General features: G+C 40.3%; 1 protein-coding gene across 2 annotated transcripts; it reads right to left on the bottom strand.

Annotated features, from left to right (window-relative positions):
• Positions 1-22,028: 22,028 nt before the first annotated feature.
• ZMYM2 (zinc finger MYM-type containing 2) lies at positions 22,029-116,393 on the bottom strand. Of its 2 annotated transcripts, XM_086621555.1 has the most exons (23): positions 116,385-116,393; positions 93,194-94,050; positions 82,909-83,194; positions 80,317-80,482; positions 79,271-79,483; positions 66,370-66,520; positions 65,477-65,592; positions 59,905-60,021; positions 59,137-59,287; positions 47,663-47,835; positions 41,669-41,834; positions 40,697-40,731; positions 38,781-38,910; positions 38,494-38,609; positions 37,491-37,662; positions 35,690-35,797; positions 33,591-33,685; positions 32,226-32,394; positions 31,173-31,324; positions 27,057-27,171; positions 25,713-25,964; positions 25,229-25,349; positions 22,029-22,778 (listed from the first exon to the last, which is right to left on the bottom strand). In XM_086621555.1, the coding sequence occupies exons 2-23, from the start codon at positions 94,041-94,043 to the stop codon at positions 22,586-22,588; spliced, it is 4,047 nt and encodes a 1,348-aa protein (XP_086477681.1). In that variant the 5' UTR covers positions 94,044-94,050; positions 116,385-116,393; the 3' UTR covers positions 22,029-22,585. The 2 variants fall into 2 exon arrangements, with proteins under 2 accessions (XP_086477681.1, XP_086477691.1); XM_086621565.1 differs by lacking the exon at positions 116,385-116,393 and having other exon boundaries at positions 93,194-94,071.
• Between the last annotated feature and the right edge of the window lie 3,059 nt (positions 116,394-119,452).

Here is a 119,452-nt window from a genome sequence, read left to right on the forward strand (position 1 = left end):
GTTAATGAGATGCAAACTTTGCAAATGTACACTTAGAAGATAATTTGATTATAATCACTGTAAGAGACATCCTGCATCAAGAACTTACTTAGGGGAGATTTTCTATATATAAAGAGCATAACAGTGATTTTAGGGTTGAGGATCTAGAGAAAGACTAAGACAGAGGTTTAGGTTCCAGCTTTGCTGCAGACTTCCCATCTGACCTGGACTGAATCATTCACTCTCTTTCACTGCTTGTTGTTTGGAAATGTGCAGAATTAACATTTTTTTCTTTCTTTCTTGCTCTCCTGTTTTGTCCTGATTTCTCAGCTTAGAAAAACCTCGACTTTATAATTCTCTTATTGTGCATTTGTAAAGCTTGAACATGACTGGACACTGAGATGCAGCTCTGTTCCTCATAATTACTTTGTCACTCTTATGCTTCACTTGACAAGGAAGTCAGTGCAGCAGAATGCCCAGTTACACACTGATTTAATTTGGTTTATTTATAGCTGTTCAACAGACCTGGAAAAGCGGGAGTTAGCAGCAGCATCTAAGTAAGAAAAAAAGAGATCTTTTTCTGAGGATGTTGGTCCATCTTGTCTGCTGCAAGAAAAAGATCTTAGCTTCAAGGGGAAGTCATGCTTGACCAACTTGACAAACTTCTATCATGAAATGAGCGGCTTGCTAGAAGGGGGCGCAGAGCAGTGGATATTGCGTACCTAGATTTCAGCAAGGTTTTCAACATAAGTATGGGCTGGATGAGGAGACAGTGAGGTGGATTGAGACTGGCTGAATGGCTGGACCCAGAATGTGGTGATCAATGGGACAAAACCTAGTTGGATGCCTGCAACTAGTGGCGTAACCCAGAGGTCAATAGCAGGGTCTATCCTGCTTGACATCTTAATTAATGATCTGGATGATGGGGCACACTGTACCCTCAGCAAGTTTGCAGATGACACCAAACTGGGAGGAGTGGCTGATACACCAGATGATTGTGCTGCCATCCAGAGGCACCTAGACAGGCTGGAGAAATGGGCCAACAAGAACCTCATGAAGTTCAATACCAAGAAGTGCAAAGTCCTGCACCTGGGAAGGAACAACCCCAGGCACCAGTATGTGCTGGAGGTCACCTATCAAGAAACCAGCTTGGCAGAAAAGGCCTGGAGATTCCTGGTGGACACCAAGTTGAACATGAGCCAGCGATATGTCCTCGCAGCAAAGAAGGCAAATGGCGTCCTAGGCTGCATTAGGCAGAGCACACCAGCAGGACCAAGGAGGTGAACCTTCCCCTCTACTCATCACTGGTGAGGCCACACCTGGAGTGCTGTGTCCAGTACTGGGCTCCTCAGCACAAGAGAGACATGGAGCTACTAGAGAGAGTCCAACGAAGGGCCATGAAGATGACGAAGGGACTGGAGCATGACTTCTACAAGGAAAGGCTGAGAGAGCTCGGACTGTTCATCCTGGAGAAGAGAAGGCTCAGGGGAATTTTATCAACATATATAAATATTCGAAGGGAAGGTGAAAAGGGGACGGAGTCAGAGTCTTCCGAGTGGTGGCCAGCGATGGGATAAGAGGCAACAGGCACAAACTGAAATGCAGTAGGTTCCCTCTGAACATCAGGAAACAGTTTTTTACTGTGAAGGTGACCGCACAGTGGCACAGGTTGCCCAGAGAAGTGAAGAGGTCTCCATCACTGTTGATATTCAAAAGCCATCTGGGCGTGGTTTTGGGCAACTGGCTCTAGGTGGCCCTGCTTGAGGAGAGGGTTGAACTAGGTGACCTCTGGAGGTTCCTTCCAACCTCAACTCTTCTGTGACTGTGAAAGACTCTGGCAACATTTATATCATTTATCTGGAAAGATCCTGTAAAAGCCAGACAATTGTAGGCAAAGCTTTCCTTCAAAAAACCTAAAAATATGGTCACATGCTAAGAAAGAGCCCGTGCAGGAATGGTGACCTGTTCTCATTAATGAGCTTGCAGTTCTGCCAATGGAAGAAGCTCTTACACTGTCACTGGAATTTACATTTGCCAGTTCACATACTTTCCAAAATCCGTCTTACAAAACTATTTTACAACCCAAGTCATGAGGATTTTTTGCCACTTTTTGTCTAAATCAACGCATTTCAAACCTGTGTAACAAATAATGTCCTGTTGCTGAGGTTCCAACGAATCACAGGGCCATGGGGAGACAGGCAGTCTCCAGGACATCAGTGACATATAGCTTTATAGTAATGTTCAGTTAAAATTTGATTATTAGGGAGCAGAGTGACAAGATGTGTAGTGTAGATTCCTGCTCCAGAAAGCTGAGGAACCAGGGCTGTTGTGTAGTATGGAGGGGAGGCATGACACCCTGGTTTGGGGTGGCAGAAGGCAGTGGAAATCATAGCAATTCCTTTTTGCTTCCAACCAGGACTTCCAAGTAGTTTAAAAGGCCACCCAGAGATTGTGTTCCCAGTTTTATCATCAAATAAGTTAACCTGGCTGCTGGCAACTTAAGTGAGTGCTTCCCACTGATGTTCTCACTACCCCCTGCCAGGAGTTACTGTCCTTTCCTGGTCCTGTGAAATAAACTAGATAAGAATTAAACTGAATTAGTTGTATAAGGCTGAATATATTCAACAAGTCAGCCCTAGGGTCTGGAGCAACGGGGGGGCGGGGCAGACTGGCCCCCACATTGGTGACAATGTTGTAACCACGATTTCTGAGTGATGATATGGCACTGGAATATCTCACCACATACTTTCCCTTCAGGTACAACATTTTTTGACTGTCTTGAATACTAGAAATATTTTGTGATATATGTAACTAGAAGATTAGACGGAGAGTTGAAGATATGTCAAAATTGACAGTAGTATTTTCAGACTTTTCCTCCCACATTTTGGCATAAAACAAAGTCTATAGCTTCAGCAATTATCATTAAATAACCACTAGAAAGAATTCTAGAACAGAATTGGAGTTTAACTTCTTATAACATTCAGTTCTTTTCAGTGGATGAATCGTCATGCCCTGAAAAGACAGTTCTTCTAACTGAAACCAGCTGGAAATACTTGCACTTATTTTAACTTCAGTTTTCCTAGTTATCTGAAAAGATCACACTGTACTTGCCTAAACAAAACATTTAAAAATGCAGTCGTCATCCATTCTATTCCTCCTGTAGCTGAACACTTTGTTGTTTTATAATAAACGGTGACATTAGTTCATATCATGTGATTAAAAAGGATTCATCACACATTAGAGCCCATAATCGCAGCCTATAGTCTCATTTTAACATTTCTCACTGGCATATCCTACTTGACCCTGCTTACTGCAGCACTTCTATTATCCTGCCTAAAAGGACAAGAGGACTGAACAGAAACAAAAATGCAGGGGTGAACATTGCTTTCACACTCACAGCTATGTGTTCAGTGCTGTTATAGCTCTAGATGAATAGAAGAAATCTGGAGTCTGGCCAACACTGCTCGATAGAAATCTCCATCTTCCAAAAAAAATGTCCTGATGTGTTTAAAATAAACTGAACAACTAAACCAGTGAGCAAGAACCTTCTTTCACAGAAATGTAGGACACCGCTCAAGACAACCTGATTTAATATGGTATCAGCTTCATACTTTATGCACTGTCGCTGTTTAGTGGTTTAAACAGTGTTTAGGATTTCCTTTCTTGGTACACTAGGAATATACGATGAGGATAAATATCGCCAGGTTGAAGGCTACTGATTAGATCTTTCTGTCTAGGTCTGTCAGAGGTAATGCAGCATTGACATATTGCTTAGGGAAGAAATCAATATCAATAATAACAGAGCAAAAGTGCACCTTCATGGTCCAACTTCATCACACACGGTTTGCTGATAACATCGTGAAGGCAGCTTTCATGTCTCTGTGGAGTGACACCAACAGCCAAACCGGATCTTTCTTCTTTTAGCTCTTTCCTTTTTCCTCTATTTCTTTTAAGCAAGCTGCACATCAAACCAACGTGAAAACAAAAGGTAGCAAGGTGCTGTCTGAAGCTGAGCAAAACACGTTTTGCTAGAGCTGAGCTGCTGGCGGGTTTGTGTCACGGGCTCCTGGGGCCGGTGGAGGGGCAGGGGGCTGCTGCAGGGGTTGGGGTTTCGGGGGACAGGAGGACGGCAGAGGGAAGCAGGGCTTCATCCAGCCCGCAGGGCTCTGGCACTCTGCATGCTGGTGCCATGGCCTGTTTCTCTTGTGTTTTGTCCAAAAGCTTCCAGGTGGATACCTGAGGAAGCATGAGCTCAAAAGAAAGCCCAGCCTGAGGTTTACACTGGACATTGTTATCATTGTTCATCATTACTCGTTTAACTCCTAACCAGTCTTAATGTTGGCACTCATCATTTTTCTTTATTGTTGCCCTCTTTTACTCGCTAAAAAAAGCCTGCCTAGAAGCCTGCACTGCCCTTTATACATTGCCATAGTTTCCGCTTGTTTTTCCCCTTCTGGCCTGTCTGATGGGGTCACCTGCTGACAAAACTGCAGGAGCAGACTGTGAGCATGAGCATCAGGCACTGGATGCCCACACTGCCTTGGTAGGGGCTCTGCCACCCACCTCTCCATGGCAAATCTGCTGAAGACAGGGCTGGCTTGGAGCACCGTGGGCACCGTCCTCCTGGTGCCTCAGGAGCGGGGATTTATTTTATTTAGCAGTTTTAGGATAGCCTTAGAGAGTAGCAGGTCTGAAGGAAAGCTGTTGGGTGGGTGCACTGTGTGGTTAAGGTGAGGCAGAAAATGTCCCTCTGTCATTGTAACCCAGTTCCTCAGCCCCAAGCGCAGCCACCTGCATGTTTCCGAGTGACACCTCTGGCTGAGCCCATTTAACTCATCTTCCGAACCGAATCTTCATAGATTTCATAGATTTCTAGGTTGGAAAGCTTTGCTGGAATCCAGGTGTGCAGTGATGGCCGGTGTCTATCGGACAGCAGTTCCCCTTTCTGAGGAAAAATTCCAGTCGATCAGAATCACATCACCTCAGTTTCGCCGTTTTAAAGCCCCACTCCACAGCGCTTATCGCTCCTCTCAGTTGCTCACATTTTCTTCTGGGATGAAGAAACAGCCTGTTCCAGTGGCCTCTTTTCTGCTTGGCAAAATCAAGGTAGACTCAGGCTTTCCCCAAATCTCTTGTAGCCCTCAAAAAATGATATGCACAAATTCCTGTGCGCAGAAAACCATGAGACATCCCACAGACCAAAGTATTTCACATCTCCACCGGGGAACTTGGCTCAGATTTTCAAAATTAAACAAAATCTTCCCTGCTCATTTTCCAGAGGCTGGTTATCCTGGCTGGAGTTCACATTGTTTAACATAGTTTTCATTATATCTTCACCCTGACATCTGTTGGAGAGACAATACGGCAGGGCACAGGCAGTCCAGGAGGTTCCTGGAATGCGTGGATGACAACTTCCTCCTGCAGGTGATAGAGGAGCCGACAAGGAGGGGTGCCATGCTTGACCTTGTGCTCACCAACAGGGAGGGACTGGTGGGCGATGTGAAACTTAAGGATAGCCTTGGCTGCAGTGACCACGACACAGTGGAGTTCAAGATCCATGGGGCAGCAAGGAAACCATTCAGCAAGCTCTGTACCTTAGACTTCAAGAAGGCGGACTTCGGCCTCTTGAAGCACCTGATGGGCAAAGTGCCGTGGGAGGCGGCCCTGGAGGGACAAGGGGCCCAGGAAAGTTGGTCCACATTCAAGGAGCACCTTCTCCAAGCTCAGCAGAGGTGCATCCCGACGAAGAACAAGTCGGGCAAAAAGACCAGGAGGCCGGCGTGGATGAGCAAGGAGCTCCTGGACCAACTGAAAATGAAGAGGTTAGCCTACAGAGGGTGGAAGCAGAGACAGATAGCCTGGGAGGAATACAGAGAAGCTGTAAGAGTGACCAGGGATCAAGTGAGGAAGGCTAAAGCCCTAAAGGAATTGAATTTGGCAAGGGATATAAAAAGCAATAAGAAATGCTTCTATAGGTATGTAGGGGACAAAAGGAAGTCCAAGGAGAACATAGGCCCCCTCCGGAAGGATACTGGTGCTCTGGTTACCCGGGACATAGAGAAGGCTGAGGTACTCAATGAATTTTTTGCCTCAGTCTTCACTGGTAAAGCCTCTTGTCTTACCACCCAAGCTGTGGAAAGAACTAGCAGGGACTGTGAGGATGAACCACCGCCCACTGTACTTGAAGACCAGGTTCGAGAACATCTGAGGAACTTGAAGGTGCACAAGTCCATGGGACCTGATGAGATCCATCCGCGGGTCCTGAAGGAACTGGCGGATGAAGTTGCCAAGCCACTGGCTATTGTATTCGAGAAGTCGTGGCGGTCTGGCGAGGTCCCCGATGACTGGAAGAGAGGGAACATAACCCCCATTTTTAAAAAGGGGAACAAGGAGGACCCGGGCAACTACAGACCGGTCAGCCTCACCTCTGTGCCTGGCAAGGTCATGGAGCAGATTCTCCTGGGAACCATGCTAAGGCACATGGAGAGCAAGGAGGTGGTGGGTGACAGCCAACATGGCTTCACCAAAGGCAGATCGTGCCTGACCAACTTGGTGGCCTTTTACGATGGGGTGACAACATCGGTGGACAAGGGTCGACCAACGGATGTCATCTACCTGGACTTGTGCAAAGCTTTTGACACTGTCCCGCACGACATTCTTCTCTCTAAACTAGAGAGGCATGGGTTTGATGGATGGACCACTCGGTGGATAAGGAATTGGCTCAATGGCCGCACTCAGAGAGTAGTGGTCAACGGCTCAATGTCCAAGTGGAGACCGGTCACGAGTGGCGTCCCTCAGGGGTCCGTGTTGGGCCCGGTCCTCTTCAACATCTTTGTCGGTGATGTGGACAGTGGCATGGAGTGCACCCTCAGCAAGTTCGCCGATGACACCAAGCTGTGTGGTGCCGTCGACACGCTGGAAGGGAGGGATGCCATCCAGAGGGACCTCGACAGGCTGGAGAGGTGGGCCCGTACCAACCTCATGAAGTTTAACCAGGCCAAATGCAAGGTCCTACATCTGGGTCGTGGCAATCCCAGGCATAAATACAGACTGGGCGGTGAATGGATCGAGAGCAGCCCTGAGGAGAAGGACTTGGGAGTACTGGTGGACGAGAAGCTCAACATGAGCCGGCAATGTGCTCTTGCGGCCCAGAAGGCCAACCGCGTCCTGGGCTGCATCAAGAGGAGCGTGGCCAGCAGGTCGAGGGAGGTGATTCTCCCCCTCTACTCTGCCCTCGTGAGACCTCACTTGGAGTACTGCGTCCAGTTCTGGAGTCCCCAACATAAGAAGGACATGGACCAGTTGGAGAGGGTCCAGAGGAGGGCCACGAAGATGATAAGAGGGCTGGAGCACCTTTCCTATGAGGACAGGCTGAAAGAGTTGGGGCTGTTCAGCCTGGAGAAGAGGAGGCTCCGGGGTGACCTTATAGCAGTCTTCCAGTACCTCAAGGGGGCCTACAGGAAAGATGGGGAGAGGCTGTTCAGGAGGGCCAGTTATGATAGGACAAGGGGTAACGGTTTTAAAATAGAGGGAGGTAGGTTCAGGTTGGATATTAGGAAAAAATTTTTTACCATGAGAGTGGTAGAACACTGGAACAGGTTGCCCAGAGAGGTGGTGGATGCTCCATCCCTGGAGACGTTCAAGGCCAGGTTGGACAAGGCCCTGAGCAACCTGATCTAGTTGGAGATATCCCTGTTCCTTGCAGGGGGGTTGGACTAGATGACCTTTGAAGGTCCCTTCCAGCCCTAACGATTCTATGATTCTATGATTCTATGATTCTAAAGTCCAGGTTTAGGGGCTGCTTTACAGTGGATCTCTTTTGTTCTTCCAGTGTGGCTAATCATATCCTGCCCTTTCCACAGCTTTCACAGTCCTGTTGTGCCTCAGGTCTCCTCTGACCTGGGTCCAGCCCCATGGGCATCAGTTGGCTGCCATCCCCTTCTGCTTGCACTTACACTACAGAGCTCTGATGTGTGAACAGAGTCCAGTGTCAGAATCGGTGTGACCATTCCCACAGCTGTCAGAGGCTCCCTGTCCACAAGAAAGGAGTCCTTTCTCACCTCCTGCCCACTAAACCAGATCCTTTCACTGGCTACTGCAGAGATCTTCCATTTCTTCCAGAATCCATTGCCCACTGGTGTTATTTTGCCTTTGAATCAGCATTTACTCCACAAGAGTTAAATAATTATTTCAAGCAGTATCTGAGTACTTATGTGGTGGTAGTTACTGTAGCATCCAGCCTCATCCAACCTCCTCATACCCTGTAGCACCCAGGGAAGAAAGGGAAATTTCATTACATTTGATTTCCAGCTGTGGATTTGCTCACAGCCCTACAGAAATGCTGTGGTGCAGCCACCTCAGGACCCCCACATTCGCGTCGGCCAGGTGTGATAGGGCTATTAACATGAAACAGCAGCACTGACACACAAGCTCAGGAAGAGAGTTGAAATTAGATTACTGCTTTGCCCCTCATTCTTAAATAAAATGGATTTTTTTTTGAAATCTTTTGCTTGTTAACACTACTACGTAATTAATGTATCTCATTTCACTTTAATACGAAACTCTCCGTGACCTGCATTGTTCGTGTTCCTGAGTTTTCAGAGAGTTAACAAAAATGTGGTTACATGGAGCTTTCATTGTACGTGGTGTCAGTTATGCGCTATGGGCTTTGTCAGGCACCGGCGGCGCGCGCCCACGTGACCGTCTCAGACACCTCACACAATGGCATAAAAAGGCTCTCGTCTTGTCAGCAACACCAAATTTGGCGAAAAAAGAAAGAAAAAGATTTAAAACAATTGTCTTCTGTTGCAAGAGCATCTATTTTAGTAGATGGCTCTGATGTATCACTTATCCTTTAATGCAGTTAACACAATATTAATTTAGGTGCTGACAGCATCACATATTATTTAAAGAACTGATTCTGATCACTTAAATTCCTACTTCAAAATAAATTTATCATTCCTTGCCATTGACTTAATTCTGAAATTTTCCCAATCTGTTCTTGACCATGCTTTTTTGCCTCGCCAAGAAATGCGTGATGGCTGCACTGTCATCTGCCTTCCCTTGTATATCACAAGCTACTTTGTCTGGCACTGCCAGCGAGACTCCTGTTTAGCCAGAATATCTTTTACAACACTTGGAAGATTGAACAGCTGAAAATTATGTTGAAAATGAGTACAAATTATGAAGTAGCATTATATATAAGGTACTTGCCTGCTGACACATACTGTTTCTTCTGTGAAGGTGACTGTTGAACTACTTCTGACCCAAGACACAGGGAAGTCAAATCTGGTAGAGACTACAGCAATACCTAGTAAACGGAGTTAATGTTCCCATTTACAGAAAAAAATCTGATTTAAGTCTTACCATAACTGAGAAACTTAAATCACCACAGTATGTCCATTGAGCTATGCCCAAAGCTCACAGAAACCGATGTCACTCTTTTCCTTTCCTGCAGCCACCACTGGATCAGGACCTCCCAGTGGCAAGTGCTATAGTTGCTATGAGATGAGCTTCTTATAAAGCTTAAAATACACTTAGCATTTTTATATTACAGAAATACTGTTTGATACTGGGGGAAAAGATAATTATTATCCAAAACACTTAGTACTAAAAGAACATTTTCTGTTGAAAGAAAGAAGTTATTTGTCTCAGGTGTGTTACACGTGCTCAGAGATTATCAGTGAATACAGTTCCAGTGGAAGAAACTGCTTGTATGGCAATTTCTCATTGTGCCTTTCACTGGGTTCATGTGTACGGACACCTTCAGGTTCTCTTATAACAAGCAAACAAGCTGTATAGTGGCAGGAACAAGCCTCTGTTTCCTCTGGCTTGGAAATAATTCCCAGCTTGCCAAAGAAGCAAAGGCAAGCTGAGAAATTTGCACTGCAGTTCAAGTAAAAGCTCCCTGTTTCTCCTGTGCAAAACGCTGTCTTTTGCCAGGTTTGCAGTGCTTGTCTCATGCACTTGGTAACCAGCAGAAGGGAGGGATCTGACTTTTATTCCCAGTGTTGATGGGTCTTACTATCAGGGCCAAAGGAGGATTGTCTCTTGCAGTATTCACACTAGTATAGGTGAGGATTAGCCCTTACAGACCCACAGTGATGAAGCTGGGAGGCGGGTGGGTGAGTGACGTGGGGTTTGGCCCCCAGGAGAGGCTGTTCGGTGGTGGCCCATGCTCATAGCAACGCGCTGCAAGTAACACAGCAACTCCCAAGATCGATCACTCGGTGCAAAAAGGCTTATGGTTTGACAGGTGGATTTGGCAGGTTGGTCTGGGCAGGTTTAGAGGAATTCCATACGCCTAGAAGAACATGTGCAAAGAAACCAGAGCAGCCCTGCAAACTGCCAGGCAGTCACAAAAGGGGAGACTATTTGGCAAAACAGTTTTGACTAGCAACCACTTCATAGACCCTTTTTCTCCATGAGCTCAGGATGAAGCCTTGGAGTTGAGAAAACACGCACAGGTTCCTGCTCTGTAGCAGTGACTTTGGCCTGGAAAAGGTGCCAAGAGTTTCTTTCCAACACTCTTTCCACTTTGGCCACCCAAGGTTATGCCATGCAGTAAAGTTGGTGGCAAAACCCCCTGATGCACCAGTCAGCAACTGGTCTAGTCCTTAAGGACACGTCCACGTGCACCTCAGTTTGGGCAGTAGTCACCAGCCAGTCAATTCGCTTTCAGGCCACATGGGTCTGCTGCAGAGATGGACCTTCTCTGGCAGATTGGGCTTCACCCAAAATCTGCCAAAGCTCTAATGCTTTGGCATAGAACAGGCAAAGAGTTTCCGGGCCAGGTAAAGCAAGTGTAAATCGAGCACAGTCAGAGGTCAAAGCACTAACATAAAGGAAGGGAAACCTGTGCTTTCTTCCTTATTGTGGCCACCACTTATGTATTGCATTCGGTAACGGTTTCACATACAAATTCCATAAGCCTTTAATCACTTGTGTAAGAACTTAGAAAAGTTTAGGTATTTAATTTGTTGGCTATTGGGTTCACGCCACTGAAAAGTCATGTAGATGCCTTCTCTTGGAGTTTTTTCTGGCCAGCAGAGTTCCAGGGAGTGATGTACACATACAGGCTTAAACTACCATGGAAACAACTCTTAAAATGAGATTCTTCACTTGATGAAGGATGCACTTGTACTTCCCTCTGAGCTTCATGTATCAAACATCAAGTAGCTGATGTAGAATTTCCTTTTTTTTTTTTCTTTTTTTTCTTTTTCTTTTTTTTCCCTGTGATGTTGCAAATTATCTGCAGTAAAAAGAGTTTCTCTCATGATCAGCATTCCTTAGCCAGGCTTCCTCCCACTCACACGAGACAGCTCAATTTGGGATAAACCTAAAGAAGTGCCTTCTAAAAACATCATAAACATGACTATTTTTCAACCAATGCCACATATCAGCTAAAGAAATCTGCTTTCTCTTATCTCTGCCAGAGGTGTGGTTTAAGACAAATTGCTGCAAGACAGCAGCATCTCAGGTGTTTCTATTGAAGAGGAGGAGGTGAGGCATTTGGGTGGCCTGGCAGGCAGCAGAACACCTCCAGAAGCATATACGGGGCAACATAGCTATCATGACTATGTTCAACAAGCCTTGACCCTTCAGGCAGATTAAACAGCCCAAGTTCTCCATCTGAAAGACCTACTGTGTGCTGGCCAGAAAAACGACAAAAGCTGTAACTGTTTCTGATGTGGTCTCCTGTCAGATGTTCTTGCTCTGAGCCCAGAAGTTTCCTTCTGAGGAAATCAGTCTTAGTGAGACTCCAATAGCAAATGCGCATGCATGTGTGTCTGCCCTTGGGTGAGATGTGCCCTCACAATCACAGAATCACAGAATGTTAGGGATTGGAAGGGACCTCAAAGGATCATCTAGTCCAATCCCCTTGCCGGAGCAGGACCACCTAGATCAGATCACACAAGAATGCGTCCAGGCGGGTTTTGAACATCTCCAGAGAAGGAGACTCCACAACCTCTCTGGGAAGCCTGTCCCAGTGTTCTGTTACCCTTACTGAGAAGAAATTCTTCCTCATGTTTAAGTAGAACCTCCTGTGTTCCAGCTTATATTAATTTCTCCTTGTCCTGTCAGTGGATGCCACTGAGAAGAACCTGGCTCCATCCTCATGACAGTCACCCTTTCCATATTTATAAACATTAATGAGGTCCCCCCTCAGTCTCCTCTTCTCCAAGCTAAAGAGACCCAGCTCCCTCAGCCTTTCCTCATAAGGGAGATGCTCCACTCTCTTAATCATCTTTGTGGCCCTGCGCTGGACTCTCTCAAGCAGTTCCTTGTCCTTCTTGAACTGAGGGGCCCAGAACTGGACACAATACTCCAGATGCGGCCTCACCAGGGCAGAGTAGAGGGGGAGGAGAACCTCTCTCAACCTACTAACCACACCCCTTCTAATACACCCCAGGATGCCATTGGCCTTCTTGGCCACAAGGGCACATTGCTGGCTCATGGTCATCCTGCTGTCCACCAGGACGCTCAGGTCCCTTTTCCCTGTGTTGATCCCCAACAGTTCAGTCCCCAACTTGTACTGGTACATGGGGTTGTTCTTACCCAAATGCAAGACTCTACACTTGCCCTTGTTGTATTTCATTAAGTTTCTCCCCACCCAACTCTCCAGCCTGTCTAGGTCTCTCTGAATGGCAGCACAGCCTTCAGGTGTGTCAGCCACTCCTCCCAGTTTAGTGTCATCGCAAACTTGCTGACCATGCACTCTATTCCCTCATCCAAGTCATTGATGAATATGTTGAACAATACTGGTCCCAGTACCAACCCTTGAGGGACTCCACTGGATACAGGTCTCCAACTGGACTCTGTCCCATTGACCACTACTCTCTGGCTTCTATCCTTCAGCCAGTTCACAATCCACCTTGCTACCCGATCATCCAGACCACACTTGCTCAGTTTAGCTGTGAGGATGCCGTGGGAGACTGTGTCAAATGCTTTACTGAAGTCAAGAGAGACCACATCCACTGCTCTACCATCATCCACCCACTGGGTGATGTCCTCATAAAAGGCTATCAGGTTTGTCAAGCACGACTTCCCCTTGGTGAAGCCCTGTTGACTGCCCCTAATGACCCTCTTATCCTCGATATGCCTAGAGACAGCACCAAGGATAAGTTGTTCCATTATCTTTCCTGGGATGGAGGTGAGGCTGATCGGTCTATAGTTACCTGGGTCTTCCTTCTTGCCCTTTTTGAAGACTGGAGTGACATTTGCTTTCCTCCAGTCCTCAGGCACCTCTCTCATTCCCCACGATTTAGCAAAGATGATGGCAAGTGGCCTGGCAATGACATCCGCCAGCTCCCTCAGCACCCGTGGGCGCATCCCATCAGGACCCATGGATTTATGGATGGCCAGGTTGCTTAACTGGTCCCTAATCAACCAGGGTAGATCCTCCTCTACCCTGACTTCCTCAGGAGCCTCAGGGTTCCGGGGCTCATCAGGATAGCCTCCAGCAGTATAGACTGAGGCAAAGAAGGCATTCAGTAACTCTGCCTTCTTCTTATTCTCTGTCACCAGGGCACCCTCCTCATTCACCAGTGGGCCTACATTGCCTCTAGTGTTAGTTTTATCTGCAATGATATTTATCACTTGGTATATTCGTAGGAAATGAGCTTCACTCAGGGTCTCTGTATGATAAAATCCAGTTACTTATGGGCTGAAAATGATTCATGAAAAGTTTCCTGAGCTCAATCTCCCTTCCTGGACTGAAGAAAAGTTTTTCTCAGAAGTCGAAATATTGTGCTGATGACAACATTGCTTTTTCTTGAATTTGACTGAATTAGTTTGGTACCCTGCTAGACCCCCTGGGATAGGCTCTCCCTTTTGACCCTGGCAATGTTTGTATTGTCTTTCTTAACCACAAATAGAGAAACAGACCTTTTTATGGAGTCCAAATTGTGCCTTGTTATAGTCATGATCTCAATTTGCAGAGCCAGTAAAGCTGTTTCAAAGGCCTTCACTACTGTGTTAATTACCTTCCTGAAACAAGAAGCTTGGATCTATTGATTCCTCTAGCAACAGTTCAGCAAAGTGATTGTCATGAACTAGAAATGATGGGCTATAAATGCTCATCTTCAAAAGATGTGAAAAAGAAAAAGCACCTCAAGCCTTTAAAGGATTTCTAGTGCTCCACTTGATACCTGTATTTTCCGTAAGATACAGTTTGGGAAGTTGAATGCTGATTTCCCCTGTAAGTTGAGAATCATACAAAAATAAGTTGTAGCAGAGCTTCCAGAGCTGCAGTCAAACGAGCCAGTTTATGTTAAATACCCTATCCCTCACACGCACTCCTAGGGTCTGCCAGGAACACCGTTGCTGGAGGAGCTGGTGGGCTTCTGTTGGAGACGTGAAGACCAGAACAGTTCTCAGGCATGGCTGGTGCCTGTGGCTACTCACTGCAGGAGACATTCATAAAAACATTTTATTATTTTGCTCCTTTAACATTGGGATACAACTCTAACGTACACCACAAAGTGAACGAGAAATCACAGCAGGTTCTGGATGGATCTACCTCCAGGCTCTGCTGTCATAAAACACCAAAACCCTGCCAGGGTCAACATGCTCCAGGACTGCAAGGTTAAGGCAGATCACCTTCTGCAATCAATCCATATAGGAAAGCAACACAACTACACTGTAACTCGCTGTCTTCAGCTCCCAACCTGAAAGATCCATTAACATCTGGGGCATCTTGACACACCCCTGGGGATTTTGGAAGAAGGTCTCACACTACTCACTCTCCCAGCCCTGCAGGCTCACGTCACTCCCACCACAAGCCCTGCAAGATCCGTGATGAGGTGTCTTCTGGTGGTTGCTTCCACCAGAGGAGCTCCACAGGCAGGGCACAGCGCTCACCTGCCCCACCAGGCTGGAGCTGCCACTGCTTCGCCCCTTGCAAGCAGGGACCTTTTTCAGCAGGACACAGGAATTACTCCATTAGCAAGAAGGAACTAACAGACAGGAGCAGCCAAACACGAGAGCAGGCTGGAGGGGCGGTTCGCAGGACAGGCACCTCCGTTGCTGCCCAGAGCCCAGTGTCTCAGCTCCCAGCCTCCTCCTTTGGACCAAACACAGCCTCCGTCGCTGCGCCTCTAGCCCAGGGGAACAGTGAGGATGCCAGTGGCACCGAGAGATCTTCCTCCTCCTGGTAACAACCATCTCAGAAGAAGACAGCAGCACGAGGCAGCTCCCCCTTGACTGAGGAACCTTTTTCCCTGCGTTAGGAATGGCTGTACCTTTGGGAAGGCAGAGCACAAACCAACTCATAGATAGTTTTACTTCTCTGAGGCTCTTTTGCTTGCCTGTTTGTCCTTGCGCTGCAGAATCTGTCCCAGGGAGCTGCTGGAGGAGCAGAAGGAGCTGTGATACTTGCTTAAAAACACAGGGGAGAGGTTTCACTTTCTTGCATTTAAAGAAAAAAAATCTATACATTGTTTCTGTGATTCCTCTCCTGATGCAAAAACACATCCAGCCTTACCTATAAGACTGAGCTCTGCTCCCCCCTGAAATCACATCCCAATGAATTTCTGCAGAGAATCAAAACACACCGTTAAGGGAGCATTGCTCTTTTCTGGCTAATTTTGAATTCTTTTGCTTGGCAGTTCATAGTAACATCCCTCATTAATCACTTCCTCTCTACTGAGCTTAAACAGTCCAAATCATCCAGTCTTTCTCCCAGAAAATCCTTTTCACATCTTTGCTATGCTCTGATCCTTAGAAAGTTCAATAATTGCAGCACAAAGGCTGATCCCTTGTTAAACTGACTACAGAGCTACCACGAAGTTCTGTAGGATTCTCTCTTGTTCTGGCAACGTACTGAAATGTAACTCACCTAAGCTATTGCCTGTGGTTCTGGGATTTAGTTGATGTGAGGAGTCACTTGCTGCTCTGAACCTCCTCCTCTTTTCCTTTGTGGGATTCTCCAGTTGAAGCTGGAGGAGAAATCACATTATTTTATGATGAGACAGACACCAATGACACAGACAAGAATGTCCTCCCTTGAGATTGCACACGCTTTTTTTTTTAAAACGTGAAAATACATGTTTGACATCTGGGGATAAGGTGGGATTCTATTATAAGAAATACTTTTTGCCTAAAGGTCAGCAGACATGACTGCTTCAGTGTAACACGTCGTCTCTCTGGATGAACAGACATACATATATAAATACATAGTGCAATCTATAGATACTTCTTTGAAGTATGTAACTTCAAGTACATTGACTATAGGAGCTGTCCAAGACACAAGAACACGTGTATGAACAAGTCTGTACATTGCAAAAGACATCTGAGCTCCTGTTCTCCAACCAACCTGAACAGAATGAACACGTTGGTAGAGAATTCAAATAATTTTCTTTTCAATTCCCTCAGCTGACATTAAGCCCATCGAAGACTGCTCTTCCTCCTGTGTTTCAAAATTTGCCTTTTTTTATTATTTTTTAAAACTTTCACCTTTAATCTCAATAAGGTCACCGATACAGCCAGAAATCGTCAGAGAAAACAAAACCCAACTAACTTTATTTCTTAAGTTAATGGAAATCAGGCTGTAAATCTGGTATTTATTCTTTTGATTACCACCATAAAGTTGTTATGTACTAATGTTGATGTCATGCCTGGGCTAGAGAAAAGACAAATAGAAAATGTTTTTAGATGAGGGGGAGGAGAGGAGACTTTTAGGACTATTTTTTTCCCAGAGGCACTGAGGCTGATGATTTTGCAATGACGGTGAGCCCCTTCCTTTGCCTTAGCGACACAGCTTTATCCTGAGCTGAAAACCTTAGTCTTCAATTTCAAGTAGGGTATTTAAAAATACATTAATTTAAGACTAGAAATGCAAATACTACACTTATATTGCCTTCCACAATGAAAGCAGAAATCATCTTCATGACTGGAGGAAGCACACTGCTTACTCAGCAAACGTACTACAAAATAAAATATTTCATATTTTAAACCAGTAAAGCACTTTTAGTCATTTGGCACAAATGAAATGTCAGCAGTTTAAGTTACGCAGATGACAAAGATGTTCCCGCTCATTTCTCAGAAAGGACAAAGAGGTTTCAAGTTTTATGAACCAGAATTTTAGTGTAAAAACAAAATAGAGGACTTACAAGTATCCAGGCACATTGTACATGACACAACCCACTAATGCTTTGAACACTTCCTTCCCCTGTGACTGTGAACCAGGAGCAATTATCTAAATAAATAAATCAATACATACATAAATAAAGGAAGATGCTAATAAACCTAACTCATCTTGTATGGGGAGAAGACCCATCATCGAGCTGTTCTTCTGGAAGAAACCAGAACAGCCTGCTTGTGAGTAGGAAGAACCACCCACCAAAATGGTAGTGGTTTTTTCAGTTGTTTGGGTTTTTTTTGTTTGGTTGTTTGTTGTTTTTTTAAAGTACACAAACTCAAACTCAGGAAACAGTCACAGCTCAAAGGAGGAGCTGGTGTAATGCTCTCTCTTGTTATTTCCAGATCTCTCAAGCCCAAAATGCTGGCTGCCTGTTCAGCACCCACAGGCCTTGCTTTCCAAAGCTTTCACCTCCTGCACAGCCGTAAGCACCAGGCGACAGTGGGACACATCTTTTCAGTATCTGCCCTTCTGTCAAAACTCTCACAGTTTTAGGTCAAAGCAGGCAAAACCAGTACAATAAAGGCATAAACTTGAGGAACAATTCTGGGAAGCCTTCAGCACTCATGTCAAGAAGGAAGATAGCAGCTTTGCTGCTGCCTTGATGTTGCCCCCTGTCCCAAGGTGGGGGTCAGCCAGAAATAGCCCTCACCAAGTGCCACGTGTCACCTCTCTGAGAAACGCCACATCATGGAGAAAGCAAAACTCAGGTCATGTTCACGTCCCGTTCATACTCACGTCCTCGGAGTTTGAAAAATTCCTTGACTAAGAAATCAAAGTTGAGTTTGATCTTCTCGTTTTCTCTATTTGCTTTTGTGAACATCTGCAGAAATTGTTCTGCTCAGAAGTGCTTCCAGGACTGCCACCAGCACTGGTTTGCCTGGGTAAAACCACGTTTCATGAGAGAATAATAATTTATAATTTCCGCTCCTTCCCTGCCCAAGACTTATTTCACACCCAGTCATGAACTCCGCTCATGTTGCAGTCACACATTTTCCAGCAGAGACAAAGAGGAAGAAACTCTGAAGCAACCTGACAGCAAAGGAAAGAGTAGGAGAGATGCCCCTGAGCATGGCGCAGGTCCTGCCCTGGCTGCGGGCAGGAGAGGGGAAGCTCTGCCCGCCTGCGCCCACCGCACGCTGGGGTCCTGCCACGGCAGAGCCGCCAGCTGGGGCTCCAACCGGGCTGGCACAGCAGGTGGGCACTAATGTCCACATCATCTTCATGCACCTGCAAGATGCCCGCCACGCTCACCGGGCTCCGAAGAGATGGCTAATTAGTGTTACGGGCACTAAAATCAGCCCAAGTGCTGAAGCACGTGTCCCATTACGTGCTGGTTTCAAGCACCCACGTGGCCCATGTGCTGCTGAGGCTTTCAGGTTTCAACATGTCACATTAAAAAGCTGCTAGAAGAAGGATGTATTTCTGACTTGAGAAACTGGAAATTGTCACACTTAACTGAGCCCTCGGGGACAGCGTTTACAGCGCTGTGGCCACATTCAGACCCCTCACACAAACCCTATGGCTTTGATCGAACCCTAAACAAAGGGTAACTCAACCTTCAGTGCTTCCAAAGCACTGTTAGCATTTGCCATTATAACCTGGACAGTCACATATGAGGGTCTGTCTAACACCCTTTTAAAATCTTGGTAACTTCTTGGCCTTAAAACACTTTGAATTCCAGTTTCATTGAGAGTCCTCACACCCAGGGAAAAAGGAATCAGAAAGCTCCCACTCCATTTATTCCACATCACACTCCACCTTACATGTCATGCATATCGTATAACGCACAACACGAGCGTAACAAACTGAAAAGTGAATGTTCACAACAATAGAAATCAAAACATTGAAGTGTCCTTCCTAACAGTAAGAGAGAAAAATGTGAAACTATAGCAGAAAAACACACTCCTATATAATGAAAAAGGACAGTGAAAATGGAAACGAGGTGAGTGCCTACCACCACTCATGCCTTTTCTCTTCCACCTCACACACCTCCTCCTTTTGGGAATGCAAGGTTTATGGGTCACTTCTGTTTTTCCCACCTATTCACACAGCCTCTACCAGGCCGAACTCCTAGATACTAAGCAAACAAACTTTGCTGCATTAGAGTCACACTGTGAGCATTTTAAAGATAATTAGTATTGTACACATTGAAATCACTCCAAAACCACAACCCTTCGTTCAATAAAAATTAACATGATTTATGCTTAGTTCAGTAATTACAAAAGGCTGCATTCTCCAATGAGCGCACACAATTTATAGAAAAAAAGATGACTAACAAAGCAAATTTCTAAAAATTGCACAATTTTTTCACTGTTTCTCACACTGAACTATATTTTGTATGTAATTTGTCTACTGCTGTCATCTAATTTTCTTAGGATCTTGAGGCTCCTACTTCAACTGTGAACTGTTCAAAACTAGATCTCAAATTGAGGAGACACAGAGCACGTGGAGGCATGATTCGAGAAGTAAGGAGAATCCTGCCTGGACCGGAGTGCATTGCCAGCACCATCTGCAGGGCTCCATGCAGACAGAGCAGGATAGTCCCCACACTGCTCAGGTGAGCTGTGCTGGAGCTCGCAAGGATGGCTGGAACAGCCAGGTTCCCACTTCACACCCTCTTAAGGTGGAAAGCGAGGGCAGGTTCCTGATATGTATCATTAACTTGGAAGTTCTGTGTAGAACAGCAACGTGCAGGTAACTTGGTGACATCAACCTGATTCTAGTCCAGCTGCTGACAGTTCCCACAAAGCAAAAGAAAATGTATTTACCCTGAACTCCTAATTATCAGAAAATTGCATGTCTTTTTTTTCAGAACTAAGGCCTTTTATTGCATTTTGCATCACCATTCAAATTCAGGAATAAAATGCAAACATTGAGCCATGATGCATTCTTGACTGCAGTATCTCGCCAGTTTACAATGTTTGATCTAAACACACTAAACATTTGAAAAACACTATTGCTGATGACGGAATAGCTCCATCTTCTGGAATAAAGGTTATTTTCTTGACAGCCATCTTTATATTTCCAACGTGGATCTATGTGTAAAAATTTCTATTTCAAAACCTAACTTGAATACTTATACTGATATAGAAGGTGTCTCTTGAGTAGAAAATGGGAGAAATTTAGGATGATAACACGATTTCTGATAAACTTCAGGGAGCATTCATTATTTTCTAATGACACTGAAAATGCATGCCCATTGTGTAGTATGCCATATTAAAAACTGACCTCATTATTTAAGAAATAGCTGTAATGTGATTTTGAGAAGAAGAATTTAAATTCTGTTTAAGATAAAACACAATACACATACTTTAGTCCTGATGTAGGATACTTTAAGCTTCACATTAAAAGTTCAGTTTTACAAAAGTGTGTTTGTAGTTAAACACTGGTCTAAATAAGGAGTGATTAAAGCTCCTGCTGAAGTACTTGAAGTCTGAACCGCAGAGAAGAGACTACAAGTGATTCTTATTGCTATCAAAAAACTGAAATGTATATTTAAACGAAGTATTTCAAGTTAAGCACATGATGCATTTTAGGCAGGTAATTAGTAATGATGATTCCTATATGTGAAATTTAACTTATGGTCAAGTATGGCCTGGAGCAGCCAGAAAAAAAACATGATTACAACTTCTGATTTTATCACTTTTATGTATCATGGGCACATTCTATGGCTGTTGCTTGAAAAAAACCAAGTGTTAATGAACTAAGTTCTTACATACTCACTCATGAAGGGAAAAGAGCATTGAAGCTGTTAGTGATCTACTGACTGTTGCTGCGTAGCATTTCTTGATTTCACAGGAAGGGCAGCGCCACCAGAAAAAAATGAAAAATTAAACATGTACATCTTCATCTACTTTTGAAATAGTGGTATAACTAAAGTTAATACATATTAACAGGCACACAAGAATAGCAGAAATTTAAATAAACTTGCTTAACAAAACAAAGGAACTGAAGCTTTATTTCTCTATATAGAAAGAGGTGTCCCTGTGTGCATTCCTGTAAGCTAAGGAAAATGAAAAAGCCATGCAGCCCTTCCAAGAAATAAATCCTAAGGTCGTAATATATATACATAGAAAGTTTCCCCTTTAGTAGATGATTCCTCTGAACAGGTGCTTAATGTCATTTCAGAGAGCCAAACCTATGACTACTTTATAGTAGAATATTCTACTACATTTTTTTCAGTACAATAGCAAAACCATTGCATGAACCGTCATATTGCTCACATCAGTTAAACGAGAGCAAGTAACAAAACTTGAGCAGCTAAACGCGTATCTGGAAATCAGACTCCTTATGCAAAGTAAACACAATGAAAGGATATAGAACAAATGAAAGGACTTTTCTTCAAAAAAATTGTCTTTCAACTTTCTTCAACTTCACGTCTCATATGGCTTTTGAATGGAGGCATTAATTACAAGAATCTTCCCACCCATAGTCAAGTATTGACTGTATTTAAATACAGCAATGCAAGGAGAAACACAAGTTAAGAACTTAGCATACCATATTACTTCATGTAATACAGCATTAAAATCCTTTTTGCTAAGGCTACAAAGGATAGGTTTACAGTAATATGAGGTACCAGCATTTATGGTCAGAAAAGTAAAGATGGAAAAGTATTACATAGCATTGTCATCAGACATTTCTTTCTTTTTTTTTTTTCTTTTTTTTTTCCTTTTTTTTTTTTTTTGGACGGGTTTTTGGTTTTGGTTCTGTTTTTTACAAAATACATGTCTTGATGACCACATGCTTTAAGCTTATATTCACTTATTTTTATATACATATATTTTATTTGTAGGGGCAATTGAGAGAGAGTCACAAATAAGGAAAGGACACTAAGGTTTTAATAAGGGCAACAAAAAAAAAGAGTTTTCACCAGAATAGATTCACATTACAGTACACCAATATTGACAGCATTCTCTTTTGTCTATTTTTGGTACATAAGATGGAATCTCTCTACATAACCTTATAAGGCTTCAGTAACTAAAAAGTAAAAAACCTATTAGTTTACAATTTATTTAAAAATTCTGAAAGACACAGCAAGTTCTAAACTTTAGTAGTGCTACCCCATACACAACCATCTGGTTTAAGAACCCATTAAAAGAGCCTCCTTTCAAGGGAGCTTCCGACAGCGGAGTTGTGCAATATGGATGTCTATTACTACAACGGAAAAAAAAATTACACATGGCACATTCTCATTCATATTTTGCAATGTAAAAAGTTACAAACATACCTAGTCAAATAAATAATAAAAAAAGAATCTGAAATGTGTTTGTTATGTATCCTAAGACCACTATGCAGAATAATGGAAACTTTCACTCACAGACTATTTACACGGTAATACCCAGGTGAGGGTACACACTGCTACAAAAACAAAGGGTAAACTTGAAATGTTTTCCATAGTAAAGGTCTAGCAGCATGACTATATCTAATGCTGTTTGTTTTCTTGACGTTTTTTGGAAGTTTGTTTTAATCTATGTCTTCATCCAGTTCATAATTGTCTTTATCATAAATATCTTTTACTAAAAGAACCCGTACGAGCATATTTTCCAAAGTGTTGCGGTCCAGTGAAGTGGCAGTGTACCAGATGGGACTCTCCGCGGAGACGGAGCACTCTGGTTGCAGATAGAACATGTCCGTCCTCTGATTCAGATTCTGTGGACTACAAGGGGGGAAAACAAGAGGGGTTAGAAAAACAGCCTCAAAGGACAAAACAGTATCTTCCGACATCCTCCGTAAACAAAACTCTAACTGTAACTTCGGCAAGTTACAAAAAGAAGATTAATGGGGAGAAATGCACTCGTGTTCACAGAAGGAGTTAAGCCAGGTCTGGCCCAAGCCCAGCCAACCCCACGTCCTCAGAGCAGCCAAAAGCCTGGGACTGAGCAAGCATACAGGAGACCACAGACTCTTCCAGCTTTCAAAAATTTACCACTCCAGGTCTTGCTAAACCAGAAAGTACTATCTTATCTATTTAGGAACCCTTGATCGACAGATTTGCAAAGAGGCCCAAGACTGACATGAGTAATTGCTTCCACCACTGCCTGATGCGGCTCTCTCTGAATACGGAGTCTGGGGTTCCCCTGAAAGTCAAAGATGGTGAAATGATGAGAGATGCACAGAAATACAAGAAACTAAAATTCCTCCTCCTCCTATTTTACTTAGAGGGTTGGTCACTATAGGTCTCAAAATCCTTTAATTTCTGACCTGCAATACTTTGGAGTTTGTATACACACTTGATCCAGCTCAGACGTATCCTCTAAGCCACTAGAGAAGACCTCTCAAGGAAATTCTAGCATTTTGTCCATTTAGGCAAGTCTCAGAAAATAATTTTCAGTTCTGCATGTACAAGTATGCACTCATGCTCCCTCCCTTGAAAATACTGCAGACTTCAGAGGTCAACTGCATTTCATGTTTGTTTGGTAAAAATAGGAATTTTTACCAGCTCATCTTTTCAAACCAGCTGATAAAATTTCAGGTGTTGCTCTTTACCTGCTGGGGTGAATGTTGGCTTATTCTGCTCTCACACCAATTAGATCAAGAATCAGATAAGAAGCCAAAACATGATAATTTAAAATATTCTAGTAATTTAAATATTTTAACCCCCTTCCTACTTTTTTGACAAGCCAGTATCTTTATAGAAACAAGCAATGATATAGTGCTCATAGCCGTGAATGAGAGGATCCTGAAATTTCAGCTGCAACTGTCCACTGATTGCCACGTATACTGCAAACAGCTGGCACTACCTTAAATTTTACAATAGTTCTGCAATAATTTTACAATAATACCTTAAATTGCAACATCTACCTTAAATTTTACAATAGCTTTTAAAGTGTTAAACATTTTTTAAAACCACTTCATTGAAGGCATGAGGTACGTGTTATTAGAAACAGAACCAGGAGAAGCAGTCTGCTGCTCTAGTCAGCAACGCTGATCAAAATCTGTAAGACAGCAGGACTTGAAACCACACCGTAAATGATGCTCCAAATGGGTTTAAGTGCATTCTTTTCCCCAAAGTTGAGATGCTCCTAAAGAAAAAGAAATTATTTGTTCTCTCTCCACTGCTGGCTGTGTAACTCAGTTCAAAAATCCAGCTTTGACTTGTAACGGTATATCCTCTCCAAACCATAACAGTGCATAGTGCAAAGGCAAAAAACACCAACCCTGCAACAACTGGAATTAACTGAGTTTATGAAAAACAGGTGCTTGCATTAACAGACCACAAGCTACTTTTTACGTGTTTCTCTCTGTTACATTACATACTTGCTCTTCTGCCTGCCTTGTTTGTAAGCTATTTCTTCACTTTTAAGAATAAGATACTGTTTCTTAACATATGTTGGGTCTCATACTTCCATTTGATTCATTGGGTTGTATATATAATGTTATTTTATTTCTTTGGTATCACTTGCCTATATTTCACTTACAGTTCCATAAAATCTCCATGAAAATCAGTCACTTGAATGGCTGATCCAATTAAAGGAAAGTATTTCCCATGAAATCTTGTTTTCAAACAGTTCCAAAACATTTAGCTGCTAATTTTTTTTTTTTTTTTGAGTTGCCTAAGCTTTTCTTTCTAACATATTAATTTCTGTGCAGATTGGAAGGAAACAAGCTGAATCTAAATGCTGAGTTAGCCAGTAGCATTTTTTCCTAAACCAAAATATTTTAAAGATGCTTTTAAGCTAGTATCTCAAAAGCATCCACATTTCAAATTCCTGATAACATTAAAGCAAATCCATTGTCTCAATCCAATTCTTACTGAAGAGACAGGGACCTCACAAATGAAACTCTCAGTATAGCAAAACCTACCAGATCCCTTGCTGGTAATCTCCGCAGAAATACTCGGTGTTTCCAAGCAAGAAAACTTAATCATACTGTCATTCCCAAGTGGAGTCCTTGACAATTAACACCGAAGTACTCCACTGCTCCCATATTTTCTGCTCATCTTGTCCAGATACAGAACTGGAGATTTCAATGCTTTCATTCAGATATTTTTCCGAAGATCTCAATCCACTCCCTTTGCTGAAGCATATTTCATGTTTCATCAAAACATTTCCTGCTTGTACCTGGTCTACTCTAGACCACTTCTGTATTACCCTGTACCATACTCACCTTTTAGACAGATAGCACTCAAACATTTTGACAGGGCATCTAGCTGGATCAGACGTGTTTTCAATTTGTTCAAATACTGGCTCATCATCTTCATGTTTCCTTTTTCCAGTGGTAATTTTATCTTTAAGAAGAAAATCAACAACATCTAAGCCATAACTTGAAGTTATTTTACATTTTTCAGCAAACTTCCCAGAGCAGGCAGCCCACCAAGTACCGCAATGCAGTCATCACAACTAAGCTTATCTGCAAACTGGACATGCAACCCCTAACAAAGCCACAGCATTTTGCATGGAGACCAGTAGGCTCAAAGGGATCATTTAATGCAGAGACCCTGTAGTCTCCATGGACCACGCACTCGATTAAAGATCAGGAGATGAGAGTTGCTACACTTTATGCAAAGGCTCCTGGCAAGGTGCCCAGATGTCCCTCAGAGAAGCACAACGTGGATGCTCCTGCAATACTTATTTTTGAGCTGCCATAGTACCTTCACTATCAGCTCTGCACAGGGAAGACACTTGGTATCGAAGACAAGCTTTGCTTTCCATTGTTAGAGGATTTTTCTTCCACTGTCTAAAAACAGTGCCAAAAGAAAGTCTTAAGTGCTGCTCCACTGTTTTCAGGCCAAAATATTTAGTGTTAAAGTAGAACAGAGTATTCAGAAGAGCAACCGGTGAATGGGATCCTAGCTGTTTAATCCTCCAAAGGTAATCTTCTTCAACTCGAGAGAATATTGATCCTTCCAAAAAAGAATAGCAGAGATAATACTATGGATTAGCCAATAAACTGTCCAAGTGCAAAAGAAGCAAGTTTCTGGTTACTGTAAAATTTAACAAAAAACTCATGACAGAAACCTGTAATAAGCATATTTAATTTTATGTGCAGACCCCCAAAACCACCCCTAAAAGACATAGACACTCACTGTTTCAGGAAGAGACAGACAATGGGAAATATGAGTATAGGCAACTTCACACAGAATACATTTCTATTTAATTACAACAGCATTGCTTACATGCAGTTCCCTCATGCTGTTACATAAAAACAAATGTTCAAGGGCCTAATCTTAATCTCTTCATAAAAAGCGTATTTTTGAGTTCATTTTATTCTGCTCAGGCAAAGCCTCCAAATAGCTGTACCTTCTTCTTTCTTATTATTAACGGATATCTCACTTGGAAAACACTCCTGGACCATACCAGGGAATAGAGAGGGCCCTATACAGAGGCTCTCCAGGGCTATACAGAGAAAAGCCAGTATCAAGAAGAGAGAGGAAAAGGGCTGGTTAAGGACAAGCCCTCACTCAAGAGAGGATTGTGAGAATGATGGAAGAACAGTGGGATCTGCAGTTCAGCACCAACATCGATTTGCTGGGGCAAATTCCTGTTTTCTCCATAAACTGACAATCCTCCTGAGCAGAAGGCCCATGGCAGAGAGTTCTCCCAATCCAGCTGCGAAAGACTAAAATACAAAGCTCATTAGCCCTACCATACACAGCCCAGTGCCTGCCTGCCTGCTTCCCATCTGGGAAAAAAAATGGGCAAAAAAATATAAATTCAGCTCAGGTTGAACAGAGGCTGCTTATTCTAACTTTCTCTCCTAAAAATGGATAGTCAATTTAAGATTAACAGGCAGTGGCAAAATCAACTCTTGCAGCATGGATTGCCAAGAGACAAGACAAAAAGAACCAGTACAGTCTTAATTGAACTCGTAGATGGTATCTTTATGATTTTTAATCCATTACTACCGCAATGCATAAAACGTTCGGATATATCTACATGCTTAAGAATACAGAACTATTAAGACATGAAAAAGACATGACCAAAAAGAAAATTACCATCTGGAAGTATGCTCGGTTGCCAGCTTCTAAGGATTTTACATAATTCCTGTTCAAACGTCTGGTAGATTGGATCAATAAATATGTTGTCTTTTCGATTACTTCCATATAAATACTACAGAAAAGAGAGAGACACAATATTTACAATTCTGGATTAGAACTCCTGTGCTATAGGGTTCTTTTTCAGTACAATACTTGCACTTTTATGAAAAAAACAGGTATCTAAAAATAAAGCAATGACACTTTTCCAGTATTTAGCAGTTACAAGTAATCTCCAATATAAAAAATGCTGGAAATTTCTAACTGGATATGAATCATAGATTAATTACAATGCTAACATTTTTATCTAAAATTTCCTGTCTGCAACATTGTATCAGTGAATGAGGACTCACAAAAAAAAACCCCAACTGATTTATCTTTTCCTCCACCTACATCTTCAAAGAAAAAAAGACCTTTAACAATAACCTGCCATTTTAATGTGAACTCTGGACACTGACAAAACCATCTTCAACACAGAAGTGGGAACAAAAAAAACCCCATATATTTGTGGTTATGATATGCAGCAGCGCAAGAAAAATGACAGGACAGTGCAAGGTGCCTGCCTATTCTGCAGTCTAATTATCTTAACCCTCTTGACCTCACAGACAGAAACTCTTTTGAACCTTTACCAAGAATTAATGGCCGAGGGCTATACTAGTATTTGACATTATCTTCTCTGGAGACATTTCTAAGAAACGGAGGATTGGCTTCTTAAATTTTCCACTTCAGTGTTATCTTTGTGTGAACAAGCCTGTTAGTGAATACAATAAGAGTGACAGACAAAAAATGTACTCACTTCTGGAAATGGCATCTATTTTTGTACACATACTTGAAATAACATTAAACAGCACTCATTTATACCAGGTGGTTCAATGTATCTTGACTTCCTTATCTTTGCATTTAGTTTTATAGTAAGGAAAAATGAATAAATACACTTCCTAGAAGTCCCCAACACATCTTCATTTAGATAACTATTTTACATGACGTTTTGCTAACTAATTCTTCGAAGCACAGTATTCCCCAAAATGTGCTTGTTTCTACATAGATAAGCTTTGATTTTATAAAGTAATTCTAAGCTAGACAATACAACACAGTATAAGCTTCATGGGGTTTGTCCCTCTGTTCCCTGGCATATTTTTCCTCCATGAATTTTCTTTTTCTCTGGTTTGCATTAAACACTCAAACTGAACACTGGCAGTGAAACTGAAATAAGACTGAAAACTGTTTCAAAACCAACTCCCACACAAGCCTGTGAGAACTCCACCAAAAATATTTCTATTTCCTGGTTTAGAATAAGTGTTTGGGTAAGCCCTGACATTCCCAGTAGAAACCTGTGAAGCACCTTGGACCATTAGCTCTGTAGAGTCTACAGAAAAATGATGTCGTGTTGCAGTCTCCTGCTATACAACACCCAGTGCACATCTGCAAACCTTCATTTTCACATCATAATTCTGTGTTCTGCTACTCTACAAACTCTAGCAGGGGCAGGATCAGCACAAGCAGTTTCGACCTGGGATGAGCTCTACCGAAAGGGCAGTGAGCAGGAGGGAATGGACCCTCTGAGTCCCACGGTGGAGAACAGGCTGAGTCACTGCCACAGCATCTTCAGACAAACATCTGCCAAGCTCCATCAGCCTCACTTTTGCCCAAACAATCCCATTATTACACGTGCAAAAACCAACCAAACAAATAAATAAACAAACCAAAACAAAAAACCCCTCCAACCTGTACTGGGACAAAGAATGAAGGCCATGAAGCAGCAGGGGAGCCAGGCAGGCTAACACCTTCTTCTGAATGAACCCTCTCCACTAGATGCCTGCCTGACTGTGCAACAAGCTTTACTTTTAAGCGTGCTATTTTTCAGGATCAGTACTTCAGAGTTATCAAAACCATTATTGAAGCATTTCTGGTTGGAAGCAGAACAATTTCAGCCACAAATGAACCTGAACTGAGAAAATGTACCATTTGAGTCAGGGACCAGTTTGCTGAAACACATTTTCCCAGTGCTTCCTTTAAGAAAAACAGTTATTTTACAAAGTCAAAAAAACAACTTAAGACTTGAAGACTCTTCTCCTGTGCTGAAATCATATCACACCCACGAGGAAAACCTCCAACCTGAGCCCATACTTAGCCACAGAGAGTGCAGTAGTTTTGGTGGAAGGGGAAAGTGCTCTTTTTCTAACCTATGGCTTCCACATTCTCTTCCTTTGAAGAGAAACTTACTCTAAGCTAGCAAAACATTGATGATCTTTGGCACAACTTTATCCTTAAATGGCACAATTTAAATCTCCTCTGAGCCCCTTCTGAGTTAAACAGAGCCAATACCTTTCATGCAGTAGTAGATAACTTACTCTCTTTCAGGAGCACCCACATCGAGGTTGTCAGATGGGAAGAAGGACTAAGATACTAGAAGGCAATGGAGTTTTGCTGCACATTGCAACAACTACGTTGCGTTTAGCGTATCGTTAACACCTGTTTCTTCAGAAGGGTAACACATATCCATATACACGCAATTTGCCATTAGCCCACGATGTTGGCTGCAACCCTTGACAGCTCACATGCTTACATGTTTCTGTCCCTCACCTGCTGTCTGCCTTAGTGAAATGTAAACTCCTCAGAATAGGGCAGATCTTCCTACCAGGATGAACAGCAGTGGTACAACCAGGCCAACGAAACAGGGCTGTTAACATCACCCAATTAAATACTAAACACTAAGTATAAGCAATAATTGCACTAAAATGACCACAAGTTATTCCTCTTAACATTCCAGCATCGTGTATGTGTATTACAGCTCATAATAATTGTGTTGTATCACACAAACATTGGTTCTGATGAGCTAAAAAAAAAAAGTTTTACACATAACTAGCTTTCACAGTAGACAAAATAAGCAATGTCAAAGGCACAAAAGGTGAAAAAAAAAAGAAAAAACTTATTTGAGTTCCATTTTATAAACGCATAGCTCGCTCTGTGTATTGTTTATCACCTTAATATGAGCATTTTCAATTCAACAGAAAGATACAGAGAGACAGTATATCATGCAAGGGCAGAAGCAGAAAGCTAGCTGAATTTGAAACATGCGGTGTAGCAATATTGACTAAAATGAATACTCACTTCTCAAATTTCAACCATGAGGTAAAGATATCAACTAACTCCTTAATTTTGCATACTCGCAATACAGAAGAATTAGTGGAGGTACTATTTATGTCAAAAGATTTTGATTTGAAAATTTCTTATTTGCTTCAAGTTCCCTGCCTTAAGCATGAAACAGTTTAAGCAGGATTGCAAAGCCTGTGAACAGCTTGCTTTCCACATCATAGGCATTTTCTATTGCCTTTTAACTTGAATGAAATTTTCTGTGTTCTCAGCTCTGAACACAGCTTAGTTTATCTATGATTTGCCTTATGTACCAAAAATAAAGACATTCTCTGCTTGAAAGGAATAGCTTTTCTAATTATCTAGTGATATGTTACTGCCTTTGCACACGATACATCTAAAATGACTCCCTTTATCTTCAAAATACAACGTAATTACAATTTGAGGGCACAGTGCATGTGTGTAAGACAGCCAATAGAGCAGCGTTTTCTCCACTCTACGAAATAGCCTGACTGCCCACAGTCTGCAATATTCAGTACATTAGACTCTCCCAAAAAGACACTTCAAATAGCCTGTTTCCACTATATGCTAAGTAAGTGAATTAGTAAAACATTTACAAATTGTGCCTTGTTTCATTCTGTTTTTACATTAAGCCATCTTTAGCAAACAAAGTGAAGCACAAAATTTGGAAAAAAGATGTCATTTTAGATTGCAAGTTCCTTGCTTTAACCCAGCAAGAAGCTTAAAATCAATATTATATACCAGTTTGCATTTGAATTTTCCTGATAGGTCTGCAGACTCATTTTCTATACAGACAGCTTTCTACAATGTGATTTACACAGCAGCCTCTCTGTGTTCCAGATCATAGCCATCATATTAAGAATAGCTCCTAGGCAATAAATTCACGTTATCGCCATTGTTCCACTGAAATGGGATACAGTCAAATCAGCAGCTCCGCTTCCCATCTCTACAGCCTCTACTAACCTCCTGAATCCCAAGACACAGATAATAGATGCTGTCAGGTGCATAGTTCTCTCCATTTGGCCTTCGAATTTCATTGACAAAATGTGTCAACCCATAGTTTAACTCAGCTGAAGTATGTGATAATAGATCTTCCTTTAATTTCACAGACTTTGCTGTAAAATAGAGAAAAAACGCTACATTATACAACAGAATTATTACATGGTGAGGGTGGGATGGGGGTATTTTTGGGCTGGAAAGCAGGAAACTGGCTTGATGTCCTCTCCACTAACCAATGAACAAGTCTAAATATACTAAGTAGTTTTAATGTTAGGTCTGAATTAAATAAGGTTATCAGAGTAAAGTCAAGTTAACCAAATGCAGCATCTCCCACTGACAAACGTACTGTCATGCACAGCTGAGGATGACACCGAAATGGCCCAAGATGCTGAAGTAAAGACAGTGATGTAGAGGGAGACCTTCATGGGAAACGGCAATTTCCATAGATCCAACAGCATAAGGCAAAGGTGCTAAGACGCACGTGGGAGCTGAAGAACAGCAGAGTAGCAGCAATCTCCCTTTTCCCTCACAATACAAATGTACACAGAGAGGGGCGCTGCAGAAAGAGCAGTAAGGCTCCACGTGTCAGAGCTCCACAGAAAGGTAATGCCAGCCCCAGATGAAGATCTCCTTCCAGGATAAAGAGCAGGATGCCCCTCCCTTGGAATTTAGAAGGCCAGAAAACGAGTGAACTCCAAGGAGAGTTAGAATATGAAGAAAAACAGGATGAAAACAAAAAATGAAAATGGTCGTGGAAACTCAGAAGACCCAGGAAGGTGCTGTCCTGGCTGGCACGAGACATGTGAGATCCAGCATTTTGAACCAAGTAGGGAAAACTAGGAAAAACTAGGAACTAGGTTCGGTAACTCTGTGGTAAAATAATCCCAGTGAGAATTGTGGAAACATTAAGGACACGTGAAAACTTCTTTTAAAAAATTCCAGCTGAAAAATCAGACAAGTACAGCAATTTTCCCTACCAAATAAGAATCTGGATGCCAGAGTTTTGGAAATACTTACTTGATTTCAGTTCCTCTAATTCTGGAAGCTCTTCATCTAAATACCGAGACTTTACCCAGTGCTTCCACGCATTCACACCATACGTGTATTTGAACGGGAAACTACACTCTGAGTTTTCAGAGCTGTCGTCGTGGGACTGGTACTCTGAGACCGCTTTCCTCTTCACCCCCTGCCATTGGAACACAGCTGTTAACACCACCGAGAGCCACCAACAGCAACGACACAGAAGCAGGGCAGAACAAGCGAGCTGCAGCCCAAATGACAAACTGAACGTTCCGTGTAAAGAAACACACGCCTCATTTGGTAGGTAGTCTCTGTGTCAAACATACTTCTAAGGCCAGTATTTACTGACAGACGTTCCTAATTCACCTTCAAACTGGTTCCTAACACAGACAGAACAATTTTTGATAATGGAGTTGCTGTATTTGTTACAGCGTGCTAAGCAACAAACACACGATGCATCAAATAATTCAGTGTGTTTATAGGATTTCCTTGCATTATTGCACAGAAAGTTGCTACAGATCTATGTCAGAAGGTCAACTTTCAGGCTCAACTGAACCCATCAATGGAAAACCCACCATTGGTCCCAAAGTAAAGCATATCCAGCAGTGGATATGTGGATAACGTCCGGTGGATAATATCGACGGTCTCAATACAAATTTAAACTAGAAAGTCACATTTATTCTTAGAAAGTTTTATTAGAAGATGGCTGTTTTTTTTTTAAAGCTGTGATATCTACTGCAGTTATTGGAATAAAACCATTTCAGCTTTGTGCCAGGCACTAGAAATTCTATTTCCTGTTAGCTTCCTTCCTTCTAAATAAAAGAACATGGCTAATTCATTTGCAACATCTAAACTAAGACTTTTGACTGAAAATAAAATCTGCGAAAATTACAAGCAAATAAAAATGGGTTTTTTTAAAACTATTTTATACAGGAGATTCTACAGCTCCCATTATAAGCCATGGTAATGCCAACATTCTTCCATTATACTATCAAATTAAGCCAAGATGGCTTTGTTCAAAGTAGAAGGTAGAAAAGCACTACTAAGAGTACAGCAAGTATATGCACAGTAGCATATTACATCAACAGTCCTACCAATGTGAGGCAAAAATGGGATCAGAATTTAGAAATCACACTCCTATTAAATCCAACAGTTAACTTCAACAGACATAGGACTAGAGATAATTTTAGTATTTGAAATATATCCATTTATATGATACAGATAGGATATTAGGTATGAAGAGGCAGTAATACGTTTTAGAGCAGTATGACAACTGAAAAAAACCCCTCCAAACCTTACATATTTTTGCCTACTTAAATTTTGTGCTTTTTTTTTTTTTTTTAATAGCATAACAAAAATTACCTTCTTTTTGGACCGAGGCCTTGGCTGTTCCTCATATTCTTCCCCAAAAACAGGTGGTAACAAAAACTCATTTTCTGTATCAAGCTCCTCAGTTGCTGAAAATACATTAACAGAACCTTATTTTCTAAACATCTTGTGAGTAATACCGGTTTAAAAAAAACCCCAATGAACAATACCTGTGTGCATTAACACAAAAAGTCCACAAAAGCAGACATATAAACAGTACCAAAGACTACACTTTGGTAGGAGGAAATAAGCCTATTCTTATTTTGAAAGTAAGGCAAAACTATCAAAATGTTTATGTCTAACTAAATTGTAACGGACACAATGATCAACATTTTCAAGCACTACGGCAAGTCATTAAGGCAGCATTTCTTACTATGGACCCTTAAAAAAATTTTCCTGTCTAGCCAGTCATTATGAAGTGTAAGTTATGGCGAGAATGAGCAGCTGAGTGGAAAAAATACAAATTAACTTACTACATGCACTTTTGTTCATATATTTCCATAATTTCTATTCATGTTTTGTATTTTATATAGCAAATCATACTCGGTTAAAAACATTACAAAGCAGAATGTGAACTCTTTCAGAGGAAACTGATATTAGTCTATTATTTATACAAGAACTGGAGGTCTAGCTCATAATGGACACTACCGTAATTTTGGTAAACAGATACACAGTAGGTAGTATGTCAAAACACTTTAACATTTCAGGGGTAGGATAGAAGGATTCTATCTCAGGCAGTACAGCGGAATGGGAAAACATGTGAACGGATTTAATGTTGCAAGTTCCACCTTTATCTACTTTATTGAAAGTATTTAGCCATCAAACAATGTCTTCATTCAAAACTGAATGCTCTTCTGATAGTTAGTCTGATTTCACCACATTACTACTCAAGACATCATTCAAACTGGTTCAGATGAAATAGTACACACATGCAAAGATTTAAGAACTCTGCCCCAAACTAAATACCAGTCCTTCTTCTGCTACCACAAAGAATCTTCTCTCAGAAGCACTGCAGTGTAATCAGTATCTATTACAAACTGCTATTATTGACTATTCCACTTAGAAAAAACATGGAAGAAAAAAAAAAAAAAAAAAAAAAATCATTCTCATGTATCAAGTCTCACTTATAAAGAGGGGTGAAAATCCAGTATGCATCTGGCTAATAAACTTCCTAAGAGTAAGGTCAGACTAACACCTAGACTTGATCTTTAAATCAGACATACAGCAAACTGAAAAGTCCAGTCTGGGCATCTAGTGAGGATATAGAATCATAGAATGGTTAGGGTTGGAAGGGATGTTAAGGATCATCTAGTTCCAACCCCCCTGCCATGGGCAGAGAAATCCCTCCACTACACCAGGCTGTATCTATGGCACAAGGCAAAGGAGACTTTCAACACCAGATGCAGAAGATAGCCACGGGAGGTATAAGTTTTATGTCCAAGAGAAGGGAGATACTAGCTACGGCCAGGAGCTTTTGTAGATCTTGGACCAATTAGGACATGGTATAAGGAAACAAACACTGTTGCCTGCATTCTGCGTTAACACATAAAAGGTCTCAAAGTAGTGAGTTTCCTGCTAATTCAAATAACACTACCTTTTCCACACGCATGTACAGACATTAACAAGCTACTAAAAAGTAAGACAAGTGACGTGCAGCATATCAGCTTGAAATTTTCTAACAAACTTGAGTGGGAAACTTGTCCTTTTGTCATTTTGTCTCTCAATCACCATTTCCCATGGAAATACCTGGTGACTGAAGAATGTATTCATTATTGTTCTCCATGACACACACTATCTCAGCCTTTGAGCCTTCAAAATAGCTTTCCTAAATCCATGTCCAAAACCAAGCAATGCAGTCAAGTTGTGAAAGGTAAATTTTGCCTTTTTTGCATTCAGATACCATATTTAGAAAGATGGAGGAACTACTTCAGAAGTCCTCAGTTTGCAAAGACATGGCAAAGTTTTACCTAGAAGTCTGTCAAGTGGATCTTGCAATCAAATAAAGCTCCTCTGAAAGGATGAGGAAACAAAGTACAATAGCTACCCACAATATCTATTTCACAATATTTATTAAAGTAACAGAAAAAAAATACCTCTTGGAAAGTCTACTTCAATATCAAGGTCTGGTTCATATGGAACATCAGGCAAGCTTGTCTGTACCTCTCTTTCTGAGTTTAGTAGATTTGACTCAACTACGGCACCTGTTAAAACAAACAAATAAAACCAAAAAAACCTCTCGTTATTTTAACCAACACATAGATTAGTCAAAACAACGCAGGTTTTGAACACTAGAAGCTGAGTTGTTCTAAAACTGCTTGTTCTGCTTATCAACATCCTAGGTTTTGTTGCTCTTGGGATCTTAGATTTACTTCTCCAATCTGATTTCCTTCAAACAGAAAAAATACTTAATAGTCCATTTGTCTTTCCTTAGGTTGAGTCAGCAAAACATGTGTATAGCAAATCAAACACTGGGGAATCTAGATCATATCAACCAATCACAGAACTCAAACAAACTTGACAAACCTTACCATCTAGTTCTGTCCACAGAATCATAGAACGGTTAGGGTTGGAAGGGTCCTCAAAGATCATCTAGTTCCGACCCCCCTGCCATAGGCAGAGACACCCTCTACTACACCAGATTGCTCAAAGCCTCATCCAACCTGGCCTTGAACACTTCCAGGGATGGGGCATCCACAACATCTCTGGGCAACCTGTTCCAATGCCTCACCACCCTCCATGTAAAAAATTTCTTCCTTATATCTAATCTAAATCTACCCTCTTTGAGTTTAAAGTAATGATTCTGCCTGGAACAGAACAGACTTTCAAACCCATGAAAGAGATCCTACAAAAGCAAACAAGGAAGGCAAGCTGAGAGAAACAAAAGCTTGACCTCTTTCCAACTTCTGGCAAAGAGAGATTTCTCCAAATTCAGTTCTCTGCAAAAAAAGCAAGCTCTGATCCCATATATCTACTCATTCACCTAGTTGTTCTTAGCAAGAGAGAGCAAGGAACTGCAAATGACAGCCTTGCAGCATTACCAGAAATGTCCAGCTTTAGTAGGGGAATAGCAGCAGTTTGGAAAACACTAAGCCTTTTGGGACTGCAGCACCACTGGCCTCCTACATACCATACCCAAAGCACAAGTTCATGTCATTTATCAATATCCTTTGAGATATCTGTTCAAAGAGCTTGGAAAAAAAAAAATTATGGAAATAGTTATGGAAAAATTATCTTCAATTCCTATCCTCAAAGAGATGATACTTGCAGGTCAGGATCAACCAAGAATGAAAGCATCATTAGGTCACTTGGTTTTGTTGACCTCAGTTCCACTTGTGAAATGTTATGTTTCTCTTAGTTTTAACAGTCCCTGCTTCCTCATACCCAATATAAAACGTGCCTAGTAACGTGTTACTACAAAGAGACCAGATCCCTGTCATATCCCACCTTGTTCAGAGAAAGTTGTGTTCCCACCTGCAAGACACAGCTATGGAGATTACTTTCCCTAAACTTTTCACTTGAGGCTTTCTGGGAGGAAGAATACATTGGTTTTGGCTTGTTTTGAGTTATACAATCTTAGATGACTGCTTGCCATCAGCCAAGGAGTTCGCACAAGCCCATGTTTTTAAAGGCAAAGGTCTGGTACAGCACACTGAAGCCACATGACAGATTTCAGAAAGTTTGCTGTTTTTCAAATGTGCTAAAATGACCTTTAAAAATATTTAAATAATTAAGGTTTCAACTTAATATTTAATAACTCAAAAGTAGCACTGTTGTATTCAAAGAATGTTTCCCTAAAATAAAAAATAAAAAAACCCCAACCCTTCTCTTGATTCACACACCCCCACATATACATCCCAACACTCCAAAGAGTCAAAACCTAGGTAAGAAACTCACTGGCCACATCACAAGCTTCAGCTTTTCCATCACTTTCAGGTACCATCCCTGACAAGTTCAGTAGCTCAGTTTCCAGAGGATTTGAGGGCACTTTTCCCCTCAGCTCTTCTATTGCAGCAAAGATTTTCTCACTGCTATCCACAGGAGTGGGCAAGAAAACTGGAACTGGCACCTATGCAGGCAGGGAGGAAGATATAATTAGAAAAGAAAAAAGATATGCTGTAACAAAGCATCAGCAGCAGTCAACACAGAAAAAAACTCTACACCCCTCTTCTAAAAGACAAAGTTAATACAGATTAGAAAAATGTAACTTCAGTGCAGGCTAATTAAAAAAAAACATTGACAGGTTAAAAAATTCAACATAAATGATGAACAGAAGGGAAAGCAGGAAAGGATATAGAAAAAAAAATATGACAAGAGTAAGAACAAAAGGGATTTTGGAGCTTCAAACCTGTCTGACTATAACTTCATACTACTTCATACACATCAGCATCCTGTTTCAGTGGTTTGCTTGTGAAACACAATTTTAAGAATTCAGGGTTTTGTCCCACCATTTGAATGAGGTTTGGTACATAAGTGATAACAAATTTAACTTAAAGAGTTATTTTCTGTTGCTGGCACAAGGTTTGTGGGTTTTTATTTGCTTTTCTTCCTTCTGTTTATCCCACTCTGCCATCCCTTCCCAACACAATCTTTCAATTTCCCTATTACCAGAATAAATCTTGCTGTTTAATGCTTATTCAGCAAACCAAAAAGTATCCCTCAGAACTGTTCCTAAAAAGTTCAGCAACACAAGATTTTCACACTTAAAGCAGGCAGATAGGACATAAACAACAAGGAAATCAAGTGCCACTGAGTTTTCTAATGCTTTTTCAATAAATAAGTGCTGCAGCATCCTGCAATCCTTTAGACAGACCAGAATGAGAACAACCAACAATAAAGTGGTCCCACACATACATGTGAATGGATGTCAATTTAAAAATGAAGCTGAAGTCTCACTTACAGGAACAGGAACTGTCGTAGGAACAGGAACATTTTGACTATACATGTTCATAGGCACCGGAACATAGACAGGTACAGGAATAGGCACTGGGACATACTCTTTTTTCCAATCATCTTCTATTAAGAGAAAAAAAGAAAAAGGCAAACACTGCCAGGTACTTAAATATATTTTACATCTGCAGTTTAGGGAAAAAAAATCAGAATATTTACAATATGTTCCAAGACACTAACAGCTAAAAAAAAACTGCAATGAAGAAATGAGTAGTTCCAGTACAGTTCAGGAGTTACCTGTCTGACAAGATTTTGTCTGCATATGAGGTTTACAGTACGTGGCTTTCGTCATTGTCAAAGGCTTGCAAAGAACTGCCTTGTTCTTCATTTCTCTGTTAGGTGTTGGAGAAGGTGGTGGTGCTGAGCCCTACAGACAAGCACATAAAAGGGAACGTGCTGTTACACCCCACTGGTTTCAACACAAAGTTCTTGCTCTAATGTATCAGGTGATACTTTTCATACATGAGATACTGAAGAGGAAGGTCACAACAGCATCAACTACTACTCTTTAACTGCAAGCTATTCTACGTTTCTAGTAATGCGCTGCCACTGCCAGGGATGTAACAGTTATATTTTGTTCAATCAGGGCTAGCACTTTGATTAACAACTTCTGACTCACTTTCCTTTTCTTTTTTTTTTTTTTTTTAATTTAAGATACTCTTAAGATACTCTATTTTACGTTCTCATTTAAATGAAAGTGCAACTTAAGCTATTGTATAACCTAGAAAATAATTTTGGCTGTAAAAAGAATTCGCTATAAGTAGCATAACAAACTTTTGGCTCAAGGTCTAACCTCCTTAAACTATGCTATAATCCAAAGATCACATTTTTTAAAAAAATGTATTTCTAAATAATTTTATCTGTAGACAATTTTTTAATACTTAAAGTATGAACTTCGAGCTCCCTCTGCTGGCTCTACAATAGTGACAACAAACACTTGGGAACATCACACAGTGCCCAAACTGCATCCTTACAGTCAACAGGTGAAAAACTTCTAGTTCCAGACACGGCTTTTGTCCCCTTGTCTAGTTTTAGAGCCTGGTTTAAGAAGCACACTGCCACTTTTTTAGGTCGTATGTAGTAAGACTAGCCTCACATATCCTTTTAAATATAGAAAGAAAGTCAAGTCATAAAAACAGCAGTAGACTTTATTTAACAGACATACACTTTCTAAACTATAAAAAAAAATATTGTATCACAAATAGCTTTTATATGATTCTTAAAAATGTATGGACTGAATTAACATCAGCTGCATTGGAAGCTATTAAGCATAAAATATTAGATGTTTTAACCTGACAGTTTAGCTTGCCTGATGCCTCTAGTTACCTAAACAATCTAATTTTCTGTGTTTTTCGATAACCTATTTTAAAATGCCATAAAAATACTTTCACTTAAATTTAAGATCTACCTTACAGAAGCCTATTTGCATTAAAAAGGTGAATCAATCTCTTTGTGGAAAAATAGGTACTTCTGAGATATTCCTTGAGACAAACAAATCAAAACAAAACAAAAGTTTCAAACAAAATACGCTAGGCTAAATGAAAAAATTAATAATACTTCTGACAAGCTGAAAAAACGTGAAACTCGGAATGAAAGCTGCTGCTCCACTGATGATCCCCACCCTACCAGACAGTGATCCTGCAAAAGGTTACGCTTCTCTCTTCTATCACCTGTAGCAATGTCAATCAGACCTTGAGCACCAATTATTCTACTCTTAGGAATTATAATTCGAGATCTGAAACTTTATTTTCAGCCTTTCAATGCTGAGATACAACCTTAATATTCTAACTGATCAGTGAAACCATCTTCCCTTTCTATATTTAACAAATATATACACCTACTCAGTCTAAACAAGTGAGTAAGATACACATGCTTTGTGGATTAACTGTTAAGCAACATTTGCATGCACTATAGATGTAAAATACATGGCTGATGATTTGGTTTCCCACAAGACTTTGAAAAGACAAAATATGAACATTTAAAATCTAATTTCAACTACTGATGTGAAAAAGTCTACAAAAACTTCACGAATTTAGCTTAGAATCAAAGATATTAATTTTTTTGTTTTTTGATAGCACTCCTTTAAGCCACGAGGATCTCACCTTCTAAACACATCTAATTATGTTATATATGTATTAAATATATGTACTTACTGTTACTTTTGTTCGAGGGGTTTGACAGCCCTGATCTAAAAACACGAGAAAACATTTTTAGATTTTTTTTGTTCCCTGTTTCAGAATCAAAGCAAATTTCAGTAAGCAACTCAGACAACATCTATCATCAGGGTAATGTTAAATTAACAGCACTGATTAGTATTGTATTGCAGGTGAGAACTGCATGCAAGACTTCTCATTCATAGGTGCCTCACTACTCCAGCACTGAACTCTACGCAAAGGCAAACACTAAATTAATGGTCCATCAGATGTGAATATAGCCTCTTTCAGAAAAGTAAATACCTAAATGTTCAAATATGAAAGTGGCCATACAAAGAACTTGTGTTGATATAATTACATTAATTAAAAAGCTGATTGATTTTAACTTTGCCTGACATGCCATTTAAACCATGTAAACATGCATTCAGCCCCCATCAACAAATTTATATGGTACCTATTGCCAATACAGGAAAAAAAAACCCAAAAGCAATGTATTCCTCTTATCTAGATACTTTCATTCTATTCTCATATAGTTTCCATTTATTTCCTTTTAATTTCATTTTTTTTTCATTCCTAGTCCATTTATCTGCTCTCTGTGACCAAAACACATTTTGAAAAGAAATGTTTCCACAGAACAAGTAAAGACAAATCAGAGCACAATGAAAGAGGAAAACGTTTTCTGCCCCCATAATGATACAATACTAAAATTATGCTTAACCTAAAAGGATTTGTTTTTTAAGAAGTGATTACAAAACTGTTTGATTACCTGATGTTTCAGCTCTCAAAAAAGCAATAAAATAAACAGCTAAGATAAAAACAGCAAGCACCTCAATGATGTCTCTGATGATAAAATAAAAAATGGTAATCTCTAACACAGTTTATTACAACAAATAAATAATTCATGCAGCTTTAAATTTTTGATTTAAATGAAGCATCTTGTTTGCCATTTAGAAGCCATAAAGCAGCACATACCATAGTGTAAGTTCTCAGGTCCTTTTTGAGTTGCCAGATTTGGTTCATTTTGTTGACAGTAGAAACGGAGCAAACAGTGCTGATCACAAAAGTGTTTCATTTCGCCACGCCACTGCACTTTCTCTTTGAGAGTTCCTTGAGACTTACAACAGTCACATCGTGTAGCCTTAATGCAAAGGAAGATTTTGACATTTTTAAACAAGCCTTGGGAAAAAAAATCAGTTCTACATTTTAAAAGGTGACATTTTTAAGAGTACTGAAGAACCATTACCACTACACAGTTAAGTCTTGCTCATGTAGGCTCTAAGATAGTTTCACTACCTTCTAACCTGTGCATACAGGCACACCCGTCACTTTATTTTCAGCTGTTTGCTGGCAGTTAATATCCAGAATTAATACACTTTGTTTCACTAAGTCTTTACTAACTCCTTAAAAACTGGTAATTTCTAGACAGCAAAATATGAGTTTTATGCATCAATTTTAATTAATTCCACTGAAACATTCTGGAAAACAAGAGCAGAAAATAACAGACTCCCTAATGATTCTCTTGAACTGAGGACAAGTAGAGTTGTTTTCTTCCTCCTTGAAGCTTGGTGGTTTTTTTTTGTTTTAAATCACAAAGACAATGAGTTCCCTAGGTATGACATCAGAGCCCTTCAGTGTAAATAACATCAATATTTTTATTATTTTAATAGTTTGACAACAATTTTAGATTCCAATTATTTAGTTCATTGAAGTTTCTCTATGATTCATAAACAACAATAGCTCTCAAACCTAAGAGGTGTCCACAAAATCTAATTAGCATGTAAGGTGAAACTTAAAACTGTTCTTCTGTATCCCTAGCTAAACATTTCAGTTATATCTTTCACCAGCCTACAAGATAATTTCATGAAGCAACACTAAGACAGACATTGTTTTATTCCAAAATAGATTCCACTAAGTTTAACCAGCCATGCTATAAATTATTATCTGAACAGCAATAGCCCCAGTTTCAGATCTTCAAGTAATCAAAGAATTGTTTGCGCTACTGCTCTCCTTGATATTGCTTACAGCCTCCATCCTAAAGTCCCTAAAAAAAATCCAAAAGCTTTATGGATGCTCAGGAATCCAAAATAAGTCAACCTAACAAGATAGCCAGGAGAGGAAGAGGGAAGTTATGATAATATGCAACATAAAACATCAATATGTAATATCATACACAACATTGCAGTTATGCACAAGGCTCTGATGGCTGAAAAAAGGTCCAACTGCAGTTCTTGCCACTCCAAAGAAAGTATGAACAGGCCAATTAGTTCAAATTTTAAAAGTTATTAAATTTTGAGTTCCTTCTCTGTACTTGAACAGTCCAGCACCATCCTCTGGCAATGTAGGAAATTCAGCTCTCGGTTATGATTTTCAAATATTTAAGATGATATATCGAGAGACTTGATTCTAACAGTATAACCAGCTTTAAATTGGCAGCAATTAAATCTGTGCCTTCAGGATCACCTCACACTAAGTGCCAGGTGCCCCTGGAAGGGCAGCTACTTCTTTTCCCCCCTCCTCTGTGCAGGTGTCAGCAGCAGCGCTTATGGACCTGCAAGGTACACAGGGTTAGGGACCCTGCAGATCTGCATTCCCCCCGTCCTCCCTCCATTCTTGTTTTATTTGTCACTTTGACTTTCTGCTGATGCGGATCCACAGTTCGTTCTGCAGCAGAGATGTTCTCAGTGGGACAAAAGAGTAAGTTGTATTCTTGGAAGGGAGTGGGGAAGGAGATGAAGCGTGGTGTGTTGCCAGAGTAGCCTAGACTTATTGGTTCAGGGAAACTGAATTCACATCTTTAATGCAAATGCATCTTCCAAAGCCACCAAAAGGCTGAAATACGAGCAGAAAAAAAAATTATGTTTAACTCACTCTAATTTTAAATCTCAAGCCCACCTAACACTGATTGACAGCTGACCCATGAACAGAAAGCCCACCTATTCTGATCGGCTCCACATTTCTTAACTATCAAAGCACCACTTTCTGCTCAATTTTCTCTCTCCTTCAAAGAAAAAGGTGACAAGTCTTGGTCATATGCACCAGCTACAGCCTTCCTGCAAGTGTTTTCTCCCTCTCCTGATTCTGCTCCTTGAATAAGCGTATTATTGTCTCTCCTTGGCCTGCCGCTAAGATATTTAGAATCATAGAATCATAGAAATTTCATTCCAATTTTGGTGAAAACACTTTGGTTTGCTTCCACGTGGAAATTACTATTCCTTAGCAAGCCCAAGATTCCTTTATAAGGATGCCTCACTTCTCATCCCTACATTTGCTACACCGTAATTCTACCATTTCCATAATTATGTTTGCAGTCAATACTTCCATGCACGGAAGTTTCCTACCACCTGCTTTTCTCTCCCCAGTTCCCTGACTGTGAAATTAACTGAAAGCAAAAAAAGCAAATTAATGATTTTCCACCTTTTCCTTCCTTCCTCTTTACATCTATTTTCATTTGAGATACTAGCACTATATGTTAATTGAATCACCAAAATACCTGCTTTCGAGTCTGCTCTATCTCTCTGTTTCCAAACCATCTATACCATCTGTGCTCCAATTGCACATAACTCCTTTGCGGCTCATGACTGCTTTTCGGTCTGATTCCTCTCCCAGGCCCAACTTCAACATGTTCAAATGGGCATAGTGATACTAATCACTAATGTTTGCCCCAAACTTGGTTTAAAACCAAAGGTTTCAAGTGCAGTGCTTCTATTTACATTTTTAATCCTCCAATGACCTGTTCCTAAATGTTGTCCAATGGTTTGGACTGGTATTAATTTGACCTAATTTTAGCTGTCTATTCTGAGTTCAATCTGCAATAAACAGGAAGCAAGAGATGTTTCCAGAGAGTGAGTGAATATAAGAGAAAGGAGATCAACTGTTCTGAAACAGTACCTACTTGAAATTGAGATGCCTAATGATATAACAGCTAAATTGAGACAGGAGAAATTCCACAAGGTTGTCTTGCTGCCTTTACCACTCAGATTAATGCTGGCTTCATTGTTTCCAGTTTTACCACTGTTGAACAATCATTGCTACCTGAGCTCACCAGCTACAATAATTCTTCAATGCCTCAGACTGTAGTTCCCCACCTCCTACTCAGTCTTTGCTGAAGACACCTGACCTGCACTGAATACATGGTCATCACTGTACATGCTGAGACCAGCCACTATTCCACTGTAGTCCTGAATGACCTGTAAGCACATTCCAGCTGTAGAATTTTCAGCAATGCTTCACAATGTGTATTTACAGAAACAGATTTCTGTGCTGTTCTCAGAACTCTATACACTTTTTCAAGGTACTTTCAAGGCTCTAGTGTAAGTAACATTAAATGACTGAAACTGTCATCAAACATCAGGCTACTAAAATATTTACACTGAAATTTCCCAGGCATTTTTCAGATTAACATCCAATCCATGGCATGCAATTGAAGTTTACAGGAGGAGCTCTAATAACTTAGGGACCTAACCTAAAGACACCAAAAATTTTACCTCTTGTCTTAGAGGTGCAAGAACACCATACACTAGAAATTTCCTCAGACCTTGGCACCAACTGGTAACTGTAGCTGTCACCCAACCGATGATTAGGACTGAACTATTCTTTTACATTTCAATCCTTCATATTAGCTTTGAAGAATGCTTCTAGATAGTCTGATGAGCTTCTAATACTTCTAGAGAAGTCTGTTATGCTTCTACCACTGCTACGTTCTTCTGGCTTTTTGAGAAGAGAATTTTGGCACTGAGGGAAGCTCTTCCATAATAATTATTTTTAAAAGTTAAGATGTTTTCCAGATAATTCTACATGAGAAAGATGTGTCCATAAAAAAAAAGTAGACAAAGAAGATGAAGAAAAACACTTGTTTAATGAACACAATGCTGGTGTTAAAACATTATTAGGTTATTGCTACTTATTTCTCTTCATGTATACATTAATTGAAACTCCAAAGTAATCCTGGACATTGCATAAATGAGACAAAGCTCATACATATGTAACTGTTCTTTTAAGAAGCTAACAGACAAAACAGTAAACGAAGTACAAATCCGGGGAGGGGTCCATATCTATTCTGTCTTCCTACGTTTTGATCATTATCTATTTATGGCTAGGTAAGAACATCAGCTAACAATGCACTACCAAATCTAAGCTATCTGGAGCTACTTTTATAAAAGAGGGAGAAGTTACCAGCAAGGATGTAAAGGAAAAAAAGACAATTTTAGCAAAAAAAATCCCCCACAATTTCCCAAAACCTATTACATGTCTTCCCCATGTAATAAATCCCAAACTTTTATAACCAGAACTGAATTAGAAAAAAGTTTTAAGAAGTATTTGAAAAAAAATGTCAATCAACATTTCAATATCATGTAACACTAGTTCCACTATCAAGCTAAGATTCCAAAAAGTAAAATTATCTAAGATTTCAGTGTCAACGATAGTACCAAAAGTCACTAGTTACCAGCAAGCCTGTTTAGATTAAAATCCCTTGTCATGGCATCATGTCTAACTTTCCAGTACCACAGTACCAAAAGCATTTCTAAAGCAGACTAAATGGGCCAATTAAGTTATTGCCTTATCCCACGGATCAGAAGGATAACCTGAAGTTAAGAGTTTTCAAGCGGTTCTCAAACCTGAATCAGAGTACAAGCTTCCATAGAAATTTATGTACATGAAACTAGTTTGGTATGCACAACCCCAGACTACGTTCTTTGCTGAATCACCAAGACACTTCTAAAGCACACCAAAGCTTTATTCCAGTTCTATATCAGAAGGCACTTTTTACGCAGGGATAAATTTCACCAAATATCCCAAGTTTTAAGGCGTATAGATTAAATATTATTGTATGAAGTTAACATTTTAGCAAGGTTAAGTACTTTGTAGTCAAGCTTTGTCACCCTATTTTCACATGAGACAGAAGAAACACATTCTGATCTTCAATAGTTTTCTTTCAGGAATGTCTAACGGGACCCTACATACATTATTCAAAATAAAAACTTCACAACGTTTGGCTGTAACGTTTCTGGAACCAGCCACTTCAAAATATCAGATAAGTCTTCAGATTCAGTTCTTTTATGGTAGGTAGATCATCTTGAGTTACAAGACTTGTATCTAGTCCTCTAACACTTCAAGCTTTTTATTGCCTTCCGGGCTGTGTACACAGTTTTGGTAAGGTGATGAATTTTGTACTGTCTTTTTTGCAATTGCATCCACAAGTGTAGTTCGTTTTGATATTATCAGTGTAGCTTTCCAGGATGTTCACACCAGAGACCAAATATTTCATCCTTGGAGCAGGTTAAACCCAGTCCAATTTCACCTTTACTTCTTTCAAAAAATGGAAACAAAAAAATCTCTTAACGTGAACTTTTTTGCTGGTTGTGCTTCACAAGGTAGTTAAGCTTCCAGAGATTTATAAATAGATGCCATCTGTTTGATTTAAATTTTTATTAGAAATCCATTTGGTCTTGCTTTTCCCTTTGGCATCCTTTCCACTGAGAAATACTGAACAATCAAAGCCTCTGCAGTTCAAACTGTGGGAGAAGGGAAAAGGCAAAAAAAGGAGGCAAAAACAGGAACAAGAAAAACTAGTAACCTAGTTTATTGTCAGTCAACTCAAGATATCATCCAGCTGCTATTAACAGTGTTTTCAACATTCTGGATACACATTTAAGAAGTTTTGACAAGAAAAATATGGTATCAATTGAGGAGAAAAAATTGGAATTGTAAAGTAACAAATACACATAGTAGTTGCTTGTTTTTCTGTAACTCAAGACTTCTTTACCAAATGAATTAATAAAATCAGATGGTAGAAATGCTGCTCTAAGATTTAAGAAAACTCAAATGATGCAATTAATACATTTGCTTATTGTGTAGCAAATGCTTTCCTGAAGCTGTATTTGCTGCACAGTCCTTGAGATATCCTCACATGTGCATTTTTGGTTTTTTAAACTGTGGAGCTCTCGTCAAAAATTCTGAGTTACTTGCCTTGTAGTACCAGTCCTGAAATTTTTTACAGCACTCTTCACTGCAGAAATCTCTCACTACACCATCAAGTTCCTTAGTTGCTCCCTTTTTGCACAGCTGTGAGCAGTAATTACAAGTAACACATCTCAGTCCTAACCGTCTTGCAAAGTCTTGTTTATATAGCAGCTTGCAGCCTGGAAACAGATTTTAAACATTAGGAACAAAGTAATTTTTACAGAGAGATATCACAGTTAAGAGTTAAATATTGAAAATTAAATGAATACAACAACAGCTAAAAACTGGGGCTTCAGACAAATTCAGGTTGCATAATAGGCTATATTTCAAGACATTTTTACCTGAATATCTTTCCTGCACAACTCTATGGTTTCATGTGAGGTCTGCATCTTTTTCGAAACACTAGCCTTTAATCTGTGCTTATCAAATCCCTGAATCAGTCAGAAAAAAATATGTAATTTTCTATTCATATAGACCCATGCAAAAATGTTGACTTGGAATTATGTTGCTCAGTTAAACATCCTCAGAATGCGAGATATCCAAAGATGAGGAGAAATTTTAAGCTAGACAACACTATCCACTAAAACAATACCCATCTTCAAGGATTAACTTATTTCTATTACTACTTTCATTCGTATTAATACAATAAGCCACTTAACTCATTAATTTTTCAGAACACTAATAGGTACAAGATGACCTATGAACTGACGAGTTTCTTAAAAATACAACTATAAAGTAAGCAACAATCAGCGCTGAAAATAATTATGCAATTATAGGAGCTTACATATGAAATTTGTGTAGCATCTGTATAAAATCAATATTATATTTTATTTTTTCTTTTCACATACAGTGGGTTGTTGGTTTTTTTGCATTTGCTATGCAGTTGTAATTTCAAGGTTGCCATAATGAGGGCTATATTCTTCAGTAATCTGATCCTCCCTCAAGCAAATTAGGAAAGACATTCCAACACATTAAATGCATTAAAAGATGAATACTTATATAGGCTATTTTGAGAATATAATGTATTTAAACTACCTCAGATCTATTGTCTATTCAGCTGATGCCTACCTAAATCATAAACCATATACCTCTGTAATTGTGCTAATTTTACAGAAGAGAACAGTATGAGAAGATGAAGTAACTGTCTGTATTAAACACTGGAGGGACGAGATAATATCTAGACAGACCTTTAATCTGAAGTGCTGCATTTGTTTTTATGATCTCCCAAACATCACAATACCACCAAGACCAGAACTCAAGTCTTTCAAGTGCCCACTCTGCTAGGGCATATAGTCTAACACATGCAGACTTCTGTACTTCAGTTAGGAAACTCAGTATGCAACATATGTGCTGCACTTGCTCTGGCATATGGAATATAAAAGTATTATAATGTATTCAGCAATTTCAATTAAGTGACTTGTGCTGTTGTCTATTAGGGTAAAATTTTGTGTGTGAATTTCATGTGTGATTTTAAAATCACTAAAAGCACAAACATGTAAGTGGAAGCTGCAGTGGACAGCATTTTCCAAAACCAAAAGGTTATTGAGGAATTTTAACTTGCAATGCTACAAGCTTTGCTAATAAATTAAATTTTCTAGCAATGTCAAAACAAGGCAATTATAGAATATCGTACAAATAAGAGGCTGTAGGTAATAACTGTGGTTTAAACTGTTTTTTTTTTTAAACATACATCTGATTCTTTAACAACAGAATAAAGAAAATTACTAACACAAAAAACAGTCAGTGCAGATGGGATGTGCCAAATCAAGCCATCATCCTTACAGTGCAACTAATTGAGATGTACACTAATTGTAAGTACACTGCTCTGAAGGAAATAATAATCCAGAAGATACTAGTGTATGCAAGCTATTAGTTAAAAGTACCCATCAAAGCACTGAAAATTTCTTGTATTTTTTCCTGTGGCTCCATCTCTCATTATTGTATGGTGCATCAGATTCTTTCTAGTTCTTTACAATTCCAGAGACAGCTCAGCACAACAACGTATCCTCCTCTTCAGCTGTGCCTTGGAAGAACCATTCAATGCTGCATCAACCTTTCAAGACTATAGTCTTGAAGTATAAGTATTCTACTACCAATTAGGTACGCTATGTGCACCTGGTTAAGCAGTCTACAAAAAGGAATGGACAAAGTTGACATTCTTCTTGGCTACTAAACTATAGGGAGTAAAATTGAAGAACATACTGCTGTTACATTAAAAAAAAAAGTTATCAGGAAAGAAATTTTCAATTCTACAGTCAAACATCTCCCACATCTCTCTGAGTCATCGAAAATAATGAGCAGTGAACATTAAGTAAGGGGAAACAAAAAGTCTAAAATTCTAGCCCTTAAGACTAAATGCCTGAAAACATGGGGGGGGGAAGGGGAGTGTTTATAGATCACTGACTGCAGAGCTCCTTGCTGAAGGAGGTCTCCACAGAAGATAGAAAATCCACCTTTATAAAACTTCAGATGTTGATAGAAGATTGTTACAACCCTGAAGGCTTCTAAAATACAAGTACAAGCTTTTCTTTCTGCAACATCATGAGCAAAATTCTTCAGATTTGTCTCATACTTTTTTTATGTCTTTGTATTAGGTACCTTAATCCACTCGACCAGAGAACATTTGGTTGCTTCAAGATCTTGTCACTTCAGACAAAGGGAAAACAAAATGCCTTTATTTTTATAGGTTGTATTTTAACTAGGTCCTTGGTACTCTAGAATGTATACCTAGAATGTAACTTTTTATTATAACGCTATGGTTTTGAACGGAATAGTAAGACTTTCTTGAAGCATGGAAAGAGGTATTTGCCTCTGGCAAAACAGATTCTGAGCTCAAACAACTTGGTCTTTGCGGTGCACAATGTAAATCCTGAATCAACAGAGCAGTAGCATCCGTGCTGACTTTGCAGATGTGACCAAGAAATGGGCTTTGACTGACAGTACATTGTGAATGAGTAATGCAAAAAGTAGTGGTTGTCTGATCTGTCCAATATCAACACTAAAATCCTGAGGGTTTGGCCAGCCTAACTCCCCTGGGGACTTGGGGTTCATGAGTATAAGCACTGCCTAAACCAAAGAGCTGCCAGGCCCAACATTTTAAACATCTATGAGTAAAATCCTATGTCCCTCAGGATTTCTGCTATAACACCAGACACACAAGTTACATTGTGACCAGATGGAAATCTCTAGTGCTTTAACATGACTCTCAGAGAAAACAGCTCTTACTTTCAAAGAAAAATGTAAGTGCAGATCATTTGGTTCAAGCTACACAGATAATCAATTACTTTCCTTAGCATGGTTCTAACAGAAGATCACCTCACAAGCCAACTGTCTCAGACAGACCATCAAGGAGCATTTTCAGCGCTGGTTGACGTGGGTAAAGCAACGGATGTAATTTTCCTGGACTTGTGCAAGGCATTTGACACTGTCCCACATGACAACCTTGTCTCTAAAATGGAGAGACACAGATTTGACAGATGGACCACTCGGCGGATAAAGAACTGGCTGGATGGTCACACTCAAAGAGTTGTGGTCAATGGTGCAAAGTCTACATGGAGACCAGTGTCAAGCGGTGTCCCTCAGGGGTCTGTTCTGGGTCCAGTGCTGTTCAACATCTTTGTCAGCGACACGAATGACGGCATTGAGTGCACCCTCAGTAAGTTTGCCGATGACACCAAGTTGCGTGGTGCCGTAGACTCACTTGAGGGAAGAGATGCCATCCAGAGGGACCTTGATAGGCTTGAGAAATGGGCCAGTGCTAACTGCATGAGCTTCAACAAGTCAAAATGCAAGGTCCTTCACCTGGGTTGGGCCAATCCTAGGCACAAATACAAACTGGGCACAGAGTGGGTTGAGAGTAGCCCTGAAGAGAAGGATTTGGGGGTGTTTATAGACGAGAAGCTCAACATGAGCCGGCAGTGCACTCATGCAGCCCAGAAGGCCAACCGCATCCTGGCATGCATTAAGAGAAGCGTGGTCAGTAGGTCAAGAGAGGTGATTCTTCCCCTTTGCTCTTGTGAGACCCCACCTCGAATACTGTGTCCAGTTCTGGTGTCCCCACCACAAGAGAGACATAGATTTGTTGGAGCGTGTTCAGAGGAGGGCCACAAAGATGATCCAGGGGCTGGAGCACCTCTGCTACAAGAACAGGTTGCGGGAGCTGGGATTGTTCAGCCTTGAAAAGAGAAGACTTCAGGGGGACCTCTAATAGCTGCCTTCCAATACCTGAAGGGAACCCACAGGAAGGCTGGGGAGGGACTTTTTACAAGAGTGTCCACTGATAGGACAAGGGGAAATGGGTTTAAGTTGAAGGAGAACAGATTTAGATTAGATCTTAGGAAGAAATTCTTCAGTACGAGGGTGGTGAGACTTTGGAATAGATTTCCCAGAGAGGTTGTGGATGCCCCCTCCCTGGAGATGTTCAAGGCCAGGTTGGACGGAGCCTTGAGTAGCCTGATCTAGTTGAGAGGTGTCCCTGCCCATGACATGGAGGTTGGATTAGATGATCTCTGAGGTCCCTTCCAGCCTATGCCATTCTATGATTCTATGATTCCTTAGCACAGTTCTAACAGAAGATCACCTCACAAGTCAACTGTCTCAGAGAGACCATCAAGGAGCATTTTCAGATGAAGTTATCTCCACCTCAAAATCTGAACCGGGCAAAGAAGAAGTAGCTGAGCATTTGCTAAATCAACATAATGTATCCTTAATTATGGTATTAGAATTCTGGCTTCCAAGCAAAATCCAACACAAAACCTATCCCTTCCAACAGCCCTGACCTTTGGTTCCCCACGTAAGCTGTAGAGAGAGGATAAGGATCTGAACACATGCAACAGGGCAAGACACAAGCAGTTCCTCCAGACCTTTACTTCAAGCATGTTCCAGGTCCAGAGAGTTTCCTTTCTCTTGGCAGACCCAAGAACTGTCAGGTCCAGTCCTGCAGAGCTACCCCCAGTAGGAAAAATGCTTCCCTTGACTGTCTGCAGACTCAGTGCAAGCAGGCTACTTAAGAACCTGATCCTGTTCCACCAACAGCATCTACCTGAATTATGGGAAGTTCAGTACATTCACACATCAACCAGATGTGGAAAAGGAATGTTGAACCAGAAACACTTCCCGAGTCCTCAACAACAATCTCTTGTTACCACAGAGGAAAACATCTTTTATAGAAAGTAACTGTTCCAGTCTAAAAGCAGTACTTTTTTACCTCTGAAAGGCTGTACGTACTAGACTATCTTTCTCCTCCTTCAAGCTACATACAAGACTTGCTGTTCTCTCATCTTGTAATAACTTATCTATTATCCTTTAGCAATTTCATTTAGAGAAGAACAGGCCTGTCATATCACAAGCCTGTACAATCAAGAAGCCTGCAGCATCCCAAGCTAAGTCCTCAAGACTTCTGGAGCTCTGTTCCATTCACATCTTTCTGCTGTCTTCCTCTGTATTGATTCGAATGCAATAGCCATCTCTTCCATACCCACATTCCTATCACATGCTGTCTCTGGCTTCACAATAAATACTACTACCCTCACAAAACCACGTGCAATGCATCCAATTTTGGGTCCTGCTCGGATTACCATTAAAATAGACTCCATTCTCTCTGACAGAGAGACTGCGTATCCCACTTCCTTCCTTGTCTTCTACTTAAGAACCTTTTATCACTGTATTATTCAACTCAACTTTTATACATTCTCCGTTTATCCTAATGTTTTCTGATATTAGATACCAGCTCCTTTGTTTCTCCTCCCATCCAGTTACTCAGTTTTTGCTTGTTCTTAAATCTTTTCAAGTTGATTATTCTTTCAGGTTAATAAGAAGCATCTTTGTAAGCTTTCTTCTTCCTGTGCTCATAATCTCAGCACCTTAAATTGTCATCACCTCTTATCTGCAAGAGCCAATGCTGTCTTCACTTAAAGAACTTTCTCAAACCTCTTAGAAGACACAACAGTGGAATTAACACCAAAGAATACCAATCTAACAAGGACCACTGTAGTCAAACAACACACAGGATTTCACTTGATATTCTTTACGATGTTAGAAAGTAGCTCTCCATGAACATAAAAAACTCTCAAAATTCAGCACAACCTGTACTCAAATTAAAATTTAACTGACATTACTTTAACAGTATCAATGTTCTCCCTCTATAGATACATGCAAGACAAACATATAATCTCTTCTTCAGCATAGTTCTAGCTTTCAACTTTTTCAATTACAAGAATGCTGCCAGAAGTATCAAAATTCAGGTTAACAAGTTATAACCTTCAAGTCATTCCAGAAGGTATGCATCCAACAAGCACTAACTGGAAACTACATCTACATGATCAGACTGTTCCCTGAGTGGAATACCACAAGAACCAACTCTCCAGCTCTTCCATGTGTGTTTGTCTGGAAGGTGTAGACCTCTGCTTTCCTTCAGTAGAGCCAAGAGCCTTCACTTGGCACTTCCGCAGCAAGAGAGTCTGTTGAATATTTCATAAGGGACTTTTCCAATTTAAGTATGCTGACTTTTTTACCTTAACTCATTTTTATCAGCAGAAAAGTATCTTTGAGCTTTTACAGTAACAAAATTTGTTCAAAACAGTCATCTGCAGCTCAAAAATTTAATACCAGAATACTAAATAAGACGATGTGGCCTGAACAACTGCGCTGTGCCAATCAGTCCTCTAACGAAAGCTGCCATGGCTCAAACGGATGTCAGGGATGTCCCATTGTGACTTTTGTCAGTAGCAGTCAAAGGAGATCGTATGCTCTCAGAATAACTCAGGGACCTCAAAATCCCTCGTGAAGTTGATTTCCACTTTTCTACTAACCTGATTTGTGGGAAAGGAACAACATGACTACTGCAATTGTGAAAGGGCATTTTTATGGATCACACATTATACAGTATTTAAGACATGTTTTGCTTTTCATTTATCCCCTTTTGCCAGGATACTCCAACTCGGCATGAAATAAACCTTCAGAAGAAAGCCATAAGCAAGCTGGTATTTCAAGTCAGAATTTATCTCAGAGGGATACTGGCAAAGGAAGTGGTCAGAAGCAAAACCAAACTGTCTAACATGGTAGGCTAAAGCTAAAAAGGCACCATAGGAAGCACAAGTTATTTTAACATGGAAGGCCACTGTCAGAGCTGCAGACAGGGAGATAACAGCTCTGTGAAGCACAAACCCTAGAGCTTGTAACAAAAGATTTTTATTATGTGAAACACTTAACTGTTATATGAAATTCTACATACACTAAATATTTTCCTTTTTTTTCCCCCCTCTAACTATAGTCTACACTACTTACTAATCCTTGATAGCTTTATCAGGTCCTATTGCAAAGTAGCATACAGTTAGAAAGTTGTAATTATGCCATAAAATTTTTCATGAAAATGGACCCTTTACTACTGTCTTCAAAAATTTCTGTATGCTAGCCCAAATTTTATTTTTAAATGGTGTTTCAGTGTCTCTAAGTATAGATAGTTGATAATGTAAGTTATAAAAAGAGCTGTGTTTAAACAGTTTCTGTAGCTCTAATGTTTAACAATAACAAAACCAAACATCAGGAATTAAGAGGTTCAAGCAGGCTTGATGGCAACCCCCTTTGCCTGGGGGAACCCAGCAGCTCAGCACAGCAGGGCCAGCACTCCAGCTTTTCCTCAGTGCAGTTCTTTACCTACTGGACAAGCCCAGAAACTATAACAAAGTCTTAGCAACACTTCATATCACACATCGGTTTTGAAACCAGTTTGTTAATGTTTCTAGTAACAACAGGAATTGCTATAAATTTCAGGTAATATCTTAACTGGTTGTGAAACATTCTTATGTAAGCACCTGTATGAAGTTTAACACACTGGTGTTTAGGCTATTCCCAGTATCTGTGATATTTTCATATACATCTAAAAACTAGACAACTAAACATTTAATAGTATTTACTGAATAAACATTTACAGAACAAGCCACTGTGCAGCAGTGGTTGGAAAACTGCCCCTCTAAAATCTACAATGATTTAACTAAACATACATCTTTCCTAGATGCACTCAGTTCTGAAATTGCCTAATTTCCTGAATTCCTTTTTCTACTTGTCAGTTCTGTAGTATTTCAAAAGGGATTATCTCTACTTAGATGAAACATCATAATTGTTTTCATTGAGTGTAATTTGCGGAATCCGTAATTCCAAGAAACTTATTAGCATACTATCAAGATGATAGTACAGTTGCTAGTGTCATAGCTGTCCTTTAACTGAATTATCCATTTGAAAGGAACTCCCAAGCATCAGACAACTGAGTTACTCCACAGCTTACTGACCTTCTTATATGAAGCAGACTACTGGTTATGAATCAGTGTTATTAAAATTCACATTATGAAATTATTACAAAGCCCGTGTTATTTAAATCGTAATACTTAGTTCTATTGAAAAGATGAATTAAATGCAAAATAAGACTACAAGTGAAAAAAGTTATGGTGATACTCATCATAAAATAGTTCCATTATCGGATTGCCAAAGACTCATTTGTTCTCCTAGACCCTCAGAAGGGATATATATTAAAAAAACCACAACTAACTCCATAACTTGAAGATTTTCTCAGGATTAAAAACTTGCACAGCCTATCCTCAATTGTCACTCATGCAACTGTGCATACATAAAACTTCACAACCAACTTCAGTCTTCTTGCTTTAGCATACACAGTACACATCTTTCTTAATTTAGATACTGGCATTTTGGAATGAGGCATTCTAGTGGCAGAACACCAGGAGAGTTGAATTTCCAAAGGCTCAGCACCGAGAGAACAGATTAAACTCTTTTCAACTAGTCCGTTCAGGTTGCTCATCCTCCACATAGCATCCAAGTTTTGGACAGAAACAGAAAAAGCATAATGTATTCAATGAAAGAATTAATAACCACTGTTGGCACAAATGGTAGGTCAGTTCTAATTACACCTTATTGCAAAGGAAACTTCAGCTAGTCACCGCACATATTTTTACCTATCTCAAGCGAAGCTGATTAAGAAACAGAGTTGGAATGAAACTGCACAGAAATACTGATCCCAGAGACTTTTATGTGGGTGCCAAGGTTTGTGTGTAAATATATATGTTTGTGCATGTGTAAAAAAAAACTCAGACATGAAGAATGTGAACAGAGGAATGAGGGCATCTCTAGTACTCATCAGTTTGCTTGATGACAAACAAATAAGCTCTCTTGCAAAAATTTCAACACCTGTTTAACTTCTGTTCATTTTATCTAGGAGCCTTCTTTTATAAACATCTGAAATTTTCCAGTATTTTCCCTTGAGAGTTCAAATTTCTTCCAAAAACGCCAATAACTTTTGTGATTGAGCACCTTAGGTTATTTCTTCTCCAATTGTAACACATTGTCTCCTGGTGAAGAATAATTGCACACTCAGCAAAATCTATGTTGGTGAAGTTTCTTGAACACGTTGCAGTATCAAAACCAGCATGGCCTCCATATCCAGTAAGTTCATTTGGTTCATCTACTAGTTTTTCTACTTTACAAACAGTTGGATATATTTCTGGAAAAAGGCTATGACATCAAGGAAAAACTGGTGGTGTTTGGGTGCCTGGAAAAAGGGGAAGAGAAATCTATCACCTCTGATGATGGAACATCTATTTGAAGACCTCCACTCAGTCCATCTGAAGACCTGTCTCTGTCCTCCCCACAACAGATCTAAACACTGTTAACTCTCAGATTCCACTATTTCTGCAGCAATCAATGACGATCATTGGTTTTCCTTTAAAATACAGGGCCTGGGTTGTTTTTACAAAGCTTCTGTCCAGATTAGTAGTTTATTTTCATTGAGTAACACAGATATGTTTGTTCAAACGCATCACAAAGTAGACCTAAGCTACAGCTAGCAGATGTGTGCCATATTTATTCAAGTAGCTTTCTACTTAATGCTGCTTTTGACTGCCTCCTCTCTTATTACTCAGTGGTTCAGATCAACACAGTAAGCCGATAAACTTTGTTTTAACGGTAACATTTGGGGTATTCAACCTCATAAAGACCACCTTTGCTCTCAAGCTGACAGTCCAACATATGCAAACTCAGAACCTACACTAAGACATCCAGCAAGGGGTTCTCCCATTTACTAACTGTATTCATGCAGGAGAGAGCGGTTTTATGTATTTCCTATCGGAAAATATGAGGAAGGAAAGAAAAGTCCTCACTTATTTCAAGCCTCCTCATATAGAAATATGTCTACGGAAGGAGTAACATGGCATAGCTCACATTATGAATCTTACTGATTTTGTTCTGACAGCCATCAGGCTTTAAAATAAGGGAGTCATAAGTATTCACAGTAATATCAGCATATACTGTAATCTCCAGACCAAAACCAGTTTGCTCTTGTCTTTGAATATATTCTGTGGAATTGATTATTCACAGAAACAATTTCTAGCTAGATGTTACTGAGCACTGCAATAATATACTGTAAAACTGGGCCCTGCTTTGTCCTTTTTTCCTCTCCAGCTATCACTTTGCAGTCCAGAACACAGGAAGGAAGTAACAATGGCAAAGAAATCTAAGCCACCACACTCCATTCATCAGAAACAAAAGACTGCTGAGTCCAGAGCTATACAGGAACAGCATGGAGGGAAGGCTGCCTTCAGTCCCACATTTCACCCCTCTCCAGGTTAACGGGATCCTGCTACAAGTAAATTGGCACACCTGCCATTTAATCTGCTTGAAAGCAGAGAATCTTCAGCAAGGTTTATCAAATGATAGTGAAAGTGTTATTATTACAATTAAACAACAACAAAAAAAAATCGCTATATCCTCCAGAGATAGGCCATCCAAACTTGTGGTTAAACTTCTAAGATCAAGATTAAATACCAGTATCCCAGAAGTGCAAAGGATAGGTTCTCATTAAGACTATATTTTGCTGTTTCTGTTAAAACAATCAATATTTTAATGCAACTTAAAAGAATCCTATGCCCATGCAACTCCTTTTTAGTTTGCTTTCTTTTTGAAAATCCAAATCATTAGTCAGGAAAATTATGACAATAATCAACATACATCAACAGACATCATTTGAGTTATTGCTTGAATAATCATTCTAAGCCAACATAGAAAGAATTTCCACTGTGGTATTAAATTTTGAAAATACGAATCAAAAAGAATGGCTGGTATTTCTCAATGCAGTTAGTGTTGGTATAGGCTCTGCTGCATAAACTTCAAAAAAAGAATTTATGCATAATTTCTTTGTGCATATGTATTTATATACACACATCGCCCTAAGAGTTGCTCACTCTTTCTTAACCTGGAGTAAGTGGTGAAAAACTCAACAAAAGATCATAAAAGCAGCTCGGGTAAATTAACAGATGCATGGACTTCATTAATAATGAAGAAGAAACTTCTGTTTTAGCCTCAAGTACAACAGAATGAGTTGTTATTTTACATTTTAACATTAAATATTAACAGAGTAAGTCAATGGCAGTAAAACTACAATGACCAATCCTGTAGGAAAAAAACAAACACATCCATACCTTCACTACAAAATGGTCTTTTGATGCCAGAGAAATTCACCGTCTCATGCAGCGTTTTCTCCTCTTGACAGTATTCACAGTATGTAACTATGCAGTGCAGTTTCTTATAGTCATCAGAACATCCTCTGCTGCAGAACTGATACACTTTGTTCTAAATGCAAAGTTGTAAGGCATCACAAATAGAGTTAATGGATAAAATCTTAAGATCTGGAGACTGCAACTTTAAATAACAGTTTGCCATTAAGACACAAATTTAACATGCAAAGTAAACAGAAGCACAAGCACACAATTAAGGTATGACTTCTAATGCTAAAAATTAACAACTCTCACTCAAGCGGACAGTGAGTGCTACAAAGACTCATCATTTCATAGGAAATTGATAAACAGAAAATACGCCGATCAATCTTAGCATATCCTCTTCAGAATCTTCTCTCAGACCATTATTTCTCTTCTGTATGCACTATCATATCTACAGTAATACAGTAACTGAAGACAAAAGCAGATTTCAAACTTACAACTGATGAGAGGAATTACATTTTTTCTTTAAATTCCACAGATGCTTTTTTATTTGTTATTTATGAACAAGGACTTCTGCTTTTATCCATACTAAAGTTAAATGATACTCTACAGAACCAGGCAGATTTTATTAACAATTTTTTAAGCTTCGATACTTTACAAAAGGGTTATCAAGAAAAACTGTATTTGAGTTACAGGTTTAAACTTTTTAACAGTTCACCATTCTGAAAATAACAGCAAAACTTTCCTTACCTCCCACTCCAGTACTTCTGGCTTCGAACAAAAAGAACTTTTGCAATAATTACATTTCAACTGAATATCACTGGGAGAGACAAACTGACCATTTGTCGAAGACTGCACACTGAGAGTCTGAAAAATATAAACATACATATACATCACTAAAAAAGTAAGTTACTTTTAAAATGTGCTTTTCAATTAAGCCTATAGTGTACAAGAACGTGGGAGTTGATAAATAAACTCAGGAGCATTTCTGGCAAAGGCACAGCAGGTTAGTCTTTACCTTAATTCCTTTTCCCTTGTCATCTTAGGTTTCCCAATCTTGAATCTTTACCCTTGCTTCCACTGTAATTACTTTAGGTCATATTTCTTTTACCTTACCTTTCTAATGCCTGTTACTTAAGGGTAATGTATAGATGCAAAAAAAAACCAATAAAAAACCAAACAAAACAAACAAAAAACCCAACAATCCACCAGTCTCTCAAAACTGAACATCTGTTAATCATATAACACGTATTTTCAGATACATACATTTCACAGCTTGCCTTATTTTAGTCACAGAAGTTCAGAAAGACTTACAAACAATATTTTCAAATCCAAACCTCACCAAGGCAGGTTATGAACACTTTACTGAAGCATACCACTTGAAAATAAAAATACTAAAGTAAAAGGCCTTCAGTAAGAAACCCTGCATCTACTCAGATTAAGAGCAAACTAGCTAATAGTCCCAGCTGGCCTTGATCACCATGGCACGAAGATGCAATCCTTCAAGCAGCCAGCCCCTAAACGATGAAGGGTTTTCAGATTGAGAAAAAAACCTATAGATCACATGTGTAGGTATGAGAATTTAATTCTGTAACTGAGTAATTCACTTAACACATTTCTGAGGCAATCAGTAGATAGAGACCTCAATTTTACCGCATCTGTAGTCTTCCAGTAGGTCTATAGGAAGAACACTACTATATATGTACCGCTGAGGGCTAGCTACTATCAGTATCGTTTTGTGCAGATGCACTAATTCTGTACCAGGAGTTTGCAGACATTAAGTAGTCACGAACATTTCCCAAACACGGGCAGAACCTGAGAACAAAATGCCACATACTGCAGAAAAGATGTCACTTTATCCCAATGGTCCATTGTCCCGTAACAATTTTAGCAGTCTCATGCCCACATACAGTATTGTCATATCTCTCCCACTATATCCACCAAATGTCCCTGCGGTTGAAAGAGGTTTGCTAGACTTTGGCTGCTCTAAACACGTAGCTAAAGTCTTGTACTAATATGGGAGCCACAAAGGTGTTTTAAGCTCAAGGTCCAATCTGTGTATTTCTGCATTTGCAAGTTTCCTCAAAAAGCAAATACCGGGCTCAACACATGCTGCCATATGCGTTATGTAAACACAATGAAAGTCCTAGAAGTTCTGGTTGAAAACAAAAAGAAATCAGGAAGCAAGTATATCCACCACTTCCAGTTCAGGAATGAAGGGAATGTTAAAGAACTAGCAGGTGTGACAACCTGTACAGAAACACTGAAGACAGAGGGAGGAATGAAGGCGAAATATAGTAAGTGCTCATCAAATGAAAACCAATCATATTTTTCATGTCTGTGATTACCTTTAAATATGGGATCAAAACATCCTATTGTGAGGGCTAGAAGTGAAAAGTAAAATATAGGGATTTTTGTTTTCTGATATATGGCACTATTAAATTCTTTTATTTCTTTTCCCAACTGTTTGCTGTGATAGAAATTCAGGTCCTACATAGTCTATAGGGCTGGTAATTGAACAATAACAAAAGCTAGAAATGTGACAACAATGGAGTTTGAGATGGTTTAAAATTAAAAATCGTTTTAAAGAACATTTACATCTACCTGCAGATAAAAAAATCTAAGCAATAAAGCATTACTGCTTCTAAACCAAACCCAATGTTTTTTATCATAAATCCCTAAGGTCAACTAAGTATTTTCCCATAGAAATCCAGTAAAGAACTGAATTCGTATTACCGAAAGCTCTAAACCAAGCAGAAGATGGCTGTAAACCCAACAGTTAACCACAACATGATTTTGTATGCCTCCTTAAAGTTTCTATTATCCTGTTTACAATTAAGGACTGCTTCTATATAGTGTTTTAATGAGTCAAGATGACATGCACATAGCATTCTCATCATCTTGATTTACCTCTAACCTATAAGATGCTTAGAATAGAGAGTATCTTCAGAAATTATAGGGAAGCCTTATTACACACAAAGCTTCATTAAAATCTTTCACAGGTTATCCCAAACAGCAAGGTTTTATCAAAGATAAATATATATATATATACACACACCCCCCTCTCTTTTGAATATCTTAAATTCAGTCAAAAAATAGTTACCTTTAACCTGACTTTTCTTGAGCCTGCCCTGAACAAGAGCATGGGAAGCACCAAGCAAAGTCAAAAATCATTGTAAAACCCTTTCCAGCCTTCAGTGCAACCACCTCAAATTGCTCTAAGATGCCAAATTACTAAAGAACAGTAGACAGACACAGTCTAGGACTCTTCTGAGACAACCAGCGTAGTAGCAGCTGAAGCAACAGAGGGATTATCCTTGCTTACAGCAACACAAAATCAAACGGTGGCAACAATTCTGTATATAAATGTGTATGTGAAAGGGCCAGTAGGCAGCCAGGCTGTGGTCAGTTTTTTCCTAGTTGAGAAAAAAAATAACTTTGTAAGAATCAAATTGTTCTTACTGTGAAAAACAACATATGACGAATATTTTACCTATGGTCATCCATTAGGACTGTTCCACAAGAAAAATCAAGGGCACTAAATTAAGTGCGGAAGGAACCAAACACTCCCCTTATGCTCATGCACACACAGACCTCCCAGCCTCAGCATGAAAGCCTCAATTATTTTTATTACGATCAAATTTTGAAAAGTATTTCTGTGACAAGCACACCAAGCTTCCTCCATGCTTCCCGCTCCTTTTTTAATATACTGATGTGTGTGTGTGAGAAAGAGAGATGCAAGGTATATAATGAAGAACACCTACAGACATCACAGTGATGGTGAAAAAGAACACATTAGTGAATAACCAGAGTGAGTAACCTGCTAAAAAAACATTGTACTTATGATTCTTAAACATACTGGTCCTACAACTCTCCACATACCTCCATAAACTTAAAAAAAAAAAAAAAAGGAAACTTTAGCAAAAAATTTTCTGACAATTTTGCATAGACTCATGTTTTGCAAGATAGCTTGTACTTTAAGACACTTACACAGTTGCTAACTTTGGGAAGACATTTGTACCACAGCCTCCGTGTTCACAATAAATAAATTAGCAGTTTATTTTTCCTTAAGAGACAAAGTTCAGAGCAAGACCTTCAATTGACCCAGTAAAAGTACCGACAGTAAAGCTGGCTTAAAACAATCTAACTTTTGAACAGTTCTGTCCTTAACTCTCCAATAACATCCTCCAAGACAGAGCATGAAAGAAGACAAGATACAGTCACACTGTTCTACCACCAACTACCAAACAAAAATCACAAAGCCAGCTATTCTTCCTGTTTCATACAAGGATGAATGCTCTTGCAAGCTGTCTGCACAAAGAAGAATATAGATATGGACATTAAGTTACACAACAAGGAGCTCAACTCAATCTTTTGTATATTTTAATATATTAAAACAACTGTTAGCTAGAAACAAAAGGTTATTCATAAGATAAAATGACAATCAACTCCAAAGTACTGTAAAAAAGTTCAGAATTTAAATACTCCAACCCATTTGTTAACCAAAAGGACTAACATTTTTTTAGAAGAGAGACACAGACCTGAAACAGCAGTTACTCTTTCCTGAGAAGAGTAACCCCTAACAAAGAACGTCATACAGGAAACAGGCACAGTAAGATAAAGGGATGAGTATAAAGCTCAAAAATCAAAACTAGAGTCATCTGCATTAGTCAACAGTGAAAAATATGGATCACCATCAGCCTTTTTTTTCCAAAACATCATTGCACAAAGTATTACAATTGACCAATTAAACCATTTTCTCAGTTTAGGTTCAATCCCTTATGTGTCACTTAGGTACAAAAAAAGCCTCAAGGGAACGCTTACAGTCCAATGTTCACATTGTGGCATACCATCCTCTCCATGTAAATTCTAAATGAACGGAACAAAGGAGCTGTTCTCATACAATCAACTCTTTTCTAATAGTGAATATATTTTATTCTTCTAGACAGAAGAATATACGAAAACTTATCAAAATTTAGAATCCGACAGAGATGTCTGAGCAAATCAACCATAAGGAAGTGACCACCAACCCATTTTTGGTCTTTACTGAGAAACTCAGACTGTATGGCTGCTCTAATTAAACTCCACTACAACATTAAAGACATAGCTACATGCAGAACTGAAACTACAACAGAAGCACCAGCAAGGTCTCAGTAAGATCAGAAACCCACAACCAGTATCAACTGATCCAGCAGTCATATTCAATAATGTTGCTTAATGTTGACTTATCTGAAATTCCAAGGCAGGCCAGGCTGTATTTGTCATTCACTAACTTTATTTTCGCATTCAAATAGCAGAAAGGTTTTGTTCTGAGAGCACATGGGGCTGCAATCAATTGTAAGACCATGTAGAATAAATAGATGCCAAATGAGTTTGCAAGAAGTATTACATCCTAACAACCTGCACATATTTTGTGAATCAGTCCCACTGACAGACATCTACTAAGTTGTCTAGGATAGAAGCACAGAACAGGGCTACATGATGGAGGTCCTATCCAGGGTACATTAAGAAAGTAATTATGAGATTGATTTGCCTTCCAGATAACAGAAAAGTTTAATGACAAATGGGAAAACTCTGTATGGCTTTAACTGGTCAACAACACATGAGAAGGCAATTATCAACTGAACAGTGCGCATCTGGGAAAACTTGTTTTTACATACAAAAAGAGAAACATTTGCTTTAAAAATGTCCTTGTATCACTGAGAGATTAATCACTACAACACTTTTTACATACGCTTTAACCTTAAGTCACACTAAAACCACGATATCTCCAACAAGCAAAGCAGCCTCTTGCAGTGTGCCTATCATTAGGACTGCAACACTCCAGTTTCTAGACGTAATTTAAATGGTTACTTTAATCCATAAACCAATGGCTAAGCTCTAACCTTTCATTTCAGAGCCAGTCACTATCCTCCATGACACACCTTTGTTAGTATGATATTCAACATGAGAATTTTGTTACTGTATTTGCTATAAAAGAGATTAAACTTGTTGATTTTCAATGCAAAACAGCAAAGCCATCTCCACAAAGAGGCTAGAGTGGTAAAAATGAGATGAGCAGTGATATTGCTTTGCTTTTTCTTACAGTATCAAGGAGAAATGGGTTGTTATTATTCGATTTTGTAAGTTTAAGATAGCAGCTAGTGTTATCATTATAAAACAGTACTTTGATCAAAGTAATAATTATAAGCCAAAAGCATCTGCTACGTTAATTGTAACTCAAACATGTCCATACAAACAAGTTAGTTTAATTCGCAAATACTTAACACAAACACAGGTACACAAATATTTAGGGAGGAAAAGATTTAACACAACAGCTAACCTGAAATTTAGCTACACAACTGGAACTGCAAAAGTTGTACAGTTTTCCATCAGGCATTGTGGCTTGATATTGAGGTAAAGAGTTTCGTTTACAAAAGTGGCAAATAATTCCCATACCTAAAAGAAAAACGTAGTTTACAAACAAAATAAACACAAAATAGTAGCGCAGAAAAAAACCAACCACCTGGATTACAGGTCAGCTCTTCCCACCATTTCAGTGTAAAAAACTAACGTTTGTCTGTTTTACAGTCATCTCCTACAAGTCACATAAACCAAAAGAAACTGCAGAGATTTTGCTGAAGTCTTCCATTAAAGATCAGCATTAAATATGAAATTGCACCTTCTACAAAATTCACTAGAGCTTTTTCAACTTTGAGTTCGCTGAATTGAGATCTATGCCTGCTTTACATATTGAAGAACACACATTTTGACATATTTACCAGTTCCTTTCACCCAAATTAAAAATTTTACCTAGAGAATATCCATATCCACTAGAACTACCTCTATCCTTCTCCAGTCATTGCTTGAGGAGATGAAATGGGGTGGGGTTGGATCACAGACAAGAAAATATTAATTCATATGCATGAAAATTGCACTATCACTCTGTGACACAGAGCACACGATGTCTCAACATTTTTTCCCAGAAAACCTAAAGACAGTTCAAAACTGTTTCTGACAGCAAGCAAAAAAGGACAGTGGGGAAAATAACTCCTCATGGGTCCATTTACTAGTGTTGAATATGAGATGATTTTTTTTTTTAATAAGTTTAAAAACCTATAAAGTCACATCTGCATAGATTAATTCTAAGACAAAACAACCCACCCCCAGTGTTCAAACTTAAAAAAAAAAGTCTACTCTTATCAGTGATGAAAATCCATCATCCTTTTCACTTACTTTGTGAGTTTGCATATTTTGCTTTGTGTGTGTTCATGCATGCAGTTGAGCAGTATGGCTCCATATATCCATTAGGTCCTATGCACTGTGTCATGTCAAAAAACCTGCACTGAGCTCTGCACCCAGTACAAGATGTTAATTTGCCATATTTCTAAAACATAAAACAAAGCAAAACAATGCATTAGTTAAAACTATGTTTGGCTTTTAGTTTTAAATTATGGTGTAACAAACACAGAGGAAAACTTACTTATTTATTCCTGCAATTTAGTCCCTCATCAGAACCTTCCTACATTAACTAACTCATGATCATCCTCTCAAGAGCCTTCAGCACTATGGTTGGGTCTCTTACTCCTGAGGGGAAGCTGGCTAAAACTAAACTTCTGTGCAGAGACAAAAAACAAACACACACTCCACAAAGAAACCCAAACAAACAAACCAAAACAAAACCAAAAAAAATCCATCCCAAACTCCACCATCTGCAGTAAGAGTATACAGCAAATTGTGCTGAGTTGGAGAGTTTGAAACAACTCTGTTCCTCTCTCCTTGTTGATGGGATAACGGTTGTAAGAAAAGAAACAGGAGTCTGGCAAGGCAAAGATGAAGGATAAATAATGGTGCTAAACTTTGAAAAAAGTCTGCACTCTCCAAATGATAACATGCTTAATATTATCAAGTATGAGTTAGGCATAGCGATTTCTTGGTAACAGCACTGTTGAGAGAACCTCTAACTTCTCAACTCCACTAAGCAGGAGGAACACACTGCAGAGTTCCTACACTCCTCACTGGATCCAATGAAGAACAGTGACTCCATGAACCTGGTTCACAGACTCAATTTTGACATCTCTCAGCACAGCAGTCAATCAATCAACAGTCTTCTACAGAAGAGAACAAACGTTCTATAAAAAGCACAGAAAAGTCGCAGCAAGCAGAAATGCCAACGACACAGTCAACACTCCAAATCAATAGTTCTGATCTGCTACATGTATTACATACTTCAGTGTTAGGCAAGTATCTCAACCATCATAGAGCAAGTTTCAGAAAAAAAATGCCTAGACACCTTCCCTGTCCATAGAAATAGTATCATGGTTTTGAGAGTGATCACAGAGAATTCCTCCCTAGAACAGCAATGAGTCTTCTATCAGGCAGACTCTCTCCTTATTGAGTATTAGGAAATACCTTATTGATACATAGGCACTTCAGATTTCTTCCCTTGAGGAATGATTTTGGCACTACCTCTCCCTCTTTCTCTCTTTTCAACAACTGAAGGGGGAAGAAAAGGCAAAGCACGTTTCGTAGGTATTTCATTTTATTCAGAGTAACAGAAGCATCAGTGGGTATCTTTGCTCTTCCTATCTTTAACCACCTGTGTCTGCAAACTAGCTAAATCCAGTCTTACAGACAGCCACAGAAGAAATTCACAGTTTTACAACATGTATCATCTTCCCTATACTAAAAACATGTACATGAAAATGTACAAACACACATGCCTCTGTCACAAACTGGGCAGAGACCTTGTCTCTCTCTGTCATGCACCTTGCAGAGACCAGCAAAATTTGAAACTACCACATAACTTCGCAATTTCCGCATGCTGCTGTGACGAAACCTTTGCTGTGGATTTCCTCCAAAGAGGAGTATGTGTCAAGGTACCAAGCTCCTACACAGAGGAGGGTATTTCATACAACTCTAGGACCCTTCCCTTCCCATCTTACTTCACTTTCTTTTGCCTTTAAAAATGTTATCCAGCATCTAATAATCCTCCTAATTAGCCACAATATTGACAAAATTCACACTAAGTTCCAAGACCAAAATACAGCAATTACACTGTTCTATGAGCTGGAGCTATTCTGCCAATACACATTCATCTCCTCTGACAGGCTAATAGACAAAAGCAGGGCACCAAGAATACTTCGAGTTGTACTACCACTGAGAATACTGGAGGTCACAGTTTACAAAGGACTCGACTCCTTGGAACAAGCTTAATGCGCAACAACCACCAAAAAATCTGCATGCACAAATAGCCTTGGTATCTCTAGAACAAGTCAAAACATAAATCCAGAAGCACTACTGGAAATATGCTGACAAATAGCTTAATAAATAGCATTCACAAATATAATCAGAAAACAATGCACAGCTACGTGAAGCTTTCATGAGTTCTAGGTCCGAAAGAAAAATCCAACTGAGGTCATGATGACTTTAAGAGACAGTAAGATGAAAGTAGAGGTTATAATAAATGAATTTATAGTAAGCTATATTTAAAGGCATAATCGGAAAAGATTCATTGTGTCAACGAACTACATGTTTCAATAAAAACCTTATGAAATTTGAAATAGCTTTTGCTAACCAGCATCTCAAATACCTCATTATTTAACTGATGTCAAGAAAGCATCATGCACACAAAGTACAGTGCAGCAGCACGTCCATCACTTCGGAATTTCAAACATCCTTATAATACTGGAGTTGTTTGCTGCTTCCACCCTAGGTCTTTCAGACTTAAAAGCAACAGGAAGAATCTTTATTAATATCTAGTAATAATCTAGCAAACCTAGGTCTAAATTATCAAGACTACAAAGAACATGAATTTCAAAAAAAACATATCAAGGATGCAGAAGATTCTGTGGGTAGAAACAAAGCTCTCACTTTATTCTTGTCACAGCAACTAAGAGGAGTGTTTGAGCATTTCTGCATTATTAGAATTTCAAACATGTTGTTATACAAGTGAAAGAGATAGAACACCAGTGAAGAGAAAAAAAAAATTTAAAAGACCCGAAACCTCTTCAAATTTATTGCTCCCAAAACCTTGTAATCATCATCTCCTTCAAGTGGAACATTTTCCCTGCATTTTTATAACTCTTGTCAATACTCCCCAAACTTGTAAGTTTGAAAATTAAACCCATTCAAAAACCAAGGAGTACAACATTGTTATAAAAGAAGATTAAAGCATATCTGAAAGTATTCAATCAATCAGCGTTACACACGTGTTTCAAACACTATTTTTTTTTTAACAGTCTAACTCAAAGGCTTCTTCCATTGACATCATCTACAGAGAAACTTGCACCCCGTGTTTTCAGATAGCCATAACGCAAACAAAGAATTTTCTCTTGTTCTTAAGTGTCAAATTTCCAGAGGAGAGTCTCTTCTCAAGGTTCTCTTACATTTCTACTCACACATTCATCACAACCTGTTATCTTTCATCTCTAAGAACCTGCAGAATTAATTTTGTTTCGTAGAAGTAACATTTGAGAATCCTTTGCCTAGTGTTACCCTTCTAGTGGGAACAAACAAACAGAAGATTCACTACAGTGAATACACAGGATCGAAGCCCGTTCTTAGGCGGTAAGGATTTTTGGCCTGGAAACAACATAACTTAAGAGGATAATAACAGAACCAAAAATGGTATAATGTAAGGCACTGTGGATTAACTGTTCATTGTCTTTTCTAATATTAACAACTACGGGATATCACATGAATATCAACAGAAGTTTCAAAACAAACCACAGAAGGCAGCTCTTCACATAAACAGCAGGTCAGCAGAACTTCTTACCGAAGAGTGTCATGGATGGGAAAACTGCTCACACATGTTCACAAAGGGACTAGACAAGCACTTACTGAAGAGACTCCCTAAAAATAGCACACAGGAACATTGTTTAAAAGTTCAAGAGACCCCCTGAGCCGTAGAGAGTCAGAAGCTAAGAGAATGCTCAAGGGAAAATATCCCAAGTACCTGTCCTGTTCTTACTCTTCTTTGCATGCCCACTGACACTGCAGGAGTCTCTATCCCCGATCTGAACTAGAACAGCTGTTCTCATCTTCTTACAACAGAGTATTTTTCCTTTTAAATTGAGTACTTTAGCCATCCTCAAGAAGTGGAGGTTCAGAAAATAAATTAAGAAAAATGTAAACCTGTGTCAATGCTGTTGGTATTTCATGGTCAGGAGACAAAAGAAAGAACTTCACTGGTAGAGAAAAAAAAACAGAACAAAGAATAAAAAAAAAAAATCTTCATTACTGACTAAGTAAAGAGGGAATAACAATGAAAGAAAACCAAACCAAATGAAAACTTCCTGACTTTAGTTTAGACATCACTGCTTCATTCTTTGTTTCAGAAGTATCAAATCACACAATGATGTAGATTGGAGGCAACCTCCAGAGGTCAAGTGCAACCTCCTGCTCAAAGAAGATCCAGAGCTGGTTGCTCAGGATCTTGTCCAGTTAAATCTGAGCAACTCCAAGGATGAGCATTCCAAAACCCCTCTGGAGGATTTAACAGCCCCTCACAGAAAAAAAGCTTTTCCTTTTATCTAAACCAAGTTTCTCCTTGTTTTCAAATTGTGTTTCCTGCCTCTCATCTTTCCACTGTGCAATTCTTAGAAGAGTCCAACTTTGTCCTCTCTATATCCTCCCATTAGATAACTGATCCTCCTTTCGTCTTCTCAAAGCTGAACGAACTAAGGTCTCCCAAGCCTGTCCTCCTATGTCATGTGCTCCAGCCCTCTAAACATCTTGGTAGCTCTCCACTGAACTTGCATCAGTATGTCAACACCTTCTATCCTGTGGAATTCAAAACTGGACACTATGCTCTAGATGCAGTCTCAGAAGTGCAGAAGGATGGGGGGGGCAGGGCAGAGAAATCACTTCCCTTGAACCTCCTGGCTACGCTCTTGCTAACATAGCAATAGATTGCGCAGAGAGCCTGTGGAGCCTCCATCCTTGGGGATATTCAAAACTCAAATGAACACAGTCCTGGACCACCTGCTCTAGGTGACTCTGCTTGACCAGGGCGGGTGGACAAGACTCCCTCTGGAGGTCTCTTCCAACCACAAGCATTCTGTGATACAACCTAGGACGCAGTTGGCCATCTTTCTTGCAAGGGCACACTGTTAACTCCTGTTCAACTTGTCCACCAGGACACCCAAGTCTTTTTCTCCAAAGCTGTTTTCTTGGCAGTTATCTTCCATTCCAGATGAACTACTGGCTTCATCTTGCACTCTCCATGATACTTCAATGGTAGGCAAAAGTGATTATAGACAAAAACCTGCACAAACTAGTCTCAGCTTCAAGTTTCCTTTAAAGATGGAATTAGCTCAGAATCAACCCACAAGATAAAGTATCAAGCATTTTCCCTCCATGCACCATTTCTAGCAAATTAAAAGCTACAGTGTCCTATGAAAATACATGCAAGTTTAAGGATTGCAATTTTAAGGAAAATTTTAAGTAAAAAACACTGCTATCAAATTAGTAAAGAAAATTGTATCAATTAGATTATTAAGTACAAAAAAATAAGTTAATCCAGAGGCAAAATTTCTAGAGAATAATGGCCCAGTGCCCTCTGAGAGGAAGCTCAATGCAAAGTAGTCTGACTACACCTCTCCCTCACTACTCCACCTAGATTCTGCATTGAGACAACCTAATTCTAGCCAGATCTCATTGCATGTTTGACCTCTTCCGAAGAATAAAGTCTAGGGTAAATGCAGAAGCCTGAATATTCTTCTGTTCTGACTGTATTTGATGCTAAATTCACTCATTCTTTCCTGACTTGTCTGTATACCATACTATAGACTTAAGCCTAGAAATCAGATCTACTTCATGGTAGGTATCTCACGACAGATAACTGAGAAAATACTATTATAAAATACTTCGTGCAATTTGAAAATTCTTACGAGTTATTAGTTCTATGTACATTTCAAATTTTCATTCTGTCAACTAGGACAGTGTTGAACTCAAACTGGCAACTACAAAAGTGACTATCAAGATGCAAGATGAAACAGATGAATGGGATATATTCCAGAAATACAAGTATTGCTGCAACAGAAATCCAAATTCCTGAAAATAAGAGAAAATTCACTTGGGAGGTTTCTGAGGAATTTTTATTTTTGCTATTATCGGGAACACTAATTTTAGAAGGAATCTTGACCCTTCTTTACATCTTACTGAAAGGATCATGAAAGCTGAAGTCAAGAGCTCTTCTTGCATACATTATACTAAGAAAGATCAAGCCCCAAAATAAACATCAGACCAATATTGTAATTTCATAGTATTTTAGAAGTAAGCCTCACTTCTGTTTGCAAACAAAACTTTATGAATAAAGTCTGTTCTTGACCTTCCTGGCTGCAAGAGAATTTCAATAAAGCTATTAGTGCCTTGCATCTAGGCATCTATGCTACAAACTTTTATTCTTGACTGAAAAAAGCAGTATGATTTGCTTCACATGCCTTCAGTAGAGAGCAGAATGAAGAACATGCCTGCAGTGCAAGAGACCATTCTTGCTACAACTTCTCCAACACAAGGTCAGTCAATTGCCAACACCAAAACACCAGCTGACTGCTACAATGCTATGTAGCAGCCCAAAGGTTTGTTTCCAGTTGAAGGAAATACTTTGTAATTAAACTCATATGGTACGTGGTAAAACAGATCGGTACATACTTCTCAAGCCAGGAAAACTTCTCTCTGGGAGCTTTACAGAGTAACAGTTTCGGATCAGAAAGAAGATAAATACCAGGAAAGCTTCTAGAAAAGAATATTCTGAGACAGAAGCACAGTCAACCTGTGTTCACATAAAAAGGTAGAGAAAGAAGATACAAATTTCCTGTAAGGAGGAAAGCAGAGATATTCATTACATGGAATTCTATGATAACAGGGGTCCATTAGTAAGGCAGTCAAGAAAAAAGTAGCTAAACTATTTCAGATGTATTTGAAAGAAAGATGGTTTGGATGGATCCAGAAGCAACACACAGGTCTAAGAAAAGAACCAGATGTCAGCAGAATCTGTAGCAGCACAGAAAGAAGAAAGCGTATTTTTTATTCTGTCTTTTGAAACACCACACTCAAATAATCTCTCCCTCAAAAATAAAACCTGTAAACTCTTCCCTGCTTCAATAAAAGAGATTAAGATTAGTAACACCTCAAAAGCATTTGCCCAAGCCTTAAGAGCAAAAGTAATTGCTTTTGTAGCCCTTGAACACAAAGTGATTTGTGTTTATGTTCCATCAGCTGAACTCTACAAACAGCCAAATCAATAACTTCTCCAGTAACTTTTCTTTGGCATCTCCAACCGCCAGTGCTCCCTCTTTCTGCCAGTTTTGTTCCAGCTCTCAAGACACTTGCCTTCATGCCTTCGAGAACAGCAGAGCTTCTTGCCCTGCCTCAAAAGGCAAGTTACTTCTACATTATCTGAATATTTCAGCTGTTTCTGTTTTGTCTTCTCTCCCTCTTCCCCTCAATCCTGTCCAATTATTTGAGGTACAGCACTGCACAAATGTGGATATATACATCCTAACTTGAGATACCTAGTCATACCACCTCCTTGATTCCTCTTAAGAATCTCCTATGCTCCCACACAGATCGCACGTCTCAATCCTGACTGCTGCAAGTACTTTTCTTCAGAATTACAACGCTATTTTAACCTATCTCACTTTTATCTTCTAAAACATCGCCAAAATAACACCCTGAACACTTACTATGAATGACGCTCAGATGCCTAAGGAAGCTGATTATATATTTTTTATTGAAAAACAGTAAATTCTACAGCTGAAGACAGACACTTGAAGCAGAAATGGCAAAATAAATGGTTCCAGAAACAGAAGTAAGCAAAACGTAGAAGAAAAGGTAGAAGAACAACAATTTTCTAGAAGGACTTGACTTGCATCAGAGATGCAAGAAACCAGAGGCATAAATACCAAGAGTCCTCAAAACAACCTCCACGCTAATAATCAAGAAAGGGGAATTGATTATTTCTTGGTTGACAGAGATTTCTGTCGTTTAGACATGGCAGATGGGGTAAAAAGCATCCAGCTATCACCATTTGTAGAAGTGTACATAGCATCAGACATTGGTATTATCAGAGATTACTTAATACGAACAAGTATTACCTGAAGCAGACAGAAGTAGTTTACCATATGAGGAAGAGGGTCCACTATTAAACCACAGTTTGAACTGGCTGAAACTACAGAACTTCTTTAAAAGTGATCAGAAATTACAAAAAAAAAAAAAAAAAAAATTTGAAAAGTCAGTATTTCTAGAATTTCAACATGAAAGGGCTACTGAGCTCTCACAATTATTTTTGTCAACAGTATCTACTCTTGAACCAGATGGCTGGAAACAAGAGTTAAAAAAGCAGTAACAATGTCAGGAAACAGCAGATTTTGAAGTTAATTGTACTATCAAAACCAAAAGAAGAACAGATCTGTCTTAACAGCAAAGAAGCACAGAAGAACAGACACTGTGCATGGGACAAGACGAAGTTGAAAATCCTAGATGCTTCCACTGAAGTACTATGTGACAAGACATTCTAGCATAGCACTCAGCGAGACTTAAACCAGTAGGTAACAGAATATTTTGTGAGTCTAAATACAAATGCTACATAAGCAATGAATCGTAAGTTGCAGAACTGATATGCCTGGTATTGTACACAGTGAAGGCTCCTAAAGCCCTGCACACAGAAAGCAGCTGAAATGAGTTAAGAGTTTCACAAAAGCAGTTGTTCGGCAAAGAGCAGAATTCAGAAGAAAGAAGCACAACTGTCTCAGGTTGGGTTTTGTCTATTGCTTGTAAGTGAACAGCTTCAAGGGATGACATAGCTTGGTTAGTCTTCAAGTACATTCAGTGGTCAGTCTTCATCTAACAAAGGATGTCAATCAAACATACCTTTATTCAGTACTGAAGGAAAACTTTCACTAGATGAAAAGACACCACTGCAAGCACCCTCTAGAACTAGGAGAACACTCATTTGGCTTGCATCCACCTGGTACTCACTTCACTCCAGAGCTACTAAGAAGCCTATGAAGAAATAGCTAGAGCTTCTTGCCCCTTTTCCAACAGCACATGAAAACCATCACTTTTAAGCACACACCCCCCCCCCCCCCCCCCCCCAAACAAGTGAATCCCAGGTCGTATTCTAACAAGAAGAATTTTAGTTAAGGAAACAAAGCAAAAAAAAAAAAGTAGAAGGAATATTTTAAACTAGTAAAGCATTAAATGCTTTCGTGGCGGAATCAAAAGCACTGTGGACTGACAAGGCCAGTAAGCAAAGCAGTTAAAAACTGTATTTTTAAAAGTAGACAAAGACTCAGCTTTATCTTAGTTGAACAGCTGAAAATTTAAAGGTATGGTTGGTCGCACAAGCTAACTCACAGAATTCACTTGTTACTTAGAAAAAGGTTGTCAAACTTGTACCCAAATCCAGCAAACCAGGACTCAAGCAACATTGCAACTGCCTTGAAAAGGAAGTAGACTAATTTTGTAGAGACAGAAAATATGCAATAGTATCAGAAACACAGAAACAACATGTGTGCATGCTCTTGGTTAATGTGTCTTCATGGCAGGCATGTTTGGGGTCTGTTTCAATTTGTTGCATAGATACTAATTTTTAATGAATCACTAATTTTTTAATGACTATGTTCTCATTTTAATTTTATGAAATGCCTACTTGAAGAAATAAAATGTTTCAGCATTTGCACAATTACATAGACAATTTAGCCACCTCCCTGTCAGATATAATCTCATTCTCTTCTAGTGTTGTTTTTGTTTTGTTTAGCATCATTCTTAAAGTCCCTCTTGATCCTCTACATGAGAGGAGTACCAACTTCAGTGCAACAGGTAAAGAATTTACAATGTAGTAGTAGTGGCCTTCTTCAGGTTTACAAAAATCAACCACTTCCAAAAAGGACTTTGTTTTGACATATTATCTAAATTGTCACAGTGATTTCATTTTTGGAGGAAGGATCTTGTTGTTTTCTCTTTTTTTAGAAAAGCTTGCCTTGCACTCAGCTCCCTTCATGAATGGCTGTTGTGCAATCAGGAAACGTGTCACATGTTCTTGCATGTAATAACCACAGTGATCATTAGCTAGGCTATGTCTATTCAAATTTGGTTTGGTTTTGTGTTTTGGGGTTTGTGTTTTTTTTTTTTTTAATTATTACACAATTTATTAATCTATTTTTATAGCTTTTTTAATATGAAGGAAACCTAAGCTCTGTAATTACTTCCGTTTTATGTTAAGAAAAGCCACCATCTCTCAGAAAAGCAAAACACAGGATGCAATGTTCAAGATTATTTGTGTCCCAGTTTTAAAGCAGTTATGAAACTGATACGTAGAAAGCTAAGTGCATCCGTCACCTTGAAAGGCAACTTAGGCACTTCAGAAAAAAAAACTACTCCCTGTCCCAGGAATAACACTATTTCTTACTCCCACCAACAGTCTAAAGCAGAGGAAAGAAACCCTTTGTAGGCGATGGATTATTTGCACTCAGAATGTGACCATTCTGAGAGCCACAGTAGTTTTTATTACCCACAATTTTATTTTTTTCATTTCAGGAAGAAAAGATTGTCCATGATAACTTACTGAAAAAATAATTGTTCAAAACAGTAATATTTATTTTAAAAAAATAGGGATGAAGTATATAGATGGGTACAAGTAATAAGAATCAGTTTTCATTTATTACTACTACAAATGTATAGCATATTGATAGGTGTATGACATTTACAAAATAAACTGCTTAATACAAAGCTCATACCAGCAAGACCTAGTATTTTACAACTGTTTGTAAGAAAACATTTGCTAAAACTAAGTGACACACAATAATCAGTTGTACAACACAATGCTGAAATCAAATGATACATCAACTTTTCCTATATTATTGATTCCATTAAGTTTATTTCAGGATGTAATAGCGACTCTCCTATGTTCTCTCCTTCACCAGTTCTCCTTTAAGAGAAAGATCTAATCAAAAATTTCCAAGAAAACACGGTCGACTGAACAAGGCAACCTACAATTTACCAATTGTAATCCAATGAGTTGTCAGTGACATTTTCCAAAGTCTAAATTAATTTCTGAAAAACAGAATTCCATGAAAACATTCAGTTCAAAAAAACCTTAATGCAAATGGAAGTTCAAACCTAAATAAAACCTGCTAGACAACTAAATATTCTCAAATAACTGTGTCCTGAGCAACTTCGACACCTATAACATACACTAAAAAACTTCTAATTTTATAGCTTGAGTTTTTCTTAATATCAAAAATACCACAAAACCCCCAAAACTCCAGGAACATTTGAAACCTACCAGTTAAGAATTACACTTAATCACCATTCCAAACCAGATGCATACGAGCACTCGCATCAATCTTCTCAGAGCCTATTACAGTTCCCCAGTACTAAGTATTTCCACAAAAGAATTAAGAACTTGCTCGAATAAAGTCTGCTATCAGACCTGAATGCACCAAAATAATGCATCTCAATTTTAAAGATTCTCTTAAGGATCCTCACAATAACGCGCAATACCTGACACTACTTGTGAAGATTCCTGGTGCTGCAAATTGCTTCTCCTCCCCAAATCAAACCAGAACAGGCAACTCGCTACCCATATCCTTCTTATTCTCAAATACATATCTGAACACAAAATACAACAATATCTGAACAATTAGTGTACAGTCTGTAACGAAAGTTAAGTACACATTTATCGTTTGAGCCCCCAAAATTCCACGTTCATTTCATAATTCCATGTGCAGTGCATGTTATATTGCTTGTGTGGGAATGTCTCAAGTTCAAAGTTAATCTCATGCTTTTTTGTTTCTTCGAGAGACAGTATTCAACGTTTCTTCAAGTCTTTCCATGGCTTCTGGGCATGCCTATGTTTTTAGTATCTTGGAAACCTATCCTGTCCCTTTTGGTATAGCTGTGACAAAAGAATAACGCTTATGTTACGTTTTCAGTTACGGTGTTTACATACGCACGTTTCCAGATTTGCTGCTTGCACATTGCATATACACAAGAACATCCATCCCCAAAAGCATCAAAACTGAATATCCAAAGAGAAAATACAAACATATACGATGCAACCTTAAAGAACTTAAAAACATTCAGCACTGCACTCCTTTTTCTCTTGGATCATTGGTTTCTTAAAAACAGAGATGAAGAAAGAATCCAAAGCAATGTGCAGCACGGGGCCACTCACATAATTCAAGTGCAAACTTCAAAATCAGATAAAGAAATTTTTTGCTAGTAAAACAGTACTTTCATATTTCATATTGTACTTTTAACACTATCCCTGTAAACTCCGAGCAGAATGTACCAAGCAAAAAAACCTGAAAAAAAAATTTCCCCAAATTGCATATCCTCCCCCAAAATATTTAATATTTCAGATCTATCTTATTATACTATAAATACTGTATTAACATTTAAACTTTCCAGTCAGCATTAGCAATGGTTCAGAGCTAAGCTGCCTCGTATATATATATACACACACGTAAAAGATATCAGCATCAGCTTTCTTGATTTGAAATTATTTTTAACCACAACAATTATTACTATCTTAACAGTCTTAAGAATAAATAGAAAACGCACCGAGTAAAGAAAATGAAAGCACAAAACTTAACACATGGAAGGATGAAAGTAACAATAAATTTTGAAATCCTAAGCTGTACAGTGAAGATTAGACATAGCCCAGGTACACAGCCAACGTGTAATCAGTTAAGAGCATTCTCACAGCAACATCCATTCTGTATGCTCTGCACATTTTTTTTTCCATGTTTCAATTTCATACAAGTGAGCTTTTACATCTAAAAAAGAATATCACTTAAGGATCAGTAAGCCTGGTGCATCAGGCTTACTATTAATATACTTCTAAGTGATACACTCATTAGAAAGAAATTGAATTAGTAACAGAAATTTTCATTTCAACTATATTTTCATTAACAACAAATTGGTATTGCTATTCCAGTAACATCAGAAAAGTCAGTATTAAAAGGTCCAGTCTAGCTAGTGTGCCCACATTTGTATTAATATAATTTTTAGGAGTCTGTTACTTAAGACTTCTCATTAGAAGTAAAAGTATGTTATGAATAACAAGAGAAATTTAAGGAGTATTAATGTTTCTTTCATTTTAATTTATAGGTAAAGAAGTAATTACCTGCTTGTATTCACCAACGCAGTTCTGACAGCAAAATCTTTTCTGTTGACCATCAATAGTAAGAATATTGTTTCCAGCTCCTTTACTGGGCAAATACTCCCCACAATGCTCACAGCAGTTCATTATTAAACCATTTGCCATCCTGTACCTATTGAAGCAATGGTCACTGCACAGCTTATGAGTCATATTTTTAAAGCTAACTTCATGACGAATCTAAAAAATAAAAATAATAAAGTATTTTATCACCACACAAGCATAAAGGTGCCTGAAAGTACTAGACAACCCAGAAGTCTTACATTCAAGTACTATAGCTAAAACCAGATTATACTAGCTCACTATTTAAGAACAGAGATGCTTGAAACAACTATGAAATATAGAAACAGAAATTGGTGTTTCTGTTGCCTCCAAAGTTCTAGAAAAAGGTCTTGGACTCATTTGCTGCTGCAGCCTAGAAGCAAAGTCACAGAGAATAATGTAAAAATTATGTATTAGAGCAGCAGGTCAATTTATGCAATTTTACAAAATATTATATTTGCAGGCTAACAGCATGACATATGAAGACTAGTCAGACACATATGTTGTGTAAATTAGTACCCTGAACTATGGTGGGCCCAGTAACAGTAAATTAATACATTCGTGACAATCTGAAATTATGTATATTCTACGTATCTCTAAAAACATTTGTGTAATCTTTCAAAATATACAGTAAAAAAGAAAGTAATACAGTAAATCTTGACTTTCTTCAACAGTAATTCTTCTGTGTGGGAGATCTGGGTTGTAATTACAAGACTGTATGCCTAATAAAATTGTTGACAGTAGCTACAAGGTATCAGCAAAAGGCACTTCAAGTTTCTGAAACAAAAATCAAGTATTAACCTCTTTTAATTCTTTCTTCCTTCAGTTGCTCTTCATGACCATTAAGCCTGCATATCTTAATATCTTACTGCATATGAAAATGCTGAATCAGATTTTACATTTCCTTTGTTTCAGTTCTCCTATTTCAGAATATGTTATTAATAAAGGTAAGACAAAAAAGTCAACCAGACCTCAGTTAGTTTACCACAAATAGTGCATCTTGATTTATTCAAAACTCCTTTTGAGGGATTCTGTTTATCTTCATAGAAGGATAAACACGAAGTACTGCAAAACTCCTGGAAAGACTCACTCGAATCCACTTGAGCAACAATGGTACCTTTCATTGTTGTTATATCTCTGAAAGAAAACAAAAAAACCCTCTAGAGTGCTTGCGTATAAATACATACATACAATTAAACAAGAACACTTCATATCTTATAAGAGTCATTCTTCTTTTTAATGTCTACATTTAAACCAGTTTTGTGGATGTACAGTTGTTAGTCACATGTCAAATGCTAAGTTTAACAATATTTTTACAACTATTACAAATACTGCAAGTACAATGTCTTTCCTGTGTAAAAATCTATTTTTTTTTGTTTAGATTTGGGTTATTTTTTTCCATTACTTTATCCTAGAACTAAGCAACATTAATGCACCATTACATATTAGTTGTGGTAAACTCAAATTTATACTAAAAACTAACACCGCAAATTTAAACTAGCCCTTTTGCAACTTTACACAAAAGTGTAAAGTTTCATATGAAAAAAGTGTTAAGTTTCATATGAAAAATTCAGATTTTTAGTAAAAGGCAAGAAATGGTATTTATTTGTATGTAAATCCACCATTTCCAGAAGGTTGTTTTCTCATACTTAAAAACACAAGCAAATAGCTTAAAAGTCTACAACAATCAATAAAATTAACCTGAAAGAGAACAAACCTTCTTCTAACCAAACTGACTTACAGTTTTTCCATGGAAGTTAATTCTAGACTTCCTCGATGTTCACTTGTGTGCTGCACACACCGCAAACTTAGCGTAAGTCACTAACACCATGCTTGGCAGTGCACCTTTGTAATCAGGTCTCCCAAACTTCTATTGGCATTTCTAAGGCAGTTTCACTCTTAATCCTAAACTATCACATACCAGAAATTAGAAGCAGTAAGAGAAGAAATAAAAGCCTGCCCCTTTGCCCTCTAAGCAAAAAAAAAACTATTATTGACATACAGGAAATGCTATGGGCAGAATAAATAAAAAATTGACTGGGCACATCTGGATCTCTATTGATATCATGATAGATCACCAGTTGGAAAAGATTTGCCCCATACACTCACACCTGGGAGCCCTAAAACTAGGATAAGTGGAAAACTTTGGGAAAAAGCTGTATGCTTCCCTAGACAGATTCCCTTGAAAATAAACTTGTACCACCCCTTGCAAGCCTGCCTTCTTCCATCAAACCAAAGTCAGCAGATTTTGGTGTGCCCTTTGGCAAGCTAGTAAGGATTTGTGTTGGGGAGTGTTATTACTTCTGTAGTGCAAAACAAAGCCAGAGCTCCTGCCCTGAGGAGCTTACAGTTTCTGGCTGGATTCCACCAGGAATTATAAACATTATTAACTTGTATCAAAGCACATATTAACTTGTGCCAAAGGACGCAAGCATGAAGTCAAAAAGTAACACAAGCCAATAAAAATTGTAAACAGTAAGGAGAATGCCAGATACTTGCTATGCTTTCCTTCTTATAATAATTCTTACACTATTTATGTAGTTACAAAGGTTCAGAAGAGTGCTAGAAAAGTGGTTTATAACAAAACATGTAAAAATTCTGACTTTTCATATGGGGTTAGACAATTTTTTTATAAAGTTCTTGTAGGCTTCACTTTTTCCACTTAATCTACATATTTAAAGATAAATCTGAGCATTACCTCTGAAAGTCTGACCTATGACATATCAACTGTTATCATCATCTATCCAACCTACATTCAAGACCTCCTGGATTTTGCTAGAATTCCCTTATCCTTTCACTGAACTGCAATCTGACGATATTATGTCTGCTTTAGTAGGAAAAGAACACAGAAGCAAGTACAGAGCAAAGAGTATCTGGTTTGCTGCCACCAAGCAGCAAAAATTTGGCAATAAAGCAAAAAAAGGCTGGACAAGGTTGGGCTTCACAATGAAGTCATGCTACAGAGGAACAATTTCATGCATATACACCCTTCTATTTAACTGTGATTAAATAACTGCATAGTAGTACAAGAGAGAAGATCAATATCGCCTCAAAAACTGTCAAAGGTGACTTCACAGAGGTTCGCTACAAATCAATTAGGTTAGCTCTCAAATTTCTTCCAGCTTCTTACAAGTATCAGTTTCTCCCTCCTTTAAAGCCTCTTGATTTTATATCTTCATCTATCCAAATGAATGCTTTCTATACAACGCAACGTCCACTTTTTTTCATAAAAGACTTTATATATAAAAAATATATCTTGTCACAGGATATATTATAATGTGGACATATTGTCTTTAAAAAAAAAAAAAAATCAGTAATTTTTAGTGTATTAGCTTTCACAGAACCAATCTGCCATACTCTGAATTCAAAAGCTTATAGACTTTTTATTTCGTTATAGCAGACACGACAAATTCAACATTTCCAAACACTAAAGTGACACTATATAAAGTACTTCTATAGTCAGATTTTATATCATTAATGAAGCAATCCTCATACATGCATGAGAGTCTCAAGTATTACTGGATTTAGTTGCTAATATGAAACAAAATTAAGAAATCCCTTACTTTCTGCACATAACACAAAGTTTCTTTGGAGTAGGTTTGTGTGAGAATGATGAGAGGCAGGCAGTAGAACAAAAAAGGTGAACTGATCCTTTTCGCTGATATGCAGTCTGTCCCTTTTGTAAAGGCTTCTTGCAGTTTGCACATGTGACTTTAACCTGTTTAGAAGGCTGCTGCTGGACAGAAGGCTGGAAAATCTGTTTAGGAAGTGACGCTACAGGTGACAAAGAATCCACACCTGGTTGCTTCTGATTCCTAGGGAAGGAAGCTGACTGGGATATCCAAGAATCTTCAAGACAAAACAAACAAACATAAAACTAAGTGAACAGACATGTACATATCTATAGAATATTATTCACAGACATGTGATCATAAAATCATTTTTCTGTTGGAACTGACAATGAACAGAAGAAAGACCATATTTCAGAAATCATGTTTAAAGTAAAATGTTGTTTGATGGTACCACTCTCCACTGTTACAAAGCTTCAGAACATGAAAAAATTTCAGGACGGTCTCATCCTATATCCAGTGACAAGTTTTGCAGACCTCAATTCACTTGCACTGGGTTTGGCGATTGTATCTTCTGATAAACAAAACTGCAATTACCAACTGCAATTAGGAATAATAATAATAATAATAATAATAATAATAATAATAATAATAATAATAATAATAATAATAATAATAATAATAATAATAATAATATATAGAAAAAAGAGATCAACAGAGAACATGGAATTTCTAAACTAAGGTTGGACACAAACTCCGCAAATTTGTAAGAACATGCAATCTTAAGACTTTCATTAGTTATTTTCTCCCAAAACTTTAACAAGCATCATGTTTCCAGCCTGTGATTAAAACCTTAGAGCCAGGGTTCTCCATACCAGTTTCCTAGTCTAGCCTGCAGTCAGAGAACTATACTGCAGTTAGAGTGAAGCACAGTGGCTCTGCATCTGGGATCTGCATCTATGTCACTGATTCCTGTAAGAGTTCCTGTTTTTCTCAATAACCATTCCATTGCAATGAATACCACGTAATGGGTAAACTGGCAAAGTCATAAGAGTTCCAAGTCTTCCTCAGTAGAAATCAATGAACCTAGAAAATAATACTTCATTGAGTTCTGGCAGTACACAAATCCATGTCCCTCTGTTCCAGGTTCCTCTAGTCTTCTATCTGTATTTTTGGACAATAGACTACTATGGAACAAAGTCATTTTTGCCCAATTTTTTGTAGCATAACGTGCTACAGAGTAACTTGCATAACAAGAACTTAAGTAGAACATTTTCTCCAACAGAAATACATCTAGAAAGATCATATGCTCCTGTTAAAATTACATGCTCAGTATCTCGGTTTGGAGCAGAACATACAGTTCTGAGGAAAAAGAGTCCGCCAATAAAATGTAATTTCTAGGCTTTTCTCAGGAATTTCAGCTTTCATTTTAAATAATTAATCATCAGAATTTAGGGACGTTGAGCTTCTGAAGAACATCAAGAATGATACATTACTTGAGCATGAATTAAAACCCAATAGGAACTTCTTTCCACTACTGAAAAAGAAACAAAAAGCCCCAAGCAACACCCCTCCCCCCCAAAAAACCCCACAAAACCACAAACTCAAACAAAACCCAAACCAACCAACAAAACCTATTTATACACATTTTCAATAGTATGTGTCAGCTATTCCAAATACTATCATAGCACTTGGGACTTACCTTTCAAGCTTTTTATTTCCATCATCTAGAAAAGCACTTCACTGTTACTTACTGAATAGTAAGCACCTGCATAAATATTACTGTTATTTGGTAGTACTTGTGCTACTACTGTTAAGTAAAGAGTAAACACAGCATTTACGATAACTAAATAAAAGTACTAAAGCCTTGAAGGTCTTAACTGCAGTAACTCAGTGTATTCATGGAGCGTAATTACAAAGTATTAACAACCAAATATAAAATAGATGATTTTTAAATTCTGTAACTTTAGATAAAAAAACCTTAACCTATAGACTTCACCAAATGCCCACACATTATCTTGGCCCATAATCATTCATTAAACAGAAGGCACCCTTTCCTCATGCTGTTTTCCTAAGTCCTCTCTTCCCCAAGAGGGTTTTATTAACAACATATTCTGCTGCACAGTTTTAAAGTTAATTTTAGGGACAAAGCTCCAAGAACCCTTGTTACAAGAACAAACAAGGTACATTCCTTAAGAAGTAGGAGATCATTTTCTGGTGTGACTTTGTAGCTGTCAAGGATGTCCTACTTCTCAGGCATGAAAGACAAGTTGGAAATTTACCCATTGTAATGCTTGCGGGTAAACAGAAGAGCTGGAACACAGAGGTGAGGGGAAGAGGGAAAGTAAGCAGAACAAAACACATTCCTCTTTAAATCATTCTTCACCAGCTTGATTGCTCTTCTTTGGACACACTCCAGCACCTTGAGGTCTTTCTTGTAGTGAGGGGCCTAAAAGTGAACACAGTACTTGGAGGTGCAGCTTCACCAGTGCGGAGTACAGGGGGATCGCTTCCCCAGTCGTTCTGGACACACTATTGCTAACACAAATATATTTAACATCTCTGCCAGAGCCTCACTACCAACAATTTTGATCTACTATTTGACTGACCACAAGTAGATGTCACATGTCCTAACCTCTTTATCACCAGGAAAAAAAAAAAAAAGAAGTAATCAGGAGACAGTACATGCTTGCATCTTCAAGGCTTCAAGTCTTCTACAGAGGAAGCAAACATGAATAATAGGTCTGGTCCAAGATGGAAGCTAGAATGTCTTTAGGTAGCGGACTAGTTCTGAGATTCACAAAACCGTTTCGCAAATTGATGTATTAAGTAAGTCCTTACGCAAAGTTCTGACATTCAACAAATGTTAACTAGCAAATCCTTAAAGGAAGTTGTGGTATCTGAAACTTAAGTTTGCTATCCAGCTTCTTACATCCTATTCCTGAACTACAGACAGTGGTTTTCAATTCACGATCTTCAAATTATATAAATCAAAGCATTTTCATCATCAGCAGGCTGGAATTAACTAAGCAGAAGTCTCCACCTCCATTGGAAATACTTTAGAAATCTGGACATCAGAACACATAGAACATCACCAATCCAGCAAAGATGAATCTATCCTTAGCAATCTTAGACTGGAATTGTGTAGAACACATTAAAATATTTAAGATCAAATGCTTCCCGTCATAGAATCATAGAATGGTTAGGGCTGGAAGGGACCTTCAAAGGTCATCTAGTCCAACCCCCCTGCAAGGAACAGGGCTATCTCCAACTAGATCAGGTTGCTCAGGGCCTCATCCAACCTGGCCTTGAACGTCTCCAGGGATGGAGCATCCACTCTGGGCAACCTGTTCCAGTGTTGGAACACTTATGCCCTGTCATATTATCAAAGTTTCTAGCAGGCAGGGTTAACTTCTACTGACAAGATTTTATAAAACAAAAAGGAGGCAACTTCCAGAGAAAAAGAATAGAGGTGTGTGCATGCCTGCAGGGCTATGATCTTAGTGGCACCATAGAGACGTGGTGGAACGTCATGGTTTGAAGCTGGGGGAGAGGTTCGGGTGGCAGAAGCTGCCCATCAGACCGGACTCCCATCCCCCTCGGGGCTTGAGCCAATCAGCGCCTCTGCGAATTGCCCTATTTACATCAGGACAAAGGAACCGTAAAGGTGTGCCTTTGCCCAGGAGCAAGGAGAAGGGAGGGGGACACGGCCCCCAGTGCCCACCCTGTCGAGGATGGCCCCCGACGGAGAGGCTTGGGGAACTTGGGGAGAACCCTGCCCCCGGGCCACCCACCGGTCCGAGTTCACCCAGAAAGGGCTAAGATCTGAGAGAAACAGCCACACAGATAAGAGGTCAGTGAAGATGGAACGGAACAACGTGTGCCGCGGCTGAGTTCCCCTTGCGAGCAGCCCCTTTGCAACCAGCCCTCGGTGGAGCAAGCAGAGACCCACTCGCAGCCCGTGGAGGATCCACATCGGGAAGAGATGCCAGAGCCTGAGTACGGTACGCACCTAGAGTCCGGGGGATGACCGCGCCGATGGGGAGGTGCTTTGTTAAAGTAGATGCCTGAGCCTGAGACTGTTGTGAATCTTGGGCACAGGTCGAGGCGCATTTACGCATCTAAGTCTGTACGGAGATGCATTTGAGGTCGATATGACGACCCACGCCGGAGCGCATTTAAAGTCTGTGTGATGACCCACGCCAGAGCGAGTGGCTACAGCTCCTTAAAAGTCCAGGACTGGTAAAGTCTGCACTTGGGGCAATCCGATGGGGTAAGGATTTGCCTCCTAGTGGGCAGGATTCACGCTTTCGCCGTGAGTAGGGGATTCACTGGATCAAGGGACAATGGTGTAAGGACTCCTTTAAGAAAAGCGGCAGTAACAGCATGGAATGAACTGACCTGCACTCCCCTATTCCCTGCCCCCCTGGGGGGAGGAGGTAGAGCCAGGAAGAAAAAGCAAAGGGCGGGGGGGAGTGGTGTTGTTTTTAAGACCTGGCCTTGTTTTCTTGTTATCCTCTCAAGTAACCGTTTTTGTTGTTTGCTTTTCTCTTTGTAGGTAGCTGTTAATAAATAGTTTTGCTTTAAGAAATAGTCTCTTTTGCCCAGGACCGTGGTTGGTGGGTGCTCCTCTGTTCCTGTCTAGACCCTCAGCTCTTTTATTATATTTTTCTCCTCTCCATTTTACTGGAGTGGGAGAGCTGCGTGGGGTTTAGTTGCTGGATCGGCCTAACCCACGACATGGAATAAATTCTATGACTGGAGTGTTGGAATGGAAGCATACAGGCTCTTTAGGAAGGACATGCAGGGAAGATGAGAAGGACGGGTTGCCCTCTATGTCAAAGACCAGCTGGAGTGCATGGAGCTCCAGCTGGGGATGGAAGAGGACCTGACCAGGAGCTCATGGGTCAGGATTAAAGGGAGGGAAAGAACAGGTGACATTATAGCGGGGGTCTGCTACAGACCACCTGACCAGGAAGACCAGTGGATAAGGCCTTCTACAGACAGACAGGAGCAGCCTCACGTTCAAGAGCCCTGGTCCTCATGGGGGACTTCAATCAATATCTGTTGGAGGAACAACACAGAGCATAAGCAATCCAGGAGGTTCCTGGAATGCATGGACGATAACTTCCTTCTGCAAGTGATAAGAGAAATCAATGAGGAGAAGTGCTATGCTGGACCTTTTTCTCACCAAGGAGGGGCTGTGAGGAACACTCAAGGGCAGCCTTGGCTGCAGTGATCATGAAATGGTGGAGTTCAAGATCCTTAGGGCAGTGAGGAGGGAGCACAGCAAGCTCACTACCCTGGATTTCAGGAGAGCAGACTTCAGCCTCTTCAGCGATGTCCTCGGTAGAGTACCATGGGATAAAGCCCCAGGGGGAACAGAGGCCTAAGAAAGCTGGCTAATATTCAAGGATCACCTCCTCCAAACTCAGGAGCAGTGCATCCTAACAAAGAGGAAGTCAGGCAGGAAAACCAGGAGGCCTGCATAGATGAACAAGGAGCTCCTGGACAAACTCAAACACAAAAAGGAACCTACAGAGGGTGGAAGTAAGGACAGGTAGGCCTGGGAGAAACACAGAGAGATTGTCTGAGCAACCAGGGATCAGGTTAGGAAAGCTAAAGCCCTGAATTAAATCTGGCCAAGGGCAACAAAAAAAGCTTCTATAGGTACATCAATGATAAAAGGAGGACTAGGAAAAACGTAGGCACTTTCCAGAAGGAAATGGCAGACCTGGTTACCCAGGGTATGGAGGAAGTCAAGGTTCTCAATGACTTTTTTGCCTCAGGCTTCACCAGTAAGTGCTCCAGCTGCGTTGCCCAAGTCACAGAAGGCAAAGGCAGGGACTGGGAGAATGAAGAACCGCCCACTGTAGGAGAATCATAGAATCATAGAATCGTTAGGGCTGGAAGGGACCTTCAAAGGCCATCTAGTCCAACCCCCCTGCAAGGAACAGGGACATCTCCAACTAGATCAGGTTGCTCAGGGCCTCATCCAACCTGGCCTTGAACGTCTCCAGGGATGGAGCATCCACCACCTCTCTGGGCAACCTGTTCCAGTGTTCTACAACTCTCATGGTAAAAAATTTTTTCCTAATATCCAATCTGAATCTACCTCCCTCTATTTTAAAACCATTACCCCTTGTCCTATCACAACTGGCCCTCCTGAACAGCCTCTCCCCATCTTTCTTGTAGGCCCCCTTGAGGTACTGGAAGACCGCTATAAGGTCACCCCGGAGCCTCCTCTTCTCCAGGCTGAACAGCCCCAACTCTTTCAGCCTGTCCTCATAGGAAAGGTGCTCCAGCCCTCTTATCTTCGTGGCCCTCCTCTGGACCCTCTCCAATTGGTCCATGCCCTTCTTATGTTGGGGACTCCAGAACTGGACGCATACTCCAGGTGAGGTCTCACGAGGGCAGAGTAGAGGGGGAGAATCACCTCCCTCGACCTGCTGGCCACGCTCCTCTTGATGCAGCCCAGGACGCGGTTGGCCTTCTGGGCCGCAAGAGCACATTGCCGGCTCATATTGAGCTTCTCGTCCACCAGTACTCCCAAGTCCTTCTCCTCAGGGCTGCTCTCGATCCATTCTCCGCCCAGTCTGTATTTGTGCCTGGGATTGCCATGACCCAGATGTAGGACCTTGCACTTGGCCTGGTTAAACTTCATGAGGTTGGCACGGGCCCACCTCTCCAGCCTGTCGAGGTCCCTCTGGATGGCATCCCTCCCCTCCAGCGTGTCGACGGCACCACACAGCTTGGTGTCATCGGCGAACTTGCTGAGGGTGCCGAAGATCAGGTTCAAGACCATCTAAGCAACCTGAATGTACACAAGTCTATTGGACCTGATGAGATGCATCCATGGGTCCTGAGGGAACTGGCAGATGAAGATGCTAAACCATTATTCATCATAGTTGGGAAGTTGCGGCAGTCTGGTGAAGTTCCCGCTGACTGGAAAAGGGGAAACATAGCCCCCATCTTTAAAAAGGGGAAAAAAGAAGACCCAGGGAACTACAGGCCAGTCAGTCTCACCTCTGTGCCCACCAAAATCATGGAGCAGATCCTCCTGGAAACTATGCTAAGGCACATGGTAAAAAAGGAGGTGATTGGTGACAGCCAACATGTCTTCACTAAAGGAAAATAGTACCTGAGAGATTTGGTGGCTTTCTACAATGGAGTTACAGCACTGGTGGATAAGGGAAGAGCAACTGACATCATTTACCTGGACTTATCCAAAGCATTTGACAGTATTGCACACAACATCCTTGTCTCTAAATTGGAGAGACATGGATTTGATGGATGGACCACTCAGTGGACAAGGAACTGGCTGGGGGGTCGCATCCAAAGAGTTACAGTCATCAGCTCAATGTTCAAGCGGAGGCCAGTGATGAGTGGTGTTCCTCAGGGGTCAGTGCTATTTAACATCTTTGTTGGTGACATGGACAGTGGGATCGAGTGCACCCTCAGCAAGTCTGCTGATGACACCAAGCTGTGTGTTGTTGTGGACACAGTGGAGGGAAGAGATGCCATCCAGAGGGACCCTGACAGGCTGGAGAGGTGGGCCTGTGAGAACCTCATGAAGTTCAACAAGGTCAAGTGCAAGGTCCTGCACACGGGTTGGAGCCATCCCAAGCGCAAGTACAGGCTAGGTGGAGAATGGATTGAGAGCAGCCCTGAAGAGAAAGAAGGAAGGCCTTGAGGGTGCTGGCTGATGAGAACACAAAATGAGTCAGCAATGCGCACTTGCAGCCCAGAAAGCCAACTGTATCCTGGGCTGCATCCAAAGAAGTGTGGCCAGCAGGTCAAGGGAGGTGATTCTGCCCCTCTACCCAGCTCTCGTGAGACCCCACCAGGAATACTGCGTTCAGCTCTGGAGTCCCCATCATAAGAAGGACATGGAGCTGCTGGAACAAGTCCAGAGGAGGGCCTCAAAGATGATCTGAGGGCTGGAGCACCTCTCCTATGCAGACAGGCTGAGAGAGTTGAGGTGCTTCAGTCTGGAGAAGAGAATGATGCGGGAATGCCTTGAACAGTTTTCCAGTACCTGAAGGGGACCTACCAGAAAGCTGGAGAGGGACTTTTTACAAGGGTGTGTAGTGATAAGACAAACGGTAATGGATTTAAACTGAAAGAGGTGAGATTTAGATTACATACAAGAAAAAAAATTCTTCCCTCTGAGGGTGGTGAGGCATTGGAATAGGTTGCCCAGAGGAGTCATAGCTGTCCCATCCCTGGAAGTGTTCAAGGCCAGGTTGGATGAGGCTTTGGGCAACCTGATCTAGTGGAGGGTGTCCCTGCCCATGGCAGGGGGGTCAGAACTAAGTGATCTTTAAAGTCCCTTCCAACCCAAACTATTCTATGATTCTATGATAAAACTGAAACTCGTATCTTGAAAAGGTTTCCTTTACATCTTTGTAAGTACAAAAACCTCTAAGCGATGCACACCTATCGTGTTTCAGGCTTTCTTGTGTAAAAGCCATTTCCACTATAGCTGTCTTCCCTCTTTCCTCGTTTCTTCTTCTCATGTTCTTTGTCAATTTTCTAATTCTTCTCATTTGGAGTTTTTCCTCCTTCCCTTTTACCTGTGGCAGCCCTTACCGGCTTCCTTCTGAACCTACTGCTCTTCATTTTTCACAAAAACGACAGCCATAAAATAATCCTGTATATGTACACCTTGAAATACATTTCTCATGTCCACCTGTAAACTTATTTTTTCCCTCCCTTGTGACTGAGTCATGTTCATCCAGTCCCTAAAAGGACTCCCAGCCACTACTCCTGTCTCTCTGAACTCAATCTATTTCAATACTGCTATGGTCCCAACCTATCAGATTTCATACCAGCAAAATTCTAGTGTGTCTCTGTTAATCACACCAAAAATAAAAATCCAGTAGCTTAAGGCAAAGCACATGCCGGTTTTCTTAATATGTGCTTTTCTCAAAAAAAACAAACGCAGTACTTTAAGGTAACAAATGCTTTAAGTACTCACCCACGGCTACCTGATCATCTGTGATAACAAAATAATCATATTCCATGTCTAAGGGATCAACTAGCAATACTGGGAATGCTGGCTATAAAAGATTAGGAACTGAATTTTTAAATTGTTCAGTGAGACACTAGACTACAAAAACTTCCCAGCTTTCAACTTCATAAGTCAAATTTTGAAATGTTTCAAGATTTACACCAAAAACTCACAATCTAACATTGGACTTACAGCTTAGCATCATGCTGCCATTTCCATAATACAATATGAAAGGTATTAATACTTTTGCCAAAGTACATTTGGTAAGATACGAACAAATTAAAGAACTACTTAAATATTCATTGAAAAACAGGCTAAAAAATATATACCCACGTTTCAATCAGCATACGAGCAAGTTACGAAATTGTGCATCTATTGCACCTAGATTCTACCTGTATTAAATTTTCCTTTTAAAATGATCCTAACTCGTCTGAAGTTAAACCTGTAGCAGAAGGGATAATCTGGCTTTTTCCCCAACTTCGAGTCTAACAGGGCAGCAGAGCATCAGTATATGTTGGAACTTGTAAGGTTTTAAATTGCTTATGTGAAAGCACAAATTCTGTAGAACAGCAATCCCAGAAGACCATTCATGGCTGGTCCATTCGGTTTTTAGCAATACCTGTTTACCTGCTAAATTAGGAGACAATATACTGCTATTTACACAGAGATATAGAACAAAATCAGCCAATTCAAACTCATCAATATTGTATGATACAAATACATACTACCACGGGCAACTAAATAGCAATTATAAAGTATGTATAAGTTACTGCAGGAATATGGGAGTCCACAAGTAACTGGGAGTCCACAAAGTAACTTGGACCCCGTTTTGTTAAGCAATGTAAATACTGAGAAGTGCTCAGTATGCAATGAATTATGACAGCTAGCTATTTACAACTTAAGATCAGACTTTTAAATTCCGTTTTTTTGCATGTAAAATTATATTCAGATAGCAAGACAACACATCAGTAAAATACTTAAACTTTGATGAATTATACTAGCCACAGAACTGCACAAAAAGGTACAAAAGTTACATAGCCATACTAATCAATTAAAGAGGTACACTTAAGTCATAAAGAAAGCTTTGCTTTAGATACAAATACTTGTGTCTCAAAACATCTGAAGGTATCACTAACTGATAAAGTGAGATAGTTTACCTAACACATTATGTCATCAGCATATTTTATTCTGGAGTCACAGAAAAGGAATCAAACATTCTATTATTTCTTTTCAGCTTTTAAGGAAATGTTCAGAATTACAACTTACCAGGATTATGATGAGTCACAGATTCTCCATTTTGAAACACATCTCCAGCCACGTTCATTCTACCAGGATTGAAAGGTCCTACACCAGTCTTGGTCTGTGAAGTCAAAGATGGGGTGTATGTTTGCATATTAACACCAAAATTACTTGACTGCAGTCCGTTAGATATATCTCCCAAGTTGGCATTCTGCAGTGATGTTACATGTGTAATCATTAAGTTCATGTCATGCCCTTCGGCATTTTCTAAATGACCATCACTCACAGAGCTCATAGCACCTGTTTCTAATGTAGTAACATTAGCAATCTGAATTTCAGAGTCTGGTTCTGTGGTTATACCACTATTACCTATTCCTGAATTTACCTTACTTCTTGAAAAACTGGAAGCTGAGAATTCCATATCGTTGGTTCTATTTTTACACTCTGGAAGTCTTCGTTCATTAAAACTGGAAGCATTTTTCTCCTGTCCTTGACTTGTTTCAATGTCTTCTTCGTCATCAATAATAATAGTTTCACTTATACTGCCCTTTTGAGAATTTAAGTCTTTTGGAGGAGGAAGCATTTTGCAATCATTGCCTTGAAGTTCTTCATTTTTTGATGATGTAAATGCAGTGTTCCTTTGATCTGCTATCAGTGATGTTGAATTTTGTGGAGGTTGTACAGGTTCAATAAAAACTACATCATCATCATCTTCTATAGGTGAGTTTTGGAATTTATTAGGTCTAGAAACTAAAGAACTTGGTGGACCTCCAAATGTATTTCCTACATTTGCAAGACCTGCTGCCATGGTGATATTCCCTAGTAGACCAGGAGTATGTTCACACAGTTCTAATCCTCCCAGAGGACTCTCGTCCATTCCAGATCTGCTGTTTAAAAACATAAAGCAAGAAAAAACACATCCAGCTTCAGAGTAAGATATAACTTTCCAGTAACAGTTCTTATTGACTACAAAATTAATAGTTTCAGCTTTTGCTTTGTTTTCTTCCTGCAACCAGGTAAAGAAAAAACTTTCTCTATGCATCTTTGTATGTCTTAACATTCATTTACTTTCTAATCCTATACTAGCAAAAAAATACTGCCAGTACCAACACTTCCCACCCAATAGCTACACTTCATTGTGTTTAGCGATACACAAGAAATAGACTTCTTGATGATATTTACTACATTATCTTGATTTCTCAGGCCCTTTCCCATCCACATATGTACACAATGATCCTGTAACACTGCTTTTGTTAGACTGCAAGGCAAGACCAGAAGTTAGACACGGAGAAAGAAAATTTGAATTCCTGTTAAATTTCATTCCTATTAGAAATATTAGTTTCAATATCAATAAATTTATACAATAGAAGACTAAAATGCATATCCAAGTGCCTAACAAAAGGGAAAAAAAAGCAGCAACTTTATTTTGCATATTAACCATTTCGACATTCAACTGATTTTCCCCGAACCCCACACTGCCAGAGCTCCTTAGGTGACTCCAAACAACTGGAATACAGAAGTAAGGAAAAGAGATATGGAACTACTGCACATGACGAGAACAGATGCACTACTGAGCAGAGAAGGTGCACACAAACCTCTCATTTCTAGCCACTACTAGAGGCAGCTCATTTGAGGTCCTGACTTACTACCTCATGCTCCACTGCAGGTTTCAACAACTCTATCTCTTTTTCTTAATAGCAAGCGAAGCTTCTTTAGGCTCCTTCCCAACAGCTACTTTGCCTGAGGGTTTCCTGTTTGTTTTTCATAACTGCTCACTTTAGGGAACCTGTTGTTTTTAGTTCTCCATTCTACCACTATTTAAAAAAAAAAATCAGAAAAGGCAACCTGGATATGTGATTTCTGTACCTGTAATTCCAAACTGGTATATAATTGGTGCTAAAGGACCTAAGATCTCTCTAAAAAACATCTGTAGAAAAAAATCAGTAAATTACATTGATCTTGATATACACAACAAGAAAAATACAGACATAATTAAACTATAATCTGAGTATGTCTTGGAGTATACACTAATCCTCCCAGAGGACTCTCAACTCTCCCACTTTTCGAAGGTAGGGAGGCCCTTCAGAGGGATTTGAACAGACTGAATCGTTGGGCTGAGGCCAATGGCATGAGCTTTAATAAGGCCAAGTGCAGAGTCCTTCACTTGGGGTATAAAAACCCCAAGCATCGCTATAGGCTCGGGGAAGAGTGGCTGGAGAGCTGCCTGGCGGAGAAGGACCTGGGGGTGTTGGTTGACTACCGGCTTGATATGAGCCAGCAGTGTGCCCAGGTGGCCAAAAAGGCCAATGGGATACTGGCGTGTATCAAGAATAGTGTGACCAGCAGGAGCAGGGAAGTGATCCTGCCCCTGTACTCGGCACTGGTGAGGCCGCACCTGGAATATTGCGTCCAGTTTTGGGCCCCTCGCTTTAAGAGAGATATTGAGCTCCTGGAGCGGGACCAGAGAAGGGCGACTAAACTGGTCAAGGGGCTGGAAAATAAAACTTATGGGGAGCAGCTGAGGGATTTGGGGCTGTTTAGCCTGGAGAAGAGGAGGCTGAGGGGAGACCTGATTACAGCCTACAAATACTTGAGAAGGGATGGTGGGGAGGTAAGGGAAGGGCTCTTTACATTAGTGATGGGTGATAGGACAAGAAGAAATGGGTATAAGCTTAGTCAGGGAGATTCAGGTTGGATGTTAGAAAGAATTTCTTCTCTGAAAGGGTTGTCAGCCTCTGGAATAGGCTGCCCAGGGAGGTGGTTGAGTCCCCATCCCTGGATGTGTTTAAGAAAAGGGTGGATGAACTACTTAAGGATATGGTTTAATGGGGGATTAGGGACGGTTGGACTGGATGATCTCTAAGGTCTTTTCCAACCTAGAAATCTATGAATCTATGAATCTAATAAGTAACATCACTGAGCTTTCATGAAAGGCTAGAAGTAGCTTTCTGTGCTTTTTTAATAAATCCTTTGTAAAGGAAGGTAAATAGAGGAAGTATACATACCCTGCTCATCAATACTTACCCATCCAGAAATCCACTGCAATCTGTTTACCTTAACAAGTTGCTCCAAGAGCTTTTATTTCCTTTCTGTGGGGAACCTGCTCTTCTTGTATTAACTTGCTCCCCTCCGCAAAAGCAACGTGTTCTGAAACAGGGGTAGAACAAACATTAGATATCTGAAACACTTTCCTCACCCCAAACCTTTTCTATCAACTCTGTTCATTCAATCAACTTACTTCTAAATTCACAGTTTAAGTTCAAATCTATCATCCTACAACGCTAGGGAGAGAATGTCAGTCTATACAATTATTGCTGTGAGTAAAGCAGAAACAGTACTGTTTATTCTAGATTTTCCACTCTGTCACGTCACATTTCCAGAATCCTTTGTTTCGTGCTTTATAGATAGATGGAAAAAATACAATGTTTGTTAAGAGATGGACAGACATAACTGTAATTAAGTAATCAAACACTAGAATTAAGAAGTATATCTGTAATGGAATATTACAAAAATAAATGGTTCAAGTAAACTAAGCTATTATTGAGAAAAGAAACCTTAACAGTCACATTTCTTTACTTTTTGTTGTGTTAACCTCCTTGATGCTTGCACCAGAACACACTATCCTAAAATTACGATATAGCAAAAGGAAAATTACAGAACATACATTACAAATCAGGCTTACAATGCAATATAAACTTTACATGGCTAGTAATTTTCAAATGTTATATATGCACTGCAGTGATACTTAGCACAGGTTCAGGCATCCATATAGCTTATATTAACACGGGATCATTCACAAGAGATTGAAAACGTTCAAAGTTCAAGCCTATATTTATTCTTCTGGTTTTGTAACAGTCACTAGGTTCCCCAGACTTGGCAGGATTTTTAAAATGTATCAACTTGTGTAGTTACCTGCTATTTGAGGACAGCCCTTAAAATCTCCAGAGGAATAAAGCTCACATGTTCTTCTATGCATTTACAACACTATTCAAGTCCTCTTGTCCATTAACTGAGTGGGAGCAGGATGGGGGCTGGGGGGGGCACCAAACAGCAAAGCTGTGAACCGGATTAATCCTAGAAGAGAGGCGACCACCTTTTAATTCCTTCATATGTTAGCCTTACAGCCAAATGCCATTATGTAACAGCATTTGAACTGCAATAAAGGTAACATTCGATTGAAATGAAAGTTTAAAAAAAAAATAATTTATCAATGCAGTTGGCTTGTACCTCCCTGGAAATCAGTCAGTTACACTGAAGATTAATTTAATCCAATATTCTCTTTTACCTATCTTATTTTTCCCTCCAGGGTTGAATAATTCAAAGTTAGATTTCCCTGCATCTCAGCCTTTGCTGAAAAGAATTCATTCAGTTCACTGATTCTTAAAAGTTTCCCAGGATTATTCCATATATTTTCTTTCTCTACAAGAATAAAAGCATCACAAGCACATAAGGCTTTTAAAAAAGTTTTAAATATACCTGAACAGATGGGAGCAAAGAAGAAATGAGACTATGCCAAGACTATACCTCAGGCCTGACTCAAACCTTTGCTATTCCTGTTTTCACAGATCCTCAGTAGAAAGAACAGACTTGGGCTGTATTACAGTATGTGCACATAATACATAGCAAAGACCCAAAACATATATATTTTTGCTAAATACACTTATTCTTTCCACAAAGGCTCTTAAAAAGGTTTTCATGACCTGTATTACTAGCTATGACACAAAAGTTTATGTGCTTAACTGTAGTGCATAGTCATAAATATAATCTGCATGTATTTCCTCACAAACATCAGCTCCTACCTCTGCAAGACTCAGCAACAAAATTACCTAAAAAAATCAGGTTGTGGTTGTTTGGGGTTGGTTTTTTTTTTAAATTTGCAAAATGAGGTAGCTTGTTTTGAAAAAGTGCTAGTATCAAGGAGAAACACAAAAACTACACAGACAATGCCACAGTCAGTATTTCTAAATGAGCAACTACTAAAAAAGGAATGATCTACAGAATTAAAAGAGGTTTAGAATGGGAAACCAGGAATAACCTCTTACCTCACAACTGGTAACAGGGAAAGATGCTTAATGATAGAAACACAACTGCTAGAAACCCGTAAGATTGATTAGACTGATCACTTGATGAACTGTTGAGACTTTGAAAAAACCCAGCAAAACACAAACTGGTGAGACCTAGTCTGCAGAAAATGCACGTTCAATACTGCTGCAGAATGAGCTCAAGTCTTCGTGGTAGCACATAGGCACCAAAATTACAGCTGGATGGAAACAGAGGCACCACCAATATACAACAGCCCTTCCAGAATCAGGCTTTGTGTGTCCTTCTTTTAAATTAGGCTACACCACTCATCTATAAAAGTCTTCATGATGAAATAAATTACAATCCCATAGCTACATTCAAGGCTTAATCACTGGAAAAAATCAACACCAAAATACAAGCACTTCTCTGGAAGGATGGCAAATACTACACCTTTTAAGACAGTCAACTAGGTAATGCTTCGCAGGCCAAGTCTTAACTCCATAATTGAATGATAAAATAGAGTTTTAAATTTATCATGAATTGTAGAAATTGAAGTGTGTCTACCAAAAAAAAAAAGAAATCACTAACACTTTAAAAAAAGTAGAAACTGGAATTTAAAGCCTTTACTAAGTACCACTAACAACATCTGCGATTCAGACGACAGAAGAGCACGGTCACAGTTACGCACGCTTCAAGCAAAGTCACAAAAATCAGAAGGAACCACTGAAATCCAGTCAAAACTACAGTTCCAGCACAGGGCACTTGAAACAGACATCCCAAGTAGGATCACCATGTGTAAAGTGCTTCCATATAAAGGCTAGAAGCCTAAAAACAAAAAAGGAAAAAATGAAAGACTGCTTTTGAGAGAATACATAACTGAGACATCTTCAAAAGTGAATGGATGAACAAAATTCAGGAGACAGTATTATACTAAAGTACAAACACAGGAACAAGAAGAGAGTGATTGATTTGCCCCAGTGAAGTAATATTACTTTCTGCTAGGAAAGCACAGTATCCTAACTAAATTATTTAACTCAACAGGTACTGTGCTACATTTAAATTCCATATGCAAACTAGAAGATACAGCGTATTAATGGTACACTATCAATCACGTCCACTCAATGCTGACAGCACGCATGAGATAAGGGGAGTAAGAGAGACTGCAAAGTAATAACTGAAGACTTCAACCACTGTTGTGCAGACTAGGGGAAGAGGGCAGACCAAAACTAAACAAACACCAAAAAAAACCAACCACCAAAAGAAATCCCAAACAACAACAAAAAAACACCCCTGAATGATGGAGACAAAATTTTAAAACACAGCCAACTCCAACCAGCTAGCAGACTGACAGAAGAAAAAACAACTCCTGATCTAATTCTGAGCCATGCAACATAGCTCAAGATGTAATTATCCACAAAGCACTCCAGAAAAGCATATTTAAACTCCCAGGGGAATTAGGGAAAAAATAAAAATTAAAAAAAAATCATTACTTCAACATTTGACTTCAAAAAGGAGAACAACGTAAGTGTGAGAAACCCAGTTAAAAGGAAACAAAATCGAGCAGCTAGAAGAACAAAAAGCTTCTGGAGAGCATGAAGACCATTTAAAACCTCACCATATTAAGTACACAACCAATCTACAAGGACCCCAGAAGGTCCTAAACACTACTGTCAGGAAGTCTCAGAGCTAAAAAGATGCTGGAATTGTGCTAGGGGGAAGTTTCATATACATTTGCCCTATTCTTTACCTTTTGCTAGGCATGGCTCCAGAGAGGCTACTGAGCTGTGTCAGAGCAAAGGTTAGTCTAAAATGCAAATTCTTGCCAATTTTACAAACAGTAAAATTTTCCTAAAGAAACAGTACCCAAGAACCCTGAACCACAGCAGAAAACACGGAATAAATTCTTTGCATTCATGTCCAGTAAGTCAAAGATCAGGGAAGACCACGTCTAAGCTCTCTTTCTAGGGGTCAAGTCAGAGGAAAAATGTCTTATCAAAGTGCTAATACAAGAGGATTTTAGAACAAATCACTAAGGCCATATGGCATTCACTAAAGATTTCTAAAGACAGCCAGAAATTTTATATTTCAGCATCTGTAACCAATTACTTAAACAGAAGGTGATAACAGTTACCCAAATAATTACAGACTACAGTCCTACCTCCATCACTAAACTACAGAGGAATAAATCCATGAAAGAAGAAATAACATATAGGGAAAGAATTAATATGGATTTTGCAAAGAAAAGATAATGCCTCACAGGACTACTGGAGAGATCTTTTGAAGGGTTGACCACTTGATGACTAACCCCACTTAAACTGGAATATAGCACTTAAGAATTCCAAAAGTCATTCAAACACGTTCCTCACTAAAGACTGCAGTGAAAATTACCTGTAATAAAGATTGGAGAAAGAGTTCTCTGGAGAATTTGTAATTATTCAGAGAGAAAAATATTATGTGTTGTTTGCTGTTATCACAATAAAGAAAAGCTACCGGAAGGGTTCCAAAATAAAATATTGGTCAACATACATAAATCAACCGTAAGAGACAACAACTATCAAAACGACAGTTTCCTAATCATACAAAATTATTCACAGGAGTTGAAAACAGAAACTGGCTGTAAAGAGCTACAGAAGGATATCATAGTGCGGAACACTCAGTACAGTAGTCAAAATCACTAGTGATAAACACAAGGTAATGAACAGGGAGAAAAGGATAACTACATACACAGCGATTCCTCTGAAGTGGAAGTCTAAGATCCAAGTTGCAACTCTTGCGTTCTTTCAAATCAAATCTACTCAATCATCAATGACCAAAGAGGAAAAATGATATAAATGAAGAATCAAGAACAATACAGAACACATCTGTCACTATATAAACAAGATGCTGGTGAACTATGTTTTTTATCACAAGATGTTTAGACCATTGCCTTTTCAGAGAAAGGGAAAACCAGACAAGTTACATGAAGAATTTATATTAAAGGAAAAATCTTCTCATTGGAAAAGACAGACAACTCAAGGAAGATGATAAATCTGCAAGAAAAAAAAAATACATAGAAGATGAAGAGAATTATGCCCAGTGTCTTACAACACACAATCAAAAAGGTGCCTAGTGAAATAATAAAGTTGCTTTAATAATGTATTGTGCAGGACAAAATTTTCTTTTCTTCTTAATTGTTAGGGTCACTGCTGTAGGCAGCTACAGAGGCCAGAAACACAACCAGTTCAAACAGGGATTGGGCAAACATGAAAATAAATGGACTGACAACTGTTAAACACAGTGGTCCAAAGGCAACTCTACAAAAGTCCTTAGCCAGCCGCCTGCTGCAAACCAGAATACACCTGCAGAAAAATCATGCTGTAACTGCCAAGGTTCTATTCCTAGACATCACTGCAAATAGGTTACTGAATTGCCTACTAACCTAGTACAGCAATTAATCTAGCCTAGTAGAAAAATAATAATATTCTTACATGCAGAAGAATTGTCACTAGCCTCACAGAAGCTTTAGCCACTTACCCAGAATCTGAATTTTGGCCTATGGCTGTCAGGCTGACTTCAGTCAGGGGATAGGTGTTGACATTTAGGCAAAATAATCAGGTAAGAGACTGATCTGAACGCATCACAATGTTCTGTGAGGCTACAGGGTTCTAATGATCAATTCCTGACCTTGGTATTTCTTTGACCATAACATCATCTAATTCCTTAACTCAGCTACTTCCAAGAGTTCTTATCCTTCCTTATTACAGAAAGTCACTTTTTATCACTTGACTTTTTGAAAGTCTGTTGATCAAAAGCTCAGTCTACTTGCCAAGACTGTATGCAGCTATCAAGAAGTTCTTTCTCTAGCTTAACAGCATGCTGTAACGTCTTGCTGCAACTCAGGAGTGTTCCTTCCCCACACAACCAGATGCAAGGTACATACCATGACTTTCTCGGGGTATGAACCACCAACTGAACCCCAGTGGCTGACTGAATGTATGCCACGGTTCACCCCAAAAGCAAAGTAAACCAATCCAATTAAAATCACACTTAAGTAGCTGTTTTACACTGCAACTGAGGCAGTCTAACAGCTCAACTACAACCGCTCTTAAGGTCTGAAAACTACTAGAAAATATGAAGCAATCCAACAATTCTAAAACAATTTAATTCAGCTTTAAGCTAAATCTGAATGCTGCTCCCGCAGTCAAGTCTCAATCCGGGTAGTGAATACTACACAGTGTATGGACAAGACACCTACCTATGAGAGTAGAATTCCGTGTTAGAAAAAAAAACCACAGTTGTATTGCCTCTCTGGGTTATCAGATATGAAACTCTCACCACAGGCAACCACGCAATAAAACCATTTTTGTTAAACATCCTTACTATAACCATTCAGCATTTTTTTGTTTGGTGGTTTCATTTTTTGTTTTGTTTTGGGTTTCTTTCCTCCTTATATTCTTCCTGAGGGATACCTCGTCATCAATCCTAGTATTGTATGCTCAGATATGTGGCGGCTCTGATTTACTGTCAACTTTTGTATCTCTAACAGAAGTTTTGACCCTTCTGAAGGTCTACCTAGTTATTAGGTCCACAGACTCATTTCGTTATACTATCATGTGGCACAGCTGTTTCTGCAACCACCCACATAACCAGACAAAAGTTGACCCAGCTGACAAGCTTTCCTGCTGGAGTCCTTTCCAGCCAAATCAGTTCCCCAAAACAAAAATTTCTCTGCAACAACGCTATCAGCTGTTCCTGAACACAACAAGATTGGTGTCACAGCTCTGAACTTCAGTGTAGAGATCATTTTAACAGACAGGATAGTAGCAACAAGCCAAGAGCCACAGACTGAACAAAACTACCTTGACTGCATAAAACAGTCCAAAACGCACGTGCAAACTGGTAATGAAGCAAGCAGTGACAGACTGAATATTAAAAGACCTGTAAATCCACCATCAGTAGAGTATCTGAAACTTGTAACATACTACATTAAGGCCACAACAACACAACTATTTCATCAGTCTACCCCCTTCATGCATATATCATGCTAGTGAGTTCAACATAACTACTTGCATACTTGGGCTAAACTCAAGCACAAGTATTCACAACACCAAAATAAAACAAGTGTCTTTCTTAAAATATTATATAATTAACCAAGAGTCTGAACAACGTTTAATGCTAACCCATCAATCTATTTATATTGCTGTTTTTTCAGAACACAGGTAGAAGCTTTCAGGAACAGGATACTACATCTAGGTCCACAACTCTGATACATCCATTGTCTGAGTGCCATCATTATAAAAGCCTGATACCTCATTACTTTGGCCTAGAGACACTACTCCAGAATTTATTTTCCAGTAGATTTAGAGCTGCTTCAAATTTAATTATTTCCCTAGATTTTTCAAAGCAGTTGTGCAGATTGAAGAAATTAGCTTACTAGAAGTCATTATGTAACATCCAAAATGTGTTCGTCACACAGATTTCAGGAAATCTAAGAGAAAAGCGTATGCACACAAAGACCTGCAATCCAGCAGACAGCAAGTAAGAACAGTAAAAAGGCAAGACCTACATATAGTGAAAAAAATATTTTGAAGCAGTTGAGTCAGTAAGTTTTAGTCTTATTCAAAAGAGAAACTATTTACACACAAACTAAAGTTTACTGAAAACATGCAAACTTCAGTTCCTCCTGAGTATCTCAACTGCACTGCAGCCACCAGTGTTACATGTAAATGTCAACATCTGGTTTCCAACCGCTGTCTCCAGGAACATTTGAATACCCTTACTTAACACAGCTTTGAAGCTTACTTAACACAGCTTGTTCCTCAGGTCTTCCTACTCAACCAGTTTTAAGAATTGCTCCCCTGTATGCATGAATGGAATCAAAACCCAAGGTCAATCTCAAACTTGATTCTACTCAGGGTTAATCCTGAATACAAGCTTGAACACCAAGCATCTATCATTCTCAAGATTACTCATAGGGGAAATAAGCAGCACTTGGCATAGCAATTCATGGCAAATCAAAATCATAATGTTGACTAACTATATGGAAGTTTTAGGGCAGCCATACTGACATGTATCCCTCCGCTTATACACACACTTTCAACATATTTCATGGCTGTTTAATTACGAAAAGGTGCTGATCAGCAAGAACCCAGCAACACTTCTAGCCTTAAAAGCCATTATGTGTAATGTGGTAGGCACTAAATTTTCTCTCTCTACTACTCAAGCAGCAACACGCTGCTTAGGGATATCCTTTATTATAAATGGAACAGAAAGGTGAAACAAGACAAAGAACCAAAGGACCCACAGAAGAAGTTACATCTAAATGCTTATCTATTACTTATATCCAAATGCATATCTATTTCCAGGAAAGTAGGTAACACTAGACCACAGCAACAGACTTGAAAGATGACCTAAGTGGAAAGGGAGCTGTACAGTAACAGTAGAGAAACACTATGTTAAAGATATGAAAATAAGGAAAGGGCAAGTGAAACACTGAAAAGTAAAAATAAATAGTAGAAAGCAGCCTTAATACAGCATGCAAAGAGGTTTACTTGTTGTTTGATATATCCTTATTTTTAAAAATGTAACACTTACTAGGAAAAAAATACAGACTGAATAGCTAGATCAGAAAGAGACTTGAGAATAGTAAAATTATTCAGGTGTCTGGACTGGGAAAGGAATATAGGCCACTGATAAATGTCAGCGGGCCACAGCACACATTTCAAAAACATGCCTTACTCTTGCTCCACAGGGACCAATGAAGATTAACTAAGAATTCAAATCTATGAAGTCCTTAGCTTTTGCTAGCATTCAAGAAATTATTTTGAGATAGCAATGCACAAAATGTAATATATTACAGCAAGTACTACAAATTTAGCATAGATGCTAATGAGAAAAGGCTCTATAACTAAGCAAATATTCTATTTCTCTTTCATAGGAGGTATAGTTGCATTGGCTATACTTTTGATACAACTGTATTATGATTAGTGACTATACTAATCTGTAAGCACCTAACATGCACAAGTAGCATGCAATCTTTCAAACTTCTGAAGTTACAGGATATTGAGAGTACAGTCAATCACATACAAACCAATCGAATCTGCAAAAGCAACCAAAGGTAGGAAAGAGGAAGAGAAATCTCAAATGTAAGAGGATGAGATCTACTAGATCTAATGCATACTGTAGAACTACATGTTAAGAAACAGACCAATTTATTAACCATATTAACTTCTTAACAGAATCAGCACTAACCTTCCCTGTAAAATACACTTTTTTAAAAGTCAGTAAATTTAGGGTAATTTTAAGAAGCAGTTTTTAAACAGTATTTCATGCATTTACATTTTATTAATAATTTTATTCCAAACTGTACAAATTTTTATTTTTGTGTTATGGATGGAAAAAATGTGTTCAAATTAATGTAAAGCACAGAACTGAATATCAATGGAGAGCATCTTCCTGGTCACTAAACGATACCAGACTTAGCTTAAACACTGCAAGTTTAATAGAATAGCTGATGTTGGAAGGGACCTCTGGCTATCACCTTAGCAAACTCACCCCAGCTCAGAGTGGTGATAAATCAGAAATGAGATCTACCTATGAAATCAGGCTGTTACAGTCATATCCAACAGAGTTTTGAATATCTACAAGGATAGAGATTTCCTAGCCTCTCTAGACATCCTCTTCCAGTGTTTAATTATCTTAGCTATTCAGAATTTCCCTTGTAGCAACTTACGCCTGTTGTCTGCCATCCTATCCATACGCACCTCCGAGAAGAGCCTGGCTTTATGTTCTCTATACTTTCCCATTAATTAGTTGAAGTCAGCAGTACCATGTCCCTCCAGCCTTTTCTTTAGACTGAACACACCCATGCCTCTCAGCTTTTCCTTTGTTGTGTGCTCCAGCCCCCTAACCATCCTGGTGGCCATACACTGGGCTCACTCCAGTATATCAGTATCTTTACTATAGAATCATAGAATGGTTAGGGCTGGAAGGGACCTTCAAAGGTCATCTAGTCCAACCCCCTGCAAGGAATAGGGATATCTCCAACTAGATCAGGTTGCTCAGGGCCTCGTCCAACCTGGTCTTGAACGTCTCCAGGGATGGAGCATCCACCACCTCTCTGGGCAACCTGTTCCAGTGTTCGTTCTACAACTCTCATGGTAAAAAATTTTTTCCTAATATCCAATCTGAATCTACCTCCCTCTATTTTAAAACCATTACCCCTTGTCCTATCACAACTGGCCCTCCTGAACAGCCTCTCCCCATCTTTCTTGTAGGCCCCCTTGAGGTACTGGAAGACCGCTATAAGGTCACCCCGGAGCCTCCTCTTCTCCAGGCTGAACAGTCCCAACTCTTTCAGCCTGTCCTCATAGGAAAGGTGCTCCAGCCCTCTTATCATCTTCGTGGCCCTCCTCTGGACCCTCTCCAACTGGTCCATGTCCTTCTTATGTTGGGGGCTCCAGAACTGGACGCAATACTCCAGGTGAGGTCTCACGAGGGCAGAGTAGAGGGGGAGAATCACCTCCCTCGACCTGCTGGCCACACTCCTCTTGATGCAGTCCAGGATGCGGTTGGCCTTCTGGTCCGCAAGAGCACATTGCCGGCTCATATTGAGCTTCTCGTCCACCAGTACTCCCAAGTCCTTCTCCTCAGGGCTGCTCTCGATCCATTCTCTGCCCAGTCTGTATTTGTGCCTGGGATTGCCACGACCCAGATGTAGGACCTTGCACTTGGCCTGGTTGAACTTCATGAGGTTGGCACGGGCCCACCTCTCCAGCCTGTCGAGGTCCCTCTGGATGGCATCCCTCCCTTCCAACGTGTTGACGGCACCACACAGCTTGGTGTCATCGGCGAACTTGCTGAGGGTGCACTCCATGCCACTGTCCACAGGCATTACTATTACAGGGTCTGCCCAAAACTCGAGTAAACGCAGTAGATCTGATCTCCCAGTTATCACGCAGTGGGGAACAATCACTTCCGTCAAACTGCTGGCTAGAGTCTTGCTTACAGCCCAGTATGCTGTTTGCATTCATCCCTGCAAGGGCACATTCTTCAAATTCAACTTGCTGTCCTCCAGGACTACCCAAAGCTACTTCCTTTCCTATCCTATCCATGCCCAGCCTGTACTATTCCCATACATTCTGGAAATGAAGACGCTTTGCTAATTGTCAATAAGGACTTTTAATGTTATTCTTCATTAGTGCTTCCTCTTGTTTGGCTGGTTTTTTTATTATTTTTTTTTTTAGTTTTTATTTCAAACTAGCATTCAGTCTGCACTCGTATACATACTGCCCAAGAAACAAGGAACTCTGCATGGATATCTGGTAACCGACATGCCCATGGGCACTCCCAGTTTCTCAGTGCCTGACTGCACTAATTTTTTCTACTAACATTTTTATAATCTTTTCTTTCTACTTTTGCATGTGCTTAGAAAGAGGAAAAACTGTCATGTCATAGTTCATAAATGAAAAAGTAGTTCGTAGATAGAGCATTTTACTTGTCTTTAACAACAACCAACACTAGCTAGTAGCCTCAACTAGATCTTTCACCCCTGAGAAGTACCCACCTACAGGCTAACAACCTAGTATTTTTAGCCCAGTATGGATAAGATTCTTCAACACAATTCACCTGCAGTAATTAGCATTCAGTGCATCTAGTAATTCAGAACAAGGAAAACTGCATCTAAGAGTACATTAATACTATGCTACATATAGGAAGGAAATCCACATTGTCCAGGACCAAGTAAACAGCCAATGAAGCCACAGTGTAACAAAGGACAGAAAATCTTATCATAAACAAAATGCGATAAAATAGAAAGGGAAAGAAAATTAAAAAAACACCAAATATGCTGAGGTGAGGTTGACGGGAAATGGGATCAAAGGGAAGAACTGATATGGTCAGCAAGGCAAGCATGATAGGTTCTCACAACTGCACTCACTGACTGGATGCAAGTTACATTACGCAATCAAGACTCCAGTTTATCAAACTAGTTTTAAAAAGTCAAAGGTGGCTTTATTTTTAAATAACAAGATTCCTATTCTATTTGCTAAGGCTGCAGTTCCACAACAATAAACCACACCCAGCGTAGGACAGGACTACTGTGGTTTTGAATTCCCACTCCTCCCTCCCACCTTCTCCAGCATAACTCTCTCCCTTTCTCCCTAGCTGTTTACAGGACCCAACAGCCAGTCTGCCATGGGAGCTAATGTGATGGAAAGCTGAAAGAGAGAAGACAGAGCAAACACCCAACACCTACACAGCTCATCCAAAAAAATTTCACTGTGATGATTCATGGAGCTAAACTGACTCCCAAAAAAAGAAACAGAAAAGGCCAGTGTTGGTACAAAGAGAGGACAATGACAACCTAAGTTAGGCTGGTTTAAATGGTGATGCAAGCAAGCATATATGCTTATTAGAATTTAACCCCATGAAAAATACACTATACAGCATTTATTCTAAGCCAATATTTTGCCTTTCGAGTCCAAATCTGGAACTGGAATAAAGACCTGAAGAACATAAAGTGTATTCTAAGCCTAAAATAAATAAATAAATAAATAAATAATCTATTTAACTTTGATACTGGGGAGCTTTTCAAACCCTTTTTAAACTTAATAGAAGTTTACCTAAATAGAAGAAAGCGATGTCTCAATAAATTACTCCAACTCTTAGTTATCCTACCCGTTAAAAGGCTACACACTGTTCCCTGTCTGAATTTGTATTGCTTAGGCAATAATCAGCATTCAGAAATTAAGCTTTAGCACTGCGAGGGGGGAAGCACCCTATTATCTAATATGCTATTAGGCACATAGTCTCTCTTAGACCAGGATGAAGTCACACCCTAATCTGTTCTTTTTTAATTGAGGAATAGACTGAGTTTCTAAAATCTGTTAACAGAAAGCATGTTTTCCACTCCTTCTTAAGTCATTCTTGTAGGTCTTCTCCAAACTCTCCAATTCTTTTTAGTTGTTAAAAAGTGTTGGACTTAGTTCAGATCATAACTGCTGCACTATACACAATATTAGTCAGACTGTCTCAGTATTTCTACTTGTTCATTCTTTGGATAGAAGTATACACAATGATGGCCAAATACAGTGACAATGGCAACAGTTCCAAGATATATCTAATATCTGTGTCTGGTAATTAATAATCAACCAACCTTTGTTACGCTTTCTGTTTTCTGTCACTTTAAATTGCAATTATTTTTTTATATGTATTACCTGGCCTTTCCAGATACTACTTGGCTTCTTTAATGCAGTACAATCTACCAGAACAAAACCTCACCTTCTGAATTAACATTTTTCAAAAATAACACAACCACCACCACAAGCAAAACAAACCCCCCCAAAATCCATGCACACAGTAATATTAGCTATTAATTCAAAAGATGTCTGGTAAATTCTTTCAGCTTAGTGAGAATTCTTGGTTGGTATATTAATCACCAATTCTTGCTCAAATAAAACAACAAAACTATCTCAGGTATAACAGAACACTAGGTCTTCTTCCCATTTCCACACACACATGCACATTAACAAACAAAAGGAAAAAAGAGAAAATAAAAAAGACACCGATATCACACCCATATATTGCAACTCTTATCACAGGCTCCCAGGAGTCAAAGTTACAGACCACATTACGCTAGCCACTGTACAAACACAGGATAAGACTGTTCAAAGAGCAAACAACCTACACATAAGGGACAACAGATGGAGAGACACAATAAGGAGAATACAAGGAAACAGCACCACCATAAACAAGTTAGAATTAGTTCTTGTTCCAAGGACAGTGTGCTTGAGTCCCAGGGTGACAGGAAAGGTGGTGGTTTGGTTTTTAGTAGGCTTTTTTGCCTAAAGTTAGCTTCTTTTGCGTTACCAGGTTACAACTGCTTCGAAGGGTGCATACAGGGAACTTTTCCAAGCATAAGGAGCAACACAAGAGAATGAACAAAAGTGTTTAACTGCCCACGATGTTGGTTTCTAAACAAAAGAGACAGGTAATACCCTTCACAGCTAAACCTCAACTCTAAATTAAAGGCAAGTAACCCATTACCTTTTCAACCACAAAATACAAGACCAGACAGTCAAAGCAGAAGACAAGGAAAGCACTCTTGTTCAGGATTCTGAATCCACATCAACAGAGCAGGATCATTTTTACCACAACCGTAAAAAAACTATTACCACAAGATACAGAGGTCAAAGGAAAGCTAAGAGATTTAGTCACATGATTTATTAACACAACTAAATAACAAACACTTAATTGTTTATTAACAATTAAGAGACAGCTTACTACATGAAAGAGCTCTGCAGTCTGCTAGCAGAGTAGTGTGTGCTGTGTCTAAAACAAGGGCTAAATTATGGGCTTAAACCAAAGATCTCATGACAATGCTGTCCACAAGTGACAGACGGAATGGAAAGTTTTCCTTTTGGGAAGGAAGGGTAGCTTTTGTGATACCAGTCCAAGCTACAGGTCTGATATCCACAAAGAGAAATCAGAAGAACACACCAAGATCTAGCTGGAAGAGAGGGCAGCAAGTCCAGAAGAGAGACTTCATGGTCATTCATACAGAGACGACAGCTGAGTTTATGAACGAGATTAACAAAATAACTTTTAGAGAAATTTGATATAGTACTCGGGGTAAATGCCAAACTGGGGAGGTCTTAGAGGGATCTAAAGAAAAGGAACTCCAGAAAGAAATAAGATTTTCACCAAGGTTAAACTTTTGGTGGAGGAGAAGGATAGTGGCATCATGACTGGGCTTTTGTTTAAAGTTCAGTATGGTTATATTGCACAGAAGAGCCTAGAGGAACATAACATATGCTTCCAGCAAAGTCTACAAGAGAAAAAAAATAGGTCCATGTTTCTAAGAGTGACTATGAGCCGTAACAAGCCTAAATAAGAAAATAGTGCACACAGTTATTCTTTTGAGTTATGCCAAATTTTACCATCTTCTTCCAATGCCATCTTTTGCAGCAGCTCTCCTAATGATCCACTTTGCTGCCCCCCCAAGAGTTACATTCGTGAGATACGGTGCAAGCATCTACGCAGTCATTGTCTTATTAGTTAACAGAGTACGTGACCACGTGTGCGTCACTACTTTGCACAATCTATTAAAGGAGGGACAAGGTGAAATTAAGATGACATCCTCCTTAGCATGTGCCAGTAAATATTAAAACTAATAAGCAGGGACTATGCCTTGATAGACTAGGTACACAGATTTAGGTATTAATGGCCATTAGAAGTTACAGTGATATAAACTGAAGGATTCTGATAGTTCTGTAACAGTAAAGGAAAAAAGTTTATGAACCTTAATATACAGTTAAGCATAGAGTACCTAATTCATTTATTTTAGGTAAAACAATAACATATTAAGTGTTAAATATTTTAGAGATCTAAAATTATCATTTCTGCACAACAGCAATGCGTGATTAAGCAGTCTCATCTCAGCCAAACTTAAAAGCAAACAAAAACCCCACCACAATCCTCTTGTGCTACTGACACTCACTCAGTATGGTTGGAAAGAGTGCTGGTAATGCCCGAGTACATTTCAAGTCACTACTGTAGCTACTCTGTTTGGAACACTAAACACTTGCTTCTATGCCCCTGCCACAGGGGTGAATCCCTGCCACCTCCATCAGATTATTCTCTAGCAGTTGATAGTGGAAGGGGCAGAGGAGGAAGTTATGGCGAAGGTAGCTCCAAAAAGCTTGAGAAACACAAAGAAAGATGAGCATTAGGTCAAATTTACAACGCGTGAATACCCTTCAAACACAGCGTAGTTTGAAAAATACATTGGTAGCAATCTTGTCACTGAAGACTCTCCATTGACCACAAAAACTTAATATCTCTGATAATCCTCATTATGTTGGACTAGTAAAATCTGAATTTGTCACCTGTATTACAACCATTGATTGAAATAGTTTTGTTCTGATAGCACACTGGAGTAAGAAAACAACTTTCATCACTGACATGTCCAATCCACGAGATACTTCACATGAAGGCATAAGAATCCTTCAGTGGACAGTTATGATCTAACCTGCCTATAAAGGACAGTGGTTGATGTCATGTAATGCAACTGCTGATGTTCTCATCTATACAGACATACAAACAAATTTATGTGTGTGCGTGAATCATATTGAACTGTAGTGGCACAGAGTTTCACAGAATAAATATGGGTTTTGTCTTAAAATTTATAATTTCTGGAAGTTCACAGAAGATAAATTGTTTTGGCAATTCAAGGCTTTTAAGTATAAAAAAGTGGAGTTGAAATTATAGAATCAATTAGGTTGGAAAAAGACCTTGAAGATCATCAAGTCCAACTGTTAACCTAGCACTGCCAAGGCCACCACTGAACCAAGTCCCTAAGCATCACATCTGCATGTCTTTTAAGTACTTCCAGGGATGGCGACTCAACCGCTTCCCTCAGAGGCCTGTTCCAATGCTTGACAACCCTTCTGGTGAAGACATTTTTCCTAATATCCAATCTAAAACTCCCCTGGCACAACTTGAAGCCATTTTCTCTTATCCTATCATTTGTTACTTGGGAGAAGAGACCAACACCCACCTCACTACAACCTCCTTTCAGTGAGTTGTAGAGAGCAATAAGGTCTCCCCTCAGCCTCCTTTTCTCCAGGCTAAACAACGCCAGTTGTGCTCTAGACCCTTCCCCAGCTTCATAGCCCTTCTTTGGACATGCTCCAGCACCTCAAGGTCTTCCTTTTAGTGAGGGGCCCAAAACTGAACACATTATTCAAAGTGCAGCCTCACCAGTGCCAAGTACAGGGGCATGATCACTCCCCTAGTCCTGCTGGCCACAGTATTGCTGATACAAGCCAGGGTACTATTAGCCTTCTTGGCCGCCTGGGCACACTACTGGCTTATATTCAGCCAAGCCAACTAGAGCAGCAATGAATGCTCTGTAGCTATCTCAGTGGGGGTAAGGGATGGAGATCCACATGGCAGTAAAGACACAAGGCTTGTTGATGCATTAGAAACCACAGAAGCACCTGAGGAGAGTCACACTGTAATAAGGGCTTCTCCCCAGAAAAAGGTGGCAGGATCAATAGCCCCGCTGAAGTGTATCTACACCAATATGCACAGCATAGGCAACAGACAGGAGCTGGAAGCCATTGTCCAGCTGGAAAACCATGATACAAAATCAATATAAGTCAAAGTGTTAGCTGAAGAGGTCATACCACACAACCGCACTCCAGAAGTCTTGCACTGCTCCTTTCTACCTAAAATTACTCTTAGAAGTACAAAACACTAACTGACAAACTTAAAAATATAGGTCCAAAATGAAGAATTTTAATACTAGCATCTAAATCCAGCAGAACATTCGTATACTAAGTTAGCATGTAGCCAGCCACGTTTGCCAGCAGCATGTACGGTAGGCTACAAGTATGGAAGAAATGCTAAATTTCTTCTGAACTCTTAATTTCTCAGAAAGCCAGTTGTCCTCTTGGAGCATTCATGTACTAAGATTAAGTCACTGCAATGAAGTCAAAGTTAAAATGAAGCTGCAAAAAAAGCACTTTCAATTTCAGCAGACAACAAAACTCCTCTAGCATACAGGGCTTTAAGAGCCTTGTGAGGCAAGTATTACCTCAAACTTCTTAGCAGGGACAGCTTACTAATCTTTTGAACTCTTCTGAACTTCAAATTTCAATCCCTTTCAACAGCTAGGTTGAGTTAATTGTTATTTGTGATGTACATGTCTTTTGGAAAAAATAAATAGTTCTTCATGAACAGTGGATTTTCCACTAGTAACAATACTTGATAAAAATTCTTCACAGAAATCCTAATTTCGCTTTTATTACAGAGTATATCAATTGGCTGCAAACTCTGACACAAGATGCTAGAACTTCAGTAATTCTGTATTTAGTCCTTGAAAGCAAAATGAAACCTACTGTAACAATGCAAGACTGTTCATGATGCTGCTGTACAAAAGAAGGAAAACCAGCAAAAATCTGAATAATGTGTTCAAAAAAAAGTTTTGGTCCCACATCCCCCCTCATACTTGAACAAGCTCTGTAGAAGACAAAGAAACTTGCTTTCACTTTTTCACCGGCATTTGTACATTCTTGCCGATGCAAATCCCTCTTAGCGTATTATTCCAGGGTAAGCAACGGTAGAATGCAATCATATATTTGGGGTCAAAGAGGATTAATAATAACAATATAAAACAAATTCACTGGATACTCTAATTAAGACAGTCTTTTATTAAAGCAAGTTATTCAGTTTAACTACCTAAAAATGTCCCATCATCACCTTCATTTCACAAATTGGGGCTGAGAAGTTTGGTTCCTAGAGCTCACCTTGCAGCAGTAAGCACCGAATACATTCCCTTGCACAACAGCGTGGCCTGCCACGTGCCACAGGACGCACTTTTTACTTCCAGTCACGTGCTAGAGAAAAGGCTATACCACCACTACCACAGTTGGAGGAGGACAACATGCCATCTAGCAGGATGCTTTTGTGCAAGACGTTTCTGTAATTCACAAACCAGCTGGCAAGTGCTTATTGAGGTTTACTGAATCTTAGCTGTACAGCTGTTCTTGGCAGTATTCTAATCTTTTCACAGGCAGCCACACAAAGCTGCAATAATTGTTTCAAACCAGCTCCAGCACACAACATCCTTTTTCACTACCTTCTAACGCAACGGTCTCCCTCCTTCCAAAGCATCATGTCCCTTGGTCACTCTTAGAAGTAACTTTTTTTAACATGAAGAAGCATTGGAAGAAGCAGAACAGCTGTTAGACTGAAATATATAGTGAATAAGAAGTAAAATTAGGTAGTAGCTTTACATCCAAGACACAGCAAGAGTTCCATTAAAATTTAAAAATTACAGTGGTAAGTCAAGGTTTAGAACAGATCACTTTATTATTAATAAACAGGCCATACAAACTCTTTGTGTCTTTCATGAGGTTGGTAATTTTAGAAGCTCAGAATAAACCCAAATCCGACACCTTCCTCCTAAGCAGTGAGGTTTTGCAGAGAACCACTTATTCTTCATATATGTAAGCCACCAAAAAAGTGACAAAAGTTGCAAGCTACGCAACTGTGGGAAATCTACTATGTAGAATGGCAAGGGAGGGGGGAAAAAAAAAGAAAAAAAAAAATTTCAAGGTACAAGCGGTGGGGAAGACCTCAACACTTGAATCCCTCCTGTGCCCAAGTGAAGAACCCAGGCAGCAAGACAGGCGCTGCCTTTTTGTTTTGTTCTCTGGCTGCACGTTACCCACCGGAGCCGCCGGGGCCGGCTGCGCTTTTCGCGGCGGCCTCTAGCGGCCACGGCCCCACCGGCGGCGGCCGCATCCCAACTCCGGAGCTCCCGAAACCTCTCCCCATGCGCACACCGCCTCACTTTCTCCTCCGCTGCACTAACTTGCCATTTCAGAATGCCCCCCTGCAGCAAAAATCCCACGTTATTAAAAGGGGGGACAAACCAGAGTCGAATTACAGCCCAATCATATGGACAGGGACCAGTAATCGGCCTCTACTCAGCCGACCTCACACCCAACAATCTGCTTTGAAAATCCCACGCAGATGAAACATCAAAAACGCTCGCTATTAGGAAGCTGTGAGTTTCCCCAGTGACCTCCAGCTTTTTGAGGAAGGGGCAAAGCGGAGAGCTCAGAAGGCCCACCAAGGTGCACAAACTGCCAACGGCGCCCAACAAAAATCACCCAAGTAAATCTGCGGGAGGAAAGAACTGGTCTGAACCCAAAAATGAGAGATGCTTGAGTATGCTCTGCAAATTGCTAGGTTATATTAAACCTCTCATTCTTCTTCTTAGCTTCCAGATATGCTGGACGCGGGATTGGAGAAACGGGTAAAAAAAAAAAAATTCAAGATGGCTAAAGGTGTCTCGTCAAGGATTTTAATACACGCTCTGAAACTCTAGAGGGCACCCGAAATATGCCCTCCCCCTCCCTCCCGCGCCGGGTAATGCGAGCAGCAGCAGCAGCCCGTCGTCTGCCTGCCGGAGTTGGTATTGCAGGAGCGATGTCTGCAGCAGCAGCGCCCACCCCGAGGAGGAGCCGCCTCACAGCCATTACTGGGGCTTCGCCCCAGGGCAGCAGCTGCTGGACCCAGGAATTTCCCCACCCAAGCCTGGAGGCCCCTCCTTCTACCCCTGCCCCCAGAGAATATGGGGGGGCGGGTCAAGCCCTCCCTAAGCAAGTCTAGCAGAGGCAGAAAGAGATACATAAATAGCACTCACAATGGAGCTCCCTCTCCTTGTTGGTCTCTGCCAAGGCTGCACCAAACTGGGCTGGAGCCTAAGGGAAAGACACGGGGTTAACGCGGGGCAGCGAGGAGCAAGACAGCGCCCCCAGGCAGCGTTTCCTCCGCCTGGCCAGGGCAGGTACCGCCTGCATCACCCACCGCTTCCCTTTAATCCCAACCTTTTAAATAAATAAATAATTGCGAATTGCCCTCCCTGGGGGCGGTAAGGTACTCCTCGAGCACACCCACGCCGCCTGCCCCCGCTGAAGGAGGGGAAGACAAGGAGCCACCCCGGGCGCAGCTGCACCGGGGCTCCTCCGCGGGAGTGTGGGGGGAAAGGCACCGGCGGCACCCCCGGCGGGGAGCAAACATTACCTGCTAACTTGCCTAAGGAGCCCGGAACCGGCGCCCCGGGGGGTCGCAGGGCCCTCAGCGGCGGCGCCTCAGCGCCGGGCAAGAGCCTCGGCTCCCCGCACGCTCCCGCGGCAGTTGCCCCAGCCTCGGGTTTGCCCCCCTGCAGTCGGCCAGCAGCACTGCCGCCTCCTGTCCGCCATTAGAGAGACCCAGCCAAACAATACGGGAGGGGAGCAGCGACGGCGGCAGGATCCGCGGAGCGCCGCGCCGGGCAGTGGAGGGAGGCACCCGCGGGGGGATGGGGGGCGGGGGGGCGGTGAGGGCGGTGGGTGGAGGAGGCACCGGGGCAGAACAACAGCCGAGAGCCCGGCGAGGAAGAGAGGGAGGGAGTTAAAATAGGAGGCGCTAAAACAGACCCGGCCCTTCCCCCAAATGCCCCTGCCCCCCCTCACGGCTGCCCCCGGGCGTCCCCCATTTACCCCCGTCGCCCACCTCCGGGCCACGATGGTTATCCGCGGGGCTGCCCCCGGTGCTGTCCGCGCCCTCTCCGCCTCCACGAGAGGTGGCGGCGCGGCGGCGGCGACGACACCGTGGGGTACTTAGCCCGGGTAGCTCGGAGGCACGGCGGCGGCTCTCCCATCCCCGCCCTGGGGGCAGTTCCGCGCCGCCAACCGCCCGCCAGCCCGCCCCTAAGGCGCAGCACCCCGCACCGCCACCTTACCCGGCTCCCCACCGCTCGCAGGCACGGAGCCCCCCCTCCCCCCCCCCGCGGGGGACGCACGCACTCTGCGCTACTCCTCCGGCGTCTCAACTCTAACTCGGTCCAGTCCCGGGCGAAGCGCAGCTGCTAGCGAAGGGGAGGAGGAACCGGGCCAAGCGAGCTCGGGGGAGATCCGCCTCCCTGCCCCGCCATTGGCTCCCCCAGAGGGCGGGCTCTCGCGCTGGGCTAGCGGAGTGGGTGGGTCGCCCATCCATCAGAGCCGCCTGCAGCCGGTTGACCCTATAAACTGCCAATCTTCCTCCTGGCCATGCCCGGGGTTCTTCCCACTTTGATCCATCAGGTTTGAGGAACCCGGATCGTTGCCCACCGGCTCGTTACCCGTGTCCGAGGGCTGCGCTGGCGCTCCCCGCGCAGCTCTTTGACAGCAGCAACTTGCAGAAGTTTGCGCTGCTCTTGGGCCGGGCCGGCCGCGCTCCGCCAGCGGGGAGGTTGCGCCGCGCATCCCAGCCTTGCGCTCAGTCCCTATGGGCGCCACGGTCCCGGCCGTGGGGCGCGGGCTCACCTCTCCCTCTCCGCCCCTCCGCCTCCGAGCGGTAGGGCTGGCAGAACTCCTCCGTGCCCCTCGGAGAGGTCCCACCTCGCTCCTTCCCTCAGCGGGGGTTTGAGCCTGGGGCCATTTCTACGAGGGACACAGCGTGGATAATGGCAGCGCTCCCACAGGGGAAAGGGAGAGAGCGCACGTATCCCAGGGAGGGCGTCTCGCCCGCGCCCCCGCAGCCTGCCCGCCGAGCAGCGCCTCCTCGCCGCCCTCGCACTAGGACGCCCTCCTGCCCCCACCCGCTGCGGGGGAGGGCGCCATGTCAGCCGCCGACATGGCTCCTGGAGGAGCTGGTGGTGGTGGTGGTGGTGGTGGTGGTAGCAGTGGTGGCGTCCTCCATTTTGTCGGAAGCTGCTGCGGGGAGCTTGGGACCAATTCGAACCAACGTGAGGCGCAGCGGGGCGTCCATTTGAAGCGCCTCTGCCCGGCTCCCTGCGGGAAGACGAGCCGGGTACCCCCGGCAGTGCCGCGGGGCGGGGAGGAGCGCTCCGGCCGGCGACGGTGGCCAGGCGCCGGGAGCCAAGCTCTCTGCCCGCCCTCCGCCAAAATGGAGGATGCGCACTTCCCTTGCGCGGCTCCTTCCCCCCGCGCTGTCCATGGCACTGGCGACCGCTCCTTCGAGGACCTGGGGCGCTCAGCCTCTCGTTTTGAGCGCTGGTCTCGTACTGCCCCATTTGCTCATCCTCCTCTGCCCAGAAGAGGGAGAGAGAGAGAGCAGATGCCCGCCCTGGCTCCTCTTGCCGGTATCAATTCCTGTCAACCATGCGGTGCAGTGTCCCCTGGAGAGAGACTCCCGCGCGCGCAAGGAGCCGGGTTCTAGCCGCTGGCGCCATTTCCAGCCGGGAGCGAGGCGCCTCCCGCGGCGTTAGCCTGGGGAGCCCTCGGAGCAGCTCTCAGACGGCACAGAAGTCGCTTTCAGGGCTGGCTCCTTCTTCCACCACCCTTGATGTGCTTGGTTAATAATTTTCATGTGTGGGAAAGACTGGAAATTTTCTGTCTTCTGTTATCACAACAATACATCTTAATTTCTTCCCAAGGGTCCCACCCGGAGGCACAGACTTCAGTCAACAACTCAAGCCAAAAGCTTCTCCAACACTGTTATTGTATGTTGTTGATGGGCTTTAATGTTTGTTTTCCACACCATCCTAGCCATCAGATGAAGTTTGGAAGAGTTACTTGGTGTAGGGGTACAGAGTTACCTCAGGGCTGGTGGCAGTTTGCACTGCCATTGATCATGCCTGAAAGTGCATGATAAGCTGATGGTGAAACAGCTCTAACACAACCACTGCCAAGGCAGAAAGTGCCATGGAGATGAATCACCACCTATTTCGAAGATCTCCTCAAAGTTGCCCTGTAAATCTATAAACTTTGTTCTACAGCATCACACCAT

This window comes from Tauraco erythrolophus, chromosome 1 (genome assembly GCF_009769465.1).
Source record: "Tauraco erythrolophus isolate bTauEry1 chromosome 1, bTauEry1.pri, whole genome shotgun sequence".
NCBI lineage: Eukaryota > Metazoa > Chordata > Aves > Musophagiformes > Musophagidae > Tauraco > Tauraco erythrolophus.

Bases quoted from the DNA above. Each gene is read 5' to 3' on its own strand.
- ZMYM2 (XM_086621565.1), bottom strand. From the start codon at position 94,067: ATGTTTTTAAACAGCAGATCTGGAATGGACGAGAGTCCTCTGGGAGGA. The intron at 38,610-38,780 runs GTAACTCCTGAA...TTCTCTTAATAG, and splicing joins GACAAAATCTTGTCAGACAG to AAGATGATTGGAAAAAAGAG. The intron at 35,798-37,490 runs GTGAGTTTCTTA...TTGTTTTAACAG, and splicing joins TGAAGCTTGTGATGTGGCCA to GTGCCGTAGTTGAGTCAAAT.